This window comes from Cibotium barometz, chromosome 39 (assembly GCF_041138505.1).
Source record: "Cibotium barometz isolate CiBa-2024 chromosome 39, ASM4113850v1, whole genome shotgun sequence".
Taxonomy (NCBI): Eukaryota; Viridiplantae; Streptophyta; class Polypodiopsida; order Cyatheales; family Cibotiaceae; genus Cibotium; species Cibotium barometz.
In genome coordinates, this window is record NC_141084.1 from 29,816,065 (window position 1) to 29,960,243 (window position 144,179).

General features: G+C 42.0%; 3 protein-coding genes across 7 annotated transcripts; 1 reads left to right on the forward strand and 2 right to left on the reverse strand.

Moving 5' to 3' along the window:
- The first annotated feature begins 6,840 nt into the window (after positions 1-6,840).
- On the forward strand, positions 6,841-18,586 carry LOC147615973 (sugar transport protein MST4-like). Of its 2 annotated transcripts, XM_086778602.1 has the most exons (5): positions 6,841-7,198; positions 13,999-14,402; positions 14,628-15,248; positions 17,351-17,856; positions 18,159-18,586. In XM_086778602.1, exons 1-4 carry the CDS (start codon positions 7,048-7,050, stop codon positions 17,825-17,827), a joined length of 1,653 nt encoding a protein of 550 aa, XP_086634728.1. In that variant the 5' UTR covers positions 6,841-7,047; the 3' UTR covers positions 17,828-17,856; positions 18,159-18,586. The 2 variants fall into 2 exon arrangements, with proteins under 2 accessions (XP_086634728.1, XP_086634729.1); XM_086778603.1 differs by lacking the exon at positions 18,159-18,586 and having other exon boundaries at positions 6,843-7,198; positions 17,376-17,555.
- Positions 18,587-47,388: 28,802 nt separating this feature from the next.
- On the reverse strand, positions 47,389-109,697 carry LOC147615974 (uncharacterized). 4 transcript variants are annotated; one of them, XM_086778607.1, is made up of 11 exons: positions 109,299-109,697; positions 109,161-109,211; positions 84,848-84,938; positions 84,684-84,759; positions 84,501-84,600; positions 71,504-71,621; positions 70,148-70,359; positions 68,879-70,050; positions 68,230-68,384; positions 47,794-47,963; positions 47,389-47,714 (listed from the first exon to the last, which is right to left on the reverse strand). In XM_086778607.1, the coding sequence occupies exons 6-11, from the start codon at positions 71,578-71,580 to the stop codon at positions 47,632-47,634; spliced, it is 1,869 nt and encodes a 622-aa protein (XP_086634733.1). In that variant the 5' UTR covers positions 71,581-71,621; positions 84,501-84,600; positions 84,684-84,759; positions 84,848-84,938; positions 109,161-109,211; positions 109,299-109,697; the 3' UTR covers positions 47,389-47,631. The 4 variants fall into 4 exon arrangements, with proteins under 4 accessions (XP_086634733.1, XP_086634731.1, XP_086634734.1 ...); XM_086778605.1 differs by having other exon boundaries at positions 71,504-71,583; positions 109,299-109,614; XM_086778608.1 differs by having other exon boundaries at positions 71,504-71,630; positions 109,299-109,614.
- Positions 109,698-137,545: 27,848 nt separating this feature from the next.
- On the reverse strand, positions 137,546-141,413 carry LOC147615975 (sugar transport protein MST4-like). Its single transcript, XM_086778609.1, has 4 exons — positions 140,980-141,413; positions 140,245-140,564; positions 138,719-139,342; positions 137,546-138,448 (listed from the first exon to the last, which is right to left on the reverse strand). The coding sequence occupies exons 1-4, from the start codon at positions 141,119-141,121 to the stop codon at positions 137,966-137,968; spliced, it is 1,569 nt and encodes a 522-aa protein (XP_086634735.1). The 5' UTR covers positions 141,122-141,413; the 3' UTR covers positions 137,546-137,965.
- Between the last annotated feature and the right edge of the window lie 2,766 nt (positions 141,414-144,179).

Genomic DNA, 144,179 nt, shown 5'->3' on the forward strand with positions numbered 1-144,179 from the left:
CTCTTTGTTGAAGACCAGCTAGCCAACCAATGAGATCCAGTATCAAAATTTGATTCACAAAAATCTTTCCTTTTGTCCATCCGAATCTTCCTCGATGCATGCATGGGTGTCCTAGCAACCACGAGCCCGTGCATCGCCCTAGTCAGAACCCTCTAGGATCCTCCTTAGGAGTCCTAGCACTCCACTCAGGGATCGCTTCGTCGGTCCTTGTCCATTGTACCGAAAGCATACCATTTTAACCGTACCGAGGCTGGTCAAGACCTTAGCAAGCTTTGCCGTGAGCGCCGTCCCTCGACGACTCCAGCCAACTATTGCAACAACGAACCTCCTTCTAGTAAAACACATGCCAAATGCTTCTTCTAGCATTTTGGCGTAAAACAGTTCTTTAAATAAAAAATGGAGGTTACAATGCAAGTAAAATTTCCAGTTTGAGATTGATTCCACAAAACCCCTTTTTTCATAATTCCCAGTTTCATAGTGAGAATCCTTGATCTCTCATCAGGGTATTTTACCCATCATTTGACTGATTGTCCAACTAGATTCTTGGTGAGTTCGGTCAAAGGAAAACTAGTTTAGTTCAACGGTAGTCTATTCTTTGTATTTAGGAATTGGAATGAGTCACGAAGTTTTGCTTGATTCAGATCGAGAGATGGACAAGTAGGTTTACTGTCTATCCCTCTCGTAGTCTAACCAAATTCAGTTCTAACAAGGATTCCCTTCAGATAAACATCTAGCTTCTTTCGGTAAATACCAATTTAGTGATTTAACCACAAAATAGCTAAAGATATTCTTTCTACCATTTAATTTGTCAACCTTAATTCCATAGGTAGAATTATGGTGGAAATTCTTCTTTTGACACTAAAATTAATTCAAATCCTTCTTTTCTTAAATATCAAAAAAATTCTTCTTTTAACTAAATACCAATATCTATTTTTTTGAATAAACTTGAAAAACCTCCTTTTCCCATTTAATGAGTGCAATCCAAATGTCATGGGAATTCCTCTTTTATCCCGAAATGAAATCTATTTTAAATTTCTCTTTAAATTAAATAAAAATATTCAATATTTGAAATATACCAAGAATTCTCTTTTTCCATTTTAATTATTGAATTCCAATTATGATGGAAATTCTTCTTTCATCATTTAAATTTATTCATGCATAGAATAATTTTAACTAAAATTTCTCTTAAAAATTACATAAAAATATCCATAAGTCCTAATATGACAAGAACTCTACTTTTTTCATTTAAATGATTGAATTCCAAATATGGTGGGAATTTCTCTTTCATCATTTAAATTTATTTATGCATAAAAATAAATTTAACTGAAATTCTTCTTTAATTTTAAATAAAATATCCATTATTTTAATATTCCAATTTTTCTCTTTCTCCATTGGAATACATGGATCTCCATTATCATGGGAATTCCTCTTTTATCATAAAAATAAAATTACTAAAAATTTCTCCTTTTCTCTAATTAACTATTTATACATAAACATTAAAATTAAATTTTCCATGAATATGATGAGAATTATTCATTTAACCTAGGATGACTAATCCTAGAATATGGTAGGAAGTCTTCTTTTCACATTATGCATAAAAATGATTTATGTGTTAATTTTAAAAATTTTACCATAGCTCCCCTGCTATTACTAATAATTTTTAATAATTTTGAAAAGCATAAGGTTTAGTTATACAATATGATAGAATACCTATCATTTGGACTAATATCCAATTTATGGAATTAATCCCTAAGTTTATCATGATTTACGTAACATAAAGGCATTAAAAAGCCATTTCTTTGACCTCTAATTTGACTAGCATAGAGTTTACTTTTAGAATTAAGAATTTCTCCATGAGAAGCATCATTTGAATATAGAATTGGTCATAGGAATGACCATTCTTTGGGGGAGAGAGAGATATGCTTAAAAAATATTTTAATTTAAACATAAATGTAAACTTTATGTGATTAATCATCAAAATTCATTAGAGAGATTCATATGCATTGAAGAACCATTCAACTGAATACTTCTCAAACTTGAGAGGGATTGAGAAGTGAAAAACATTTAGAAGATTAAGAAAAAACCCATAAAATCACACCTTACCTCTTGTTTCGCTTGATTCTCTAGTCTTAGGAGAGGCCCCCAACCAATCAATTGGTTTGTATGTTGAGGAAAGCTCCAAAGAAGGTTGAAGAGAGAGAGAAGCTTCAATCTCTCCAAATTGTAGAGGATTTTTAGAGGATAATAGAAAATGTGCTTATTTTAAAGTAATACTGGCATGGTCTAGTTCACAGATGAGAATACAAAAGAATGAGGGTCTATTTATAGGTGAGGGAGGCCACTAATTGAGTCCAACTAAGTTCTAGAATTTTCTAACTTCAGTTTGGCTGAATTTGGACAAGATTTGGACTAGTTTGGCTCCCTTTTTGATTTGGTTTGATCCCGGAGAGAGGAGAGATAAAAATATCTTAATATTTTTGAGTTTAAAACTCCTTCACATGTGTGAAATAGGCACCTCCTTGAAGGCTCCCTCTTTCCTTATCAAGGTGTCTAATTTGTATGATTACTCTAAAAATATCACATTTTTTAGTAATATTTCATAATTTTAAACTAATAAACCTTGTATTCAGTCAACTCTTCATCTTATGTGGGCATTTACTCATTTTTGGGTATTTTCTTTTATTCATTGGATTTATCTCATCCCAACACTTGGATTAATCTTATTGGTCCATAGGAACCTTAATTGGACCATAATCTAAAATTTTTAAAAAATCTTGACTCTTAGGCTAAGGTCTTTTAAATTATTTTTTTTCTTTTATATTTATAAGTAATATATATTTTATTCTTTAAAATTCTATATTTTTATTCTCGTTTTTAAAAAATAGTGAAAATATACTAAATTATTTTTTTAAAAAAATATTTTTTTGAAAAAAATGGAAAGGTGGGAGGGAGGTGCCACGTATCAGGCATACATGGCATGTGGCATTTACTTGACATGTGGCACTATTATGGTTGATGTGGCTATACTCCCCATGTCTACATGGGTTAACATCGGGAGGGATGATGTGGAAAGATGCATGACATGGCATTCCATAATGTGGCATGCCATGTCACCAAGTGCGAGGTGGCATGCAAATGTGAGAAGAAGACGTGGCATTAATGATGGCTAGGATGATGAGGTGGGAAGTTAACTTGGTTGACCATGTTGACATGGAGGGTGGAGGTGGCCACCTAAGGCTCACACACATGGCATGATATCTAGGATTTTAAAACTACCAAGTCTAGATTAACTCTAAACCTAACCAAGATTGGCTTTAGACTTGGAAAGGGAAGAGTGGACACAATATTAGAATTTTCACTTGGGAGGATTGAAAATGGACCTTCCCATACTCAAATTAAGCTAATTGTTTTTAAATAAATTCATGGTAACAAGTATATTGATTGGTACAGTTTTTAGAATAAAAGATTCAATATTTGATTTTCTAGAATTAAATTGCAATTGATGTAATGAGCCTCTCTCATAGTCAAAACAAATTTTACAAAGTACATCTACAAAAATCCAACCATTAGATTTGTAATTTTACAATAGATCAACATTCTAATAATCTTTCCCAATCGAATCATCACTAGATCCATACAAATTGAGCATTTTAAATGGTAGATGTGGTGGGAGGATAAAATAGTACACTTTTTAATAATTATAATGCCTTTTAAATAATATAGAAAATAGTAGAACACAAAAAATTATGCGATAAATCAAGTTAAGCTCTATGTTATGTGAATTTGTGATATGCAAAGTGGGAACATCATATGAGTCATAATGTAAAATTTATAGGCAATTTATTCACATTTAGTGTACTTGTCCAAACCTACAATGACAAGGCCTGTATACAATTATTGTGCCCAAACAAAAGGGACTTAGAAATTATTGGATATTTGATCGGATTATAGTTTTAGATGCCTAAGTTTTCATGTGATGTTTCATTAGAAGACCTTGAAGTGAAACTCCTTGGTTAACTAAGAAAGATTGGCTATTCTTCTTGAAAATTGTATGTTTTCAGGCTAAATCCAAGGGAGCCCCCACTAAACAAAACTAGATAACCTCATCTTGCAAACCACCCCATACTATCACCTAAGTTCATGATAATGGTTATCTGGATCAAACATCAACATATGTATACTATGAAATTTTGCCACCACCACATATCTACATGATATAAGCTACGATTTCTTCCCGCCACCATTATCCATATTTCATAACAAGTATTTCCTTCATAATACGTGGGTCAAAATTTATACCCATAAGCTATATGATGTCTCCCTCTAAATCATCCTACCAAAAAAATATTTTGATTTTCTACTCTTTTAACAAACTTAGGTTTACTCTGAGCCTAGATAGTTATCATCTTCTACATATAAATGAATAGAAGTCTACCTTTGCACACATATACGCTGACCTCTTTAAAATCTTAACATTAGTTGTATATTATGCCTAATACCTGCTTATAAAAATGGTAGAGCAAATAATTATGTCATGCGAACCATCAAGGTAAGAATATACTCAAGGCTTTGCTATTTGGATCTAGAAATAGACTCAAAGATGTTTGTAGGATTTTTTCATAAATTATGAATCTTATATTGTTATGTATTCTAATATTTTTTAGTGTTTGTCAAATAATGTGTGTGTTTATGCATAGTTATAGAATTTGTCCCAAGAAACTCCTTTAAAAAAGTGTCTTTCATTCATGAAATTTATAATTTATAAATTTTTATTTGAAAAAGATTGATATTTCTCTATATTGTGTGAATCCTATGCCATTTGCAACTCAAGTTTATTTTTATGTCACAAACAATCAGTTTATAAATCTAAGAAGATCACACGTGATCTCAATCTTGAAAAACATATCAAAACTCATGTAGTTTTTAAATGTATACATGGAATTCTTGATGTGTTTTAAAAAAACTGTGTTTTTAAGCCATTTTTGAGCTTTTATGCATTTTGGGAGGGAATCTTTTTAGGTCACCCTCATCAGTTACCTATTTTCCTCGCAACAACAACAGTGGTTTGGCCTTTCTCCCTTCAATTTCTTCACCTCCTTGTCCACTCTTTCTTTCATTGCTTCAAGATTTGAACTTGTCCTTGGCTCTGATGCCACTATCCTTTTACACAAAAATATTTAAAATAATCCCCACATCTCTCACTAATTGCTTGTTCAAAACCATAGCATAAAAATATATTCAACTCTACAAAGAAAGAAGCACATGCATGACACCAAAATGGATTAAATCTCCTCCACTTTCTTGATGGAATGCTTTCAAGCAAGTGTATTTAGATATCTTTTTGCATTACTTGTGAGCCAAAAATAGTTTTTACACCCTGTTTTGGGCCTTGCTCTTAAAAATAGAAAAGTCTAAGCTTTTATGCATGAACCTTGTTGTAACTTAAAATAAGTTGGTCCATGAACCTACTAAGGGTAAATAAACTATATGAACAAATGTGATTGGCCATTATTTGGCTACAAAATAATGATGTCCATAAATCCAAAATAATAATGTCCATAAATCTACCACAAAAATATACTGGCGCATAAATATAATGTACACTCATCGAGTCATCCACACTAGCCCTTCCACCATTGATCTTCTATATTTTAAAATGCATGCAAAATATTATATCTGTTGACTATTTACCAAACACGGTGCGACCAATATCTTACGATAAGTCACTAACCATGTAACAAATAATCAAAAATAAATTTCCATAATAACTGAAACAATAACTGAAACACATCACAAAAATACCATTTTAGTAATTTGAATAATTTTCATTTTCATAACAGGGGAGGAGGAGGGAGGGGAGGGGAGGGGAGGATGAATGTGTATGTTGAAGGTAATGTTAATGAGAGATGGACTTTGCAGCACATAGTACTGAGTGTTTAGAAAATACCCACAAACTAGATTCAATGTACCTACAATATTCTCATTTATATTCGTAATTTTCTCCCTTTATTTCAAAAATCATGCAAACTTTAATGCATTTTAATTATTATTTAGCTCGAGTTTTTGAAGTCATAACCTACAATAAACGTGTTACTATGAATTGGGGTGATCACTCTTCAAGAGATGTCCATATCAAGTGCATTCAAGCCTCTATAAATCCCCTTTTTACTTTTTTTGTTTTTTTTTAAGGACCCCCTATTGTATACAAACTCTTTTTTATAAAAGGGCAAATGTGTGTATACATGTATCCTTCCATAATTTTTACACCCCCTGTGTATAAATACTCAAAAGGAAACCTATAGATGTATCCCAAGTGTATATATTGTGTATGGCATGATTTAAAAATATCTCGTCTCAGTTAACCTTATGTGATATCATTCTGAAGAGTGACAGCCCCGGGTACTATGACAGCAACAACAAGACCATTTCGTAGTTGCCTCTACTACTAGTCTCTTCTCTAATTGACTTTGTTGACGTTCCTACTCACTTGGTTTTTCTTAGGTTAGTGTCCCCTAGTCTTTTATTTTTTTAAATAGCCATCTTCATATATTTGATTGCGTGTGGTTCTCGTGTGTGCCATGTGTGTGTGTGTGTGTGGTGAGTAGTATGGTGTGTGTCAATAGTAATGGAATAAGACCTCATGAAGAAAAAATAAAAAAATATCGGTTGTTCCAAAACCGAACCCGAAAAAACTTCTTTTATCAAGTGCTCTCTTTTGTTTTCTTGTTGTCATAATCAATCGATGACGTCCATGCCCATGGGCTACACATACTCGTAGAAATGCAGCCAGAACGCGCTAGCTAGCCCAGCTTTTTTTGCTTTCCACGCACATGGTAGAACTAGACAATATAACGCCCGGAATTACAATTGGATAAGGAAGTGAATATGCTTGAAAGACAATCCACGAATAATATCAGCAACATAATTGTACGAGTGACTTGACAACATAATTGTACGAGTCTGGTATTAAGCTTGGTGATCAGTTAGTGGTCTTAGCTTAGTGATCAGCAGTACTTTGCAGCTTGATAATTGCTTCTGCAAGGAAAAATGGCAATTATTTCACATAACTGTTGTTCGTTGTCGTCCGCCCTAGCCAATCGGACTCTGGGAAAACGTAAATTGCCTGTGTATATTGTCTTGTTATCCCTCATAGCAGCAACCGGAGGTCTCATGTTCGGCTACGACGTCGGCATTTCAGGTACTAAACGAATCATGTTACTATTTGTGCAGCCTTCGGAGTGGTTTTATGAATTATCAATAAATTATATAACTTATCGTATAACTAATTGCAACCTTTGGAGTGGATTAATGCAAGCTGCTAGCTAGCGGTCAAACTAGTGAACTCGGGGTTCAGTAGTAAACTACTAGCTGTAGTTATTTTTATGTGTCCAATTAATCTCGCCCTTAATTCCTATTTGCTAGAGCTAGCGGTCAAACTACTGAATAATCATGTTACTAATTGTGCAACCTTTATCTATATGTATTTATATATACATATATTGTATATAAGGTCTATGTAAGTGAAATATATATATATATATATATATATATAATTTATCTATTTTTATATATATACGCACTACTCATGTACCTGAAATACATTAGAGCTAATATATATCACCAACCTCTGTAAATATACATACATATTGCACTTCTTTTGTGTATTCGTATACATCAAATGCGATTAAAACCTCTACGTACCTTAGTAGTAATCCCCCTTGGGACGTGCTTTTGTAAAAGGGTCCTAACCTTTTACAAAAGCACGTCCCAAGGGGGATTACCCATTTGAAAACCTCAAGGGTAGGGATACCCATTTCAAAACCTACCCTCCTTCTATTATCAGTTACACGATTGTTCTCTTAGAACAATAAACATAATGTCTCAGGTAGCATCGACGCCCTCTGCTCAACGCCCTCTACTCGATGCCCTCAAGCTCTCTGAGGAGAAGCCCTCAAGCTGCTAAAGATCTCTGAGGAGACGCCCTCTTTATGCAAGCCGTCAAGCAGGTTTAGGGAGATTGGATCGAACGCTGAGCTCAAAGGTGTCTGGCTCAAAGGAGTTCTCCTTTTGTACGACCGTTGTGCAGCAATCAAGACGTGTGCGGCAAAGAACGAGGTTTCTGCAAACTGCGGTTTTCCCTTTCCTTTGCTGTGTCTGCTTTTATTGCATGTTTCTTTCATTTGGGTCTAGTTCGGGCTGGAAGTGGATAAGGAGTCCCATATGTCGTTGATCAAGGATCAGACGGGGCCGAGACCCACTCTGACTCTCAGAGACATGGAAGGCTCAGTAGCAGGGCTGGTCCAAGCCTTCTCATCTGGAGAATATTTAAGGAAACCAATAGGGTCGTGGCCCCCGCTCAGCTCCAAAGATAAAGGGCCATGGACGAATGTCACTGAAATGGATCTGAGACTCCAGCTAGAGGAAGCCCATCGCCAAATACATGTCCTCAATAGCCAGATAGGAGAAGCAAATGTTCACAAGGAAACTCAAATACTCCCTGAGGATATCATGGAGCAAGATACCAATCACCTCACCAACGTAGGCTCCACTACTGTAAAAGTTGATCTCCCTCTAGATCTACTTCGGGATGTGGAAGCGGACTACTCAGGAAGATGTCTTATTGGCCTACTATTCGGCCCTAGACCTCCGGTGGACCACCTTAAAAAATGGATGGAAGATACGTGGAGGCCATTGGACATAGAAATTGAAGCTGTCCAAATCCTACCTAAAGGGTACTACCTTTTCCTATTCAAAAATAGATCAATGGCTCTCAAAATTCTGGGAGCAGGCCAATGGATGTACAGGAATGCACCCTTTTGCTTTTTCAGGTGGACAAAAGAGTTCTCAGCAAGTGGGCCTAAGCTCTCCACTTGCCCGGTCTGGATTGAGCTCCCGGATCTGCCTTACCACATGTACCCATGGACTGACAAAATTGCAGGCTCCCTTGGAAGGGTTCTTGGTCACAGACCGAAGTCATTTATCAACCCATCCTGGCACCCTCAAGTGCTGGTTGAGATAGACCTAGACAAGCCCTTAAAGGAGTCCATCTCTATCAATTGTGGAGAATTCAGTATAGAGCAAAAAGTTCTTTATAAGCATCTCCCGAATGCATGCTTCCATTGTGGAATGAAAGGGCATGTCATCAAAGAATGTCCCTCAAAAGCTCCATCTAAGGGCAATGCTCCACAAAGAATTGTAGTTCAGAAGGGAAAACAGTCCAACCTCGGATTTGCCTTACAAAAGGACTCAGCTATGGAGGATGTGCAAGCTAACGCAGCCTCTACTTCAACTGGTAACCTGTCCACCTTTGAAAACCCTTCCGGTAGCGACTCCCAGATAGGGAAGGGTAAGAACGATGGATTTATTCCACCCCCTAAATGAATGACCTTCAAACAGAAGAAGAACAACTCATCAAATCCCAAAGCTAACTTCTATTCCCTTCTGGATAATCCTGATCTTTCAGACTCAGATGAGGAATTTATTGATTCAACTCCAGTTAATCAACTCAATCTGGACCGTTTGGCCTCTGAGATGGCTAAACTGGAAGATACCCAAAATCAAGAAGAGGATGACTCCATGCAAGAGAAAACGAAGGAGCAGCAACAAAGACAAACCTCTACCTCAGACAATGCCATGGACATATCCATAGATCTCAAAAGAAACCATGTACAAATGGAGGGGTCCCCCAAAGATGCAAATAAGAATAGAAGACAGAGGAAACAAAACCAAGCCCCCCCTCCATGAAGATATTGTCTTTGAATGTCAAAGGTCTTACAGACCCTAATAAAGGGAAAAAAGTTAAGGCATGGTTGAAACAACATGGTGATGTCGATGCCGTAGTGCTGACGGAGATTAAAGTCAGTGGAGATAATCTCATCCAAAGACTGAATGCAATAGATAAAAATCTCATATGGATTTATACCGCTCACCCTCAAGGCTCTGGGAGGGGTAGCTTGTGGGTTGCACCCTAGATGGGAGAACCAGATCAGGGATATCCAAGTCGACCCTCTTGACCAATGGGTGGCGTTTGAACTTGAGGATTTTGTTCTGATAGGCATGTATGCAAACTGCCCGCAGACTCAAAGAGCTCGTATCTGGAATTCAGTCATGCAGGAGTATGATGAACCTGTCATTCTGATAGGAGATCTGAATATGGTAGAACTAGAGGAAGATAGATTCAATAAACTGGGGAAGCTTATCTCAGGTGCGGAAAAACTTGCTTGGAACAAATGCAAGGAACAGCTCAACCTAGCTGACATAGGAATACCAGGACAATTTACTTGGCAAAACTATGGAACAGGTGATCTATTAAGGAAGGCTAGAATTGATAGATGCTATGTCAGTCAGGAAGTGTGCAAAATGTTTGTTACTGTGGAATGCAAAGCCATTTTTGACACTTGCCTGTCAGATCACTATCCCATTCTAGATGCTATGTCAGTCAGGAAGTGTGCAAAATGTTTGTTACTGTGGAATGCAAAGCCATTTTTGACACTTGCCTGTCAGATCACTATCCCATTCTAGCGTCTCTGGAGAAAGTTGATGAGAAAAAGTGCTGCAAGTGGTTCCATACGGACCCTTCCCTCTTTAAACTCCCCATGGTACAAGCAGAAGTGAAGAGAATATGGGATCATTTCTTTAGCCTAGGATTGACCCCCGCTAAGGCATGGTCTTTGGCAGTGAAGTCCACACAATCCTTGCTCATTTGTGCTAGGAAAGGAGTCAAAAAGATAAGAGAGAAGAAGAAAAAAGAGTGTCTAGAAGAGATTGAAAAACTTGACAACAGGGTCAACCTTGGTGATGTCTCTGCTCATCAGACTGCCCTGAGGGACACGAGAGCCCACCTCCATAAAATAGAAGACAAAGAACTAGAGGACAGTGCCTTGTTTTTCAGAGAGTGGTGGGCTGGTAAAGCTGACAGACCATCCAAAGAAATGTTTCAAATGCTAAAAGTGAAACATGCAGCAGAGACCATTCCCGTTTTGAAAGACAGTTCAGGCATCCAATTGCGCTCCAATGAGGAGAATAAAGCTTGGATAGCCCAACACTTCCAAAGTCTCTTTTCGGAATCTACGACAAATCAAGCGGAGCAAACTGCCTCAACTAAGCTCATAGAGCAGTGTAGAATTAAAACAATGCCAGAACAACAAGCTCAGTGGCTTGACCAACCAATCACAAAAGAAGAGATATCCAGGGCTATTGACATGCTTAAAGACAAAAAATCCCCTGGAAATGATGGTCTTCCAGCGGAATTTTTCAAAACCTTCAAAAACACTTTGATAGAGCCTCTGTCAGAAATTTGGAAAGAAGCCCTTCTCTTTGAAGCCCTCCCCCGAACCATCAATGCAGGCATCATTAAGCTGATACATAAGAAGTATGATAAGGATGTTATCACCAATTTGGAAAGAAGCCCTTCTCTTTGAAGCCCTCCCCCGAACCATCAATGCAGGCATCATTAAGCTGATACATAAGAAGTATGATAAGGATGTTATCACCAATTGGAGACCAATTACGCTCCTAAACTGTGCATATAAAATTTTTGCCAAAGTGTTGGCTCTAAGGCTGAAAGATCACATGAATGATTGGATTTGTAAGGAACAGAAAGGATTTATCAAGGGTAGATATATCCTAGACACTATCATTACGCTCTGGGAAGCTATGGAATTCACTGAAGAATCAGAACAAGATTACATCTTCTTCAAAATTGACTTTGACAAAGCTTATGACAGACTGAGCTGGGGATATATGATAGATGCATTGAAACACATGGGCTGTGGCTCAAGGTTCTGCAGTATGGTAAAGACACTGCTTGGTAATGCAACTGCTCGGGTATGCATCAATGGGGACCTCACTCAAGCTTTTCATCTGACGAGATCAATCAGACAAGGATGTCCTTTGGCCCCCCTCCTTTATGCCATAGCTGCGGATGGACTTAATTGGCTTGTCCAAGACAGAATCAACAAAGGAGAAATGAAAGGAATTCTGCTTGGCAATAGTAAGCAGGTTTGCACTGAAATGTTTGCGGATGACACCAGTGCATTTGTTGATAATGAGGAGAGCAGTATAGGGGCCTTCTGGGATTGTCTGCAAACCTATTGTAAGGCCTCAGGTTCAGTTATCAACCATAACAAGACTGGTATCAGAACTAGCATACAGCCCCCGCCTAACTGGCTACTTCTAGAGGGTTGCAAGGTCATCCAAGATGGGGAAATAGTTAGGATCTTAGGTATACCCATGGGGTTCAAAGTTTCCCTTAAGAAAAAATGGCAATGGATCATGCAAAAAATAGAGATCAAGTTAAAAAAATGGCAGAATAGGCAGCTTAACATGGCAGGGAGGAAGATGGTGCTGAACCATTTTATTATCCCCAGAATTATCTACTTCCTGAGCTGTTGGAGACCTCCTGAAGAAGATTTGAAAAGCTTCATCTCCTGTTTTGCAGGAACTTTCTCTGGGGAGGAGACCCGTGGGTGAAGAAAGTGGCCAAAGTAAAATGGGAATTCTGTTGCCTTCCCACTGAGCTTGGAGGGCTGGGTATCTTGGACATTGAAAATATGGCTGACAGAATGGCAGCCAAATGGATTCTGAGAGGCTTAATGTCCCCGGATGAGAATTGGGCTTGGCTTCTTAATAGGAAAAACCATCTGTTTGCTCTTAAAGGTCATTACAGATGGAAACAGCTCCCTTTTCTAACCATTTTGGGAAGCAAGTATCAGATAACCCCTAAAGGATCAGAGCTATTGATCTCTCTATGGAAGGCTTGGTTTAAAGTAAAAGCCCAGCTGATGCCATCCCCAGACTACAAGGACACGCTGGGCATCCACCCCATCGATTCCATCTGGTGGCCTGCTCTTGACTTGCCTCAAGTTGATACTCAAGATGTGGAAGAGGCACTGAAGCTTCATTTAGGTGGCATTAAGACATGGAGTAACCTTTGGGACTGGGATAAGAAAACCTGGCTATCAAGGGCTGATCTCATTGCTAAGTACAACCTCTCAGATTCTCAACTGGACATTATTGGCAAAAGGCTGATGCTATGGCATCGAGAAGACTGGTGGCTAATGACAATTGAAGACCCCCCTAAGCTGAAGGCTTTCCAGTGGATTAACCAAACAAGCATCTGGCCTATTCCTCCCAGGTGGAATACCCCTCCAATCCATTGTATTCTAAATCAAAGATGGAATATCCTCAAAGATAGGAGCCAGTGGTATTTCCTCTTCAAATCACTTTGGGGCATACATGTGGAACCTAAGAAAGCTTGTCTTGCTTGGCTTATCATGTATAGGGCCATTTGGACACAGAAAAAAGCTAGATAGTCTTTGGCAAGGGAAATGGATCATGTGCCAGATGCCTCAAAGAAGAAGATGATGTTCACATTTTTCTACTGTGCCCTAACATAGAACCAATGGTAAAGAATCTCAATGAGTATGTGGCCAGTTGGGGGAAAACTTGCTTATCCTGGAAGCATCTGCTCATTGGGGAAACCATAGGCTGCTCTACTGAACTATGGACAGTTTTAAGAACAGAGATCCTCTGGTTCTTCTGGATTGAAAGACTAGCGGCCCTACACAACGGTGATACCCGCAATACCTGCTCCCTCAAAAGTCTCCTTATTATTGCAGGGGAGAGGTTCTACTTGAGGAAGATCACTGACATTGAGGCCAAAATTTCAAAACTGGTAGGCCCTATTGGAAGCACTCCAAAGAATGTCTCAGATAAGGTCAAGATTCTTCAGCTTCAAGAGAAGAGAGAATATCTTGTAAACGTGGATCTAAGCTATGTGCTGAAGCTCCAATACCTGTAGATTCTAGGATAGAGACCCAGAGGATCATTGCTCTTTGCTGATTGCCTAGGATAGTGAGAAATCTCGGCCTGAAATTGGCTTTGTGATGCCAGCTTTTGTAACTTGTCTCGTTTTTCTTCAATATTAAAAATGCCTTTATTGAAAAAAAAAAGGGTCCTAACCTCTAACAATTCTCCCTAATTTGTGCTTTGCTGCAGGTGGAGTTACTGTGATGGACGGCTTTCTTTGCCAGTTTTTTCCAAGTGTCTTAGAGCAGAAGATTAAGAATGGATTAACCGATACCAATACAGATTGCAAAAATATTAATACAACAAACACGAATCACGGCAGCGGTGCAAGTCTCTATTGCTTGTATGGCAGCCAGAAGATCCAGTTCTTCACGTCTTCTTTATACCTTGCAGCAATGGTGGCCACCTTCTTTGCCGGTATTGTGAGTAGACGCCATGGGCGCAAGGTGACCATGCTCATGGCGGGCATCTTCTATGATATTGGTGTGGTCCTCAACAGTATCTCAGGCAGCCTCCATGGTACCCGACCCAGCCTTGCCATGCTAATCTGTGGCCGCATAATGCTGGGATTTGGAGTAGGTTTTGGTAATCAGGCAAGGATTAATTTATCCTCCAATCACTTCTTTAATTCGATTTTGAACGGTTGAAATTAAGGTTTTTATTCCTCAAAATTATTTGATGAGGGAAGGTAACTAGTAAAGAGAGTTGAATAACCATACAAACAATTGTGAGGGTTTTAAAGGTGAAGAACAGAACTGACATTATGATTTCCACAATGGGGGCCGGTGTGTGTGTGTGTGTGTGTGTGTGTTATGCAGGCTGTCCCTTTGTTTTTATCAGAGATAGCCCCAGCAGACGCAAGAGGGACGTTGAACAATCTGTTCCAGTTGAATGTGACAATTGGGATTCTAGTGGCAAGCATTGTGAATTTGAAGGCAGAAAGGATCCATCCATGGGGGTGGCGTCTTTCATTAGGGCTTGCCGCGGTGCCTGCAGTGCTATTCACTGTGGGAAGCTTGCTCATAGAGGAAACCCCAAATAGCTTATCACAAAGGGGGCTCCATGGCAAAGCTGAGCTTGTGCTGCATAGGCTCAGAGGGGATGGGTATGATGCGCGGGGAGCCCTGCAAGAATTGGTGGGGGCATCATATAATGGCCGCGTAGAAAATCTTCGTTCCAGATCCAATAGACCACCATTAATCATATCCATTGCAGTGCAATTCTTCCAACAGTTCACGGGCATAAATGCAGTGATCCTGTACTTCCCTGTGTTATTCAAGGAGGCCTTGGGTGTCCAGAGTACACATGCATCCCTCTACTCTGCAGTGCTTATTGGAACTGTTAACGTGCTCTCTACGCTTGTGTCCATGATCCTCGTTGACCGAGTGGGGCGTAAGGCCCTTCTTCTTGAAGCTTCTGTGCAGATGTTCGTTGCTCAGGTATTTATTTCCATCATCTCATCTCATTGCGAACGTAAGATTAGATTAGCTCTAATTTTGTCACTAGTGCTAATCCTTTATGTATATTCCATGTATTTGTATTCTAAGGAAAACTAATTACTGCTAGCCCGTGCATTTTTTATTGTGAAGTATTTTCATAACTAATTGGAGTCATGGCTAACCAAAAACTGTAATTTTTAGCTTCTAATTGAGTGGGCTCCACTTGTGCCAAATTTCCCCCTCCCCCCCCCCCCCCCCCCCCCCCCCAAAAAAAAGACACACACAAGACCCATTTGAGAAATGCACGGTTAACTTGGGCAAAGACTTCTCTATATCTCTATATTATCTTAAGGAAGAGTTTCACAAAGCTGCCACGTAGCAAGAATTTGGAGGTTTGGGAAGGGGAGGAGGAGATTTGAGGAGGTTTGGGTAGAATTTGATTTTGGAAGCCTCAAAAGACGTGCGAAGCACGGGTTCCAGTCATTATTATGACGCTATTAAAATAGGGTGGGAAGCTTTAGAGAGAAAAAAAACAAGTATTCATTACAAGGGCTAAGGGTAGCTTGCTGGGCCCAAACAAGTAAGTAACTCCCTATTATCATGCCAAGAACGGCTACATGGTAAGCCTTGGTAAATTGGCGAACTTAGGTCTCTAATTGGCAAACATTTACGTGTCCCCCCCCTTCTCTCTCAATGTTGGCCTTGGTAAGTTGTGAACTTTTGGCTTGGTAAGTTGGTAAAAGGGTTTCGTAAGTTCATAAAAGGGCTTCTCTCTGTGTCACTCTCTCTCTCTTGCTACTATAGGTGGCATGTCCCTGGTATGTTGATTACCTTTTTGTGTGTAAAGGGCTCCAAAACCATACTCACACACCCTCCTTCCCAGTCACCCAAGCCCCCTCCTTGCCTTATCTATCTCCTTCTCTCTCGAGAATCTTTAAAGAAGCTCTGACGTGTCTAGACCAACCTTCACTAATGGGAGGATGAAAGGTGAGATGTTGTCTGTGAATTGGTAAATTCCACATAGTTGGTTGGCTTTGTCTTTAGATGATGTAACAGAAACAATGACCAAAGTATGGTGTAATCGTGTGGGTGTCTCTACTTACGTAAATATATATATATTTGTTTGTTTGTTTGTTTATTCTTGAAAAAATAACCCTTAGCATGTCTCTTGTTTCGCTATACAAAAGATTCTAGCTTAGTAATGATTTCAAACTTGAGTTAGGTAGCTTCATGCTCATATCATCATAGTTCAGGGTCAACTGAATCTTCATGTCCACTGTTGAATTTGGGCTCCTTTCCTTTTATAGAATATACATCACTTTGAGTCGCTTATCACCATCACTTGTTTTGGGCATTTTTAAGGGTTTTAGAAAATATTCACCCAATTTTGGATATTTAGGGTTTTTTTGAAAATATTTTCCCCATTTTGTATAATTTTAGATTTATATAGGAGGAATAATCGCAAGGTGTAGCTTTCATGCTGGATTCTTTTCTGATTTGAAAGTTTTGGACATTGTATTGTCTCTTCAACATTAAGGTCTCATGGCTTTCTCCATCTCATTAGTTCTAGCTCTTCCTTCCAAAAAAATGGATTTTTCATCAGCCAACCAATTTCATATGTACAAAAATAGGCTATCCCTCAAACAAGTCATGACACCAAAACTCACACTATTAAACAATTTCTCGTTTTTCCTCGACTGAACTACAATGCTTAAAAGTCCCATCACCAAATCCCATTTTTAGCGGTTTCCATATGGCTTTGTATAGAATTAGCTAGACAAGAAGAAGAAAATGTGCTGAATAAGTTGGGATCAGAAATGTATGAATCTATACTTCCACTGGCTCCTATCCCAAAGTCCATCTAGCATCGTTGAATTTGATGTCGATTAAACGTATTCCTTATTCTTGCCCAACAATGGACTTAAATGAGGTGACTTCCATTCAAAGGTTGATTAAATGAAGCACCAACTTTTATGTAAGCTCTAACGATAGTGTTGACATAACCAATCATAGCGGAATATTATGTGGAAGGGTCTTAATTAATACATATCAAAGTTTCCATTTATTATTAGAAATAAGTAGTGCAGTGATGATAATTGCAGGTCTTGGTTGGCATCATGTTGATAGGAACAACAGGAGAACACATACTTCCAAAGTGGCGGACAATAGTGGTGCTGTTGCTGGTGTGTGTGTACGTGTGCGCGTTTGCATGGTCGTGGGGGCCATTGGGGTGGCTGATATCGACAGAAATATTCCCACTGGTATCCCGCTCGAAGGGGCAGAGCATTGCCGTCTTCTTCAACATGCTCTTCACTTTCCTCATCGCCCACACCACCCTCACCATGCTGTGCCACATGAAGTTCGGCATCTTCTTCTTCTTTGCAGGGTGGACGCTGGTCATGGGCGCCCTAACCTACCTCTTCCTTCCCGAGACCATGAACATGGAGATTGAAGTCATGGGTACCATCTGGTCCTACCACTGGTTCTGGAAACGCTTTGTTACCCCTCCTAGTGCACACATCCAGATGAACAACATGAGCTCCAATGACCCTGTGGTGGCCATTCACCACAGTACATGAAACTTGACAATATCATCATCTTCACTCAGGTGTGCCGAACTCTAATAAAATTTTCACTCATGTCAAAATGTCCATTTTTGAGTTTTTTATGTGGCCTTGGGATTCACTTAAAAATATGTAAGTCTAATATGTGCAATCATTAAGAGGGTTTTTTTAAACCAAGATTTTGAGAAAATTTTATAGAAATCTACTTACATAAGGGAGTTTTAAATGGAATTTTGCAAAAAAACCATAAGTTTATAAAGAAAAAGGGATTATTTTATTAAGTCAAAATTCACAGTATATATGTATATATATATATTAATACCCTTTGAATGCACGTTGTATGTAGGTATTTCCAAAAGTACACCTCCTGAGAATGTGACCAAATCAAGGAGCCATGAGTATTTTTCTTGTAAAACAAATGGGCTCTTTGTGTATCCTACCATGTTGTTCCATCTCATTGCAACAAACGTAGACCATGGGGAATGCTTTATTCATCATTCTCATGCACTCTCTGAATTTTTTGAAGTTGTTACATCTTATTTCACCCATAGATGTGCAGTAGGCTGCAACAAAAATAAGGTCAAGAGAATGGGGGATAAAATATCTCCCACTTTTTTTTGTAATAAACATTGAAATTATTTGTATATATAAGCTTAAAAAAAGACAGACATTGACTAGAGTCCAAAAAGGGCATAATTATCATTGATCACCTTATGGAATAGGATACACATATAAGCCCACAAAAGTTACAAATAGTATATACATATAAGCCCAAAACAGATGTTACAAAATAAAACCGAGAGACCAATGTGGCATTAAGAATAGCCTATGTCCAATTACAATGCCCTAATTAGAAAGCAAACTAATCTTGATTGTGTTCATCCACCATAGTGTCATCATCCTCCCCATATATCTTCACCACCTTCATCTTCATCGTACATTACATACAATGAAAAAAATCATAATTAGTGCTACATAACTTTCATACAATAAATTAAAACCATTCAATGAAAAACAATTAAAAAATACATAATTAGTGCTACATGACATATGAAAATATGTAATTACTACTACATCTCTTTTAAGTAAATTAAAACCATGAGGATCAACTAGTCTCACCTCATAGTTGCCTTCACCTTGTTGACTGTACTCCTCTGTTACAACTCCTTGTTGTTTTAGCTATTTCCAAGTTCCATCTTCCTTATGGTGCTTATGATATCTATTCTCTTGTTCAGTTACACTGATTTCCTACAAATGATTATCAATATGCATAACACAACAAGACAAAGCACCTATAGATGCACACACAGACGTGTTTACTCAACTAAAAAAAAACTTATGAGCGTGTCTATTTCCACGTCTATTAGTGTGTCTACAGACCCGCGTCTAAAGGCGCATTTAAAAGGTAGCAAATAGACGCGCCTATATATGTGCATATAGATGCACATATAGACGCGCAAATAGACGATCGGGGAGAAATTTAAAAAACAGACAGACGCATGTATAGACGCGTTTATACACGCAAAGTAGATGCAGATTAGACACGTTTATAGATGCTCAAATAGACGCTCAAATAGACGCATTTTGAACAGAAAAACGCGTCGCACTACAGAAGATTTTTTAATTTTTGTGTGCTTTAACAGAATGCTGTGTATGTTGTGTATGCTATGTAGTTACAGGAATCCCATTTCCACATTGTTGTGTATGCTATGTAGTTACAAGAATCCCATTTCCACATTGTGTAATTCAATTCTTACAGCCAATCGCATTTTAATTAGCACTCTTGCAAGCACGTCTATAGCCGACATTAATTACAATTCCAAATAAAACATTATAACTCCGAAACGTTTAGTTACAAGGCATTAACTGATAGCTCAAAAAGTGCTTGTATGTACATATAGCACGAAGCTAAGCCACGTCCTGTGGCTTCAAGTACCAAAAATAAGAGGAGCGTATATACAAGAGGCACGAAGCCAAGCCAGAGGGGCTAAGTACAAAAAAGAGTAGCTAGCACTACTCCTCGCTCCCTTCTGTGCTCCCTTCTCCGCCTCCTTCTTCCTCGTCTTCACCCTCATCTTCTTGTGCAGGGTCCTGTAAACAAGGGACAACATATATCAATGTATGAAAAATCAAATCTTTATTTATAATATTGACATTATTTAATTACTTTCAAATACCTCAGGGGACTCCAGTAGCCCAGATATACTGCTCCTCAGTAATCAACCCGTCATTATTTATAATATTGACATTATTTAATTACTTTCAAATACCTCAGGGGACTCTCCAGTAGCCCGGATATACTGCTCCTCAGTAATCAACCCGTCATTATAGAAGTGCCTCCATGTATCTCCTCTGCGATGGGTGGCGGTGGTAGGCTGGCTCGACAGGAGTAGGGTACCTGCCCACGATATCAAGCTGTAAGATGACACAATTTGCGGAGGGGTTAGTACAAAGAAACAACCTCCTAATAAACGACATAAACAATATAATTTGAGAGCGATACTTACAAACTGGGCCTCCCATGATTCAACACCCCCTGCTCCAAAATGCACGCTTCCATATCGCTCCATTTGGATCCTTCGTGCCTCCACGTGCATTAGACTAGGTTCCTCCTTCGCTGACTTCATTGCTTTCTTCCACTCACACTTGTGAGTAGTGTGGGGTGGGCCCCTTGGTGGTTGACCAACCTGGAGCCTGGCAAGCTCCGCTAGTGCATGCCTCTTAAGCGAAGATCTTTTATTACTAAGTATCGAAACAATCTTTTACTTGGCCCATTTATCTGTGAACTGAACATTGGGGGGGTTAGGATACCTAGAGCGAACAGCAGCAAGGGTCTCATCAGCTAACCTCTTTGGTTGATCTTTGTAGTGAATAAAGCAATCTCTATAATTGTTAGCAATTATAGAGCACATGAAGGCCATGATGTCCTTCCCCCGTGCATCCATTAAGATGCGTCCTGTCTCTGAGTGATGTCATAGTAGATCGGACCCGGACCATCACCCGGAGGCAGGTCTTGATCATCTGAATCATTCTTGTCCCCACCGCCACCCCTCCCAAAGCACTGTGCCATGCATCCCCCACCGCCACCCCTCCCAAAGCACTGTGCCATGCATCCCCCACCGCTCTCCCTGCTACTGTGTCATGTCGAGCTACTACGCTGGCCACCTGTAGCTGCTGGAGAACCAAGTCTCGACGGCACGGGAGTACGCTGACGACTCTGCGAGGCAGAAGGGCCTCCTGACATGGGGGAAGGGACATAGGACGGCATGGGGGAAGGGTCTCGGCTATGTAGCCGACTGGGTTGTGTTGACTCCACTGGGGTAATCTCAAAAGGTGTGGGGTTAGGGTGGTTTGGAGTCTGTACTGCCGACTCCTAGAGTACCCGTCATGTAGCCGTATAACTCCGCAGGACTGGGAGGGTGCTCCAAAAGGTTATATAAGTCCCGAAAGATGGATTCCCGAGGATCAAGTGAGCCTAAAGCGCTTCTTGGCCACATGATGAACTGGAAAAAAGAAAAAAAAGAAGATTACTGATGAACTGAGAAGAGAAAAAGACAGAAAAAGAGAGAAGGAAAGAGAGTAGAAAAGGCATACACGGCGAGGATAAAAGAGAGGAGAAAGGAGAGGAAAAGAGAGGAGAAAAAGAGGGGATAAAAGAGAGAAAAACAGAGGAAAATAGAGGAAAAAAGAGGGGGATAAAAGAGAGGAGAATAGAGGAAAAGAGAGGAGAGGAAAAGAGAGGAGAATAGAGGAAAAGAGAGAAAAAGAGAGGAGATAAGAGAGACGAAAAGAGAAGGAAAGAGAGGATAAAAGAGAGAAGGAAAAAGAGAGGAAAATATAGAGTGCAATCTATTTTTTCAATCATGCTTTCCCTTTCCATCATTAATGCAATCCCCTTCTTCAATCATGCAATCCCTTTCCATCATTCATGCAATCCCTTTCTTCATTCATGCAATCACTTATCATCATTCATGCAATCCCTTTCTTCATTCATGAAAAAGAGAGGAAAAAAGAGGAGAAAAAGAGAGAAAAACTGGGGATAAAAGAGAGGAGAAAGGAGAGTAGAAGAAGTGGGGATAAAAGAGAGGAGAAAGGAGAGGAAAAGAGAGGAGAAAAAAAGAGAAATAGAGAGGAGGGGAAAAAAAAGACGCAAAAATAACAGCGTCTATCTGCGCATTTACCAGCGCGTCTATAGACGCGGCTACCTGTTTCCAACACAGAGTAGACGCGTCTGTAGACGCGCTTTTAGATGCATTTTTAGACGCTTTCTCAGATGCGTCTATAGACGCGTTCTGACAGACATACTATTCAAAAAGACGAAAAGGTTGCGCTCGACGTGCCCGACACAAAAACACAGTTGTTGTACAAAAATAGTCGTTTCAAAGGCAGCAAAGGACGAATCAAACGAGAGAAACTTTCAAAGAAGATCAAAAAAGAAGATCAACCCTAAAGAGACTTACCTTGGATAGAGGTATGGAAGCTTCTTGTCCTTCTTCAAAACTGTTTCTCTTTCTTCTCTTCCTTGTTCACCCTTTGCTTCTCTTTCTTCTCTTCCTTGTTCACCCTCTTCTCTTGTGTGCTTGGAGATGATTGTGTAAGCATGGAGATAAGTGTGGGTGCTTGAAGATAAGTGTGGATGCTAGGCTGTGGATCTGTTAATAGCAAAGCAAGCCCGTTAAAAGTATGTGAAGAAAAGCAAGCACGTTAAAAGTAGGTTTGAAAATGAAAATAGCGTCTACAGGAGCGTCTAATGTCACGTCTACTATCGCGTCTAAAACTGCGTGTAAATGCACGTTTAAAGCAGTTTAGACGCACCTATAGACGCATACTACACAGAACAGACGCGGTTTTAGACCCGCAAATAGACGCGCCACAGAGTTTTTAAATTAAATATTTGATACAAGAGCAATTTTTTTGGGTTGTTTATTTGTAGGATGTCGAGGAAACATGTATCGTGCACGCAGGATTACACTCAATCACATCTCAAAGTATGGAGAATGGGATGCGACCGTAAACATGGTAAGTGTTAAAGAGTTAAGGTTGATTGAGATACCTATGGGTGTTTATATGTTTGAGTTATGATCCCGTTTTAATTTGATACAGGATGCAGTGCCACACCCGCATATGTTGCTCCTTGCCCTATGCTCGTCGTGAGGAGGCAAAGCGTCGGCGATATGAGGTGGGATCTTCAGGAGGGATCGTTATGGATGCATGGAGTGATGGTGATAGTAGCCCTCCGCCATTACCTCATGAAGCCGTGGAGGAGGAGGTGTTTGATGATATGGTGCAGGATTTATATGTCCATCAATCCGAAGGGAGGGATGATAGCATGGAGCAGGACAATCTTTTTATCGCAGCATCGACTCCACTGTTTGAGGGGTGCACATTCTATGTTCTACGTGCCTCCCTTGAGTTACTAAACTTGCAAACCATTACTCAAGTAAGCTTTAAAGTCTATTTTGCAAACATGGTGAATTATGCTAGTGGGTCAATTACTCGAATGCTTTTCCTCATTTATGGTCTTCATGTGCAGGCTATTGTGTAAAATGCTTCCAAGGGAGAATAAATTACCGACCTCAAGAGATATGGCAAGGCAACATGTGACCTCTCTTGGAGGATTAGATTACAAGCGCATCCATGTATGCGTCAAACAACGATTGCGTTTTGTTTCGTGGACTACATAAGGATGCAAGAGAGTGTCCTACTTCTGGGTGGAGAGGCAAGATATAGCGCAGATCTCAAAACTTTGGACGTGCCTCGTAAGGTTCTGCAACATTTTTCCATAATCCCTCGCATCCAACATATGTTCAAGTGCAAATCCATTGCAGAGCTCATGTCATGGCATTCCTCCTATCGATCAACCGATGGCAAGTGGAGAACTCCCACAGACACTCTTGCGTGGAAGCATATTGAAGACACATGGCCAAGCTTCAAGGAAGAACCTAGGAGCTTGAGACTTGGATTGGGTATGGACGGTGTGAACCCATTTGGTCTCAAAAGCACCTCTTACAGTGTATGGCCAGTGATATTGGTGTGAATTATAATCTTCCGCCCTCTATGGCGATTAAGAAAGGACATGTTATATTATCCCTTCTAATTCCAGGGAAACATAAAGTCAAAAATCCTGATGTTTATTTGGAGCCTTTGATTGACGAGCTAGAGATACTTTGGAGAGGTATCGAGGTGCATGATGTGAGAAGGCCTCCCTCGTCACGAGACTTCAACTGCAAAGCAATCTTGATGTGGACGATGCATGACTTCTCAGGCTATGGTGAGTGTTCAGGTAAGCATTGCACTTCTAATTATGAGTAGGCAAAGGATGTGGCACCCTAAACCCACCTTCAACTCTTAATTGCGTCTATTGTTCAGGTCTCACTACATCAGGTTACCATGCATGTCATGTTTGTGGTCCTTCGCTTGTTGCCTCACGGGCAGACGCATCGAATAAGGTCATCTATGAGAATCACCATCGATTTCTCCCACCTGATCATCCTAGATATGTTGCCCCTTGGAATGAAGTCCTCCCACAATCACTCACAGCGGGAGATTGGATGAGAATTTGGGACGGTTCCACGACTCCTCCACCACTTGGCATAAGCCGGTAAGGGTTTGTAACTATTGTGTGCTATATTGGCAAGAAATAAAGATTGCCCGCTAACACCAGCTTTTGTGTAGATACTCCATCTTTTATCGTTTACCATATTGGTCCCACCTCAAGATCAATCACCTGCTTGATCCCATGTATATCTTCAAGAATGTGGCATCTACCATTTGGGAACATTTGAATGGGACACAAGATTCTGTAGGCATAAGGGAGGATCTACGTACCACAGGGAGGATGCGTGAAGCTTGGCCACAAGAGAGACCAAATGGGTGTGTTTTTTTACCTCGTGCACCGTGCGTACCAAAGCTTCAATCAAGTCATTTCTGAAATACCTCCCCCCATCCATAAGGATTTCTAATGGACACCCAAATCAGGCACATATGTATTCCCTGACAAAAGATGCCACAGCCACCACTGCTTTATTATTGACCATGGCCTTTTCTTCTGCCCACCTTGTTGTATAATCTGTGGCCACCAATATGTAATACTTCCCATGTGAGGAACGGGAAAGTGGGCCCACACAATCTAATCCCCACATTCTTTCAAATGGACCATATGCTGGGATAGGGTTTAAGGGTCCGAGAACCAATTGCTTATGCCCATATGCCTGGCATACTTCACAGCTTCTGCACCACTCATAGACATCTTTACTGAGTCGAGGCCAATAATAACCTCTGTTAAGGATCCTCTGAGTTGTGCTGGCTGAGGCAAAGTGACCTGAACATTCATGACATAATTCTATAATCCTTTTAGATTCTTCCAGGCTCACTACCATCCTAAGAATCTTATTCTTACCTTGCTTGTAAAGAACATCCCCTAGAATTGTGTAAGGATGAGCTTTCCTTGTAAGCCTTTGCTTCTGTTGAGGATTCAATCGAGGAGGGAAGTATCCTGTATCTAAATAGTGTTGAACATCTTGGAGCTCAGGCCAACCTGTATCCTTTAATGCAAGAATAGCTACTTTGAAAGAAGACAAAGTTTTAGTAGCCAATTCATGAGCCTTTTGATTATCCTTCCTGTTAACATGCACAAATTTACAAAACCCAAAAGCTTCTTTTAACTCCATTGCCCTTTTATACAATTCTTGGAGATTAGGACTCCTTGCCTTATATTCTCTATTCATTTGTCGGATGACCAATTGTGAATCCCCTTTAACCTCTACCTCTTTAAGTCCATCTTTTATGCAATCTTCTAATCCCCAGATTAATGCATTATATTCAGCCACATAATTTGATATAGCCTTTGAAAATTCCCAAGTAAGGTACAAATACCTGACTCATGAAGCGTTGAAAAGTTGCTGGTACATTGGTCAAGCCAAATGGCATCACCCTATAGGCATACACTCCCCAAGGGGTGATAAATGAGGTTTTCCTTTGATCTTCTTCACAAATCCAGATTTGAAAGTATCCAGAGTATCCATCACACACTGAATACAGCTCATGACCTGCAACTTGATCCAAAATCTCATCCTAAAAGGGTAGAGGATAATAATCCCTCTTTGTGCATGCATTCAGAGGGCGAAAGTCCACACACACACGCCATTTTCCACCCTTTTTGGGAGTGACTACAACTGGGAAAATCCACTCTCAATTCTCTACTAGAAAAATAAATCTAGCTTCAAGCAAATTAGTTACCTCATTCTTAAGCACCTCCGCTTGCACTACTCCCAAATGCCTTAGCCGCTGTACCACTGGCTTAGCTTGGGGCTTGAGATCAATCTTGTGCTCTACTAGGGTAACTTGGCATACTTATGAGTAGCTATTTGCAAAAAGGATAGGAAATCCATCCAACATTTTTAAGTAATTCTCCCTTTCAGTACCTGCTATGGACTCATCAAGAAGAAGTTCATTCTGTTGGTGAAGACTAGTGAGGTCCACATCTCCTTTCGTGAACATGGTTGAAGAAGCTTCCCCTTCCAAGGCCCCATTGTCTTCAACATCCCCTCGATCCCTTCCCAGGGAAAGACCAAATGCAACTACATCCACCTCCCCTTCTGAGAGATGGAATCCTTGGAGCTACCACTTGTCTCCTCTTAATCGGATGACTCTTACTCTGAACTTTCGGAAGTTGAAGGTTCACCTCTTACCACTTTCTTGCGAGACGACTCTTGATGTTGTAGTGGACCTTCTTATTCTCACCTTGTAGAATAAGATCACCTGTCTCCCACTTTTGAATTGCCTTCACTTGGCGAAGCCATGGCCTACCCAATATCAATGGTGGGTAAGCCCTAGCATCAGGCTTTGTAGGAATGACGTTGTCGTGCCATGGCACATCTATTGTGTGAAACTATGCATGTGAGGCCATTAAATGCAAATCCAGATGCATGGGATTAAGTGCCACAGTGTACATGATGTGCATATGCCTTTACGCATTCCGAGGGCTAGTAGAAGTCCCTGTGCTTGTGTACATATGGTGTGCGTGGTTTACGAATAAACTTTGCCATGAATGCCCTGGCAAATGTACAGAGTGGGTGGTTTTATGGTTTTTCTTTTACGAGCTGATGGTGATGCTTGCATGTGAAAGTGTTACAGGAACTCCGAATGTGATGATGGTTGGTCAATCTGGGGCTGGTTCTGGATGCAAGAATGGCACTCCATTTTTAGCAAGTGTGTGGCGATAGCCGCAATGCAAGGCACCGACTGGGAAATTGATGGGTTTGGTAAGTTGATGCTACTGATAACGCATCTGTGGGCAGCTCTTGTACTGGAAAGTGTGGGCGTCGTATCTTCTGGAAAAGTATAGGGAAAGGAGGAGCCATTGAGTGTGTGGCCATCGTTTTGAAACTTAAAAATAAATAAAAAGATATGATACAAGTGGCCAGCTTGTTTTTAGCCACATGGAGGCTTTCTTTGCTACCAAAGTGCCGCCTCTAGAAGGTTGATGGGCTGGCAAGTTGAGGCCTTGGATGAGTTGGCGTGGAGACGGGTGCAGGTGAGGAGAAGGGTCACCTCAACAGGGAAGTTTGAGAGAGGAAGGGACAGAAGAAGGCCGCCTCGTAGGTGAGAAGCCTGGCGGGCGCTGTAGATAACCAGAGGAGAAGAAGGGTTTCGAAGGGAAGGTGGCAAGCCTAGAGAAGAGGGGGAATTCTGCAGACCACGGCGTGAAGAAGCGATGAAGTGGCCGCTTGATACGTGAAGTCGCCGGGGGGGTTGGGAGTTTTGTTACAGTGCAGAGGCGAAGAAGGAAGGGAATCGCCTGGTAAGAAAGTCGGCAGGAGCAGCTGGCGAAGGAAGGGAGTCACCTTGAACTGGGTGGGCAGAGCCTGGCTGGGAGTGATCTGGGGATAGAAGCGAGAGGAAGCTAGGGGCTCTCGGGCGTAGTCGGAGGCTTTAGGGAAGCGGCCTTTGCAGCCACAAAGCTGGGAGCGAACAGACGCTAGGTAATGGTTGAGGATGCCGCCTCTGAGGCCAGTGTGACTGTGTGTATATTGTTGAGGTTGCTGCCTTTGGCATAGAGTGGTGTGTTGCTTAGCTGCCGCAGAGCTGGTAGAGCTCGTGTGTTTCATTTTAGTTGTTTTGCCGCCGTTCTTCTGGGCTGGCGATGCCAGAGTGAGTGTGTTTTTTTTTGTCTTTGATGCTGCCGGCTCTCAGTGCCTGGTGACTCCATTTTATGTGCATTGTTCATGGGTTGCTGCATCAGTAGGGAGTGTGTGTATGCTTCATTAGGTTACTACCGCTGGTAGAACAGAGAGTGTGTGAGGTGTTATTATTGGGTTGTTGCCTATGAGCGCAGAGAAGGAGATGATTCTGGTTTTGCTCCGAAGAAATGATTGGATGCTGTAGGAGAAAGGGCAAAAGTATGAGATAAAGACCTCTTTGTGAGGATAATGAAGATGATGAACACTACGGAAACTCGGGGAGTTCGTGATGCTCTGTTCAACCTCAACTTGTGAAGGAGCTATCTTAACTCCTACTCATGATATACCTGCTTGTACGAGATGAGTACTATCATTTTCATACCTATCATAGTGTAAGGGTAAGCATTAGCAAAAATTTATGGTGCTAATTTGGCTTGCTCATTCATAGCCGGTGGAGCTTGTATTGTGAATGAAGATTGTGCTATGCCTACATGTGTTATGTATGAGGCACTTGGATAAAGGGACAGGTGAACTATGATTTGAGTTAATCAAGCTCTTGGTTCGTGACTTGTGTGCAATCATCAAGCTGAATTTGGAAATGTTTTGAAGTGAATTGCACATGTACATGAAATTGAGATGTCACATGCCATTTAAAGAGATAGGGATTGGAAGCTACTCTCACAGCCAGAAGTCTCGCACTCGCCCAGCAATACCGCCCACGTCAGGACAGCTTTGGTGAACCCGACTTGAAACTGCTGGGGTGAGAGTTAGTGGTGAAATATATAGTGCAAGCTATGGCTAAGAATCCTGAGGGACAGGGGGTTCGTTTTGACCCTGGGGTTATGCAAATGTTTCAGATGTTTACTATGTATATGCAACAGCAGCAAGTGGCTGAGAGGGGGCAAATTTCCATGACTAAAGCACTGTAGTCAATCGTGAAGAAGGTGGATCAATTTGATGATAAAGACATCACAAAGTACCTGCGTAATTACACAAAGGAAATGGAGCTAAACAGGGTGACTGAGGAGGATATGGTTCGAAGCTTTGAGCTGGTATGTGTTCCCGAAATAAGAGAGCGCATAAGAGGATTACAGGCAGCACATGGTGGCAGAAATTGGGAGGATTTCAAGCTTGCTTTGAAGGATGATTATTTCATGGAGGATTCCGAGCGGGTGACCAAACGAACTTTCTTGGAGTAGGTTACAAAACCCAAAATTGGAATTTCTGCCACAGAGTTGCTAAGAGAGTTTGAGAAGCGCTATGCCCAGCTGTCAAGGATAGAGCGCACAACCTTAGATAGGGAAAAAACAGAGCTCTTCTTACAAGCAGCTGGGAAAGATCTCCAACAAAAACTGGAAATTCTCCTTGAGGATAAGGATACGGAGCAGGGGTTAAAGAATGATTGGAATGATGTCAAGGATGCAGTCACCATGCTAGCAAAGCGACAGCGAAGGAGGGATAAAATGGTGATGAGCTCGGCAACTCCTATAACTGTTACCCCCCCTGAGAATCTACCAAAACCTGCTGCTGCAATCCCAAAGGTAGAAGGGCCGATGGATGAGCTTATTAAGGGCATGCGAGACCTAAAACTAAAGATGTCCAGGATTGAGGAAAAAGGGCTACCATTAGGGCAGGTTTCTATGCAAAGGCCTCAAAGCAAAGAAGGGTTTACATTCAGATGTATATGGTGTGATGACCCAGAACATGCGAAGAAAGACTGTGCCAGTTATAAGGAAGCTCTCAGAAACCAACTTGTATTTTTCAAAGATGGAAAAATCCACCTTACAGAGACTGGTCTTCCGTTAAGCACAAACTTTGGGAAAGGAGGGATGAAAAAGCTGGTTGAGGATATGGCTGCTAGCCATGCCATCTCTATGGTTGAGGCAGCAACCTATGGGTTAAAGGCCGGACAATCAAAACAGGAATCTGAGAAGGATGAAGACTATGAGAATGAAGATTTTTGGCCATCAACAATGGAGCTAATAGCGTCAAAGAAGGTGTCTAAGCAGGCTTTGCATGAGGCAGGAGACTGTATACGTCTTGAGACTGGCTAGGAAGAACCTGTGGATTCTTTATCTGTTCATGCCTACATTGCAAAATGCCAGAATAATGAGGCACAGGTAGAGTAAAAGCGTAAGAGGGAAAATGAGGAAGGAGGGTCATCAAAAAGGGTCACTCATGGTAGTGGAAAGAAGGACCCTGGGCCATCACATATGCCTCCGCCACATAACCAACCTCCACAGGAAGTATCAATGGAAGAAGCGCCAGCAAAGATGAAGCATGACAAGGAGAAGGGTAAAGGGAAAAGTCTGCTCTACAAGCTCCAATCTGATATTGAAGCCACAACGGATCTCAAAAAGGTTCTAGAAGAAAGGATTCTAAACAGTAGGGTGGAATTTACATTAGGGGAAGTCTTGGGGATTGCAAAGAAAGAATTCCATGATGAGATAATTGATATTATACGAAGGAAAAGGCAGTCCATAATTATATCTATTCCATCACAGGGGGAGACAAGCACTTCCAAGACTCATGGGGTACAGGTACAGCAAAAGGAAGAGAGAGAATGTGGTGGAATGCAGTCACTCTACTGGAGGGGCACGACAAGTGCGCTTTGTGGATGAGGGTGATGAAAAAGAAGTTCTTGCAAAAAGTCATTACTCCAGGAACCATTGGGCAAGGGCCACTACTGAAACCCTTGTCAAGATAGGAGACTTGGAAGAGCCGTATGTTGCCTTAATCGATCATGGGTCTGAAATAAATCTTATGGCTAAAAACCTCTACAACAAATGTAAGTGGCCAATGGATGTAGATCACGGGTGGATGATTAAGGCGGCTAATAACTCATCTGGAGAGCTCTATGCAACCTGTCCAAATGTAAGGATAACTATAGGGGATGTGAAAGATGATCAGAACTTCTTTGTCCAGGAGATGTCATCGTATCCCCTCATCCTTGGGCAACCCTATATTACAGCTGTGAGGATGGAGACAAAAGTCTTAGATGATGGCTCAGCATATGCAAGAATAAGGAGCAAAGATGGCAAGAAAGCTGTTCAGTTCTTGACAGTTTGCATTAACCACCATGAAAGGAACCGTGAGTCTCTTCGAGAACAGTCACTCCCAAAGATAAACAGAGAATTCATGAACTACAGGGAGATGAGGGATTTTGGCCAGGTGCCATTGTAAAGCGGGATTGCAATGGTACAAGGGGCAATGAGTTCTCGCAGGACTCAATCAATGTAAATAACTTTTCAGCAAACTTTCAGAGATTCTCTAGCTATGGGTCAATAGTCTTTATAAAAAGCAAGGATTTGAAACGTGGTATGCACCGATATGTACAAGATGTACAAAAAAGTCTTGAGCAGTGTGGTCTTTTGGAGAAAAATGAGTTTATTTCAGGTGTGCTTGACGAGGTGTCATTTGTGGATACTATGGATGAGCTTTTTGCCATGGAAAGCGCATGCTTACAGGGTGGAAATGAGATGGTAAAAGTGTCATCTGTGGGGATGTATGATATAATCCGAGAATTTGAGAGAATGGAATGTAAAAACATGTATTGTGAGATGGATGCTCGTGTTGATACAAAATATAAAACGGTTGCAAAGAAGGTGAAACCAGTTGCCTTGCCCTTGCCACCAGAAAGCAAGGAGAAAACAAATGAAGCCTCTATGCAACCGAATCTCAGAGATATGAAGAAAATTGGGCATAAGTTTACACAGGAAACCCTAAAAGAGCTGAAGATTGGTGACAAGGATTTCCTGTTACCAGTTGAAAAGGAATACTTTGAGGAGATGCTTGTAAAACATGGGAAGGCCTTTGCTTTTCAGCCGCATGAGATAGGCTGTGTTGATCCAAGCGTAATAGCGCCAATGGCGATCTTCACTGTTCCACATGTGCCCTGGAACCTACGGCCGATTCCAATACCAAAATCTCTCTTGCCAAAGCTGATGGAATTACTAAAAGAAAAGATCAGGATAGGAATTTTGGAGCCATCATGCGCTCCATACTCCAACAGATGGTTTACCGTGCCAAAGAAAAATGGAGCATTGCGCTTCATTCAAGACATGCAACCTGTAAACAAGGTCACAATCAGGAATATGGGAGCAGGTCCGATTGTGGACGAGTTTGCAGAAGCATTTGCAGGGAAAGCTATATACTCTATGGGTGATCTGTATTCGGGATATGATCAGTTCCAGCTGGATATACAAAGCAGGGACATGACCACAATGAAAACTCCTTTGGGTTTGGTAAGGATGTGCACCTTACCACAGGGAGCCACCAACTCAGTGGCGCATATGATGAATAAAGTCTTACGAGACTTCATACCACAAATAACTATGCCTTTTCTGGATGATGTGCCCATAAAAGGCTGTGATGAAAAAGACAAAGATGGGGATTTGGATTCGAAAGGGTGCCGCAAGTTTGTGGCAAATCATATAAAAGACTGTGATAAAATTCTATCCAGGCTTAAAGAGGTGAATCTTACTTTATCTGGATTGAAATCAATGTTTGGGGTTGGTGAAGTACTAATCGTGGGGCATCTTTGTAGTACTAATGGGGGCGCAGACCTTGTCTAGCCAAGATAGATGCGATACAAAGAATGAAAGAGATATGCATTAATGTTACAGAGGTGAGGAGATTTCTTGGTGCATGTGTCTTTTATGTTATATGGATCCCACATTATGCACATGTAGTAGATCCTCTCTACCAACTTTTGAGGAAAAATCAGAGATTTTTATGGAGTGCTGCACATATTAAAGCTATGCGGAAGCTGAAATGTCTGCTCCAATCATCACCTACTCTAAGGAAGGTAGATTATGAGTGTGGCAGGCCTATGATTGTAACAGTTGATACTAGTCCTACTGGGATAGGATGGGCAGTAGGGCAAGATGATGAGGATGATCACAGGTATGTAATCAGGTTTGGAGCAAAGTATTCGCCAGCGAAATTATCCGCAGATCAAGAGGGAGTTATTGGGAGTAGTCACTGCTCTAAAATGTGAAAAAGAATATCTTATTGGAGCATCCGTGCTTGTGGAAACTGACTGCTTGCCACTCCTTGGGATGATTGCAAGCTGCACCACTCCAGATATCGTTATGCTCAGGTGGATTGCCTATATCAAGTCACTAAATCTTGAGTTTAAGCATATTGCAGGGAAGGACAACCCAGTTGCAGATATGCTATCAAGAGCCAGGTATGAAGATGAAGAAGGGATGATTAGTGACATTGATGATGTAGGCACAAAGTTCTATACTACTGCACATGCAAAAGGGGACCATGCTTGCTTATCAAATGCACTTGAGTCTTTTACTGAGGAAATGTATGGAGATTGGTTGCTTATTGGCCAATACTTGAGTACACAAGGCAGGAAAATTGGTCTGACTTAGAATTCAAGAGGATCCGCAGAAAGGCATATGGGTATTTTCTAAAGAATGGGTACCTGAAGCATCCTAAGCAGAGGAATGCTATGCCACAGAGAGTTATATGTGATAAAGAGACTCAAGGGAAGCTCATGAAAGAATTCCATGAGAGTCTCTGGGCTGGACATCGAAGTGTGTGGGCCACCTTTACCAAAATAAAGGAAAGATATTGGTGGAAAGGAATGTACAAGGATGTATCCCAATATGTGGAAACATGCATGGTATGTCAAATGTACTCGAATGTGCGACATCGTGATGGCCTGCAACCAACCTACCCACCTGCCATGCACTACAAATGGATAGTGGATCTAGTTACAATGCCCTTGGGAATCTGGCAGGTGCAGTACATAGTACTTGCAAGAGAAGACCTGACAAATCAGGTGGAAGGGCGTGCTCTTAGAGCAAATAGCACGGAAACAGTATGCAAATTTCTCTTGAAAGATGTGATTTGCCGATATGGTTGTGTTGGGAAAATAACAGCTGACAGGGGTGAGCTAGATGCTGAAGAAGCAAGGGAATTCTTTTCCAGAATTGGCATCAAATTGGCCCTAACATGTGCTTACAACCCTGAGGGCAATGGTAAAAGCGAGCGAGGACATCCTCCAATCATTAAAGCTTTGGCTAAGGCATGCAGAGGAAGAATGCGGGAGTGGCCAAGGCCACTACCATATGCTTTATGGGCTGACCGTACAACTCATAGCTCAGTGTGACAGGATACATGCCTGCAGAATTAATGTATGGTCAGAAGCCGGTAATGCCAGTTGAAGTAGTCCCAACTTGGAATGTATTACCCTGGGTGGAAGAATTGAACAGGGAAGACCTCCTTGCATTGCGAATGAGGCAGTTGGAGAGAAGGCCTGAAGATGTAGAGCTTGCTAAAGCTCATTTGAAAGATGCAAGGTTGAAAAATAAAGAAAGATTTGATAGAAGACATAGACTCCGGCCAAAACCCATTGAAGAAGGTGATTGGGTCCTAATGTATGATAGTAGTCTTGACCAGTTCACTGTGCAAAGGAAGTTTGCAAAAAGATGGTTTGGCCCTTACACTGTGCATGAAAATGCCACGTATACCCTGTGTGAGCTTGATGGAACAGAGATAAAGAATCTTGTAGCAGGCAAAAGGATCAAGATGTTTAAAAGAAGGCATGACAGTGATCCTTTTGATTCGCAGGAGACTCAAGATGAGAGACTTGATAGTGATAGCATGGATATGGTTGAAGAGGAAGAGGATGATCTTCCTGGTAATGTAGAAGATGAAGACAACATCCAGATATATGTGGATCTTGATGATGACTTGGCACATACCGGAGGATGTGTAGGTTTAGAGGTGGTGGATGTCGTGCCATGGCACGTCTATGGTGTGAAACTATGCATGTGAGGCCATTAAATGCAAATCCAGATGCATGGGATTAAGTGCCACAGTGTACATGATGTGTATATGCCTTTACGCATTCCGAGGGCTAGCAGAAGTCCCTGTGCCTGTGTACATATGGTGTGCGTGGTTTACGAATAAACTTTGCCATGAATGCCCTGGCAAATGTACAGAGTGGGTGGTTTTATGGTTTTTTTTTTTACGAGCTGATGGTGATGCTTGCATGTGAAAGTGTTACGGGAACTCCGAATGTGATGATGGTTGGTCAATCTGGGGCTGGTTCTAGATGCAAGAATGGCACTCCATTTTTAGCATGGCGATAGCCGGCAATGCAGGGCACCGACTGGGAAATTGATGGGTTTGGTAAGTTGATGCTGCTGATAACGAAGCTGTGGGCAGCTCTTGTACTGGAAAGTGTGGGCGTCGTATCTTCTGGAAAAGTATCGGGAAAGGAGGAGCCATTGAGTGTGTGGCCATCGTTTTGAAACTTAAAAATAAATAAAATCTCTCTCTCTCTCCCTCCACACACACTCACCATGTCTCCACCATAGTCATGTCTTAATCCTTCATCCTCCCTCTGCACATGCTCCATCTTTGCACCATGAATACTAATAATTAATGCCCTAAAAAATAGTAATAAACATAGAACTGTTGACCATGGGGTTGAAAATTGAATTATACAATTGAAAAGAGCATCACTACCATATAAAAACTTTTAAAATAAAAAAACCCAATAAAGAGTAGTTACCATTTTAGTGAAGGTGGGTAAAACTGCCAAAAACTACACTTCTTCCTTGCATAAGATTCAATTTTGAGAGAAAAACTCTTTCCTTAATGATTCAAAATAGAGAGCAAGGGTATGCCAGTGTTTCTAGTAAATTTTGGTTCTCAAGATATTTCCACATGCTTATTGCTAACACCATTTCCAACAAAAAAGGGTGGTAATAAGGAAAGGACTACTACCTCAATAAGAACTTATAAGGGACTAACAACTCCTAAATCTCCCTTATTTTAATTCATTAAAATAAGGGACTAACAACTCCTAAATCTCCCTTATTTTAATTCATTAAAAAGATAAAGATATGTAGGACATGAACACTTAATACTATAAAGAAGCTATTACACATTTAAAAATGTATAACCAAGTGACTATAAAGAATGACAATGATACAAGGATACTAAAATGTAGAGGCTTCATTGATTTTAAAGGGAGAGGATGCTTCCTTTATAGGTAGAGAATCATCTATCACATTGTTACAAACTACAATAATAGAAATCGTCAACCTTGTGTGACATAAGCCCATATGTCATAATCCATTCTCTTCTTAGGCTAGATCTTTCATTAATTATTAAATTGTAGATTTTTTTATTGAGAGTGGAATGAGACACAATAGCCAAGTCTAAGTGGCATCATGTGGGTGGATGGATTAGCATCACGGATTGCATCATTAGCTACTAGTGAAGAAGAACCGCAACGCTTGAGCTCCCCTACGGAATGGTTACCATACATTACATATGAGGTGAAAGCATGAAAGAGTGTCTAAAAACATACTCTTTCTAGCAAAAGAAAAATGTAGTGCTAAGTACATATTAAGTACTAATTCTTATAGATTTTCACGTTAAAAAAGGGTTACTTAAGGTGAAAACTTTGGCGGCCTAAAGAAAATTTGAGTTGAGAATTCAATTTCAAGAAAATTTGATTTTATAACTGCCTGATCCACAGGTCACCCATATCACCAAGTAGCTTCCGAAACCAAGCTACCATAGCAACACCCCTGTACGCTGCCTCTGTTCTCAACAAGGCAATTGTTGGTTTCTTCTTACTTCTCCAACTCATAGCAGTACTCCCAAATGAGAACATAAAACCAATGGTAGATCTTCTTTATGCAACACTACCAGCCCAATCCTTTACCCATTAGGAAATCGGTCATTTTGAACTTCCAGGAATGGAAGTTATTCTTTTCAAATTCTCACTAACAATCTGATTGAGTCTGACAGACACGTGTTCCTACAGCAATCAGAAACCTAAAAATAGACAATTGATGTATGTAACCTGTAACACAACAGTATCTTCTGTGACTATTACAGTACTTTTAACACAACTTATAGCTGCACTACAATAACCCGATTTTGACTAAAAACAATTCTCAACCATAACTTTTCTCGAAACTGTCAAAAATACCTTGCAATGAAAGAATGGAGATCGAAACGCACCCAAAATGCGATTCTGGCCATAAAAACTCAGTACAAAGTATTATATACCACACATGTACCTCCAAGCCTATGAAGACAACTCCTCAATCGGAGATATGTAGCTCTCGAAGCTACAAAGGGGTGTTGTACCTAAACCAAGAAGGAAAAGTGATGATGATGCTCTTACCCGTGTATCGCTTCCTTCCTTTCTTGTTCTTGCCTCTTGCTTTATTTCTTAGCTCTCACAAGAACTGGCACTCTGATACTATAAAGAGAATGTGGGGAGAGAGAGAGAGAGAGAGAGCTTGAGTTCCTTGCAAGTAAACACACACACACACACACACACACAAGAGAGAGCAATACATAGGAGAGACGGTTGGCTGAATTTCCTTCTCTTCTTCTCTTCTCTACAATCATATAACTAAAAACATAAAGAGAGTACTCTCCTCAATACAAAATGATCGGTCTATAGTATGAACCCTGACTATATGAGCTGGCGCTATAACTATGCCATAACTCTAGCACTCCAAAGTGGTTGTCACACAGCCTCTCATCCACTAGCGGCATATCAACCATAATCCCACCAACCAAGCCAGTGACATAAGTGCGGAAGCTATCACCCAGGCGGGTCATCAATGTCGGCCAGAGCACTAGTTGAGCTCGATATCTCAACATATATGTACTCTAAATCCATTGTAGTATGTATGCTAACCTATATATCTAGAACTATTTTCTGAACTGTTGTATCCTTTACAAGTAAATTTCATATACAATGCCAAGCAAGACATGAATTCATAATGAAATTTGGGTTTTTTTTTGCAGGATGGAGCCCTCTCCTTCAATTGGAATGGAATCTCCAGACATTACTAATCAAGTCGACATTTCAGCCCTACATAATGTGCAACTGAAGCAGGTGAAGGAGATTCCTGCTCTATACAACCATCATGCTCTAAAAGAAATAGGCGACACTTGGCATTATCTATGGCTATGCTCTCTCTCTCTCTCTCTCTCTCTCTCTCTCTCTCTCTCTCACACACACACACACACACACACACACATACAGAGGTATGTGCTTTGGCTATGCTCTCCCTCTCCCTCTTTTTGTCTTGACATCAATAGCCAATAGTAAGCTGCTACTTGCTCTCTCGCCCTCCCTCTCACTTTTCCAATACACTTTGTCAATTATGTAGATCTTTCTCCCACAAAAGAAGGTGCCGCATGTTTTCTAGATACATTACAAATTTCATAGTTTAATCTATCTATTTATGTGAATATATGAAACCTGAATCCATCAAGTAGCAGTTTAACCCCACACAATGTGATGGTGCTGAGGCAGGTGAAGATGAATCTTACTTCTTACAACCATCATACTCTAAAAGGAATAGGCGACACTTGGCGTTATCTATACTCTCTCTCTCTCTCTCTCTCTCTCTCTCTCTCTCTCTCTCTCACACACACACACACACACACACACACAGAGGTTTGTGCTTTGGCTATACTTTCCCTCTTTTTGTCTTGAAGTCAGTAGCTATTAGCAAGTTGCTACCTTCTCTCTCTCCCGTCCTCTCACTTGTCTAGTATACTTAGTTGATTTTGTAGATCATTTTCCCACAAAAGAAGGTGCAGCACGTTTTCTAGATACATTGCAAATTTCATAGCTTGATCTCCCTATTTGCATGAATATGTGAAATCTAAATCCATCAAGTAAATCATACAGATTAATATGTAGTTTAAGTGAATATATGTACTCTAAATCCATTGTAGTATGCATGCTACCTATACGTCTAGAACTATATCTGAATTGTTGTATCCTTTACAAGTAAATTTCAAACAATGCCAAGTAAGACATGATTTCATAATACAGTTTAGGTTTTTTTATAGGATGAAGCCCTCTACTTCAAAAGAATCTCGGAACATTACTAATCAAGTTGATTGTTCAACCTCACAATGCGACAATGCTGATGTAGGTAAGGAGAAATCGTACTCTATACAACCATCATGCTCTCAGAGGAATAGACCACACTTGGCATTGTCTGTGGTGGTGCAACATTTCAAGCAACTAGCAACCTTGACTTGAGTATTAAGGCTGAAATTTTGGAAAGGATTTTGCAACATCCGATACATAAAACAAGTTATAGATGTGACTAAACTTCTGAATCATACAATATCAATGGTGATTGTGGAGAATTTGAAGAGGTCTCTAGGTCATGTCAAAAGAGTACACAATGCTGATAAGTTGGCTACAAAGAGAGTAGCATTACACATAAATGCCAATAGTAGTAATAAAAGATAAATTAGTGACAACAAAGTCGCAAAAGCTCTTTGTATACATCCCAAGAATATAAACACCATGTTGACATAAATGGAGAAAATTTCAAATCGACTTTTGGTGGTCGAAAGTGCAAGAATGACTACTTGAGTTTGGAGGTTGTTCAATGTGTTGTTGATTTTTGGAAAGACAATACTAGATTCTCCAAGTAAGAAAGACATTTATAGGTCCATCCTATCCATTTCTTGGAGCTCATAGAGGTACCTATATCCTTCTAGCTACATATGTACATCATAAGTTCCAACAGTACTAAATAGTTTTAATTAGTACTTAAACTTATCTTATTTTTGTTTCACATGCCATAAACCACTTATATAATACTCTATAGTTCTAGTTAGTACTCAATAGTACTAACTAGTACTTAAACTTGCCTTTTGTTGTATCACACATGTGACATATGTACCACTTATACAGTACTAGATAGTACCAATTAGTATGTAAAACTAACATGCCATATAACTTGCACAGTACAAAATTATACTAATTAATACTTTAACTTTTCCTCTTGTGGTTTCACATGCCGCACCACTTACACAGTACTAAATAGTACTACATGATTAGTCCTAATTAGTACTTCACTATAATATTAGTACTAACTTTAACTATTAGTATTAAATAATTCTATTAGTACTAATAATATAACTAATGCTACAACTTATCTTGTTGTTTTGCATGCCACTCCGCTTCATTATACTAAGACTTATTTATTATTTCATTATACTATTAGTATTAATAGAATAAATTAAAACTAATATATTTATTTAGTACTTCATTATACTATTATTATTAAATTTAACTATAAGTATTAAATAATTCTATTAATATTAAATTACATTATTAGTACTAATAGTATAATTAATACAACTTATCTTGTTGTTTCACATGTCACTCCACTAAAACAGTACCAATAAGTACCTTTAGTACTAAGTTATGCTATTTGTATCAAGTTATTCTATTAGTACTAAATCATGCTATTAGTACTAAATTATGATATTAGTACTAATAGTATAAATTCTACTCACTTGTCCTATTGTTGTTTTGCTTATTAGTATTAAATAATACTATTAGTATTAAATAGTATTGCACTTGAGAATTCTTATCAATTCACTTTTATCATCTTCACAGTTATGCATTCCTTCAAAGTAGCATCTATATAGATAAACCTTTGTTCTTGATTGATTGTATAGGTAGATTTCTACATAAATTTCGAAGAACAACACCCCTCAATCATCATCCTCTTCTACGCCTTTCAGAACCTCAAGCCATACTTCATCAGAAAATTAAAGGAAAGGAATACTTGTTGCATCGTGTACCATGCTCGAATGGATTTGTTCCACAACTAGCCATGAACTCCATGAGACTAGATGTGGTCTCCCTGCATGGGGACGCGTGATTGTGCATGCATGCACCACTAGGGTAAGAAAGGTGTGTTGCACGTGTGTGACTGTGCATACATGATCTCCACATCTCTAGGGCAAGAAAAGTGTGTTGCCAACACTAGCACCTACCATCTGTATAACACAACTATGGAATTTTGCAGTATGTCCAAAGGAAAAGGACACTGAATGGCACAAGCTAGAGTGTTTTCTCAGTAAATGTGATAATTGTCTAAGGCCATTTTTCTACGCGTATGAACTGAATGATGCAAATGGTGCATCAATAAGGTGGAAGGGATATGAGTATGTCATTGTCGAGGAGACCCAAAGCAATGTCACAATGAAGAGAATAAAACTTGTATACAAGGAGACAGCCCCTTCCAACTTCATCCTACGATTCTCACATTACGTTAAGACTTTTATCGCCCACAACTTTCATAGTTACTAGCAGCACTCTCAATTCAAAGAGTCCATCAGAAATTTTCCTAATGATGTAGTGGTATCGGTTGTAGACTTTGTAGAAAACTACACACTCAAAGTACAAAATGAAGTCCAATCAATGCATTGGCACAATGACCAATGCACCATCATGGTTCACATATGTTATTTAAAGCAAATGGGAGAGACTAAGAAGCAGGTCATCTTTTACATCTCTGATGACAAGACGCATGACACATTGTTTGTGCAACACTGTTCTTTTTCTCCACAACCAATAATTAGAGTCTGAAGGCATGAAGTTTAGGCAACACTATGTTTGTTCAAATAGGGTAGCATCGCAATTCAAGGTAGCACGCCCATTTTATTTCATTTTGTGAGGTAAGGCTTTGGGTACATCTCCAATACATCATGATATTTCAATAACTTATATACATAGTGATTCCACTGCCAGAGACGAGGTATATTTTAATTTGTAACAATCTCTTGTTTTTTGCATTGCTAAATACTATTCTTTGACTAGCCTGATACTATTCCGTGACTAGCCTTCGAATGATGTGGAACTACGTTGGTAATGGTCAAGGGGAAAAGGGAGAGCATGACGATGTAGGTGCTGTCATAAAGCATGTGACTACATAGCAGTTGGATGTAGATGGAGCAAAGCTATAGAATGCACACGATCTCTTGTTTTTTACATTGCTAGATACTATTCCCTGACTAGCCTTCGAATGATGTGGAACGCCTTTGGTAATGGTCATGGGGAAAAGGGAGAGCATGATGATGTAGGTGCTATGATAAAGCATGCGACTACATAGCAATTGGATGTAGATGGAGCAAAGCTACAGAATGCACATGATCTCTTGTTTTTTGCATTGCTAGATACTATTCCTTGACTAGCCTTCGAATGATGTGGAACTACTTTGGTAATGGTCATGGGGAAAAGGGAGAGCATGATGATGTATGTGCTGTCATAAAGCATGCAACTACATAGCAGTTAGATGTAGATGGAGCAAAGCTACAGAATGCACACAATGTTGTGAAGTGGTTGAATTGGAAAATGGGAGATGATGATGATGAGTGGCTGAATTGAAAATGGGAGATAATGATGATGTGAAGTAAAGGTTTTTTGTGCAGGTGAAGGAGGGCGATGGAACAGACAAATACATGGACATACCACACTATCAAGGGGTCTCAATCCACACATTGGGTCTAGGGTTTTCGTAACAAAGATCTACACATGCTCTATTTAGAAGCTTGTCCCATTTTTGTTCATTCTGCATGAATGGAGCATGGGACGAGTGTACCACATTGTCTCATGCAGGTTCATGGACTTTGAAGAAGCTGGAACCCATCAACAAGTAAAATGATAATGCCCTTTCTTAGATAGTACTATTGCCATATAGCACCACAATACTATATAGATATTGTGGTACTATTTGAGTTCTACCTAGGACTATTGAATTCTTAAGCCAAGTGCTACTCAATAGTACTAAATAGTTCTAGGTTGTGGTAGATAGAGCTGTCATAGTACTATCTATTTAAGTTATTTATATATATATATGTATATATATATATATGTATATATATATATATATGAATACTAGACATTGCTACTCAATAGTACTAAATAGTATTATCAAATGGTATATAGTAATATAATAGTACTATTCAACACTGTGGTACTGTCTAGCATTATGGTACATAGTACAAGTAACTTCTTAGAAAAAGAAAATTGCAAGTTCTCACCTTAACTGAACCCCAAGGCAACCACCCATGCTTCTAGTATGTGGTATGGTATGTGGTCTACTTCACAAAATGGTGCACAACATTGAAGGCTCTCTGTAAAAGTGCACTGCTACACAAAGCATATGGTACGTGTGCAGACATGGAGTGATAAGCACATCCAATGTCTCCATAGAAAAGCTAAGCCCACATAATATGCACTTGTCATAAATTACACACGTTTATTGTTTAAATCTTCTATCAACTTAGGGCATATATTACACACAAGAACAATATTAAAGACACATTCAAATTCTTGCATGTCTATCTTGACAATAACATAGAAGATTGGTCGTTGTCGGCCACATTGCACGAGGCCTTGGATTGTTTGGTCCAAATTTGACATAGATCTGTTTGTGTCAGCTAGCTCCTCTTCAATGCGCATACAGCCTCTTGTAGCTTGGTCTAGGGTAACGTTGTCCATTTTCAATATGTCTTAAAGCCAACCAAGTCCTACATCAATTCATTCATTCCTGCTCTTGTGGCACTTGAGGTGTGCTGAGCACTACGAGTCTTATTTTTAATCCACTCTGATGTAAAATGTAATGAGGCCACTTTCTTCCGTGCATCCGATTCTATAGTTTTTGTAGCCTCTAGCTCTATCTTCAATGCTGCATTTCTCCTCTCCTACTCTACTTCCAACTGGACACGATCATATATTGCTCCTCAGATGCGCACCTGTTTGAAACTGCCTTTTTTCCAGCGGCCCTATCTTGGGAGTAACATGTTGCTCCTCTCTCACACCTGAACTATCTTGGCTAACTGCCCTTGAATCTCTATGGTGGGAAAAGTCATCCCAGTCTACCTCTATCCCACACTTGTATGCAGCAAAGGCACGGGGAGTACAATGCCCACTTCGTTATTCAATACTGTCATTGAGTGGTAGACCCTAGCATACAGCTACTGTATAAGCTCCTCCTTCCAACAACCTTTCATATACTGTTGATGTGATAGTCGTGTCGGCTAACCTTATCTAGGTCGCCCCATGTGTCGATCATCCCATTGCTTCATTTATAGAAATATATGAGTTTTAGCTCAAAGGACGAAGTTCCAATTGAGTTTATTGCCTGTGGGAATTATCAATATAGGCTAGAATGAATATAAGCTTTTCCCTTCAAGCCTTTTGATGTAGATTTTTTCTGAGTAAACCAGCCAGATTTCTTGGGGGTCGACATACTGCAACACCTATTTGTTCATTGTGTGTGTGTGTGTGTGTGTGTGTGTGTGTGTGAGAGAGAGAGAGAGAGAGAGAGAGAGCAATACCAATTGAAATTTTCATCTATGCATGAAAGAAACACACACACACACAGAAATTACAATCAAAATTTTCATCTATGCATGAGAGAGAGAGAGAACCAACATGTTTGGTGCATTTGGTAGCAGAGTTGGAGCTATACGACATAGCTGGGTAACTCCCTCTAGGTAGAGAGCACAAAGTATGCAAAGAACAGTTTGCCGGTAGATGAAAATTCTCTAGACTCCAAAAACGTTGAGCTCGACGAAAAATTGCATAAAGTTTAAAATTCATAAAGCTGGAGGGATATGGGGAAAGCACAAACTGACACGAAATATGAAAAACCCTTAAAACTACAGGGGTTGATGGAACATGGATTTTTGGAAAAAGACATTGATGGAACATGGATTTTTGGGAAAAGACATTAACACGCTTTCACCTTACATGTAAATTTGTTTTATTTTCACCTTAGAGCACACAAATAGTAAACTAAACGCTTTTGCCATCAGTATGTACACCCTTTCAAGCTTTCACCCTATCGACAAATTCCATGTAGGCATTCTAGATGAATCATTCCACCTACATACACTCCTCCACATGCCACCCCTTGTAGCCTTTTGGTGAATACCATATAAATAATACATCTAAAATCCATGGCGCATGAAGGTCTAGTTTTCTTTTCCACATCACAGGCCTCTCAACCATACCAAGATACTTATAGTATTTACAACATGTGTAGCCCAAATAAAATACTAATGGTATTTACAATGTGTGCACTGCATATGGATTGGCTTGGTGTTTTTCCCACATCTAAGTCTCTAGGTGCTACATTCATTGCACACAACCTCCCCCCAATTGCCCATTTTGAATGTCATCCTTAGCATGTCTTCTTCATATTCACGTGGAACTGGAATGTAAGGGAATGGTTATGGATAACCTTATATATCTAGGTTAGGAGTTTCATGGCCCATAGAATTGAGTCATAGAGTTTCCAATGGCATTGATCCTATGCCTTGCCTGGCTTTAATGTTGTAGCCCCGCGGTACCTGAGGATGCATTAAGTGTGTGCCCTTGTAGAACATTAGAATTAGAAGTATCCTTACCTTGGTGCCTCCAGGGGTTTCCCAACTTCTTCACCGAAGTCTACATTTATTTGGCTCATTTCTTTCCAAGACTCCTCGCTTGATGCCTTAATGGAAGCTTTCCTTCTTATCAAGGAAGCACTCCGTTGAGTGTTGGTCTTTTGTGGGATCGAAAGCTAGTGGGTTTGAAAAAGTATGGTTTGATCCGCTACACTCGATTGTGGGATAATGGCAGGGTTTACATCAAAGGATTTCTCTTAGGTGAGTCTATCTCTACAATGGCTAGATCAAAAAGGTCAAGCGTATCGATAACAATGTTATTACGAAATAACACGTTAAAACATTTTGTATTTTGAGATTGGGCCATATCACAGAATCAAACATGTGTTGCAAAAAGTAAATATTTTTTTACCTTTTTTTTCTCACATGTGAATTTGAATGAACTTGGTTCACATGAGTTTGGTGAGCTTAAGTGTCACGTCCGGTAGTCACATCTAGAAGGGCTCACATCACATCTTGTTGGCTCATAGCATAATAGGTTGGGCTCATGTGGGCCTAGTGAGCTTGGCTTATGTGGCTTTAATTAGATGGGCTCACGCAAATTTAGTGATGTAGGCTCACATGGGTTTGGTGAGCTTGGCTCACATCATGCCTAGTAGGCTCACATCATGCCTAGTTGGTCACACTGGTGAGTCAGCTTATGTGGTCTCAATGAAATAGGCTCACACATTTTTGGATAAAGTAAGGCTCGCCCAAATTTGGTGAGCTAACATCACTTTATGTCACTTCCACATGAAATCTAGGGAGCTTTCCGAATACCATCCATCCTATCTCTCCTAATACCATCCATCCTCTACAGAGAAAAAGGCAGGTGCATCATCCTCCCCCGAAATGGGAATGTTCATAACTTAAAGAGGCACACGTGTTTGGGAGAAAACTCCAAACCATAAGTGATGAAGCCCTTCTAAGGTCCGCATGATCCAGTTGTTGGGTATGGCAACATCAATATGCACAATCCTCTAATTAGTGCCCCTCAAATGTTGTGTAAGCCCTCGTTGGCTTTTATGCCTCTTCCAATCCAACATTATGGGAAAGAAAGTTTCGCAACCAACCCACTGAATATGCAAAGATTAGCTTAATGGCAATGTCTAATCTCTTATAAAAGAGGTTTAAGTCTTAATGACATCCATTAATGATAATTAGTGTCAAAAAGATGAGCAAAAAAGTAGTGTGATTTGAAGGATGAGAATCATGCACCAATTGATAGAGTTTTGAGAAATGATGCAAATCAGAGTTAGAGAAACTCATAAACACGTGTTTTGAAGCTTGAAACTCCCAAAAAACTCAATGTAATATTAGTCTCACATTTGCTAATGACGATGAGTTGAAAATGTTGGATCTCCCCAACCGATTGTTGATTCGCTTCAAGATTTGGGTTGTAGACACCGATTGCATGTTTTTTTGGCTTATGCTGAAAAACTATGCTTTTTTGTTGTGTTTTTTATCAAATCGGTTCAAGTACTTTGATGCAGAGGCTTCAAGGCTATGTGCTTGATTTGGTTTGAGATATCCTACCGAGTGAACCAAATAGGTTACGTGGAGGCTGTGTTTTTGCAAAGAGGGAAAAAAGGTGATTAGCTAATGGAAGATCATGGCTCTGATACCATGTTGAAATTACAGTTTGGACAAATTAGGGTGGAAAGAAGTGATTGTTAAGCATAGTGATTAAGCATAGGGATTATCTTACCTTCAAAGTTCTTGGCGTCTCCATCTCTCTCTCTCTCTCTCTCTCTCTCTCCCCCCCTATATATGTAGGTGTAGGTTTCTCAAATCAAATAATTAAGGGACGCATTATTTCACTCCACTATGGTGTATATGCAGATTTCGACCTTATTTTTAGTAACTAATCCATTCTCTAATCGTGTACGCACTTCTCCGTTCATGTCCGGCGTCTACGTACGCATTTCAGGCATCTCCTGGTGGGCTTTTATATTTCAGGTTACTTTTACGCCCAGTATTATTTGCATCCATGCATCTCTTGCTCTCCCTGCCATGCCGTCAAACATCTTTCTTTCTCTCTCTCTCTCTCTCTCTCTCTCTCTCTCTCTCTCTCTGTGTGTGTGTGTGCAATGTCTTAGAGTTCCTCTTCGAGTACATCTCTGAACCTCTCTCTTATGATGATAAACCGATTCCTTGAATTTAGGCATGATTTCATACAGAAAACATGGTGCCCAAAATGGCTATTTCTCTTCATTGAAGAATGAATATTCTTCTTGAGCTGAACCTCTTAATATACAACTATAAATAAGCACAATTGAATTGCTTCACATCTTGTGACTCCTTTCAAGCTTGGGCCACTTGAACGAGTCGTTCAAAACAGCCTTACTCATGCAACAGATAAATGGCATGGTAATTTTGTTATTTGAGTTCATAGTATCGGTTTGTTTTGGGATCATAGTAGCAATCCAGAATGGGATCATACAGCAAGTCCAGCTCCCTATCTGCAATGTTAATCAACAAATATTACAAAATGTTCGGAGACGGGTATTATTGACAGAAGGCAGGAAATATCTTTATCACCTTTATGGCCACTCTCGAGAATGTGTGTCTCTATTTTGGAAGGCACAGTTTTCTTTGGGTCCAAAAGCACAGGTTTAGCCTGCTCTGCTAGGGATGCAGAGCTGTTTTGCTGCTTGGAAGGGCAGCCACTTTCTGGAATCTCATCAAATACAGATTCTTTAATACAAGAGCTGCCAGTAAAATCAACTCAAAGTAAGGGAGCTTAATGGGAAATCTCTCTCTCTAGCTCTCTCCACACACACACTTGGGTCCTGACACCCACATCTACAAATGTGTGTTACACACGACCTGCGACACTCTAGTCGGATGAGACCGTGGACTCCTTTCTCAAGGATCCGGCTGTCTATCACTCAGAGATGTTGCGCAATCACCGCGTTTCCACGGCCATCAAGGACGCTTGGCTGATAGCCAGGATGAAGCTTTTTCGACTCACCCCGAAGGAGGAGCTCCTCCTCTTCATCTACTTCCACCTCAGCTTCATCGCGGAGAAGGGCATCTACAGGCACCTTCATTGGCTTGAATTGTTGCCTGAGAGAGCACGAGCAAAGGCCACATCAGAATGGACCATCTGGCTTCCACCATTCGGACTCATACTTGTTGGAGCTGCTCAGGCTGCGAGGGGACAGCCTGTCATGTGCACACACGTAGACATGGCTAGTCTCCTAGCTAATCCCTGATTAGGTAACAATTTTAGAGTACATAGTAGGCTCTGGCAAGTAAAGAAGAAGTCCCCAAAAAGAGGCTCTAGAAGTAAAAAAGAAGAAGTCCCCAAAGGCAGCAACAAGCTGCTGTCTCTCTCTAGCTCTCTCCACACACACACTTGAGTCCTGACACCCACATCTACAAATATGTGTACATTTATATTTACATACGACCTGCGACACTCTAGACGGATGAGACCATGGACTTCTCAATGCATTACCAAAGAAACTTCAACATCAAGATGATACACCGCCAAAGAGAAGGCAACTTTTCAAGACTTGGGGCAAAGTGGCTAACCAACCCTTACTATTTTGATAGTGGTGCTACCCACCACTATATCCATTCCCGAGTGATTGAAGGTATGAACCTCCCTCCAGATAGGTTCGTAGTTCCTATTTCTGCAGGTGTCGCTTTCGAGGGAATGTCAGTGGAAGTGACCCCTTTTTTTTTCCCCGAGAAAAGATCCTTTCATTAGTTATATAAAAACGCCTGTAGGGCTACAAAAGATCCTCTCCTGCTCATAAGAAAACAGAGCAAAGATCCAAGCAAGGCAACTAGGGAGACTCTCCCTAGGTGCAGAAAAGTACAAATATCAGTACAAAGAACTGAGGGGCTATATCATACAATAGGAGGGGGGAAAAGCCAAAAAGGTGGCCTGTAGTGCCAACGGGAGGAGCCCCCATGTAGGGTATAGAAGGGGCCGCTGCGCCAAGTGGTGTGAAAGGCCTAGCGCCGCAAGATCGCCTCATCCGAGTCGCCCCGAATGCGGTCATACTGTCCTCGCAGGGTGTGGATCAACTCCTGCCAAATCCCCCGAACAGTCTCTGCTGGTGGCTCCAGTCTCCCCTCAAAGGCCCTGAAACACCGGGCTCTCCAGGTGAACCAGATGGTGAGGCTACTGAGGAGCTCCCATCGTAGATCCCTCTCCTGTGTCCAGACGGCGGACGAGAAATCCGATGAAGGAACCAGGCGAGGCCGGCCCCTAATGAATCTGATGGCCTGGCTGTCCTGCTCCGTCTCATAGCCCATAGCAGGCCCTGACAAAGTCGACCAAGCAGCGACACCCCACGTATACATACCCTCTGGAGAGAGGGGGACCAGAATGCGCAACATCCACAGCCAAATCTGCTGCGCTTGAGGACAGTCCCATAGGCAATGTCTCTGTGTCTCCATAGGGTGGCCGCATCGGACGCAGGCCGCCGGAAGACCACTGTAGACAAGCCAGGTGCCAACTACAGAGCCCCTGTGGGCGACCAGCCACTGGAAAGTCGAGATCCTGCGTGCCTGTCGACTAGCCCAGAGCCTGGTCCAAAAATCCTCTAGGAACTCCTGTGAGAGTCCCTGTAGCCGCCAATGCTCCGATGCAGCCGGAGAGACCATCCTCCTCGCCGTCAAAATATGTCACCCCAACCGAACAGTATACTGGAAAAAGGTGATCTCTGTGGCCTCGGGGGATGCATAAGAATCATGCCACTCGTACTCGCCAGGGTCCCACTGGAGCCGGGCCAAGGGGCGCGCTGCATATACCCATATGCGCCAATCAAAGTCCACATCTGCAGGGTCTGGGTCAATATGCCACTTCCGAGAAGCGACGGCCACTACCCGTATCCTCTGAAAAATGCACTCTACAACCAAAGGCGACTCCACCTCCACTCTCTGAAGTCTGCCCTCATCCTGGATCTCATAGTAGAGGCATCTACCATCCTCAGTGCAAGCTGTGACAGCAATCAAGCTCTCCAACTGCGTAAAGGCTCCCATCCACCGTGGGGCCACTGGCTCGAGAGGCGTGAACCACTCCTCTGTGAGTGCCTCCTGAATGTCATCCCTCATAATCAACCCCCCTCTGAAGTGACTCAGCCTCTCCACCTGGATCTCCTCTGGGAGGCTGCAGAAGGCCTACCAGTCTCCAAAACTACGCACTGGGCCTGCCGCCAATGGTCCCCAGGCTAGAAGAGGCCGAGAACCCAACATATGACCCTGCTTTGTGCGAACCACTGGGCTCCAGATGAGCGGCTGTCTGGCCCGCTCCTCATCACAAGAAGGTGGTCTCTGAGAGTGTCCCGGTCTCAGCAACTCCCAAGCTCGCAGGATGCTCAAAGCAAATCTGTCCTCGCATCCTCTACTGAGGCCTGTCCTCCTCATCTCTATGAAGATCCATCATATCTCTGGTGCCCAAGTGCCCCTTGCTGTGGGAGCCCGAGTCTGCAGCCGCTGCAAAAGAAGCTCTTTCCAAGGCTCAGCGCCTGGAAGCAACCCCCGAACAATAAGCTTCCACAATAAGGCTCTACTCTGATCAACTGGATCTATAATGCCCAAGCCCCCCTGGGCCAGCGGAAGTGTAATAACTGCCCAAGCGACCTTAGCCCGGACTGGCTGACCATCCCGCCCAGACCAAAGAAAATTCCTGATCAGCCTCTGTACCTGGCTGATGCAAGAGCTCGAGAAGATCCAGCAAGACGTGATGTACCACATGGTCGCTAAAAGCACCTGATTTGCCACCACCACCCTCCCAGCCAAGGATAGCCGAGCTGTACTCCAATACAAAAGCTTCTTCCGAATGCTCAGAAGAAGCGGGGCAATCTGCTGCTCAGGTGACAAATCTAGTCCAATCTGGAATCCCAAATACCGCACTGCTGTGCCAGGAGGAATCCATCTAAAACCCGGGTCTGGGCTCCATGCCGGAGTGAGAGCGCTACTGATCCAAAAGGCCACTCTCTTGTGCCAATTGATCAATGCTCCAGAAGCTGTACTAAAAACCTGAAGCGACTGCTCTGCTCTCTGAAGATTGGCCTCCTGGCCATGCAAAAATAAACCCGTGTCATCAGCAAACTCAGCATCGAGCAAGTCCTCCCCCCGGACTGGGAGCTGGAGTCCTCTCAAACCAACCTCCTCTGCCGTCAGATACATGCTCATAGCCTCAACAAAGAAGAGAAAAAGAAACGGGGCGAGAGGACACCCCTGATGACGGACTGATCTGGTCAACTCAAAACTCGGCCCCTATCCTCCTGCCATCAGCACCTGGCTACGAGCTGTGGAATATAGAGCCGCCACTCCTCAAATCCAAACTGGCTCAAAGCCCAGGCGAAGCATAGTGCCCTCTAAGAAACTCCAATCGACTCGATCGTATGCCTTCTCAAAATCGAGAAGCATCACGACCAGGTCCTCACCGAGAAATCTAGCTCGGGCCGTCGCCTCCTAGAAGGTGAAAATGTTGTCAAGGATACTACGCTCCTTGACGAATCCTGTTTGGGTAGCATGAATCAACTCCCCCAGGAAGGGCTGGATCCTCAAACTCAAGGCCTTTGCCAAGACCTTGTAGACAGTATTGAGGATCGTAATAGGTCTCCAATGCCGAATATCATCTGATACTCCCTCCCCCTTGGGGATAAGAAAGATCAAGCCCTCTGAAAAGCTATGTGGAATCGCCCCAGTGTCCAAAACATACTGAAAGCCCCTGCGGAGGCCTGGCCCCAAAAGGTCCCAATAACGCATAAAAAAGGCAGGCGTCAATCCGTCCTCCCCAGGGCAACTATGGCGCGGAAGGACCCTCAAGGCCTCAGCAAGCTCAGCCTCTGAAAGAGGCTCTCCCAGAATGTACGCATACAATCTGTGACCCTCCTTTGCACATGGGCCCACACAGTCTGTCTGCAAGCATCCCGAGCCTCAGTGGCTGGCTCCGCTGAAAGCAGGTCTCTATACAACTCAGTGGCAATGGCTCTGATCTCCCCGGGCTCAGTGGCTACCGATCCGTCCTGCCTCCTGAGCTAGCGGACCTGCTCGAGCATGGCGAGGTCCAGTGATCTCAAAAAACTCCTGTTGGGTGTTGGACTCACACACTCACACACACAAACCTGCAAATTAGGGTTAGGTGCAGGGTAGAGAAGCTCACACACAGAAATGAGAGAGAGAGAGAGAGAGAGAGCCAAAAGTGTGGTATCCACAAAATGCAAGTCAACCCTTGCATGTGTGCCACATCCATATAATATAGAACTACAAAATATTATATGTGTCCGTTCACACTTGATGTCCAAGGGGAAAAACCACATGGGAAAAAGTGCCCTTGGTTAAGCCCTGTTCACACATAGCACTACCATAAGTGAGCATATGCCTACAAATCCCCCCTGTAGTGGAAGTGTGAACCTGTACAAGGTAGCAGATCACTCTCTGTATGAGAGTAAGCCCAAAGCTTTGCGAAAATCTTCAAACTTTTCTCGAGGTAAAGCCTTTGTGAATAGATCTGCAACATTATCCTGTGTAGGGCAATAAGATAAACTGATCTCCCCTGCATGTAGCCTCTCTCTGACATAGTGATAATGAATCTCTATGTGCTTGGTACGTGCATGAAATACTGGATTTCGTGCCACGGCCATAGCACTCTGGCTATCAGTGAGAATGGTGGTGGGTGTCTGCTGACACTCACGAAGATCAGCCAATAGTCTCCTCAACCATACACAATCTACTATAGGTGTAAAGACTGCCCTGTACTCAGCCTCACAAGTAGATGTAGCAACAGTGGGTTGCTTTTTACTCAACCAAGATATGCATGAGCTGCCAAGAAAAAAACAATTCCCACTGGTGGATTGCCTGGTATCATAATCACCAGCCCAATCTGAATCACTGTATGCATAAAGCTGCAAGCTGCCCCCCCTGGGATAGAACAAACCAAGATCCAGGGTGCCCTTAAGATATCAAAAAATGCGTTTGACTGCTTGCCAATGCTTTGTGCCTGGGCTGTGCATGAATTTGCTCAACAAAGACACCCCAAAAGATATGTCTGGCCTCGTGTTACACAAGTAAATGAGGCATCCCACTGCCTGGCTATAAAGGCCAGCCTCAAAAGGCTCTCCAATATCATGCATAGTAAGCCGTACACCTGGTTCTACCGGAGTAGAAATGGGCTTACATTCATCCATGTGAAACCTTTTTAGCAAACTTTTTATGTACTTAGTTTGCTGCATAACAATGCCATCATCTGTATGCATAAACTGTATGCCGAGATAGTAGTGTAAAGGCCCCAAATCTGACATATCAAATTCAGCTTTCAAATCAGCTTTGAAATCTGAAATTTGTGCTTTGCTTGTACCTGTAATGAGCATGTCATCTACATACAAGATGACTATGAGAATATCGGGGTTTTCTTCACATACAATGTGCTTTCAGCTGAACTATTCTCAAAACCTTGGCTGGTTAGATGAGCATGTATCTTATCATACCAAGCTCTTGGAGCTTGTTTTAACCCATACAATGCTTTGTGCAACCTGCATACTTTATGTTCCTCACCAGGAACTACAAAACCAATGGGCTGATTTACATATACTTCCTCCTGTAAATCCCCATTTAAGAATGCAGTTTTGATATCCAATTGATGCACTTTCCATCCTTTATGGGCAGCCAATGCAATCACAGATCTTATTGTGGTCATTCTCGAAGTAGGAGCAAAAGTCTCTTCATAATCTATTCCCTTTTTCTGGGAGTAGCCTTTAGCCACAAGTCTTGCTTTGTACCTGTCAATAGTACCATCAGACTTTCTTTTGACTTTGTACACCCACTTTGTGCCAATTACATGCTTGCCTTTAGGCAATTCCACAAGATCCCATGTATTATTCTTCATGATAGAAGAAATTTCAGCTTGCATAGCTTGCAACCAATGCTCATTCTCATGTGCTTCTTCATAAGAAGAAGGCTCTTCTGAATCAAAGAGACCACCCATTGCGAATGCAACTCCCCACGATGTACATTCAAAGCATGGCTGGAACTAGCCCTTGTTCTACCTGTGAGTGGAGCTGCAAGTTTGCTTTCTTGCAAAGTTTTCAGCAACCATCTTGGCACTGACTTGGCTGTGTCTATGTCTGTTTGCTCTTCCCTGACAAGATCTTCCACTTCTTCTACAGAAGGGGGCTGAATGGCTGGCTGGTCCACATGTTCTACATGTGGATTTTCTTGTGTAGGGGCTGGCTGATCTGAATCCCCCCTAATTGCAATGGGTAAAAGTCCATCAAACATGTCCTGTATGCCTGTATCATTGCTTTTATACAAGTTGACCATGGGCTGTTGTGAATTTTCAGCAAATACCACATCTCTACTCACAAAAATCCTTCGTGTAGTTGGATTATAAAGACGGTATCCTTTGCTTTCATTGCTGTAGCCCACAAAAATGCATTTAATTGCTTTGTCATCAAGCTTTGTTCGGAGTTGTTCTGGCACATGTGCATATGCCAAACACCCAAATGTACGCATATAATCCACTGTTGGCTATCGGCTATACCAAGCCTCAAATGGTGTTATGGTTTTCAAAGCTTTTGTTGGACACCTGTTCAACACATGAGTTGCACACATTATAGCTTCCATCCAGAATTTGTGAGGCAACTTTTGTGCTTTCACCATGCATCTTGCCATCTCCATGAGAGATCTATTTTTCCTCTCAGCTACACCATTCTGCTGCGGTGTATAAGGCACAGTACATTGGTGTTTGATGCTCTTTTGAAGCATATAATCCTTGAATGCATTTGACATGTATTCTCCACCTCTATCTGAGCGGAGTGTTTGGACTTTACATGCACACATATTTTCAGCCATTGCTACAAAGTGTCGAAAGCATGTAAACACATCTTCTTTCGCTTTCAAAGGGTAAGCCCAAGCAAACCTGGAGTAGTCATCAATGAATGTGACAAAGTAAAGATGCCCCCCTATAGATGGTGTCCGCATTGGACCACATACATCACTATGTATGAGCTGTAATTTATTTTCAGCTCTAACAGCTCCATCTTTGGGGAATGGTTTCCGATGCATCTTTCCCAAAATACACCCCTCACATACATGTCTTGGCGGAGACTCAAGAGGCGGCATATTATCAACCATATGATGCTTCTGCAAAAGCATCAAACTCTGAAAATTTACATGCCCAAAACGAGCATGCCATAGCTCTGCATCATGCATAGCAGGAGTGTGGGCAGCCACTGTATTTGCATCATAAGTGTGCTTGTCATAGCTGTCCAGCTTATACAAGCCTTTGTATCGTGTTCCAGAAGTGACTATTTCATAACCCTTTGATGGGTCTTTTACCAAACACTTCCCATCTTCAAATTCAACCTTTAAACCTTGGTCGTTTATGGCTGAGACGGAGAGCAGATTTTTCTTTATCCTTGGAACATACAATACATTTTTCATACATATATTGGCACCATTGGCTGCAATAAGTATGACATTACCAATTCCCTTTACTGGATATGTGGTATGATCTGCACATGATACAGTGCGGCCATTTGAAGCATAAACCAAGTGCTGAAATACATCTTTGCATGAAGTGATGTGGCTCGAAGCACCACTATCAAAATACCATGATGCATTCTGTCTGTCAGATGCAATGCAAGACATATCAGTGTCTGAAGCACCTGGTGTGTCACTAGTGCATGTGACCAAAAAAGTGTACTCTTCCTGGATTACATTAGCTGATTGCTTTGCTTTGTCATCCGAAGAGTCTGCTACTGCATTGCCTGTTTCTTTCTTTTTCTCTTTTGCAATCCTTTTCCTACATTCACTGATGTAGTGTCCAGGCTTATGGCAGTAGTGACATTTGCCCTTCTTTTTGGGCTTGTTTGCATCCCCTTTGTCAGACTTTTCACCACTAGAAGAGGGCTGTCCATGACCAGCCTTGCTAGACTGTTGTCCCCCATGCTTAAAGCTCTTTGCTTTACCCTTATCCTTGGCTGTAAATGCCTTTTCTCCACCACGGTTGCTCGATATGTTTGCTCTTGTTTGCTCTTCCTGCAAAAGTAAACCCACGAGCTCTTCAAAAGTGACGGGATCACCACCTCCTCTCATCGAGAGGTTGAGAGAGGTGTGAAAGCCCAAGTAGGAAGGCGGTAAAGAATGAAGAGTGTTGGTGACCATCTGTCTATCTGGGATAACCTCATCAATGTTGAGCAATTGTTCCTGCAAATCTTTCACTTTGGTGAGATGATCTGCCATAGAGTCACCCTCATCCATAGAAAGAAGATCCAATTGCCTCTTCAAGTAGGCAACTCTTGCCTTGTTGCGTACCTGATACATTGCTTCCAATGTGTCCCATGCAAGCTTCGATGTCTTGCATGAACGAATGTGCGGAATAATAGTCCTTTTCACTGAAAGGGCTATCAATGACATGGCCTGTGCATCTCTAGAGTCCCATCTTTTCTGCTCTTGTGTGGGAGCAGGATCTACATCAGGAGCTCTTTGAGCACCTCCCCTTTGAGGCGTGGCTGGTTGAATGGTATGTGGGCGTGTGTCATCACCACACACGATGCCCCAAAGCCCTTTGGCTACCAGCAAATTACGGATCATAAAACTCCAAAGGGAGTAGTTAGATCCATCCAGCTTGTCCTCCTGGGTGAGCACACCAAATACATCCGTAGCATTCTGTGCCATGTCAACAAAGTATAACTGCAAGCAAACCAAGCACCAATGTGCACTGCCAGGCAACCAAATGTCCTGTGCAAATGTATGCCTGCAAACCAAAGCAAGTGCAAACCTGCACCAAATTGTCCAATTACACACAGTGTGTATACATATGCGACAAATCGCAGCTGTAATGCCCAATTACATGCTCCAATCAGAAAATCCCCAATTTTTATGCACTCCAATCGCTTCAATGTGCATCTAATTTGCCAATTTCCTCAAAAGCCCCAAATTTCTGCAAATGTATGAGCAATTTTGATCTCAATTTTGAAAACCCCCAAATTTTTTGCAAATTAGAGAGGTTCAATTTGCTGATTTTGACCTCAATTTCAAAAACCCCCAAATTTCATCTGCAATTTCATTGTCTGCAAAATCGGCATATGACCTGCACTGCAATGGCTGCAGATTTTGTATTTGGATTTGATAAAAATTTTTGACAAAGAAATACCTTTAGGCTTGCAGAGTGGATGGGAGCACACAGTCGAGTGGCCTGCTAGGCACACGGAGGTAGCTGGATGGCGGATGGCTGAGGGCAGCCGATGGGCCAGTCGGCAGAAATTGTCTAGGCGTGCAGCAAACTATGTAGGGTGAGCAGCACGGCGGAAGCTGGAGTCGGGCAGGTGAGCATGCATGCCGTGGGCCAGCACGAAGGCGCTTCAGAACAAGCGAGCAAATGTTGGGAGGCGAGCTGGTTTGCAGGTGTCGTGCGGGCAGAACGGTGGAAGCAGCACGGCGTTGATGGTGACGGGGCCCAGCCGTTAAGGCTGGTGCGAACAGCGCTTAGGCGCTTCAGACGCAGGCTCCCATGCTGGTGTCGGGCGAACAGGTCCGAAGCGGGAACCGCTGTAGTCGCTGGCGGGAGCGAGCCGGAACGGAACGTCGAGCAGGGACGGACGTGAACAGGACGGAGGGGCAACGCCGTGTGCACGGAACACACCGTTGGAGTAGCGCCGGAACGGAACAATGCTGACGACGGGCTGGAAAGTGGGTCGAGACGGAATAGTGAGCCGGCGACGTTGGCTGCTGTGGTGGAGCGCAAGGCGCCGACCGGAACGGAGAGGCTGTAGCGCTGACGGAGCTGGCTGCAGAGGAAGCGCCGCCTGTGAGGCTGGGCGGAGGTGGTGGGCTCCCCACTAGTGCCGCCCGTCTCTGGCGGCCGGACGGTGGAGCAACTGGACGGAACCGGCAGACGGAAACACAGCGGCGACGAAATCTGACGGACGGAAAAACGCAAGCGACGGAATTTCACAGAAATTTTTCCAGCAGCAGTTCTCCAAGGCCAGCTCCCAGCTCCCAGCTCTGATACCAAATGTTGGGTGTTGGACTCACACACTCACACACACAAACCTGCAAATTAGGGTTAGGTGCAGGGTAGAGAAGCTCACACACAGAAATGAGAGAGAGAGAGAGAGAGCCAAAAGTGTGGTATCCACAAAATGCAAGTCAACCCTTGCATGTGTGCCACATCCATATAATATAGAACTACAAAATATTATATGTGTCCTTTCACACTTGATGTCCAAGGGTAAAAACCACATGGGAAAAAGTGCCCTTGGTTAAGCCCTGTTCACACATAGCACTACCATAAGTGAGCATATGCCTACAACTCCCCAGTCACTCCATCACCAAGCTGCGTCCACTGAGAGGCCTGGCAACGATAGTAGAACTCATGTCTCTGCTCCTCTGCCCCTCTAACCTCCTGGCGTGCCTGGCTCAGCTGGGACGCCACCCACTCACATGTAGGCTGCTGCTCCTGAAGGCGCTGAAGCGAAGCAAGGCTACGTCTCAACCAACGCTCCCGCTCACGTGTCTCTCCTAGCCGTGTCAAGGCTGCAGCATGCAAAAAAGAGCTGAGATCGATGAGTCCCTGGGGACACTGGCCTGCTGCATCCTGGTCAGAGCTCTGGCTATCATGCCATTGATATCCACAACAAGTATTAGCAGAATAAGAGTCTTTTCACTCTCAAGATGCTGGATGCTACTTTGATGTAGAAACCAACCATAGAACATGGAGCTCTAGAACACAAGGAGTTAAATGGAACTTGTCATAGATGCCACCTTGCTAACATGGAATCATAGTTGCATATTCCATAAAAGTACTCAGCCTTTAGACCTCTACAGTACTTTGCATACCACTCTACGCCCTTCAAAATGAACAAGCTACTATAGAGATTTTGAAATTCCTGTTGTCCTAGACGTTATTAGGGCCCCTATTCCTCATCCATGCATCTCATACGCTATTCCATACGGCACGCACATATCATGTTAACACAATTGTTTTCAATATAGCATATTTTATACTCAATACTATTCAAATTTAAAAAACAGTGTCGTACTTAGTGTGCTTTATCTTATCAGGACTTTTCGTATTGTATTAAATATGTACTGTACATATCGCCTAACTTTTCTAACCACCTTGCGTGGAATCACATCAATGCACTTTGTGAGACCATGCTGCTGCTGCACACGCATCATACAAAGCTGGTAAATTGAACATTTGAAAATCTATGGGAAGCTTTGAGGCCATATCAGATTAACATAAATAGAAGGCATGTTCTAACCAATTTTTTTGAAAAGGTCATTACGTTCCCAACCATTTTAGCAATGACTGGATATATGTATGCACCTTTCAAATAGCTTGGGACAAAGTTAAAGGGTGACAACAAGGTTCCAGGAAGAGATTTCATCATTTTTGCCAAGAGGAAATTTTCTTCCTTGCCAAATGTAACTATTTGGCCCTCCTAGCTCTATTTCACATGCTGGAATACATGCCAAGACACATGGACAGGTTGATGAAAGCATGGGAACAGGAATCATGAAGTTGGCTCAAAAAAAAAAAGCACCAGTTTTGGACAAAAAAGCCAAGAAAAGGAAAAAAGTCAAACTTAGTTGACCGCAAGCCAAGGGCAACATTGGAAAGAGGAGACTGAGCCGGATCAAAAAGCTAAAAGCATCTCCAGGGCCAAAAAGCAAGGCCCTGAAGTTAAGAAAAACATAAATCAAGAACTTTGGGAAAGATGAGGAATATTTTATTATTATTATAAATAAATAAATAAATACAAAAAACAAATGCAAAGCTTGGTTATAGCTTTCGGGCAAAAAGCGGGGCACTTCCCAAGTATAAAAAGACTCTCTCTTGGCATCAAGGGCAAAAAGGTGGAGTTCATCATCTTCATCATCTACCTCACCACCGGCTTCACCTCCTTGCACCACCTCTACCGCTCAGCCCGGCCTCCGCCGTCACCCAAAGCTGACCACCCGCCGCCTGTGCAGAGCTCCTAGCCGTCCATAGCCACCAGCACTGCCACCTTGGTGTTTGCTTTCTCAAGAAGCTTTCCGAGGATTTTCTTGAAGATTGGGTATTGAGTTCACTTGGACATCTTTGAGGTTTGGGAGTTGATTCAGACTTTGGACTTGGATTTGGACTTGGAACTTGGACTTGGATTTGGACTTGGACTTGGATTTGGATTTGGACTTGGACTTGGAACTTGGAACTTGGACTTGGATTCATTGGATTTGAATCTGGATATTGGATCTGGTACTAGCTCGGTGAGAGATACTTGTGGGTCATCCCCATGGTATGCTCGATATCACAGATCTTGTGCCTCGGCCCTCGACATCAACATCCACTTGGATATCCTACATCGGCATATCTGTTTGTTTTGTATTCATTGATTGTATTGATCTTGGCCGGCGTGCCCATGGATTGTTTCTGAATAAATTCCTGAAAGGAGGCGGGACATGTTCCCCGCTCAGTACGGTGTAATGTGCAAGATCCCTATTCCCTTCTCTCTCTCCCCTCTCTCTATATCTTTATCTCTTGGACACGTGGCCCCCTGTGGTATCAAAGCAAGACTTCTCTTGAAGAAACTTTCTTTAGGTGACAGAGCCATTTCGAGAGTAGAGGGAGACCAAGGGCCTCATGAAGGGATCAACTATGGGGCTGATACAAAACTTCTAGATGGGAACCAAGGCCGTCGATCTATTTCTCGTGAGACCACGGCCATGATATTGACAGAGTACCGAGATTTTCAGCAGTTTAGACAGTTTCTTTAAGACGAAGAATTCCTTGCTTGGAGAGTCAAGAAGGAACAGGACCAAAGAAGAGCTCAAATATTTGAAGATTTCATCAAGGACCGAGCCACTGAAGCTGAAGGGATTGAAGCCGCTAAAGCTTATCTTTGTGCCAAAGGAGTCACCATTTCAGAAGGATCAAGAGCCACGAGGTCTCTTCTTCGTGGAGGAAACAAGGAGGCTATCCCTAGGCCCGTCCTCTTAGATGGAGCTTCTTCGGGGCAAGTAAGGGAAAGGAAGGCAAAAGAGCCTACATCAACTGGCAAGATGGACTTACACAAAAAGCATTATCTTTTGTTAAGCAATTTGATGCCGCTTTTGGAGGAGACGACTACTCCAAAAAGTCAAAACTTTGCATGGTTCACATGCACTTGAAAGATGCCACCTTGAATTGGTGGCTAAAAGTAGTACAAGAAGGGATGGAGCTGCAGACATGGACCAACTTCAAGACTATGTTCAACAAGAAGTTTCTACCCGCAAATTTTGAAGCAAATGTGCAGAAGGAGTGGGACGAGGTAAAGCAAAAAGTTGGTGAGAATGTGGCATCTTACCTTAACAATTTTTCAGCAGTTTCTTTGAAGTTTACTTCGTATACTCCCATTCCACAACTAATGGAAATGCGAAAGTTTGTGAATGGATTGCAACCTAAGCTTATGCAAGCAGTGTATATGGCTGGACCGAAAACGTTGGAAGAAACCCAAGACAAGGTTTTACAAGCCTTGGATGGACGGCAAGACAAAGAACGACAATCAGGATCCACCTCAAAGAAAGAAGTTTAAAGATCGATCCCCATTCAAGAGCCAAGTCCCAAGAGGACGATGGGAGTGGGAACAAACCCCCACTCTTTCGAAGAAGATTGTCTCTCGAGCAACATGAAGAATATGCCAAAGAAGGGAAGTATTTTCAATGTGGAAAGAAGGGACACTTGGCTGCAAATTGTCCTGACAAGCCAAAGCAAGAAGCCAGACAGATCGGAAGATCATCAGATTGACATCCTACTAGAAAGTTTGTCAAGAGGAGATTACATTGGAGCAGTCTTGTACCATGAGGGTCATGTTGTGGTCTATGAAAGTCTTAGATGAGGATTTCAAAGATTGTATTGTACAGATTGTAGAATGAAAATTTTGTGACTTTTTCTGTCATCAAAGAAGATTCTTTTTATGAAGTAAACTCGTTTATGATTAAACAAAGGATTTGAGGCCAAAAGTGATGAAAGAAGGCCATTACAACTCCAACCTTGGAAAGCTACTGGCCTAGCAAAGAACAGACATTGAGCTATATGTTCGAGAATGTTTAGTTTTGTCCATAGTTGTCACGGTGCGAAAATACGATACCGTATATGAATTCTTGGTACGATATGAAATTTTGGGATACCGTACTGATAAAATACGTTTTTTTTAAAACACTTACAAACTATGGAGCTTCCAGCTTGAATGTGAGGGAAGGTTGGGAGGGGAGAAGTCTACAGTGCTTGAGGAACCAGAACATGGAGATGTGTCTCTCCAAGTTGGATCTCCCAATTGTCTCCAAAAAAGAGCTTGCATGGGTAATGCGATACCAAAGGTCTTCCGGTGTAGTGTTTATGACTAAGGGACCGTCTTTGCACAAATACGGGTAGTGCATCTAGGGTGATAGGTTTAGGGACTCCACTGTAGATCAAAATGGCCTTGTCCAAATCTTCTCCCTCGTACGTAACGTGAGGATCTAATTGTCTAGCCTACCTATACCAAGGATCTCCAAGTGATGTAGCAAGACACTCTCATTCTACCAATCAAGTGTACATTACCAACCTACCATGCCAGATTTTTTAGATCTCTCGACAACCCCATATGGAATACTCAGTGGACACAAAAGTTGGGAAGTATTGCGGGTATTTGGGATCTTTGTTGAGCAAGATTTCTATATTTTTTAAGCATTTGGAATTTTTTTCTCAAGGTTTTTTTCTTTTTTTTTGGGGGGGGGGGGGATTGTACCGTACGAAATTGTACGGTATGAATAGGTTCGTACCGATACGAGAAACAACCCTAGTTTTGTCAGATGGTCAAGTTTTGATCGACAAAAGCTAGCAAGATTATTGCATCCATTGAATGTTCTATGGGAGAGTATTGCTATGGGTTTTATCTTTGGATTGCCAAAGTCAAGGAATGATGGTTTATGAACCTTTTTAGGTTACCAAGAAGATCAATAGTGTATGCTATCAGTTGGACTGTTCAGATCACTAGAGGATATATAATGCCTTCCATGACAATTTATGGAAACCATGTGCAGGGTTACCCCCCGAGGAGCCTGTATTGAAGGATCCACCAAGGGTGGAAGAGCAAGAACACACTGAGTTTCATTCTGTGAGAAAAAGAGGAAAGACAGAGGTCAAAAAGTTCCTCTTGGACTTCGGGAATTATTCGTTATTGGATGCGAAAGGGATGCTATAGGAGTACTTCTAGGACTATCCAAATATACTTCGAGTTTATGAGGAAGTGGTTGGTTTAGGTATATTTGAAGTACAGGTATTATGAGGAAGTGGTTGGTTTAGATATATTTGAAGTACAGGTATATCGACGTCTTGCAATCAAGACAGATTCAAGAGGGGGGGATTATACCTCTAGCCCTCTTCATTGTATATATATATATATATTGAACTGGAATTGAATATGATTCTGGTTATAATGAGTACTCAGACATGCTCAAGTTTGGGTGGCAATGATGCCTGATAGCCCAAGGAGCAAGACTTGTATTTGGGTGGCAACGATGCCAGATGACCTATTGACGCCAACGATGTGCAACACGCGGAAGCTCTGAGAGTCTTCTTTCAGCCCTAAACACTACTGAGAACATGCTGATACAAAAACGCAGACAGAAGGGAGAGGAGAGAGAGAGATAGCTGGAAATTCAGTATATTTCTGATGGTACAAAAAGGTACCTACATCTACAGCCCTAGGCTGCCTTCATACCCAAAACAATACCTAGTCTAAGACCCAACTCAAAGGAGTTGAATGACTATCACAAAGAGCACTTTGCCTATTTATAGGCCCTTTGGACCATAGGAGTGCTGGCCGACTGGCATCTTCTTCATAATACTTTGATGCCATCCGACTGGCATCGTCTTCATAATACTTTGATGCGCCTACAGCCACCTGGTCTTCTTGCCATGTCATGATGTGTTTCAGCCGCCTTGCTCTCTAGCTCCTGTAATCAGCCGACAATACCCCTTCATGTAGCCGACAGCATCCTCTTCATGTCCTCCATGCCTTGCTCCAAGTCCACACTAGCCTCTTCTGCACCTTATGCTCCTAAATTATGGTTCTAAATGATCTTTTTCTAGCTACCCCTCCTGGACTAGCTCCAGAGAATGTCCATGGCATTTTCATGCACATGACACGATGCTAGAACGAGATTTGTATATGGGAGGCAACGATGCCTGATGACCCATTGGACGACAACGATGCCAGATATCTTGGACTTCAAAGTTGGGCGGTCCTAGTGACTAGATGGCCCAGATGATTGTATTGGATTTCGCAGTCGGGCAGTCATTGTGACCAGATGGCCCAGATGACTATATTGGATTTCGCAGTCGAGCGGTCAATGCGACCAAATGGCCCAACTGACTATTGATGAATTCTCAGGCGGTCCTAGTGACCAAATGATCTTGAGCGATAGTCTGCACAGTTTCCCTCGAGAGCCATATAGCTCAGCACGGTTTGCGATGAAACCAAACAAAACAATCCATGAACAGGAGGATCATTACTTGTGCAATGCATAGTGATGTATGTTTGAATTTCTCAGACTTTGTGTGTTGTTTTTGATGTGTGGACAATGCTTGGATTTATGGCATGTGACAGTCCACTAGGCTCAAGACTACCTCCCCAGTACCTAGTAGACGCGAATGATGCATACTTATTTATTGACTAGCTTCTATCTAGTTTTTAGAGAAGGTAAGTATACATTTATTACATCTAACACATGTGATAGGCCGTGAAGAAGTACCATCATGAACAAAGCCTTCGTCAAAGATAAGACATATAGATATTGCCAGATGAGCAGATGACACCACAGATATGGGGAAAGACCAAATGCACAAGCTCACCCAATAGGGCTAGTACCGAGAAATATTTGGAACATATGGATATACTTGGAACACTTGCAGTCCGCAGTTGAGGACAACTACAATATAAGAGGGAGAAAATGTAACTATTTGGCCCTCCTTGCTCTATTTCACATGATGGAACACATGCTCGGACACATGGACAGGTTGATGAATGCATGGGAACAGGAATCATAAAGTTGGCTCACGAAAACGCACCAGTTTTGGCAAGAAAAGCAAAAAAGTCAAACTTAGTTGACCGCAAGACAAGGACACCATTGGAAAGAGGAGATTGAGCTGGATCAAAAAGCTAAAAACCACTTTTCCAAAAAGCAGCTCCATGACTAAAAAGCAAGGCCTTGAAGTTAAGAAAAGCATAAATCAAGAACTTTGGCAAAGATGAGAAATATTTTATTATTATTAAAAAAATAAAGAAACAAAAGACAAAAGCAAAGCTTGGTTATAGCTTTTTGGCAAAAGCCTGAAGTATAAAAAGACTCTCTCTCTTGGCATCAAGGGCAATCTTCATCATCTACCTCACCACCAGCTTCACCTCCTTGCACCACCTCCGTCGCCGCCACCTCTGCAGAGCCACCGGCCGCCCATAGCCACCAGCATTGCTACCTTGGTGTTTGTTTTTTCAAGAAGCTTCCTTAGGATCTTCACTTGGACATCTTTGCGGTTTAGTTGATTCAAACTTTGGACTTGGAACTTGGACATGGATTCATGGGATTTGGATTTGGATTTCGGTATCTCTCTACATCTTTATCTCTTGGACACGTGGTAGAATCTGTCATGGCACGCCCCGCTGGGCTTACACCAAACCATGATGGCATTCATTACCAAACCATGATGGCATTCATTAGCAATATCAACCTCCAAGGTTAATTCTGTGAGCTAGAGCTTGGCTAATGCCCTTGTTACGACCTTGTGTTTTTCCCTCTGGACCACGGGCACGGGCACGAGCACGAGCACGGGCATGGACACGGGCATTGTGGTCAGGCATCAATTTAATGTGAAAAGAAAACTCATATAAGGTGGCCAGCCCAAGTGTGAAAGGGGACAAAAAAGGATTTTATTGTTTATAAGGTTTAATAACCTTTGAGACTTATTATTATTTTGAAAAGTATGCGTTTTTTTTAACCTTTGCTTTTTGGCGTTTTTGATGAAACGCATATCGCCTCTTTAAAAAGGGCGAAGGGTGGTGGATTGGAGCAAGTCATCGTGGCGTGGCGCATGGTGAGATGGCAGGCGCATCCTTGGTTACTGAGCAGGTCGCCGTGTGCAGGGCTGCTGTGTGCATAGGCTTCAGGCAGGGCAGATGCACAAGAGCTTCAGGTGCTGCCGCTGCTGCTGCTGCTGCCGCCGGCTGCCAGGAGCTACTGTTGCCGCTGCCGGGTACTGTTGCTGCTGCCGCCAGTTACTGCTGCTACTGGGCGCTGACAGGGGAGCTGTGCGCATGGCTACATCCAGATGGGTTGCTGCCAGCAACAGGACACCAAAAGTGCTATGTGCACGGGCTACCAGCAACCAGCAACCAGACAGGTGGGCAGCCAAGCAAACGTCAATTAGGCGGACAGCCAGTCGGGCAGCCAAGTGAACGCCAGGTGAGGGAAGGCGGTGCAAAGGATGGGCACGCAACAGTGAATTTGTCCGAGTACTGGTGGTCGTGGAGCAGGTTACTTGCATGTGACAGCCAAGCGGGTGGGTTTTCTGCAGCATGGATCGCTGAGGCATCTCCGCAGCCAGACCGGACAAAATTAGACCAGCATGATGGAAGCAGGTCTATGGGTTTTTGGCACCGTGATTGGATGGTGTATATGTGGATTTATCTGTCATGGAAACAGGACATTGGATTTTCAAGAAGAAAACAGGACTTTGGTATCGAGGATACAGGCCTATGGTTTATGGATATAGGTCTATGGTTTATCAGATACAGGTCTTTGGTTTCATGTGGAAAGCATGCCTTTGGATCCATGTGAACAGGTTCTGGTTTTTCTGGAGGTTACATGCAAGCTGTGACTATAGGAAGGACATGTGGTTTGGTTCAACACTACTGCTGTTTGGGAAAGGGTTGTGGGATCCATGGTAGAGATAGGGAAGACCTTTTCTAGCAGGAAGGTGTCGTACAGGTGTGCCTTCTCTATGGAATGCTTTGCTGTAATAGCGAAAGTTCTTATTTGGAAAGTCCTGGGTGAAAAGAGAAAGGATCCTATTGGTAAAGGATTTGACAAGTTGTACTTTGTACTCATATTTGTTCAAATAAAGAAATACCTTAAGGGGCGCCACTGTGTTTTGGGGCCAATCGGTGTCCTTGTACTATTTGCAGGAGCATTCTAGCTCAACTGTTTGTTTTCCTTTTTCAGGTTCCCATGGGTGATGAAGTGTTTTGTGTGCGAGTGTTTGTTCCACCGCCCATCAGATTTCTGAAGGCCGGTTTCAGCCCTACTACCAACAATGCCCCTGGCCAAAATACTTCCACAGTTTTATACATAAAAGCTAAAGTATGTTTCACTTGCAGGCATACCTTTGCATGGACATAGTGGCCACCCATGTGTGTGGCCCCATGTTTCCTAAGCCCACCTTGTTGCACAACCTGGCCTGCGTTGTTGCACAGTGCGGCCCGCGTTATTGCACACTATGACCTAGGCATGGTTCACACTGCTTTTTCTGTGTGAATCCAAGTGACATTCCTATTTTGCCCCCAGCTATGTCATCATACACAGCCCAACTACACAAGTTCTTGACCAGCTACACTTCTAGTGTGGTTTAGCAAGCTTTGATTTCATGCATCAGCACCTGCCTGGACCAAATGGAGTGCCTAAATTACCACAGGCTGCCCAATTGGCGTGAGGCCCCTCATGTGGCTTAGCAGCACAAGTCCTGGCCTGCCCAGTCTCAAGTCCAACACCCGCCATTTCTATTGTGTGGACCAACACAAGAACCAGTCCCGGCTCAGTCTCTCACAATGGCACCCAGCCCAGCAGTTACCAATTGAAGTGCATGCCTTGGCCCGCAATGATGCAATCCCCCTAAGATGCCTACTGTTTCCACACTGACTCCAACAACATCCTCTAGCCACCACCGAACAACTGACCATGCTAATGCAGAAGTAAAGCAAGGATTTCCATCATCAGAAAATGATTTACCTGTTTGAAGAGAATGAAATCAAGTTTCCTGTTACTGATGGCCAGTCAAACATTTTGATTTTGCCTGCTTTTGTCACACCAGTTTCTATTATCTGAGATGTCTCCTCATCTTTTTCAAAATAGAATGCAGAGGGTGAATCCTCACTAAAATCCGCCTGTTTCAAAAACAGACAACCACTATATTCAGGTTCACGATTGGAGCTTTACACACACACACAGTTCCAATCATTCGTCTTGAAGAACCAAAAGTGTGAAAGAATGATAGGTATGAAAAAGTTTGCATCAGCCTAAGAGGGGATATCATTCGCAGCATCAACCCTACCCCCCTAACAACCCTACCCTGGGTGCCTTCAAGCATAGAAAACACTCCAAATTTAATCTCGTCGGGGACTAGAAAAGATAAATTAGTTACATAAATACCTGAGTTACATAAATTAGTTACAGAAATGCAAAGATTTAAGCGAAATCCACAACAATGTGGAAAGTCCCCAAAAAAAGAAAGAAGGGTAAGTATGGAAGTGTAATATCATACGAGAATGCTTCAAACGCTTACAAACGTTTGCATCAGCAATCATACGAGAATGATTGGAACTATGCATTGGGTGTAATCAGCTGGACTCTACACAGCTATGAAACAAAAGAAACTTGCCTCTTCATGTACAATCCAAAGATCTTCTGTGCTGCCAAAAGGCCCATTGTGTTCAAGCATGTGACCTGGCTCCGTCAGCTTCTTTGAGATTAAGGAGTTTTGGCTCGACTTTTTGGTATCTTTCTTAAATCCATCCACACTAGTTCTGAGCAGATTGTCAGAGGCCTGTATTGCAGCTTCTCCGAGCTCCTGATCAAAGGGGGGACAATTACTCTGATCGTGAAATTTTTTCCCTTCATTGACATGCAGAGTCCCACCTGCTTTGGCAGCAACAGGCCAGTCTGGTACTCCATTCTGATATAGTGGTAATGGCAGCCCTCCTTTCCCCGAACGAGATATACCCATTTCAAGACGGGACTCCTCATCACCTAAAGCGCATCCATCTCGAACAGACGTACAGAAGGCTTCCTCATAGTTGGTAGAGTCCCCAAAAGATCGGGATACGGTTTCATATCGATCCGGCAAAGCACCAAGAGTGCCACAACCCGACATATCTTTATCAAATTGTTGATCAAAAAGGAAACTGTCAGACCCTCCATTTGAGTTGTTGTCCCATCCAGAAGGAGGGCTTCCAGGTGGAGATCCACTCACATCAAAGGCTTTTGTCTCCTTCACTTTGTTATGGGAAGAATTTTCTTTCTGCGAGTGCCTCACCACTTGATGCCGTTTCCAGATTTTCTCCTCTCTTCTCCTGCTTATCTTTTGCAGCTTCTGACCCTGCTTGCTGATCAAATCTGGGCACTTGTCGATAACAATTGGATCTGTTTCTGGAGTGTCTATATGTGACTCCTCTTGGACAGGAAAATTTGCACTATCCCACATGGGTGGTGGCCCCATATAGTTAAAATCCTTTGAATTTAATGCTTTCACTTCTAGTTGCCTTTCAGTACCAGATGAAGCTGCCCTAGTTTGTGGTGGTGGGCAAGGAACAGGTTCAGATACCTTGGAAGTGTGAGCCCTCAAGTATATCTCAGTTGTGTTTGCCAGATGGTGTGCCTGCTGATCGTTTCCAGACACACAATTCACATCATGAGGAAGATTTGTATTAATTCGAACTGTCGACAAAGGCAAAGGCATCCTGGAACCAAACGCTACATTCACATGTCTGTCTAGCTTATTTGGATACGATTTCCGAGCACCCAACACAGGGGCCGATCCTATGTCTCGTCTACCTACCATGAAAATACAGCAAACCAAACTTGAGAGGATTATGATCTTTGTAGTTTGAGTCGGTCAAATTAGCATGTCAGAAGCATTGTTAGGTCTTACCGTCCAAGTTTGATGCTGTTCCCACAAGGTTTTGCAGCTTTTGTGTATCGATCACCTGGATAGATGCTTCAACACCAGCTGCAAATGTATGTTCCAAAGGAAGACATTCTTCAGTGTCCTTTGCTTCCATAACTGATTGAGCTAGACGGTTTCGCATCGTAAAAATCTTTCGCAGCTTGCATACTGGGCCTAGAATGATCACATCAAGCGATCTGCAAAGGAGGTTATACCAATGGAAATTTCAGGTTATTCCCAAACTTAACAAAAACCAAACTGCAATCTCAACTCCATAAGAGTCTACTCACGAAGCTTCAAGTTGACTCCATCATGTATAGCATAGAACACACAATACAAGTGGATTCTCTTTCTCCACTTCTCTACACCTTCCCTCCAACACTTAGATAATCTGGGGTCATGTCGTGATTGTGCAGTCTACACAATCACCGTCCCCAGAGGCCGTGACTATCACGGCACACCAACCATAGCAAAACTAACAATATTAACCATTCAACTAAAACATTCAAGTTGCCAATTGCAATATTTTATGGTTGATCACATCCCTGAAAATCGTGCTTCTGTAGTCTACAGAATCACGACGCGTGATTGACATGTCACCGATCATGGTGCCATGTCACCAATAACGTTAAAAGAATCATGTTCACACGTCATGGATCATGGTGCCACATCACCAATCACGCCAAAACAATCACGGTGACGCCACCAATCACGGTGCAGAAAAAACACGACGTTAATGCCACGTCACCACCACCAATCATGCCAGCCAAACACAACATGATTTCCATGTCATCTCTGAATAATCATGTCACCACCACTGCTTGCACAATCACAGATTTTAATCCTTCGAGCCAACAGTTTAATCTTCACTATCAAGCCTTTTCCAATATCTTGCTACTCTGTACCATTGAAATCATGAAGGTTATCATGCGGCAGTCTGCTAATCATCACAGCCGTGAGACTAGAAACATTTCTTCACAAATTCTTCACTATTTCTGTACTAACATATAATTATAACTTCTAACATCTAACAAGGTACCTGATATGACATCCCCACTCACATCATCAACACCCAAGAGTGAGTGCAGGTTTATGCATAAAGATATGTCTACTATAGTGGAAAAGTCTTCATGGATAAACCACAGGTACGGAGTTTCTATTACTTCTTCAGAGGTGTGAAGGAAAAACTCAGGTAGGATGAAGGCTAGCAATATAGAGAACACACACACACACAAGGGTAGCTGGTCACGCAAATACAGTTTTTCTAGTGTTTATAGCTTCATGGCTTTGCCTTCAATAGTGAGAAAAGGCATAAGCACTCACCAGGACCAAAATACTCACCGAAAACTAAGTACTCGGAAACAGCTGTGGAATAGATCAGGGACATGTAAAGCTAGAGTAATCCATGTGTTCCGCATTATCTGCAGCAAAAAACTGCATTTTGTGGAATGGAAGTAGCCTGAAAAATCTGTGTGTTTATTAGAACATTAAAAATGTTCGAATGAGCGAAATATTTTCTTGAAAGAAAGTAGCACAATTTTGCAATTCCAAAACAAGTATGCATTTCGAAAGCTACAATTTCCGTAAACTTAAGCAAAATAATGAACCCCATGATAGAAAAAATAGTCTAATCGAACTTGGATCATAAAAAGTTAAAGCAATGAAAGCTCAAACACACATTAGATTTGTGGACTTTTAAATAGCCTAAAAATAGATGCATCAAATGTGCCAGATAGACCTTCCATCATCTCCAAGAATAAATCGTTGATTCTCTCACTTGCACATATACTACCCATGTGGCTAATGACACCTAAAATGTGTCAACGCTTACATCATCTAGAATCTACTCTTTGATCTTTTATAACTCACCACATCAACAAAATAGCCTTTAGGCAAATAACCTTTACACAAACACCTTGGGAAAATCCTTGCCTCCCCTCACACAAGAATCTAGGAGAGTATACGCCTCCTCTCGAATGCCAAATGCACATAACATTGATGAACCCTTGCCACCAATAAACCATGTAGATCCAATATTTCAACACCTCCCCTTCAAAGATGCCTGGCCATCATCGTGCCCTCTCATGGTCCCTAAATCACCACCTCCCTTGGGTATGACTAACATGGTGGTGTAACTAGCGTACGGTACTCCCGAAGATAAGAGAGGCACATGCAACGCCCTGTATCGGGCCTTTGGTAGCCCGAAGGGAGGTGATGATATTGTATCATGCAAACCAAGTAGCAACAACAACGGAATATAAAATAACAAAACTGTAACATAGCCCCCTCTTAAAGAAAGGCAATCGTCTTCGATTGCGCGTAGCTGATGGAGTATACAGAGGTCGTGAAAAACCTCAACTCACTCCACATCATACCAACAATACGACGATTCCAAACTTTAGAAGAGTACATACACCTTGTCTTCAAGCTGGGAAGACCTGAAACAAACAAAAATATTGCTGCACTACAGCAGAGTCAACAATATAAAGAAGCATTTACTCCTACCCACTACATACATTATCTATGTTTGTCATATCCATTCAACTGGGTCCACAAACTACAATGTACACATGAATATGTGACAAGCATCCATACTGCAACATATACCTCATCCATGCATCCCCGTACCAAACACATTAGTACATATGCATCTAACATCATCAGAACATGATCATCAACATGACACATGCTCAAAACATGATCAACATAGCAACTCCTTTGAATCAAACCTGTTTATCTTACAACAAGGGAGCGGCGTGACCCCCTCTTGAGCATCAGGCAATGCCCCAAACACAACTGTTGAACCTGAAAGAGCAACTGCAACGGTACACTCCAACTGAAAAGCCTCGAGGTAAAGATCCAAAACATGAGGATTATCTGCCAAGTCTCCCTCCTCCATCCATTGCACATCCACAACTTTTCTTAAAATCCAAAATCAACATGTATTTTAATATACCCTAGAAACCCTCGTCTCCCTATCCATGGCCAAGAGGCCAGGGTGTAGCATGACCATTTGATGGCCACTTGAGAATGCAATAGGCACTTGGGCTCAGTAGTTGTGGTCACGACATGAGCACTTGTTTACTGTGGCACCTTCTTTCACCTCTTAGGCATCTATGGGTGAGAGGGAGCACACACAGGGAAAAGCAAGCATTGGCAGACATTATGTTTTTAGAGCATAGGCCAATGGGGAAGCTTGGTTTACTTCTAAAGGATATTTTGTGCTTCTATGCCCCACCAAACCCTTACCTCATCACGTAAGGTGTGCATTTTGTGCATCTTGCTGCTGCGTTTTCCATCCTGAAGACTGTGTTTTCACATTGGTGCTGCGTTTTTCCTCTGGGGGTACTGTGCTTCAGCTTTAGTGGCAGCGTTTCCCTGCTTGGGGCTGAGTTTTCTTCTCCTACAGCTATCTTCTCCATCAGTCAGCGTTGTTGCTGGTGGTGTGTGGGCTGTGTTCAGCCCTGGGCAGCAGTGGAGGTTCTCTTGGTCGTGGTGTTTCAGCCTTTCCTTCGTTTGAGAGGGGGCTGTCGGTCCTATGCTTTCGGAGTGTTGGCGTTTGGAGCAGATCTGTGGACAACAGTTGGTGGTCCTCTTCTTCGCGTGTGGAGCGTCACAGACTTGTGACATCTTCAGCCTGCCTCTTCTTTGATGGATCTACCTCCTTTGTGGGTGTTTTCTGGCAAGTTTTGGTGGACTCCTTGCTCCTGTCCAACCCCTTTCTCTCTCAGTTTTGAAAGGGGGCGGCATGGTGGATATGGGTTCCCTCTTGGAGAAGGCATCTATCCTTGTTTCTCAAGAGCAGGTAAGGTAAGAGAAGGGTTGGCTCGCTGAAGCTCCGCCGTCACCCCCTGCTCGCGCTGCTCGCCCCTCGCCATCCCTTCCTCGCGCCCTGTCCCCCCCCCCCCCCCGCCTACCAGCGCTTTTGCGCCCCCCCCCTCTTCTCGCCATCGCGCCCCCCCCCCCCCCCTTCTCCTCGCTTCTCTCCCTCTCTCGCGCTGAAGCGCCCCCCTCCCCCCCCTTCAGTTCGCCTTCGCCCCCCCCCCCTTCAGTTCGCCTTCGTGCCCCCTCCCCTCGTCAGCGCCCCGCCCCCCCCCTCCGCCAGCCTTCTCTCCCCCCACCGCCTCTCCTTCCCCCCCCCCCCCCCCCCCCGTTTCTTCGTTGCCTTCCGTTCTTGCTGTTTTTTCCGCCCCCTGTGGATCTTTCTTTTTTTATCCTCCCGCCTTACCTCTTCGCCCTTCGCGTGCAGCTCGGTTCTTGCAGGTATCGCATTCGCTCTGCCTTCGCCACAGCTTCAGACTCTGATGGAGGCTCCTCCCGCCCCACCTCAAAGGGACTCTTCTGCAGCCCCCTCGACCGCCCCTGAGGATACCCCCATCAGGCTCTCTCTTTCGCCAGAAGAGGAAACGAGCCTCGCCGCAGAGGTGGAACGCCTCCAGGCACATTCCACCATCTGTCGTATAGTCGGCACTCGCCCTAGCAGAGGGGAGATCCGGGATCTTCTTCAGGCCCGCCTTCATGCAGATGTGGGCAAGATCCTGGATGTACAGCTATTGGGCCGTGGACATTACCAGATCGAGTTCGAGGCCGCCCAGAGTGTTGCCAAGGTCCTTGCCATGAGTCCCCTTGACATCAGGGGTGCTCGGGCTTTCTTCAGACCTTGGCAGCATGGATTTGACCCAGCAGCGGCGGAGCAGGGAGAGTGCCTTTTTCATGTTAAAGTTTGCTTCCTTGGACTCCGCCGGGAGTATCTTCCGCTCCTCCCCAGGCTCGGAGCATTGATGGGCTCGGTACTAGAGACTGGCCCCTCAGCTGCTTCAGTGGTGGCCAGAGCAGCTGGGCTACCTTCGGTCAGAGTGTTGGTGTCTGACATCTCCTCCCTTCCTAAGGTCATTCAGCTACCTAGGATAGGGGGGGGATGGATAGATCAGAGAGTGGAGTTCTCGGGGCTCCCGAATCAGTGCTTCATTTGCAGACACGTCGGCCATCTGGCCAAGGCCTGCCCTCGCAGGAGACCCCGACCCTCACCACAGCAGGCTACTGATGGCCCGCCCACAGATTCGGCTCGGCAGGCTGCCTCCGGGACACTTGCTCAGGCCACAGAGGCCTCGGAGTGGCAGCCTGGACAGGGGCGCCGCCGAGGGAGACAACCACAGCAGCACGTCCCGAGACCGCTGCAGCAGCAGCCACAGTCTCAGCCTCACTGGGTTCCCGTGAGGAACAGTTTTTCTCCCCTCCAGGAGGAGACTCCCGCGGCGACGACTGAGGACCAGGAGATGCCAGCACCCCCTCCTTCACCCCCCCCCACCCCCGTCCCCTCCCATCGCCTCGCTTCCACCATCGCCTCCTCCCGCCTCCGCTCCGGTTTCAGCAGCGGCTCCCTCTCCACCCCCCTCGCCTCCCCCTCCTCCCCCTCCGCCCGCCTCACCTTCCCGGGAGGCCTTGGCAGTTCCCTGGCGTTCACCTGTAGTCCTGAGAGCGCTGAGCACTGACCTCGCTCGAGCATCACAGAGGAGACCTATGCCGATTAGGGCTTCACGGATTTCATCTATCTGCAGTCGGCTGAGTCGCCTTGGCATTAGACAGCGCTCGGAGGCTTTTGATTATACCTTCACACGGCTTTTTGGAGCAGAGGGCCCCCATGAGCCAGCACCATCCGAGTCCATGTAGTGATATCTCCGGCCCACGGGGAGGAGGCACTAGACTCAGCGGTGGCCTTCTCGTTCCCTCTATGTGGCCCTTGCGACCGGGAGTGGACTCTAGAGCTCGCTCTCAGCACTTTGAAGACTCAGACAGTTGAGTTTTCTCATCACATGAGCGATCTGGAGGTGACAGATGTGATAGGCCGACTTTGGGAGTTGGCTCATTTTTTCTTGGATCCCGGGAGTGTGGATACCTCAGGGATTCGGCATTTGGTCGTTCGCATAGTGGCAGACTTAGCACGCGACCCTAGATATGTGTGTATACATAAGGTTGCTTTGTCAGAGCGGGAGGCAGTCGCCATGGGCCACAGCCACTGGCGCCTGATCCGGGATTCTTGCAGCACACCGGGTGGGCAGATTCACAGCCGCTCGGATGGGGACTACTCTCCATCCAAGCCGCTTGCGAAGGCCCACCGTACGGCTGAGATAGCATCCACCTCAGCAGGGCATCCATGAGGATCATCTCATGGAATGTAAAGGGCCTTGGCGGAGCACATTTTATACGCTATCGTGGTTGCTTGAGGCAGGAGCTTCAGAGATGCCTGGTTGGTGGCAGCATTGATATTTTGATGATGCAGGAGCACCACTTGGGTGAGAGTAGGAACCGGAGATATGGTTCGGTGATGCCTGATAGATGGGACACTTTTTGGGTCTGCAGGGTTTGGTCCTTTGGGTGGACAGGGAGGAGTATGCATGGTCATTGCAGATTTATGGCGGCAGGCCATTGTGGATCGAGGGATCATTGTGCCTAGTAGAGCACAGTATGTCATTCTGAGGATGCATGATGAGCTATTGGGCGTGCTCAACGTCTATGCGCCCAATCATGCTAGTGCCAGAGCAGAGTTCTAGACCCAGGTTACGGATGCATTGCCAGAGGCCGCACATTGGTGTGTCGGGGGAGACTTCAACATGCTTGAGGACCCGGCAGATAGGGTGGGAGGCAGTCATGTTACAGTGCACGGCACGGAGCTTGCAGCTTGAGACCGGTTGTGCATGTCACTGAGGATCACTGATGCATGGCAGCATGGGGCTTTCTCCCGGTCTCAGGACAGTCTTAGTTTCTCCTGGTCGGATCGCCGGCAGGGAGGGACTAATCTATCACGGATTGATCGCTTTTATGTGGGCGACTGGTTAGGGGAGCGAGGGGGCTCCGTCGGCATTCTCGCTGGCACCTCATTTTCAGATCATGCGCCAATTATCTTGACATTGGAGGAGAGGACACGGGAGCCCAGCTTGCAGTTGAGGATCCCAGAGAGGGTACTTACAGATCCCAGTCTCGCTGAGGACATTGAGAGGATCTGGCATGATAGTCAGTGCTCTGACCAGGATGCAGCGGGCCAGTGTGCCCAGGGACTCATCGATCTTAGCTCTTTTCTGCACGCTGCAGCTTTGACACAGTTGGGAGAGATTCGCGAGCGGGAGCATCGACTGAGACGCAACCTTGCTTCGCTACAGCGCCTTCAGGAGCAGCAACCTGCATGTGAGTGGGTGGCGTCCCAGCTGAGCCAGGCATGCCAGGAGGTTCGAGAGGTAGAGGAGCAGAGACATGAGTTTTACTATCGTCGTCAGGCCTCTCAGTGGACGCAGCTTGGTGATAGAGTGACTGGAGAGTTTTTTGAGATCACTGAGCCCCGTCATGCGCAAGCAGGAGTCCGCCAGCTTGGTAGACCGGATGGATCGGTAGCTACTGAGCTCGCGGAGATCAGAGCCATTGCCACTGCATTCTATAGAGACTTGCTTTCAGCGGAGCTTGCCACTGAGGATCGAGATGTTTGCAGACAGACTGTGTGGGCCCATGTGCAGAGGAGGGCCACAGACCGTATGCGTACAGTTCTAGGTGTGCCTCTGTCAGAGATTGAGCTTGCCGAGGCCTTGAGGGTCCTGCCGCGACATAGTTGCCCAGGGGAGGACGGACTGACGCCGGCCTTTTTTATGCGCTATTGGGACCTTTTGGGGCCAGGCCTCCGCAGGGGCTTTCAGCATGTTTTGGACACTGGGGTGATGCCGCAGAGCTTTTCAGAGAGCTTGATCTATCTTATCCCCAAGGGGGAGGGAGTATCGGATGATATTAGGCATTGGAGGCCTATTACGATCCTCAATACTGTCTACAAGGTCTTAGCAAAGGCCTTGAGTTTGAGGATCTAGCCGTTCCTGGGGGAGTTGATTCATGCTACTCAAACAGGATTTGTCAAGGAGCGCAGTATCCTTGACAACATCTTTACTTTCTGGGAGGCGACGGCCCGAGCTAGATTTCTTGGCGAGGACTTGGTCGTGATGCTTCTCGATTTTGAGAAGGCATATGATAGAGTTGATTGGGGTTTCTTAGAGGGCACTATGCTTCGCCTAGGCTTTGAGCCAGGATGGATCAGAGGGGTGGCGGCTTTGTATTCCACAGCTCGCAGCCAGGTGCTGATTGCAGGAGGACGGGGGCCGAGTTTTGAGCTGACCAGATCAGTCCGTCAAGGGTGTCCCCTCGCCCCTTTTCTTTTTCTCTTCTTTGCGGAGGCTATGAGCATGTATTTGACGGCAGAGGAGGTCGGTTTGAGAGGACTTCAGCTCCCAGTCCGGGGGGAGGACCTGCTTGATGCTGAGTTTGCAGACGACACGAGCTTATTTTTGCATGGCCAAGAGGCCAATCTTCTTCGGGCAAAGCAGTCGCTCCAGGTTTTTAGTGCAGCTTCGGGAGCATTGATCAATTGGCGCAAGACAGTGGCCTTTTGGATCAGTAGTGCTCCCACTCCGGCATGGAGCCCGGACCCCGGTTTTAGATGGATTCCTCCAGGCACAGCAGTGCGGTATTTGGGATGCCAGATTGGCCTAGATTTGTCACCTGAGCAGCAGATTGCCCCGCTTCTTCTGAGCATTCGGAAGAAGCTTTTGTATTGGAGTACAGCTCGACTATCCTTGGCTGGGAGGGTGGTGGTGGCAAATCAGGTGCTGTTAGCGACCATGTGGTACATTACGTCTTGCTGGATCTTCTCGAGCTCTTGCATCAGCCAGGTACAGAGGCTGATCACGAACTTTCTGTGGTCTGGGCGAGGCGGTCAGCCAGCTCAGGCAAAGGTTGCATGGGCAATTATTACACTTCCGCTGGCTCAGGGAGGTTTGGGCATTATAGATCCAGTCGATCAGAGTAGAGCTTTATTGGGGAAGCTTATCGTTCGGGGGTTGCTTCCAAGCGCTGAGCCTTGGAAAGAGCTCCTCTTGCAGCGGCTGCTCTGCAGGCTCGGGCGCCCCCAGCAGGGGACACTTGGGCACCAGAGATTCGCTGGATCTTTATAGAGATGAGGAGGACAGGCCTCAGTAGAGGATGGGAGGACAGATTTGCTTTGAGTATCCTCAGAGCTTGGGAGCTGCTGAGATCGGGGCTCTCTCAGCAACCTCCTTCTTATGTTGAGCGGGCCAGACAGCCGCTCATCTGGAGCCCAGCGGTTCGCACAGAGCAGGGTCATATGCTGGGTTCTCAGCCTCGGCTAGCCTGGGGGCCTTTAGCGGCAGGCCCAGCTCGTAGTTTTGGAGACTGGCAGGCCTTCTGCAGTCTACCAGAGGAGATCCAGGTGGAGAGGCTGAGTCACTTCAGAGGGGGGTTGATTATGAGAGATGATATTCAGGAGGCACTCACAGAGGAGTGGTTCACGCCTCTCGAGCCAGTGGCCCCACGGTGGATGGGTTACACAGTTGGAGATCCTGATTGCTGTCAGAGCTTGCACTGAGGATGGCAGTTGCCTCTACTATGAGATTCAGGATGAGGGCAGACTCCAGAGAGTGGAGGTGGAGTCGCCTTTGGTTGCAGAGTGCACCTTTCAGAGGATTCGGGTAGTGGCCGCCGCTTCTCGGAAGTGGCATATTGACCCCGACCCTGCTGATGTGCTCCCGGATTGGCGCATATGGGCATATGCAACGCGTCCCTTGGCCCGGCTACAGTGGGACCCCGGGGAGTACGAGTGGCATGATCCTTATGCATCCCTTGAGGCCACAAAGATCACCTTTTTCCACTATACTGTTCGGCTGGGGCGACATATTTTGATGGCGAGGAGGACGGTCTCCCCAGCGGCAGCGGGGCATTGGCGACTACAAGGACTCTCACAGGAGTTCCTGGAGGATTTTTGGGCTCGGCTCTAGGCTAGTCGACAGGCCCGCAGGATCTCGACTTTTCAGTGGCTGGTCGCCCACAGGGGCTCAGCAAGTGGTACTTGGCTTGTTTACAGCGGTCTGCCGACAGCCTGCGTCCGATGTGCGGCCACCCTATGGAGACACCGAGACATTGCCTTTGGGATTGCCCTCAGGCGCAGCAGATTTGGCTGCGGATGCTGCGTATTTTGGCCCCCCTCTCTCCAGAGGGTATGTTTACGTGGGGTGCCGCTGCTTGGTCGACTTCGTCAGGGCTTGCTATGGGCTATGAGATGGAGCAGGGCAGTCAGGCCATCAGATTTATTAGGGGCCAGCCTCGCCTGGTTCCGGCACCGGATTTCTCGTCCGCCAGCTAGACACAGGAGAGGGATTTACGATGGGAGCTCCTCAGCAACCTCACCATCTGGTTCACCTGGAGGGCCCGGTGCTTTACGGCCTTTGAGGGGAGATGGGAGCCACCAACAGAGACTGTACGGGGCATTTGGCAGGAGTTGATCCACACCCTGCGAGGACAGTACGACCGCATCCGGGGAGACTCGGATGAGGCGATCTTACGGCGCCAGGCCTTTCACACCACCTGGCGCTGTGGCCCTTTCTACACCTTACACAGGGGATCCCCTACAGGCCACCTGTTCGGCTCTTCCCCCCCCCCCCCCCCCCCCCCCCCTATTGTATGATTTAGCCTCTCAGTTCTTTGTACTGATGCTTGTATTTTGCAGCACCTAGGGAGAGTCTCCCGAGCTGCCATGCCGTATTCACTGCTCTGTCTCTCTTATGAGCAGGCGAGATCTTTTGTAGCCCTACGGGCGTTTTTTATATAACTAATGAAAGGATCTTTTCTCGGGAAAAAAAAGGTAAGGTAAGAGCAGATAAGGTTCCCTCCTAGTGGACAAGATCAGAAACTTATTACACTACAGTGCAACAGTCAGGATGGTGTCACTGCTACTCTTGTGGAAAGCAGGTTCATTGCAAGACCAAAGGTATAGCCCAGGCCAGGACCAAGTTTTCAAAGACGGGCAATGATCATATACAAGATGATGACTCTGATACTTCTAACGTCCCCAAGGCTGCAAAAGCCAAGGAGGACCTGGATGGTCAGCTTCTATAGTTATACAATAATTCTCCCCCATGTGCTTCTAGCTAGAGGCGGCTTGTGGGCGGGAGAGTGGGCTGTTAGTAGCTCCATTTCTGGTGCATGGGATCCGACAGTCGGGAGTTCCAAGCATGTAAAATATCTAGCAAGACAAGTTTATTTTTGGAGCTATAGACTGGATGTGTTCCACGTCTATTGCTTGGTCTAGCAGAGATTATGGACTGGATGTGTTCTAAGTTCATTGTTCGAGGTTTTTGGGGCATAATGTGTTCACAATCCACTCTTGGGGATAATGCACGCAGTGTGTCCAACAGCTCATCATTTTATTCTTGGAGTTCACTGCACACTTGTGTGGGAATTCGGAGCCAAGCAAAGTTCCTTGCTGTTCGTGGTGGTGTTTTGTTTCGAGGAAACAAGCTGGCGGGTGCTCTTTCAAGGTGTGTCTGGTATTGCGCAATACTGGAGTGTCCATGGTTGCATCTTCATCAGCTTATCTTCTTTAGACTTTTTTGCATACTATGAGCTACAGAGGGGGTGTTAGAAATTATGCATCTTAGTGTATTTGGGGAATGCCTATTTATGGGTTTTATCCTATTTTCATTTCTTTTTAGTTGGTCGTGCGCTGTCGACCAGCTCCTAGGGGAAATCGACCAACTTCCCAACATCACTATAAAAGGGGCCCTCCCATATTCACTTGCTATCTCATCTAACCTATTCACAGGCACATGTTCGACACCATTTGCTGGCTGATATTGCCATTGTAAAAGCCTCTTGTTGTCTGATGTCTCTCTCTCTCCTTTGCTCTCCCTCTCTCCTATGTTTTGCTTGCGCATTGTGCAACTTTATCAAACCTTGAGTTTGTTTAGATGAGCTCTTGGATGCAAATGTACTTTGGTGCTTATTCTGTGACCCATGTGTTGCAAAAGTGGGAGCCCACGTCTTTTGTGAGGATCCTAGTGATTGTAGGCTACCAAGTTTGAGCCAACAGAGGGTGCAAAGGATCGATAGCATGACTCGATAGTGCTATGTATAATATGCACTTATCTAATTTTATTTTGCCGCCGGCAAAGTTGTCATGATCGATAGTTCCTTCATGCATCCAAGAATAACATTGGTTAGTCCTCAACGAAGGAATTTCGTCAGGCATTTTCTTCGATTGCAATCCATGCGTGTCACAGCGGGTGCTAATCACCAAATTTGTGACTACTTGTAGTTACTTATTACTTTCATCTACAATAATTGATCTTCCCTATTTTGAGTTACTAACAGTAACCTTAGATCATGTATTTGATCGAGAACATTTCTTGCATGTAGTGCAGAAGATCTCAAGGATGGTTTATTCAATGACCAATCATCTTTTGACAGAGAGTTTCTGGCTTTAAGGATTCAATGTAGCTTCATGTGGCTAGTTATTTTTGGATGAGTTTGACTCATGTGGAAAGCATGTCTTGACTTTTATCGAGAAGATTGCACTAATGAGGTTTCTCTCTAACTGTTTAATGTTATATCTCGAAACAACTATCTAAAAAAATAGAGCTTAGACTTCGTGGGTCCCATTAACCAACCACTAAGGGAACCCCAAGTGCGTCACTGCGCTAAGGGAGCCCAAGTGCATTTTATCATAGTCACCAATGACTACTTCACCAAGTGGACTGAGGCCAAAGCTACACAAAAAGTTGACGCGAGATCTACCACTAAGTTCCTTTATAAAAATGTGATTACTTGTTTCAATTGTCAACTAGAAATAGTGAGCAGTACGTAATTTATAAATGCAATGGTGAAGTTCTTGCTCAAAGAATTCCTTGTGGTGTATAGAAACTCTACACCTTACTACACGCAAGCGAAGGCCAAGATGAAGTGCAATATTCTCACCAAGATGGTAGACATCCAAAAGCGATTGGGAGCATAAGTTCCACTCTCCTCTGGTACAAGGTGGCTGTCAACAACACACCTTGACGCAATCATGCCAGTGGAACACTTGGTTCCAAGCCTTCGAATTGCAACAATGAGACATAATCTCGAGGGAAACCCTCTCACAAAGACATTAGTTGCCTTAGGGCCCCTAGGCCTCTAACCATATAAATCAATATACACAAAGCCAACCTTCACGATGCAGATGTGTAACATGGGTGCTTGTGGAAGCGTGTTTACGAATTGATTAATTGCGATTACCATCTAACCAAAGACTACACTTGCAGTTTCAGTGGGGGAGAATGTGACGTACATGTAGGTATAAGTAACAGCGCACGATCCCATGGACAGCCAGGGAGTAGCATGGACAGCTGGGCCAGCCAGGTGAAGGCACCCAGGTATGGGCAGTACGGTCGAGCAGGTTCAGCGCTGGGCAGGCAGCTAGTTTGGGCCGGCAGGCGAACTACTCGACCTTAATTATAATGGTATAATAGGTTGTGAATTCATCCAACCAACCCACGACTCATGTGAATCAGCCTACCAGCACCTAGCGAGCCCTACAAAGAGGCATTCATCCCTCCTCTTCAATCATCAATTAATCTGCACTCCAAGAGATCTTTAGCGCAATCGAGCACTGCGATTGGAGGAACATGGAGACGAGTTTTTGCATCTGAGAAGGAGGGTTCACCTGCAACTTGTGCTCAGATCAGCAGGGAATGATCAATACTTTGTATTTCAGACATTCTATTGTGATTTCATTCATTGTACATGATACAAAGATTAGGATTAGAATTAAGTAAGTGTGTGTGTGTGTGTGTGTGTGTGTGTGTGTGTGTGTGTGTGTGTTTGCTTGCCTTCCACTGCACCTCTCTCTCTATTAACACAATCACAGCACTAGTAGTCTTATAATGTGCATGATTAAGTTCATGCTGAGGTGGAGCACCAGGGCTGTATTAAAAAGGTGATAATCTGTACATTTGGATGCCTCGAGATGACACCACCCTACTCCAACGTTTGGAAACTGTATGGATGAAGCAGGTGCAATCTGAGGTAGACGATTACTTAAAAGGGACTAAATCCTATAAGTATAATTGACAATCTGAAAGATTGCGTCATTGAAGGGGTAAAACTCCGAACTCTGCAAGGATGATATCATGTGACGTTGAGGTCTTGCCAATGATAATATCATAATTTGCAAACTTTCAATCCTTACCCAATCCATCAAACCACCAAAAGATGGCCCCATACATGTATTAAAGCAATAAACTCCTAGCTTGTGGATCTTTTTTTTTTTTCCTGAAGATTACGGCTAGTGTAGCCACCTTTTATTTTTGAACTCTTTTTGAACGCAGCCAAGGATCAAACCTGGTTCTTGCTCATTGGCACGCTGAGTTGATACCACTCGGCTGAGTCAATAAACTATTTTCCTGTAAAACTTGCTAAGTAGTCTTGGAAACATTGCCTCTCCTAATCATGCAAGAGAAAATTTCGTGCAACATACCATTGACAAGGGAACCTGGCAGTGAAGTGGGGTGGCTTTGAGTTCGCTGAATGATGTGGAGAAATACATCTTCCGTCGTGTGCTTTGTGTGTCAGTAGCCCTGCACATTCCCTACTCTAGTCAGAGTCCAGACCCTTGCAGCATAAGCTTCCTGGCAATTTCTAGTCAACTGTGTGAATGTACCTGAGTTCCAAAGAGAAGTGCTGGCCTTTCGGTACAAAAATTTGCAGCACCAAATATGGTTGTACCAATTGAAGCCCTGTGAAATGTTAATCTGTTCGTAAGCTCCACGGATAGGAAGTAAGCAAGATTCGCTAATGTGAAGAACTTTTGCCTAGAAATGATACCTGTTTTACTATCATCTTTGGGAAACTGAATTTTTGAGGACATCCCACCAGAGCAACTGTACACATAGCCTTTCACAGATTTGTCGTATATCTGAGCACTCAATAGTCAATTCAAACAGCTTTAGCTAATTCAGTTAAAAATTCTCTTGACATAATCCCTGGAGCATTATAAGGAACCTATGAATCAAGAAATTTTCACGAAACAGAAAGCACAGCTCAAAGTACATGCCAAGGAACCCATGTACACTAGTTAAGTGTACATTGACCTTGCCAAGGAACCCTATGCCATGGAACTCATGTATTATAGTTGGGGGTCGCTGACCATCCTAGAAATGAAAGCATTCACAGGGGATAATTGCACCTAGCCGAATGAAAGCACACCAAAGACACCATGTATTATAGTTGGTTAAATGAAGATCTATTCAAATCAAAGCATGTCAAGGAACTCTTGATGCAATAACAATCAGCATAGACGGAGAATAGACAGAGAGAGGTGGTTGTATATTCAGTATATTCATAGAGTACAAAAAAGAGTACAATCAGCATAGACGGAGAATAGACAGAGAGAGGTGGTTGTATATTCAGTATATTCATAGAGTACATCCTCTGTGGCCTTTGACCTCCCAAAAGGATAACAAAAACCTAAATCTAGACCTACCCCACCTTGGGGGGAGACGATCTACAATGAGCAAGGAGATGCCTTTTATAGGCTTGGGAAGAAATAGCAAACTGACCAACCTGCTGTCGGCCAGTTCCCTGGACATGCATAAAATCTATTCATTGCCAACTCCTTCAGATAGATGCTCCACTACTGGCCAACAGGATCATGGTCCACACATCATGCTTGTGACAACTGCCACTGCTCCAAACCCTAATGGTTTATCTGCTGCAAATCAGGGATTAGCCTACAATCAGCATATCCATGTGCATGCACATCACATCCCCTTCTGCCTACGTTGAGCAACTTGTCCATTTCTTCCTTTACTCGTCTTGCATAGTTTGGGTTCATTGTGTACTTGTTCTATTTGATAGGCACTCAAAGAAGTTGATCTTGTGTTGGTAGAAGGTTGGATCAATGCCCTCCTTGAATGTCTTTATATCTACTAGAGTGGCATTCTCTTTAGACAACTCTAGAGGCTCCTCATTCTCCTTCGACATAGTCCCAAAATCCTTTACCCATCAAGAAATTGGTCATTTTGAACTTCTAGGAATGGAGTTGTTCTTGTCCAGCTTCTCATTGACAATCTGATTGAGTTCATCAGACATGTTTACATGCAACAATCAGATGTGAGGACAAAAGGACGAGGACCAAATGTACGAGAGATCACAGCAAAACAACACAGCATGAAATAGGTAAATGAGTCTATATATGACGGTGCGTGAACATATGTACAAGAGCCCTCTGATGTGAGGTGACTCTGAGTAGTAGACTAGTGCAGAAGCAAAGAGAAAATCGGAGATGAAGCACGGTTAGTGACGAAGGCTCGTGTCAATGTGAGGCAAAGGCACTCCGTGAGGTAGTCGGTGTCGAAGGCTCACGTCGGTGGATGTAGAGGCACTCCGAGGTGGTAGTGGGCAACAGAAGCTAGAGTGATGCTGATGTCAAGGATGGTGCAGACTCTGGTGACAAGGGTGATGCGGTATCTGAATGGTGATGAAGAGCAGAGAGGGCTGCCGTCCCGAGTAGTGCAGGCTTTGGTGACAAAGGTGCTGCAATACCTGAGTGGTTGTGAGGAGCAAGAGAGGACCGCCGTCCCAAGTGGTGGTGGTGCAAGCTCTGGTGACAAGGGTGCTGCAATACCTGAGCGAGGTGAGGAGCAGAGAGGGTTGCCGTCTGGAGTGGTGTCGATGGTGAAGATAAGCAGAGAGGGCTGCCATCCCAATGATGTGAGATGGTGAGCAGAGAGTGGACTATTGTCCCAAGGTAAACTGTAGAAGAAAAACGATGATAAACTGTAGCAAAGAGTGGGCTGCTATTGCAAGATATGTACTGATGATAAAACGTTGAGGTGTTGTACTGTGTAGCAGAGAGGGCTCCTGTCCCATAACCTAAGGATAAAAACGCTAATGTAGTGTGTGTAGCAGAGAGGGCTGCTGTCCCATAAACTAAAGATATGTAGCAGAGAGTTAGCTGCTGTCCCAAGGTATGCTGCTGAAGGAAATCGTTGTAGATATGCTGTCAACGAAGAAGTAGGGCAGGCATCAGTAGCAGCAGCAAATAGATACCGGATATGTCTATGAAGTGGTATGATAGATTGAATGAAGAGGCAATGCTATATATAGTCAAGGGGGCCGCGGGTCGTCCAGTGAAAGGGCAATTGGCTAGCAACTAGACACAAAAAAGATGGATAAAATCCAATAAATCCAGAATAATCCAGATAAATCCCCTTTTTAGGGCTGGACAGAATGCCACTTTCAGACACCCCCTCTCACGCCAAAAAGGGGACCATGAGAGAAGATGAAAGATGCCAGGGTCTCACATTGACACACTAGCGGAAGGAAAGTATCCCCCTATGGAAGCAAAGTCTGATAAATTCAAAGAGGGTGATCATGAAGGCAAAGGTGGTGAAGGTGAGTTGATGTAGATGGGTTGATCGTCTCCCAAAGTAAGATCTTGAACGGGGCTCTCCTCTAAGTAAGAAGTCCCATTCCCTGTGTGGTCCAGATCAGAGTTTGGAGAATCAACTTCTGGTGAGAAAAATTGGTCCTCTGGGAGTGCGGGTAGACGATCCATGCTGTGTGCTCTTGAGGTCTTCAATCCCTTTGCTCACGATAGCTCTGATACCATGCGAGGGAAAAAGGACGAAAGGACCAGATGTACAAGAGATCAGAGCAAGCAAAACAACACAGCATGATATAGGTGAGTGAGTCTATATATAATGGTGAGTGAACATATGTACAAGAGCCCTCTGATGTGAGGTAACTCTGAGTAGCAGACCAGTGCGTAAGCAAAGAGAATGTCAGAGTTGAAGCACAGTCGATGACAAAGGCTCACGTCGATGTGAGACAAAGGCACTCCGTGAGGTAGTCACTGTCGAAGGCTTGCGTCGGTGGATGCAAAGGCACTCCGAGGTGGTAGTGGGCAGCGGAAGTTGAAGTGATGCTGATGTCGATGATGCTGCAGACTCTCGTGACAAGGGTGCTGCAGTACCTGAATGGTGATGAAGAGTAGAGAGGACAGCCGTCCCGAGTGGTGCACGCTCTGGTGACGAGGGTGTTGCAATACCTGAGTGGTGGTGAGGAGCAGAGATGGTTGTCATCCCGAGTGGTGGTGGTGCAAACTCTGGTGACAAGGGTGCTGCAATACTTGAGTGAGAGGTGAGGAGCAAAGAGGGCTGCCGTCCCGAGTGGTGTCGATGGTGAAGATAAGTAGAGAGGACTGCCATCCCAATGATGTGAGATGGTGAGCAGAGAGTGGGCTGCTGTCCCAAGATATGTACTGATGATAAAACGCTGAGGTACTCTACTGTGTACCAAAGAGGACTACTGTTCCATAAGTTGAGGATAAAAACGCTAATGTATTGTGTGTAGCAGAAAGGGTTGTTGTCCCATAAACTGAAGATATGTAGCAGAGAGTGGGCTGCTGTCCCAAGATATGCTACTAAAGGAAAACACTGTAGTTATGCTATCAACGAAGAAGATGTGCTGATGTAGGGCAGGCGCCGGCAGCAGCAGCAGCACATAGATGATGTGGTACCGCATATGTCTGTGAAGTGGTACGGCAAACTGAATGAAGAGGCAATGCTATATATAGTCAAGGGGGTTGTTGGTCGGCTAGTGAAAGGGCAGTTGGCTAGCACAGCAAGAAAAAAGATGGATAAAATCCAATAAATCCATAATAATCCAGATAAATCTCCTTTTTAGAGTTGGAGAAAATGCCACTTTCAGACCTGCAAATAGACAATTTCTGTATGCAACCTGTAGCCCAACAGTATCTTCACCAATAGATGTGCAAACATAGTCTGCACTCCCGAAATGCACTGCTGCACTGCAATAACCAGATTTCGATAAAAAACAATTCTCTACTAGGACTTTCTAAAACTGCCGAATATACCTTGCAGTGACCAAACAGAGACCGAAACACGCCCTAGACGCGTACCACAAACATCTCCAAGCCTGCGAAGACAGCTCCTCAATCGGAGATATGTAGCTCCCAGAGCTACCGAGGGGGTGTTGTACCTAAACAAGAAGGGAAAGAGATGATGATGCAATTACTCGTGTACCGCTTCCTTGCTTGCTTGTTCTTGTCTCTTGCTTGCCTCCTTAGCTCTCACACAAACCGGACCTCTGATACCATAAAGAGAATGTGGGGGAGTGTGAGAGCTTCAGCTCCTTGCAAGCAAACACACACACATAAGAGAGTGCAAGACACAAGAGAGATGGATAGCTGAATTTTTTTTATCTTCTTCTCTTTTCTACAACTGTATATCTAAAAGATTAGAGTACATACATAAAGGAAAAGTACTCTCCTACAATGGCATACAATGGTTGGTCCATAGTGTGAACCCAACTATATGAGCTAGCGCTATAACTATGCCATAACTCTAGTACTCCAAAGTGGCTATCACACAGCGTGTCATCTACTAGCAGCATATCAACCATAATCTCACTAACCATGCCAATGGCATGAGTGCGGAAGCTATCACCCAAGCGGGTCATCAATGTCCGCCGTAGCACTAGTTGAGCTCGATATCTCAACAAAGAGTTCCTATGCAGTGCTTAGGGATGAAAGAAGACTCCCAAAGCTTGCGCATGTGACATTGGTATCAGAGCCTCAAGCTAATTCTGAGATATTGTTGCCACCCTTGTTCCACCCACCCTTACTGCATCGCATCGCGCATGGATGAAACCATCACCCATGTCTTTATCTTTTGGCGGTGTGGTGACCACGCAACATTGTATCAGCATCAGGTTTAGCAAGACTAAGTGTTGTTGGTGTCCTAGAAGAAGTGCACAGGTCCAACGAGAGAAACGCAGCATGTGTCAAGACCCCCAAAAGCTAGTTGGTGTGTCATGCAAACCCAAGGGAAGGGTTTCATGAGGTTGGTAGCCAGTAGGGGCTACCGTAGAAGCTTTTATGGAGCACTCCAAGAGATGAAGTTCATCCAAGGGGTGGAGCCAAGGACACCAGGATCAATTTCAAGAAGAAGGTTTCATGTTTGTGTTTAGGGACAGGGCAAGAAGGCAAGGGGACGAAATGGAACATATACATAGATCTCTACATCAGATTTGGAGTTCATTTAGAGACCTAAGACAAGGTTTTCAATGACAAGGTTGCTAGGAAGGGAAGGATGACAAGTATGGAAGACCATATGTGGAGATGGGGGATGATGATAGTCATCCAGGGTCAGAAGTTGGAATTCTATCCGGTGGCATAGGAAAATGAAAGCAACACGAAGATAGAAGTTCAAGAAGAGAAATCCAAAGACCTACTATTAGAAGAAGAAGAAGTTGCTTGAAAGAAGAAAAAGAAGACAGAAGGCATCACTTGAGAGTTCACGAGGATGAAATTATTGAAATCAATCTGGGTGATGAGAACGAGCCCAAAATTGTCAAGTTAAGTGCAAAGCTACAACAAGAACTGAAAGATAAACTACCAAAACTGCTCACAACATATAAAGATGTGTTCAGACATGAAGACTGGAATCAGGGTGCAAGGAAAGTCATGTATTGGCTTTCAATCAATGTCACAGACACGATGATAGGAGACATACAGGATGCCAACACTCCATCAGTTGCGTGACAGTATCTCAACACAATGGTAAGGAAATTGCAACTAAAACAAGAGCTAAATACTCTGGAAAAGAAAAGTATGTTTATCAATGAATATGCTTTACAGATCAAGGACATTGTTGAATCCCTTGGGTCTATCAATGTATCGGTGGAAGATGATGATTTGGTGAGTGTATGTTTGAATGGGCTTAGCAAAGAGTACAAGCCATTCAAGACCTCCATTGCAATCAGAGAGAATGATCCCAACTTTCGGGACTTGGTGTCTATGCTGCTCATAGAAGAAAAGTCTCTAGGTGAGGACTCTTCTTCACAAAGCAAGAACACATCAGAACAAGCCTTCTACTCTATTCGAGTAAAGGTAGAGGTAGAGGTCATGGTCGAGACCAAGGTGGTGGCCGACAAGAAAACCAAAATTCTGGACAACAACAATCCAATGATTCGCAACCACCTGAAATCATACACAAGTGAAAGAGGCTAGTCTAGAGACACGGGAAGCCAAAGAGGCCAAGGTGGTTAGCAAAGAAATCAGAGTGCAAATAGCATCCAAGACTACAACAATTGCAGGTTGCAGGTATTATGTTTCATTCATTGCTAACCACACTAGGAAAGTGTTACCATTTGGTCCCTTCGCCCATCCGGACCAATGTTTCACACTGGGTGAAACCAAGGTGATCTTTCCACAAAAGTTTTGGCCTGAAAGATGAAATATGGGCAAAAGTAGCATGGGATTTTCATCATTAAAGTGATGAGTCAATGTTTTCACACACTATGAACAAAGATTTGGACATATTATTATTATTCGACAAGTATAGGTGGACAAAAGAAGACGCCTAGCTCCCAGCTTAGGAAGCAAGTTTGAGAAAAGCTCAAAAGTGGCTACTTTTTGGAGCAAAGCCACTTATGGCAAAAAGGAAAAAAGCACTGCAAAAATAGCCGGCCAAATTCATTAAAAAGAAACTGGCTCTCTCTCTTTTGAGCATGCACTTACACCTTCAGCAAGCAACAAACACTCTCTCTCCTATGCTGAGCTGTCCATACAACCACCACCGTACAGCTGCCTTTACTAAAGAAAAAAAAAGCAACCATACGGCCGATAGCTTTCCTCCCTCTTCCTCTTCGTTGGTCGTATGCTACAAGCAAGGACTGTCGAGATTTGATCTCTCTGGTCGTACAGCCTGGATAGCCGACTAGGTTCTTGTGTTCTTCCGGACCTAGGAGGTGGAGGACACCGACATAGTGGATCTTGTGGACCCTCCATGAGCTGCTTTGGACCTACCTCGCCCGAGAGGAGTTACCTCAGACTGAGCCTCTGCACTCCAGCGTGCCCGATGCCCTCAACACCCCCCCCCCCCCCCCCCCCGGTCGGCCACAATCACCTCATCAGCTCCAGATCCAAGACATGCTCCACCGCCATCGAGCTACCTTTCCACATGACATAGGTAAGGGAGACCTCTCCGCTATACTCATCAGCCCCATGCTTGATATTTTGGAGAGTGGTATACCATCTACTCGGAGCTGAAGCCGTTCAGAACAGTTGTAGGCAGAACAGCACTCTCTCTCCCTTCTCTCTACACCGACTGAACAGAGGGGTACAGCCGCCGACAGAGCCTCTCCGTATAGCTGTACGGGTACCGTACCAGTTCACACGTCTGAAGCCCAACCGAGTCGGTTTGAGGACAGTTTTTGAGGATTGTTCTAGACTATCTTTGAACAGTTTTTGGGAACTCTTTGTCGGTCTTGGACTTGAGTTGCTTGCCAAAGTATTGTGGAAATTTGAAAAGATCAGGTGTTTTCACCCGCACCTCAGTTATCTCTGTAAAAGAAAAGCTTCTATCTTAATAAAAGAAGTACCTACAGGGGTTCGACTATTCCAGATCAATGCAATGTCTATTTTTAGTTCTAGTGCCATCTTTTGCTGGGTGTTTTCTATTTGAAGGCTAGAGGTGTTCTGTCTCTTGTTCCGAGTCTCCGCTATTTGTGATAGTGGTATCAGAGCATAGGCTTTCCCAGACTGATCGAGAAAGAGTAAAGATTCTTGGGAGAGATTCGAAAAATTCATCTCCGTATACTATGGACAACAGAGCACTATTGGAATATGACATCAAAGCCTTGTTCAAGAACATGATTGCAGAGTTCTAGAAGACTTTGGATGCTGAGAAAGAGTTCCATTCAGAGCAACTAGACAAGCTTCTTTGACAACTGGCTACACGTGATTGACAAGATCAATGAAGTGTCCTTCAGGCTTGCTTTACCTAGTCATTGGAAGATTCACAATGCTTTCCATGTGAGTCTTTTGCGGAAGTATGTGGGGCCAGATCCATACGAGTCTGTCACAGAAGCTTGAGGAGATCCTTCAGCCAGAGCAGATTGTATTTCACAAGGAGAGAAAGTTACCCCATGGGAAGCTTTCCAGGAGATACCTTGTGAAATTTAATAATTATTTACCAATTGATGCAAAGTGGGTATGAGGATTATTTTGCTGACTACCCTCAACTTCTACAGGCATATCTTGAGGCTTTTCAATTGAGGTCAACTGTTTAGAAGCCCGGGGGGATGTCACCATTTGGTCCATCTCCATTTTTGGAGCCACTTCTATGGGAATGTCACTCCGAAGCCTAGCTTTCTCAAATTTCAGCAATACCCAATCACCTTCCTTGACTTGCATGTCTCTCCTATGCTTGTCAGCAGCCTTTTTATGTTTATCTTGTGACCGCGAAATGACTGTCCGCACCTGAGCAAAGGCTACATCCAAGTCATGCACATATTCATCAGCTGCAAAAATCTCATCCTTTGTACGAAGGATGGGTGGCAAGACCACTCTGCCATATATAATCTCAAACACGGCCTTTCCCATGGAGGCATGAACTGTGTTGTTGTAGGCAAACTCTAGAAGTGGAAGATATTTCTCCCATGCAGTCTTTTGATCTGCCACATAACTTCAATAGATCCAACACGGTTGAATTTGCAGCTTCACTTTGGCCATCCGTTTGGGGATGATAAGCTGATGAAAACTCAAGTTTAGTGCCCATGTTATCAAATGAAGCCCTCCAAAAGAGGCTCGTAGTCCTGGGATCTCTATCTCCAACAATGGACTTAGGCATACCATGATGCTTGAAGATGTTAGCAAGAAAAAGCTTCACCATATGATCAACTTTAATGGTTTTCTTGACGGGCAAGAAATGAGCTTGCTTGCTAAACCCACAATGGTCCAAATAGCATCATTCCCATGCTGGGATCTAGGCAAGTCCATAATAAAGTCCATAGTAATATTTCCCATGGCTGTGAGGGAATAAGTAATGGCTGAAGTAAAGCTAGAGGCTTTTGCCTGTCAAATTTTACCTTTTGGCAAGTAAGACATGCACGTACATATGCCTAAATGTCTTTACGCATGCTTGGCCAAAAGAAATCTCTCTCAATCATGCGTGTAGTAGGCATGATACCTCTATGACCAGCATAAGGTGGAGCGTGACATTCCTCCATAACCTTTGGACGCATTTCCTTCACCACACATAAGCAGTTATCCTTCATAAGATAACCCTCTTTGATCACCTAAGAGGCATGCAAGTGACTAGCCATCAAATCAGTCCATATATGGCAAAAATCAGCATCCAAATGATACAAATCTCGCATGGCAGATAAGTCGCCATGAGAGGCCACTGAAACTGCAACCACATAAGGCCTCCTGTTTAATGCATCTGCCACCACATTTTTCTTTCCCGGAGTATGTACAATCTGAAAATGAAACATGGAAAGAAAGTTTGCCATTCTCATCTGCTTCTCCGAAAGCTTTGTTTGAGAGAGAAAGTATCTCAAGCTTTGATGATCTGTCTTGACTACAAATTCAGTCCCAAGAAGATAATGTTTCCATATCTTTAAGGCATGAATTACAGCCAAGAGCTCTTTCTCATAGATATCCATATGAAGCTCGGCATCATGCAATCGACGGCTCTCATATACAACTGCATGACCTTGATTTAGGACAGCCCCTATACAATCGCCACAAGCATCACATTCCACTATGAATGACCTTTGCAAGTCGGGAACAATCAATACGGGTCCACATATGATAGCATGCTTGAGTTGCAAGAAGGCATCCTGCTCCTTTGAAGTCCATTTAAAAGTGGCTTTCTTCTTCGTGAGATCATGTAGAGGAGTGGCTATCATAGCAAAATGCCTTATGAAATGCCTATAGTATGAACATAATCCCAGAAAACTACGTACTTGATGTACATTTTGCAACTCTGGCCAATTCCGAATGGTTTCTATCTTGGCACGATCTATTCTTACTCCATCCTTGGATACAATGTGACCCAAATAGTGTATCTCTGAAAGAAAGAACTCACTTTTCTTGGCATTAATGAAGAGTTTATGCTTTCGCAACTCTTCCAACACTGTGGCCAAATGAGTTCTATGCTTCTGCTCATTCTTGGAGAAAACCAAGATGTCATCAAAGAATACACCTGTGAATTTTTTATGGGGTCGGAATATCCTATCCATCATACGATTGAATGTGGCTGGGGCATTGGTGAGACCAAAAGGCATCACCAAAAATTCATACAATCCAAAAGCTGTCCTAAATGCAGTTTTGTGGACATCCTGTGGCACCACTCGTATCTGGTGATAACCACTCTTCAAATCAATACCGCTGAAACAAGCCGAGCCATCAAGCATGCCATCAATACGTGGGATTGGAAATCTATTCTTGATGGTGAGCTTATTTAGAGCTCTATAACCCACACACATGCGGAATGACCCGTCTTTTTTTTGAACAAGAAGCACGGGAGAGCAATAAGGTGAGGAACTTGGCTGAACCAAACCTTTCTCTAAAAGCTCATTAACCTGCTTCATGATCTCTTCTTGTTGTGCGGCACTCACATGGTATGTGGGTTTATTAGGTGGAGAACTGCCTGGCACAAGATCTATGCGATGATCCTCGGGCCTTTGAGGAGGTAGTTCACCTAGCAATGCATCAGCAAAACAATCTTTAAATGCATGAAGAAAATTCAGCCTATCCTGAGTCAAAACATCCACATTTTGATGACTTGGTTCAATGCTATCACGAACAAAAACCAAGTACGCAGAAAGACTCTTTTTCATTGCTTTATTAATCTGGATGTGAGATACAAGTGGGATAGAATCCCCTTCCTTGCCAGCATCAATAACATGCATGCGGCCTCTATGCATGAAGGAAATCCTGTTTGTCTTGTACTCTTTGTGGTGCTCAAGCCTATGATGCCATGGCTTGCCAAGCAATACATCACATCCATTAAGTGGTGCAACCAAGAAATGCTCATAATCAAGGTAACCCTAGATATGTATGCACAACCTCCCTATAAGTGGGGTAACCTGCACCTCTTTACCAACAAAGGCAGCTTCTGCTTCAATTTGAGGCTCCATGTCCTCAACCTCAATACCCAAGGCGGCTGCCATCCGAATAGAGATGAAGTTATCTGTTGCACAATCATCAAACATAAATAGGGCGGGCTGATCCTTGATTTGACCCCATGCTTTGCATTCCATCCTCTCTTTTCCATCATGCTTTGTGTTTTCCCTGCACATCGGGAACTGCATGCACATTTGCCTTGGTTTGCTTGTCCTCATGCTTTGGTTTGCGGTTAGGGCATTGTCTAAACATATGCTCTTTGCTGCCACAAGAAAAACATTTCCTCTCCTTGGCATATTGCTCCCTTTGCTCGGGGGTCAAGCCAAATTTGTTCTTCTTTGGCCCATGATCCTTAGATAAGGTATTTTCAGCTTTACCTCCCTTCTGAACCTCCCGGAAGCTCTTTTTAGGTGGCTGTCCACCTTTTTACACTTTGGGACAGCCTTATCTTTGCCCTTAGAAGCCCCTTGATCTTGCTTAATTTTGAGCACCAATTGCTCCGTAGCAAGAGCAGAGGCTATAAGCTGTTGCAAAGTGTGTTTCGGGTGCAATTCACTGCCCGAACGATAAGCTGATTGCAATCCGGAACGAAACTTCCTCTTTCTTTCATCCTCAGCGATTTGCATAAAGGGAGTTACCTCAAGCAATACTTTCCAAAACTTATTGACATACTGCTGCACACTTTCATTATCTTTTTGCTCAAGTCTATCCCACTTTTCGGTGAGAGTTTGCTCCACATTAGGTGGCAAGAATTGGACATAAAATCTGTCCTTAAACTCTTTCCAAGTGGAAATGGGGTCTTTGGTGGTCTTTTCACTGATCCACCAATAGGCAGCTGTCCCTTTAAGAACATGCTTGCATGACGAATTTTGGACTTCTCAGTGAAGTCCTCATCACTAAAAGCAATATCAAATTGTGCCACAAAAGCTAGCACTTTAGAGGCATCATATTCTCCATGAAAGGCATCAAATTTCACGGACTTGTCCCCTGCCTTGAACTCCTTGAGCTTCTTAGGATGAGGTACTGTCACCAGCCTGGACATTTCCCAATATGAAAGGGTCTGGTGGACTCCAAGATGTCTAAATATTTGGAAAGTACAAGCTTTGGGAATGGGGGATTATCCTAGAATACAAAGGACCACACTCCTAAAATTTAGGAGAGTTGCTATTTTTGGCCCGACTTCGATGAAAATTCCGTGCGCATCATTACATCTGGAATTGAGCAAATACCAAGAGTTGGCAAAGTGCCTATGACAGAATGTCTACCAGTTGGGATATTTTTAGAGAGAAAGTTTATGGAAGGACCCATCTCTTAGATTGGGACATGTGGCAAGAAAGTGGACCAAAAGTGAGACAAGTGGCCTGACACTTGTTAGAAAGTGGATCAAAGTGAGACAAGTGGCCTCACACTTCTCACTCTAGCTATTGTGTGGCTCTCCACTTGTCATTGTAGCCTTCTCTTGCCATTTTAGCTCATGGGAGTCCCAAATCTATAAATTGGAGCCCTCTCTCTTCATTAAAAGAGGCTCTCTTGCTGCACACTAGTCTCTACCACTGTTACAGGCTGCCCTTATGATGGCTACTCTCTTTCTCTCTCTCTTGAAGGCTGCCCAAGAAGAATACCGGCTGTTGGGGACTGTTTTGGAGGCTTCCATCGCGAAGAAATACTGAAGGCAAGGGTATTTAATCATTTATTATAATTTCTAGCCATTGTACTTGTTGTACCGGCCTTTGTACCTACTGTACCAGCCATTGTATTGGCTGTACCAATCCTTGTACTTGTTGTACTTGGTGTACGTGCTGTACCAACCACCGTACCGACTATACCAACCACTGTACTTGCTGTACCAACCACTATACCGATTGTACCAACCATTGTACCTGCTGTACCGGTTGAATGGAGAGTTGTACTTGCTGTACCAGCTCTATTGCATGAAGACCCGTGGTTTTTGGAAAAGAATCAATACCCACATGGAGGTATATGGATTATATTGTTGGCTCGGCATTTCTACAGCCTATGTTCCGGCTTGGTAGCCTCGTGTCTGTCTGTGTTATGGCATTTGTATATGGATAATCCGGCATCTCCCGTGGGGAGAGTAAGGCTCTCAAAGCTTGTACATGATATTATTCTCCTTGGGTAATAAAATACTCCAAGGAGGGGGTCGGCCCATTCCGGCCTCTATGTGGTGTCACATGTGCAAGATCCATTTTCAGCATTTGTGGATGTTTTGTCCAGCTTTTATGTTTCATGCAAAGTGATGATGAATATTTGTTAAGGCTGAGGCCATGTTTAAATGTTTTAATGTTTTAATATGCATTGATGGTATCAACAAGTGTGTCAAAGGCCCTAGTCCCCCGGGCACCCGCCGCTAGTTACATTGGTATCAGAGCATAGGCTTTCTTGGAAGTGGAGGCTTCCTTCTATCAATAAGGAAGAGAAAAGATCTCAAGTGGGGACCACACTTACCATCATTGCTGTTAAGCATGGCCAGCCGCTTCATAGCTTATGAAGCAAGAGCATGAGCAGTAGACAGCTTGTTGATCTAAGGATTTATGAATTCACAAAATTTTATCTTGGAAGTGTGGAGTTGGCTTTATGTGCACACGTTTAGCACTCTTTCCATATGGATATTGTGGATTATATTATCAAGCTTACAGACAAGCTATATGGAGATATATCTCAGGATATCTTAAGGATATGATGACGAGATATTCCTTTTGGCTTCATGACCAACCTGGCAAAGAACAGCTAAGTATACTTTGAGTTTGCAAAGTTGGTGCTTTTGCTATTTACTATGAAGCGCTTTTGATGTTCACTAACCCTTGTATAGCCATGCAAGGAGAAAGGTGGTGTTGTTTGCCTTGAGATGGTTTCAGGGAAACATTGTTTATGGCTCCCTTTATTGGCATGGATTATATCTATGGAGATTTCTTTCTTGGACGAGATTTATATAGATATTGGGCTTCACAAGCAATTTCTATGGACGAATCTGTCCGAGTTTATAAAGAAGAAATCTTTGGATATCTCATGGATATGATGCTTTTATGGATAAAGTCCACCTCTACTCCAACGTGTGTGGTTAGGGTAGTGTCGAGCACAACATACCGTGTAGTGTTCTCTTGTCCTACGTGCTCTCTTGAAGATTGTTTCTACCATATTTGGGTGGAACAATAGAGAGCATATGGAAGGGAACATGGGCACTTGAGAGGGTAGTGTGAGTTGGTGGCCGAAATGCCTATAAACTGTGTAGCAAAAATGCTTATGGAACACCAGGTTATCTATGCCTGCGATTGATTGTTTTATCTTGTTACTAGAGCCCACCTCTCATCCAAGGTGTGTGGTTAGAGTACCAACACGGAGTGCAAGTGGTAAAGTGGACATGACCCCTGGTTGGCACGAAACTTATATCTATGCCAAGGGTCATGTGGACCGATGCCTTATTGACAGGAGACTTATTTTGTCTCGCCCATTTACTTGGGACATGGATTATGATATCTGGACTTATGGGACTGATTTGTCTCGCCCATTTATTTTGGGACGTGATATTGCTCTTATGGAGACTTATTTAGTCTCACCCATTTCTTTGGGACATGGATTCTTCAGTTATATTGGATTTTTGAGACTGTCTCGTCTCGCCCACTCGATGGGACATGATTATATCTTGAATATATGGCCTGAAGCTTAAAGTTGCGGACAACTTTTAAGAAGTTGGGGAGGATGTCACCAGCTTGGACATTTCCCAGTATGAAAGGGGTCTGGTGGACTCCAAGATGTCTAAATATTTGGAAAGTACAAGCTTTGGGAATGGGGGATTATCCTAGAATACAAAGGACCACACTCCTAAAATTTAGGAGAGTTGCTATTTGCCCAACTCCGATGGAAATTCTGTTCGCGTCATTACATCTAGAATTGAGCAGATATCAAGAGTTGGCAAAGTGCCTATGACAGAATGTCTACCAGTTGGGATATTTTTAGAGATAAAGTTTATGGAAGGACCCATCTCTTAGATTGGGACATGTGGCAAGAAAGTGGACCAAAAGTGAGACAAGTGGCCTGACACTTGTTAGAGAGTGGATCAAAGTGAGACAAGTGGCCTCACACTTCTCACTCTAGCTATTGTTTGGCTCCCCACTTGTCATTGTAGCCTTCTCTTGCCATTTTAGCTCATGGGAGGCCCAAATCTATAAATTGGAGCCCTCTCTCTTCATTAAAAGAGACTCTCTTGCTGCACACTAGTCTCTACCACTATTACAGGCTGCCCTAATGATGGCTACTCTCTTTCTCTCTCTCTTGAAGGCTGCCCATGAAGAATACCGGCTATCGGGGACTGTTTTGGAGGCTTCCATCGCGAAGAAATACTGACATCCCCTGAGGAGCAGCAGAAGCCTAGAGATCCTCACCCAACATCTCCCGAGTCTAAGAAAGTAGTAGCATATCAAACGAAGCCTCAAGCTACTGTGAAACTGCGTGCATGGCAGCTAACATGTACTGATTGTGGAGCCAAAGGTTATATGACAGTCTTCTACCCCCAACCAAAGATCACACATAAATACAAGGATGCTAATTTTGCTTACACTTCAGCGGTGTATTTTTTGCCAAGTATCCTTTTTATCAGCTAAGTATTTTGGCTTTGTACATGCAAGAAATATATATATGTTCAATCTTGGTTGAATATATTTATATTTTCACTCTTGCATGTTTGTGCAAGAAGAATCCTCTGTCTATTGCTATGTGTTGTAGGATAGATACTTCGAGCAATGCTGATATCTATCTTCTTTGGCCGCAACGCCACTAAACTAGTTTATGATTTTGGTATTCTATGTGATACGGAATCATTTATTAGTAAAATGAGGATTTATCGGATGTTGATGAAGCTTTTTGGTTTTCTATTTCTCAGGATGCACTATGTTATTGGATTCCTTTTATTTGGAATACAATGACCTTATGAAACTCATGGATATCTCATGGATTGAGGATTTTTCTATGGATTTTTATCAGCGGCCGAAATGCCTGTAAAACTATATGTAGCAGATGTGTTTATGGAGCACCATGTGAAACCGGCCTGACGGACAGTGAAACAAACACTCGCACATAAAACACTTCAACGCCATTGAGGACCCAGAAAAGGAAAACAAACAGGGGGAGCTAGAGTGCTCCTGCAAACAGTACACGGACACCGATTGGCCCCAAAACGCAGTGGCACCCCTTGCGGTATTTCTTTAATTGATTATAAGAGCTTTGATTACAATAAGGCTAGAAACTCAGCCGTCACAATAGAACCCCTGAAGCCTGCAAAGAAACTGCATCGTGGCTTCTTGTCAACTCGGCATCCACAAATAAGTCCAGCCATTGTTCACATCGAAAGACTCTCTCACATTGAGTCTGCATACAGAAGCTTTCTCCTATGATCAAGGCTACCACAACCATCCATAGCCTCTCACACTATGAACAGCATCACACCCTGACACATCCAGTGCTTCTGCATCACAACACAGACTCCCAAACTATCTCTCAAAAGAGAACTCGTATCACAGCACAGCATACCATACAGTCGACACACTTGTACCAACCCTCTCTACCTTCCAAGGGTACTATCCATCTCTGTCATGGATTCCCTGTCCCTTGCCCAATCAGTAGCAAGGCTGTACCAAACATGTGTCCATTCCTGTACCTTCTGCCTGCATGTGACCTATCTCCTGGAGAAACCCAAAAACATGTTTCCTCGAGAAACCTACGACCTGTTTCCACATGAAATCCTTAGGCCTGTTTCCTTTTCAAACTTCTGTCCTGTTTCCATACAGAACCATTCATGGCACCATTCAACAACAGTGCCAACAACGGCATACATCTAGTTACCTGTTCCTACATGAAACATCTAGCAACATAGAGATGCCCATAACTCTAGGTCCCTTTGTTCCTTTCTAGCAGGAAGAAAACAACCTGCTCCATGAGCACGCAGCCATGAGAGCTTGCTTCACTCCCATGCCAAGAAACATAACCAAGTGACCTGTACTTGCAGCCAGAAACCCAAGTACATAGCTGAATTTGCAGCCAAACAAAAACAGCCCATAAACAGTCCCGAACCAAAAGCAAAGAGAAGCTGAAAGTTCCATCAGTTGAACGCCATCGACATGATGTCTATGTTCATGGAAAACCAGCCCCTCCTTTCTGTAAAAAAAAACACGGTATCCTCCAAAAAGCACACACATGGCCTAGCTTTCTATGCGCCGCCTGTACCCTGGTGATGCGCCGCCTGCAACAGTACTCAACCTGCAGCCACCTGTACGAAAATAGTGTGCAGCTGCCACCTGAATTCAGCTGTCGTACAGCCTACTGTACCTAATGTCCGTACAGGCCTGCAGTTACTGCCTGTACCAGCCGCCAGCCCAAAACTTGCACAGTAGGCGCCAGAACCTGCAGCACTCAGCAGCCTGATCTGTACGACCAGCATTTCTATAGAGGTACTCTCCACGCAGGTGTGTTTCTCTTCTCCTCCACGCAGCCAACATGCACGCCTTTTCCAAAAGCGAGAGAGACGTGGGCCTCCAAAAGTGGAGTAGTCTCTAAAAATTGCCTTGGGGTCTCTCAAGGCTTTAACACCTTTATAACTTTAATTTTGCCCCACCAAAGGTTATAAAACCTTTTTAAATTAAAGTCTCTTTGCCCCCTTCACACTTGGGGTTGTCCACACATGGGCTTCCTTTTTAACTCAAATCTGATGCCATTCACACTGTCCACCATGTCCCCGTGCACACCTACATACTGTCCAGAGAAAAACACATGGTTGTGACATACCCCCCTCTTGAAAAATGGCAAGCGTCCTCGATTGCACTCAATGGCACAGTAAAGCATCTCATGAGCAAAGACACCTCATATGGCAAAAACAATGGCCCTCCAATGCATCTGGATGATAGAACAATCATCCTGCACAATAAGCCACACTGTCACACCAAAACATCTCTTGCTTGTTCCTTCAGAACCTACAGCAAAAGTCTCAAACCAAATGGAAACACGTTAACTGTGTTAGCCAAAAACAATACCATGCATCATTCTACATATGACAGCAGACATATGCATGACACACATATGCATTCGCAAACAATATGCTCCTCAAAATGCTCTACCTACTCCAAAGTAACAGTCTAAGGACTGCTCGCAAGCCTTACACCCATGGGCATCCCCCAGGACCCACGACTGATGGTACAACATAAGCATATGCAAGCACTCAATGTATCCAAACACTACATCCAGTAAGTACTTTCCCACATATGTCTCATGGCCATCCCGCAGGAGTCAAACCCAGTGGTGCATCCATGAACATAATAAAGCACTTGATGTATCATACTAACATACATGCAGCACACGACACAATGCAGAGTATTTCCCAATGTATTCTCAATGGTACCAAGATCCAATGGCACCAGAATACAAAAATACCTCTACTTCAAAAAGTGTATGCATACATGCACAAATAGAGTTCGATCCATATTTCCATGAACCAAACCAACTCTAGGACTGCTCGCAAGACTTATGCCCTCCATAGAGTTATCCATAGTTGCAGTTATAGTTCAAGGTGCGGCCGACTATGAACCATACCCAACCATCATCTCATGTGCCTAGAACACAATATCATAGAAGTCCTATAAGCAGATGTACTGTCAGCCTCAGTACCTTCGGGTGAATACAAAGATGTCACCAAGCGACTCCTAGATGATAACTGAGCCTGTCTGTAACAAGGGAGCGGAGGTGCTACCCCCCTCTTGAGCATCACGCAATGCTCCAGACCTGTGCTCTGCTGAACCTGAATGAGCCGTAACAAGAGTCGACTCCAACTCAAAGGCATCAAGATAAAGCTGCAAATCCTGAGGTGAATCTGCTAAGTCACCCTCCTCCATCCACTTCGCATCCACCAGTGAACAGCTCTTGAACTTCACAGGATAGCGACGGGAAACTTTACCCTGTACCTTTCTTTCCTTACGTGCCAGTATCTGCTCGGGAAAAAGAACCTCGTCAAGTTCCTCCGCTTCCGTCTGAGCCTCATCTGATACATCCTCAGGCACCCAAAACCTTCTTGCACTCCACCCAAGTGGTAAGCACAAGTCCTCGATGAAGCATAGTAGATCACCACTGCTAAACATAGAAAGAAACTATCTTCCGAACCCATGAAGCCTCCGTGAAGATACCACTGGTGACAAAATGTCGAAAGTCATAGCCTTCAACGCATCTCCTGCACCATAACACTTCAAGTGCTTCTTGTTCCTGGCCGACTACTTCTTGTTCTTGGTGTCTTTTCTCCTGAGCTTCATCTTCAGCTCTTGCTCTTCACCTCAAATAGGCAAAGACACACAACCCTGCACTGTGTCCTGCACTTCCTTTTCACTTTCCTCATGTTGAAGCTTTTGATGTGACAACCACGGGCTCGCCTCCTTGAGAAAGTCGACGATGTCCCGGCAACAGAAGCTTGAAACCGGCCTGACAGGCGGTGAAACAAACACTCGCACATAAAACACTTCAACGCCATTGAGGACCCAGAAAAGGAAAACAAACAGGGGGAGCTAGAGTGCTCCTGCAAACAGTACACGGACACCGATTGGCCCCAAAACGCAGTGGCGCCCCTTGCGGTATTTCTTTAATTGATTATAAGAGCTTTGATTACAATAAGGCTAGAAACTCAGCCGTCACAGTAGAACCCCTGAAGCCTACAAAGAAACTCCATCATGGCTTCTTGTCAACTCGGCATCCACAAATAAGTCCAGCCATTGTTCACATCGAAAGACTCTCTCACATTGAGTCTGCATACAGAAGCTTTCTCCTATGATCAAGGCTACCACAACCATCCATAGCCTCTCACACTATGAACAGCATCACACCCTGACACATCCAATGCTTCTGCATCACAACACAGACTCCCAAACTGTCTCTCAAAAGAGAACTCGTATCACAGCACAGCATACCATACAGTCGACACACTTGTACCAACCCTCTCTACCTTCCAAGGGTACTATCCATCTCTGTCATGGATTCCCTGTCCCTTGCCCAATCAGTAGCAAGGCTGTACCAAACATGTGTCCATTCCTGTACCTTCTGCCTGCATGTGACCTATCTCCTGGAGAAACCCAAAAACATGTTTCCTCGAGAAACCTACGACCTGTTTCCACATGAAACCCTTAGGCCTGTTTCCCTTTGAAACTTCTGTCCTGTTTCCATACAGAACCCTTCATGGCACCATTCAACAACAGTGCCAACAACGGCATACATCTAGTTACCTGTACATCATGAAACATCTGGCAACATAGAGATGCCCATAACTCTAGGTCCCTTTGTTCCTTTCTAGCAGGAAGAAAACAATCTGCTCCATGAGCACGCAGCCATGCGAGCTTGCTTCACTCCCATGCCAAGAAACATAACCAAGTGACCTGTACTTGCAGCCAGAAACCCAAGTACATAGCTGAATTTGCAGCCAAACAAAAACAGCCCATAAACAGTCCCGAACCAAAAGCAAAGAGAAGCTGAAAGTTCCATCCGTTCAACGCCATCGACATGATGTCTATGTTCATGGAAAACCAGCCCCTCCTTTCTATAAAAAAAAACACGGTATCCTCCAAAAAGCACACACATGGCCTAGCTTTCTATGCGCCACCTGTACCCTGGTGATGCGCCGCCTGCAACAGTACTCAACCTGCAGCCACCTATACGAAAATAGTGTGCAGCCTCCATACTGGACTATACCTGCTGTCCGTACAAGCCTGCAGTTACTGCCTGTACCAGCCGCCAGCCCAAAACCTGCACAGTAGGCGCCAGAACCTGCAGCACCCATACCCTGGTCGCCAACCCCGTCTGTACTTTCAGCCGCCAGTAAACATGCAGCCGCCTATTCCGTACAGTACTCAGCAGCCTGATCTGTACGACCAACAGTTCTATAGAGGTACTCTCCACGCAGGTGTGTTTCTCTTCTCCTCCACGCAGCCAACATGCACGCCTTTTCCAAAAGCAAGAGAGAGAAGCAAGAGAGAGACGTGGGCGTCCAAAAGTGGAGTAGTCTCTAAAAATTGCCTTGGGGTCTCTCAAGGCTTTAACACCTTTACTTTAATTTTGCCCCACCAAAGGTTATAAAACCTTTTTAAATTAAAGTCTCTTTGCCCCATTCACACTTGGGGTTGTCCACACATGGGCTTCCTTTTTAACTCAAATCTGATGCCATTCACACTGTCCACCATGTCCCCGTGCACACCTGCATACTGTCCAGAGAAAAACACAGGGTCGTGACACCATGATATTTATGCCTGTGACTTATTCTCATCTTATCTTCTACACTTGAGCCCACCTTTCCTTCCAGGTCTGTGATCAGGATATCGCCACGGAGTAGAGTGAACTTGAGCCCACCTCTCCTCCAAAGGTGTGTGGTCAGAGTACCAACACGGAGTGCATATGGTAGAGTGGACATGACGCCTTATTGGCTGTGGACTTACGTCTACGCCAAGGGTCATGTGATCTAACATCTCGTGGCAAGGGACTATGTCTATGCCAATTGTGGATGGATTAAATGCAAGATTTTAATTTTGAGATTCGTTATCGAAAGGGGTCCATGAATAGTGTCGCAGATGCGCTTAGTCGGATTAGAGAGGTGAATACTTTGTCGTTCACCGAGATTTCTACGGACTTATTTCAATCATTGAGAGGGCTTTGCAGGACTGATAGTTATTTTGGTCCATATTGACAAAAGATCCAGGACGGGAGCTCATTGATTGACCAAAACTCAATGACTGAGCAGCCTACCATTCAAGTAAGGCCAATGGATGATTCGAAACGGTTTACTATTCCGTAATGACAAAATTTGTGTATCACAAATCCCGAACATTAGGTCCAAGATTCTTAAGGAGTGTCACAACGCCCCTTCTGCTGGACACCCTAGGTTACACAGGACATTAGCTTTAGTAAAACACACTTTTTATTGGCCAAAGATAAAGGGTATGTAGAAGATTATGTCCTCAAGTGTCAGGTTTGTCAAGCAAATATAGCTGAACGCTTTAGACAGGCTGGGATGTTGCATCCTTTGCAAATCCCGGGTAATAAATGGAAAAGCATTTCCATGGATTTTATTACTGGATTGCCAAGAACACGTCAAGGCCACGATTCTATTTGGATTGTGGTGGATCACTTGACAAAAATGGCTAGATTTTTACCAACACGGAAGACCATTACAGCTACGCAATTAGCAAAGCAATTTATCGAGCAACTATTTAGATTGGACAGGTTACCGTAGGACATAGTCAGTGATAGGGACTCTAAGTTTACAAGTGACTTTTGGAGGCTTGTTTTTGAGAAGTTGGAAACAACTTTGAATTTGAGTTCCTCAGATCATCCTCAATCTGATGGCCAGACTGAAAGAGCTAATCAGATTTTGGAGGATATGCTTCGAGCATATGTTTCCAAAAGATTTCATGGGAGAATTATCTTCCTATGTTAGAATTTACATAAAGTACTGAGCACACGAGTACAGGTTTTAGTCCTTTTATGCTTATGTATGGTTTTCAACCTAGATCACCTGTTACCGTGAGATTTTCAAGACTTCAACATGATGCAGCACGTAATTTTCTACAAGATATACAAGAAATGTTACAAGTTGCGAAGGAATCTATTAGAAGTGCTCAAGACAGAGACAGATTTTATTCTAATAGACATCGTTCACCCAGAGAGTTCTCTGAAGGAACGATGGTGTATTTGCGAGTTCGAAAGATTTCGAGACTTTATGGACAGGTCGATCTCCGAAATCATTCCCTAGATACTGTGGACCATTTCAGATTACACGCCGGATTGGTTCAACTGCATATGAACTGGATTTACCTTCTCATGTGAAAGTTCATCCCGTATTTCATGTCAGTAGACTTAAGGAAGTACTGGGTGGAACAGACCAGTTAGTTACTCCTCAAGAAATCATAGATGTCGAGGACATGACATTTGTTCCACACGAACCGGAAAAGATACTTGGATTTTGTGAAAGACAATTGCGTAATACAAGATCAAGTGGAAGAATGTTGAGGAAGACGCTACATGGGAGACATTGACTACCCTTCAGAGGGATTACCCTGGGTTTTTAGTGAGCTCAGGAGTGAGCTCTTAGAGGAAGGGGAGTATGTCATGTGCACAGTATGTATCTACCGTGTGCTACACGCACACAAGACTAGCTTCGAGGCTTGGGAAAGCTTGGAGCTAGGCAAGCTGATTGGCGAGCTGGGCTAGGGATAGACTAACGGGGGACACCCAAGTATGGACGGACAGGCGCCCAAGTGTGGACGCCCGATGACCGACCAAGAGCCTACACGTTACTTGGCTTTGTTTTGCAGGTTTCGAGTCTTGTATCAAGAGCGTTCTACGAGGAGATCTTTTGGGGATTTGACAATAATACTATTAAATGTAACACGTCAAGGAACCCATGTGTACCAAATTCCAATTAGTATATAATCTTTTTTCAATTGAAAACGTATACGAAACCCATGTGTGTGGTTAGGTATATAATCTCTCAAAGCATGTCAAGGCACCCTTGTATGCTAATTAGGTAGATAATCATATCTAAAAGCATACATATACAATGATTGGTGGGTGGTGGTGGTAGTGATGAGCCAGGATATTTCCACATGGGGTCCACTTGTCTTTTTGAAACAGGTGGCCAGTGTGGTGCCGCGCCGGCGGGTGGGGGGGAAGAGCCCCATGGCTGTAGGCTGTTGCCATCCTTTAAAACATTAACGTTGCAGCTGTGAGAGGCACAAAACTAACGTGTTCTTTTCCTGCAAGGCCAACATCCAGTCATGGTGGCCATGGCAAGTTGCAGTGTATTGTTCCCTATAGATAAGCAAGGGTTCAAAACTTAACATTGGCATGACCCAAGCACGGGATGTCAAATTTGCATGCAAATATGCAAATCTTTTGCGTACAGATATACGCTCTTTTTTAAAAAAAATTCGGCTAGAAAAAAATGCCAGGACAATTTAAATCCGACAAATCGACCGGCGTTGATTTAATCATGGTTGGTTTGGCTGTGTCTCTGTGAGGTGGTGATTTTGTGTGTGTGTGTGTGTGTGTGTGTGTGTGTGTGTGAGAGAGAGAGAGAGAGAGAGAGAGGGAGAGAGAGAGCCGGGGGGCGGGGGTTATGTTAAGTGCTAAGTCACCTTATGTACGGTTTCTGGAAATAAAAATTACCTTGTGTACGGACTTGCCAGAGATTTTGCAGTTGGCGGCTGGATTGCTGCCCTGCAAGGACAGGAGGCCATATGCTTCAAAGAAGGCAAATATATTCTCTCTGCAGATTTTTTTTATAATAAAGATGCATCACATTACCTGGGCGCTGAAGACCGTGAAAGACAAGCCACCCTGGTACTGAGGGAAGGCGGCGAAGGGAGGCGGTGTGCACATGGTGGTTTGTGTGACTGCTTTAGGAGACGTTCGCCATTGCTATTTATCGAAGAGAAAAAAATGTTTGTTTCTTGTGGGCAGTCTGTTAGCACACCCTTTCCCCGCTCGCGCACGTACCCAGAATGTCAAGAACTCATCATTCCAAAATCAACCCAACACCAAACGCCCCTCTCGCGAGGGACGGGCGCCCTCCATGTTTATGACATAGGGGTGGGGTCCCTTTCTCCCTCTACACTTCGGGTCACTCATGAGAGCCCTCTCCTTCGGGTTATAAACCTCCCATCGTGCGGATCAGGGGGTCACGTGAGCTCCCGCCTTTCTGCTTGCATAGGTAAAGACCCTTGCTCACCCCCCTTTCTACTTGCATCAGTAAAGACCCATACACATGTTCATCATTGTGCTATAACTTGAATGCCACTACATTTGAATGTATAATAAAGCATATTTATCCTCATCACACAACAAGGGAAACCCCCCCATAGCGACGTCGGGGAAGGGTGGAGAAGAAATGCGTGCATGTCGTATATACAACGGCTGGCATCACATATACGACAACGGGTGTCGCATAAGCGACGAAAAAAAATTAAACATTATAGTGTCCATAAACGACACAAGGCTGCATCACTAAGCGTATCATTAAAATGACTTACTTTTTTATGTCGTTTTAGCGATGCCTACATATTGGAACTGCATTGCTTAACCAACGCTAGTCACTTTTTATATATAAAAAAGCATTGCTTAAACACCATTAGGGAATTTTAGAACAAAAAAATGCTCCCGCAAGGCACACTCGTGTTTCCCATGGCCTATCCTATCCACATGTAACTCTCTCTCTCTCTCTCTCTCTCTCTCTCTCTCTCTCTCCCCTCATATGCATTTGTGAGAGAGAGATCGATGAATGCATGTGAGGGGACAGAGAGAGAGAGAGAGAGAGAGAGAGAGAGAGTCACTTTTTATATATAAAAAAGCGCTACTTAAACGCCATTAGGGAATTTTAGACCAAAAAATTGATCCCGCAACGCACACACGTGTTTCCCATGGCCTATCCTATCCACAGGTAACTCTCTCTCTCTCTCTCTCTCTCTCTCTCTCTCTCTCTCTCTCACACACACATGCATTCATCGATCTCTCTCTCACAAATGCATATGAGGAGGAGGAGAGAGAGAGAGAGAGAGAGAGAGAGCCATGTTGAGCAACATCATTGTGTGTGTGTGTGCACGTGTGCATGTGTGCATGCGTGTGTGTGTGTGTGCATGTGTGTGTGTGTGTGTGTGTGTGAGAGAGAGAGAGAGAGAGAGAGAGAGAGAAAGATTATATTAACATTGGCTTGTGTGTGTGTGTGTGTGTGTGTGTGTGTGTGAAAGAGAGAGAGAGAGAGAGAGAGAGAGAGAGAGAGAGATTATATTAGAAAGAAAGTTATAATAAACGTCTTCAAGAGACCCAGTGGGTCTGTGAGACCAAAAGTGATACAATAGTGTCCATGTAATCTCATCATGGTACAAAAGAAAATAAAGACTAGAGCTATGAGCTGGGAAGTCCGGGACGTTGAGCTTGTGGGTATGGCATCCATGGCTGGTGGGGCATCCTCTGATGGTCGAAAGAACTGAGTGATGGTCACCTAGGGCTATCACATGGAGTCTCGACTCCCTAATCAATGAGTTTCTGTGGCGATGAAGCTCTAGTAGGAAGAGGCCCAATCACTGTTGATCTTGGTAATCCATGATCCTGGATAAGGATCCAAACCCTTCTCTGAAGAGATAGTGGAACCTCCTTCGAATCTCATAATATATGGTGCACCTACATATGAAGTGCTCCTCTGACTCAACTTTCTGTTGGCACATAGTGCATATCCTCTCCTCACACGAGGTATCTACATAGCTCTCCCTATCTCTATCCTCAAGCGGTGTGATGACACCTGCAGCAGCTGGCCCACTGTAATCCGCATAACAAGTGACATATATATGTCAAGATATCTAGCTCTCAATATGAGACCATCCTCTGTAAGCCTTGTGAAAGTATCCATGTAGTACTGTTGTTTATGTTTGAGTGGCTCCATATGTTGTGATCCAGGTATCCTGTATGTATAGTCCCAATAAATCATATTTGATCACTCGATTCCTTTCATCCTGAGAGAGCCAGATGAATGGGGAGTTTAGGTCATACTGGAGTGGGGGAAGGCAATCCATCTTGAGTCCTTGCCTCATGAGCCAGGTGCATACTCGGCTTGTTATATGCACATTATATGTGTATATACTAGGAGGCTAACCCACCCTAGGCATGTGAGCATGGGAGCATGCTCTAGTGGGGCAAGGGTTAGGTCTAACCTTGGGTTGAGGCTTAGGCTTAGGCAACGAAGGGTCATACATGGAAATGGAGAGTCAAGAGTCACTTGAGGGCCCTCCTATATAATAGAGGCATGGGGAACTCTTAAGGTATGTTCTCTTGTGTAGAGCATTGTATCTACTGTCTTGTCATTTCATGCTAGAGCTATGTGCTGCTGGAATAAAGTCATATCTCTTGGTGGTAGGAACACCAAGGTAAGGTATGTGGTACTTCATTGTATTTATGTGTGCACACTTGGGCTTGGGGGTGGTCGGGTGGATGAGTGTATGCCTGGTTTATGCATGTTTATGCATAGTGATTAGCTAGAGAGATCTTTATCAGAGCAGTCTATAGTTAATTTTTTATGTTTTTTCTCCTCTTAATTTTCTCTCATTATTTCAAAAAATTTAGCATTTTTAGAGTAAATTTTAACATTTACTAAGCAAAAAATGTTATTTTTGGTTTTTTTTTGGTGGCCTATGCATTGGGAACATCAATATGGCAGTTGGAACGTGGTGCTTCTCGACTTGGATGGACATATCGACGTTGCGGAAAAATTTCATGAGTGAAAATGCTTTTTTTTTTTATTTTTACGATTAAAATAAGAATTTTATGGATTTTTTACAAAAATACCGTACATGCTAATGCAAGTATTTTTGGTAAAAAGGATCCCCTAAATTTCTACAATTTTAATGATTTTTTCCTAATTATTTATAAAGTTTTAAAAGCATTTTTTATGGGTAAAAAGGCATGTTTAATGCATTTCAAATTTCTCTCGATTTTTTGCTGAATTTCAATAGGGGGCAGCATGTTGATGCATTTGGTTCTCTCCCGTGTGCATGGCATTTTTTCCATCTCTCTAATCTGAATTTTCCTTCAAAAGATCTCTTTCGTGTGGGAAGACCTCTTATTTGGGTGGATTAGTGGTTAAACTTGATTATTTCATAAACATGTTTAATGCATAATCTCTGTTTAACAGAGAAGAGAGGAAGGAGATGGTGGAAGAGGGTGTGGAGATGGAGAAGGGAAAGAGGAAGGGGAAGCTCATGCTCCCCCCCTCACCCTCAGGAAATCTCGCATAGCGCCCCCCCGGATTCATTAAAAAAAATTTTAATAAATCTTTCATTAAAGCTTTTAAAAAAAAGAGAAAAATTTCTTCATATTCATGGTTTTTTTTTTTAAAATCATGTTGAGCCCTTTGGCCTTTGGGGTCCAAATTTTTTTGACCTTTTAAACTATGGAGTTTTTGGTCTCTTCATTTTCCGCAACCCTTGGCTGTCCGCATTCCGAGGTGACCATTCGGGTTTCGAAATTTTTTGACCATTCATATTCTAAAGCGTTCGGGGTATAATAAAAATTTCATAAAAATTCTAAAAATTTGTGGAAAATTAGACAAAGGTTATTTCTAGTTTTTGGAATATTCGGGTTTGTCAATCGACGTGTGGCATCATATCCATTCGAGCACCCGTGATTGTTAGAATTCCTTTTAAAATCTAATTTTACCCAAAAAGTTAGTAGTTCCATTAAAATTGGAGATTTTAATTGGATTTAAGAATTGTTGGGTGAAATTGAAAAATCTCGTGATCGATGGGATTCTCGGAGTAAATTTTTTTAATAATTACCAAACTTAAGAAAATTCTAGAAATTATTTTAGAAATCCTAGAAATTGGTATTTTTGAAATATCAATTCTATTTTGGCAAATTTTATTACTAACATTTTCTGTTAAATTTTAGATTTGGAGTGCCATAAGATAGAATTTGGTGGATTTCAAAATTAGCAAATTTTGAGCCCCTAGAAACATAGGAAAAATTAGGAAAAAATCATGATAATTCTTTTTTCTTGAGAATTTAATATTTTTGGGGATTATTTAGTGTTGAAGTGCGTTTTTTACGTGTTGACATTTAGATAGATGCATTTGGATTAATTCTAGACGGTGTTTTTATGATTTTTACCGTTGTTTAGCCAGCAAATGCTAATTAAAGCATTTTTTTAAATGTGTAGTCAGTTCTAGCGAATTGATTTGCTATATCATTTTGGTCAAGGGTGGGCAAGTGAAGTTGGTTTGAGTGAATCGTGATTTTTGAAGAACCTTATTACCATGGCTCATATTGACTTCTCAGTCAATGATAATGTCGAATGAGATGAGTGATCATCCCAACTTAGGCTCATATTGACTTCTCAGTCAATGATAATGTCGATGAGATGAGTGATCATCCCAACTTAGGTTGGGAAGATCTTAAATTCCAAGTTGAAGAAGAGGAGGCTATTAGAAAGAGTGAATTTATGGAAGTGACTGAGCATCTAGAGGCAACTATTGCTAAATGCCATGACGAGATGGAGTCACTGAAGATGCAAATCTTGACTTTGTAAAAAGCTCTTTTGGGGCGGCACCTCCTGTTCCTACCAAAGCAGTTGCTTCGTTATTTACACCAAAGGTGTACGGCGGTGAGAAAAAGGAGAAGACTCAGGAATGTGTAGATGCCTAGCTTAATAGGTGGACTACACACTTTGCCTTTCATCCATTCACTGACGTGCAAAAGATGCAGATGGCGCATGGGGTTATTGAAAGGAAAGGCATTAACTTGGTGGAAGGATCTCAAGAAGATTCCATTCCTGCCACTTGGCAAAGTTTTGAGGAAGCTTTCAAAAAAGAGTTTCTCTAATCAGAGGATGAATTCAAAATAATTGCCAAGCTTATTAAAAATAGCATGGGAAATCAGTCTTTTGACAATTATGTGTAGAAGTTTAGACAATTGGCTACCAAAGCCAAGTCTGACGATCATACCTTGTGTGGGATTTTCATCAATGGTCTAGCTCGTGACTATCAATATGAGGTTAAAAAATGCAAGGTTAAAACAGCTGAGGAGGTTTTTCATAAAACTATGGTCGGCGCCAACACTTCAAAACCATTATCTAACTAAAAGAAATCTACGTTCACTTTTTCAAATAGTAGACAAAAAAAAATTTGGTTTTCACACCAAAACTAAAAAATTATAACAACGCCAATAAGAAGCAGAAATTTGTGAGCAAAGATAATCTCTCATGTTTCAAATGCAAGGAAAAGGGACACACGAAGAGATTCTGTCCTTTGAATGGAGCTACAACACCTTTGACGCCTGGACAAAAGGCGGCACCGCAGAAGTTTATACCAAAGAAATCTGTGCACATTACAGAAGAAATTCTGTCCTTTGAATGGAGCTACAACACCTTTGACGCTTGGACAAAAGGCAGCACCACAGAAGTTTATACCAAAGAAATCTGTGCACATTACAAAACTTCAAGGTAAATTTTCTAAAGTCAGTATTATGCATCTTGAAGGAAGCCAATGTTCAGAATGTACTTTTAGTAAAGACGATTTTGGTCCAAACAAATTATTTTGTGTTTATGAATCAATAAATGGACATCATGTTCATATTTTGTTTGATTCCTGGTAGTACTCACAATTTTATTGTTGACAACATTGTGGTACAGAGGATGAAGCTGGAAACCACGTAGAATGGTCACATGTACAAGGTCAAGATGGCTGGAGGACAAGTCCAATTCTAGGACAAGAAGGTGTCAAAACTATCATTAGACATCCAGTTGTACTTAGATACACTTTATTTTCATGTCATGATCTTGGGTCATAACAAAGCAACTAGTTGAATACTTGAGGATGGGTCAAATTAGGCCAAGTAAGTCTCCTTAGGGTGCACCAGTTCTCCTGGTTAAGAAGAAAGATCAAGGTACCTAGCGGATGTGTATTCATTACAAATGTCTTAACAAGGTTACAATTAAGAATAAATGCCCATTTCCTAGATCATACGATCTTATTGATAGGTTGCAAGAAGCTAAGCATTTCACAAAGCTTAATTTGCGAACCAGTTATTATCAGATTCGTATTGCAGAGAAAGATGTTCCTAAATTTTCTTTTAGGACATGGTATGGCCATTATCAATTTTTAGTGTTACCCTTTGGTCTCACTAATGCACCAGCAACTTTTCGTGAATGATATATTTCGGGATCTGTTAGGAAAATGCGTGGTGGTTTTCTTAGATGATATTTTGATATACAATAAAACTTTAGCTGAGCATGAGGATCATCTTAAAGAGGTTCTAGGAAGGCTCAAGAAGGAGAAACTATATTGTAAATTATCTAAGTGTGATTTCTTTAAAAAGGAATTGTAATACTTAGTTCATAAGATCTCTCAAGATGGCTTAAGTATAGATTTGGATTGGATCCAAAAGGTTTTGGAATGGCCAGTTCTGCATACGGTCAAGTAGTTAAGATCTTTCTTAGGTTTCGTGGTATTTCTTCGAAAATCTGTCAAGGATTATTCGACGTTGACAGTGCCTTTTACCAACCTTCTTAAGGGTAAAAATAAGAAGTCTAATTCTTCGATTGAGTGGAATGAGAAGCTACAGGAAACTTTTGATACTTTGAAATATAAAGTTTGAGATGCTCCTATGTTAACCTTACCAGATCCTAGCAGGCCTTACATTGTTGAGACTGATGCTAGTGATTTTGCGGTAGGCGCAAGTTTGTTCTAGGATGAGAAGTCTGTGGTCTTCGAGAGTAAGAAACTTAACGATGCACATGCTAGGTACCCAGTTCAAGAGAAAGAGTTGTCTGCAATCATTTATGCTTTAAAGGCATGGAGACAGTAGCTCTACGGGTCTCAGTTTATGGTCTTGACAGATTACCAGTCTTTGCAGTTCATTTGTGATCAACTGCACTCAAAAGTTAGAAAGGCCAGATGGGCTGAGTTGATGCAGGACTTTGATTTCATGATTAAATACAAGAAAGGTAGCTTGAATTGCATTGTTGATGCATTGAATCAAATTGGTGAAGTTAATGAACTTAGCTTCACGAAAATTACTTCTAACTTGTACGATTCACACAGGGAAAAAGGCAGTAGATATATTTTCTTTGGAAGATATTAGAATTTGGCAAAATTAGGGTCCAACTCTGAGGTAGATCAAAACCTAGTGAATGAAGGAAAAGCCAACAAAATTTTTATTTGGAATGGTATTTTATTCCGAAATGATAAGGTTTGCATGCCGGATGTGCCATAAATTAAACTAAGGATCCTATTTAAGTGCCATGATGCACCATCGGTAGGACATCCCGGTAGGACATCCAGGCATACAGTGTACCTTGGCTTTGGTTAGAAGGACTTTTTATTGGCAAAAAATGAAGGATTTTGTTCAAAATTATGTGGTCAAGTGTCATCAATGTCATATTAATAAGGCAGAGCACCTTAAATCTTCTAGGTTATTACATCCTTTGGATATTCCATCTTGAAAGTGAGAAAGTATTTCCATGGATTTCATTACGGGACTTCCGCGTACCAATTGGGGTCATGATGCCACTTGGGTAGTTGTGGATAGATTGACAAAGATGGCTAGGTTTTGTTTTCACAAAGATAACAGTTAAAGCATCGAAATTGGCTTACCAATTTGTCGATAGATCGTATGGTCTACCTTCTAATATTGTGAGCGATTGGGACTCTAAGTTCATGGCTCATTTTTGGTAGGAAGTTTTCAAGAAATTAGAAACTTCTTTGAGTATGAGTTCCTCTGATCACCCTCTGTCTGATGGGCAAATAGAGCGTGTGAATCAAATTGTAGAGAATATGCTTCGTACATATGTCTTTGAAGTTGCAAAGAAGTATGTCATCGCATAGTTGGAGGGAGCGAGAGTTTGGGGTTGGGTGGAGCCATAAGGCCATCTTACAGTAGTGTGTGATTTTACTTAGGCATTTGGCGAGACAATATATGGTAATTACATTCTTTTTTTGTGTATGTTTATGAATGCAAGTAAGAAAGTGTATGAATGTGTGTGTGTGTGTGTGTGTATGAATGTGCGTGTGTGTGGAAGTGTATGAATGTGAGTGAGAAAGCTATGAGAGAAGTAGGATTATACTTAAGTTTCATGGACTAGTCTCAGCAAAAATGCCAACAAACAAAACTAGGTCATCGTTGTCCCTACTAGCTTCTTGTAGTTCCTCGTATGTTAGGTCCAGCCCAGGTGGGATAGGTAAAGTTTTTGACGTTACAATATCTGTTACTTGCTCAATGCTAAACTCGGGGAGGTTATTGTCCCCCTCATCCTTGTCTTCCTCGTCCCCTTCCTCATCCTTGTCTTCCTCGTCCCCTTCCTCATGCAAATTAGATGGTGTTGGTCTATCTACATGTGCAGTCATCATCACGCTAAGGCTGGGATGCATACACTCCTTGGCCACTGATGTATCATCCTAGATACCAATATGGTTGCTATCCTCGAGCAAGGAGGAGACTGTGCTTTCAAAAATTCATTAACCTCAAGGATTCATGTGCACAATTTGCCACCATGGACTACCATCTAGGTTCTTGTATGAGAATGCTTGTTAATAGTGCATTGGAAGAAGGTAAGGTTCTTTGGTTCACTTGGAGGAGTCCATAGACCAAAAACCCATGAGCTCCCTTTTCATGGTAGCATCTCTACCTCTATATTTTACATGGAACTAATGAACTTTGAAAATGACCTGTAAAACAGACATTCTCTCGAATTAGCACCAAATAAACCAACATGTCAGATACTAATTCAATTGCTAGTTGATCTATACCTCCTTTATAACACAATAGTTAATTTCTTATATGCTCTCTAGATTCCCCATGTAACCTAGGTCGTCACATCAATAAGGTTTGTGTCATAGGCACTTGTACGGGACAACTACTGGAATGATGCAATAATGCAGGAAACCTGAGTAAGTGGCATATCAACCAATCCTTTTAATTCAAAGATGTTGTCCACAAGCCCACATGCTGCTATATATCCGAACTTGAAATCACAAAAGCGAAGAATGTTTAGCTCACACAAGCATGCACATGGACCACTTGAAAGTGTTTCATGTCATATGTTACCTTCTTGTCACATCCAAGGCTTAGCTCGAACTCCTCACGTGTGGCTTGATGAACTTCTTCTTGTGAGTTTTTTAGTCACTCTTGTATCCATGCCATTGACATGGTGGTAGTCACCCATTGCCTCTTGGATGTTCTTTGTTTATTTTGTTGCCATTATTTGTCGTGCTTCTCAATCCATTTTTGCATACATTCTGAATTATATATCATGAAAGTCCTTAAATTCTCTCGCTCGTTGTGTGATAGATGTATTTGGATTCCCTTCCTACATAACATCTCTTCTGATAATTTGGTTGATTCATCTGCCTTCCAAACAAGAGGAGCCTCCTCATCCATAAGCTACAAGTACTCAAAGAGAAATTACATACACTTATGATGCAACCATCCCTTTGCCATATATCCTTTGGGCCTTGCCCTTTGATGCACAAATCCCTTCAAGGCTCCCATGAATCTTTCAACCCAAAACATCCATCGTGTGATTACAACTCCAACAATCTTCGTATGGAAGATCAAAGGGAGCTAGCACAATTGTTCCAAAAAGGTGCGGTGAGGCGACAGGCAAAAAATGGGAGAATTGAGATAATCTACGGTAGATAGACAAGAAGACATACAAGAAGTGGGGTGTGCAAGAGCGAGGGATGTGTGTGAAGAATTTAAAAATTAAGCAAGCTGCAGACAGAGGGGCTGCTAGAAGCTGTCAAAAATTGCAGAGGTGGAGATCAGTGTAGTTTAGGTGGAATTGGGGAAATCAAAGCAAATAAGTCACAAGGTCCAAAGAATCAGCTAAGAGAATAGTCCCCGGTGATTTCTATGATGTGACTCTGTTAGAACTTGGTGTAGTTCACTTCATCTTCATCTGTAGCTGCCCATAGGCTAGCTGAGAGCTGAATTGAGTCTGTCTAGGGAAGGCGTGCATTCACTTCGATCAAGTAGATGGTCAACTTGGCCGATAGTGCTCTCACAACCTACCATCATTCATGTCCATAAAGGAGTATGTAATATTAAGTTTACTAATTCCAGGTTTGTCGTTGGTCACGTGGATCACGTCAAAGGACATAGACACTTTGGAGATACCACAAAGAAGGTTGCATTACATAGAGCTCATGTGCTTATCCACCTTATTGATTGTCTTCTGCCACCTTGGACTCTCTACACATCATCTTTTTTTTACTATATATTTCCACACTTCATATTTGTTTTGAGATTTGGGCACCTCTCACAACGTGTTCGCATGGAACTACTTGGACATAAAAGGAACTGATCCTAGCTTTTACTAGCACAAGATCAACGTAAAGGAGGATGCAATTCCTATCAAGTAGAGCAGGTATAAAATGAACTCTAACTACGCCAAACAGGTCAAAGAAGAGATTGATAAGTTGTTAAGGGTGGGGTTCATCTATCCAGTTGACAGAGTAGAATGGCTATCACCCATAGTCATTGTACCAAAGGAGAATGGAAAGCTCAGAGTCTATATAGACTACGATAAATTGAATGCCTCCACCATATTGAATCCATTCCGGCTACCATTCATAGATTCTCTACTGGATGCGGTAGCCAGGTGTAAAATTCCTCCCTCCAACTTTTGAGATATGCAGGTGTAAGAACCTTCCCTTCTGATCTTATAATTATTCCCCTCTATGAAATAAAAGAAAGATCCTGTTTTACCCTGTTTTGGCCTGGAGAGAGAAAAGTCTAGAGGGAGGTAATTCAAAATTGAGATATTTTTGGATATAAAAATCTTCCTAGTGTCTAAAATGGTTTCCCTTGAAATAGAAATTCAAAAAGAACTTTCCAATGTGCAATTGGAATTAATTAAAAATAGGTATAAAGCAACTTAGCCTAAGGGTCTAGATTTTTAAAAAAATTTGGATTATGGTCAAATCAAGGTTCCTATGGGCCAATAGGTTCAATCCAAGTGTAGGGAGAAGATAAATTGAAGAATAAAAGAAAAACCTCCCAAAAATGAGTAAATGTTCACATAAGATGAAGAGTGGACTAAGGACCAAAGAAAAGGACTAAGGACCAAAGAAAAGAATTAAAAAATGAATTTTTGACACCTGAGTGTGGGGATCTCCCCTCATGAAGTAGGCACCTTTTTCTCATCATTACCCCCAATTTTTAATCAATAAAATCAGATATTTTTATCTCTCCTCTCTCCTATTTCAAAACTAGATCCAAAAAGTAAGCTGAACAACTGACCCAAAAATGGTCAAAAATTGACCAAACTGATTTGGATTGATTTTTATGTTTTAGATGGGCTCATGACTCATAATAGATGGGCTCACATATGTTTTTTTGAAATGGGCTCACAGTTTTTGATTTTTATGAACAGATCCAAAGTACTGCATGGGGCTCCGAGCCTATGAGATGGGGTTGGTGAGCATTTATTAAGAAATAATTGTACTTAATACTCTAATAATTATAAAGGACAAGAATTTCCATGGAACTTGCTGGTTATAGATTGTATAGTAGGAAAAAATATTTATATAGTACATGAGTAGGCGTGTCCTTACAGTCTCTTCAAAGCAATTTTGATTGGCTGGTACAATATTAGGTTTGCCTACCTCTAGATTCACGACCCACATTTGTACGCACATGGCTCACTTCTCCAAGCTAACAAATCACACATCTATAGATTATTCATAGCTCATGTCTACAGACTCATACTTTACATCTCTAAGATCGTGTCTACTAGACTCACATTTTTTTTCACCAGTTTGTGGGCTCACGTCTCCCAATTTGAGAGATGATTTTAGCTTAGTTTTTAGAGTTTTTGGTGATTTTTATACTTGATGGGTGATTAAGTGTCTTGATCCTAACTAATGATGTTCTACACGTGATTAAGTAATTTTTAATTATTTTTTATTAATCAATTTTTGTTGACTTTAGATGCTTCTAAACTACCAATTCCAACAATGCTCAAGAAATTTTGAAATGTATGAACAAAAATTAACTTTGTCACTCTAACACCAAATGGAGCTTAAAGCATAATCTTGTCACTCTTAATACCAAATGGAGCTCAAAGCATAAGTTTTTTGAGTGGATTACACTCCTAATCATAAATTCTAAGGTATCTCTCGATTCAATGCAACAAAATCAAAGCCTTGGGGGCTTTAAAATCATGAAAATCATGAAAGAGATCAAGGGTTTTTCCTTCTAATGAATGTAAATATAATGAGATAATGTAAACAAGCTTCAAAACAAAATTAAAAGCAACAAAACTAACATAGCATATGCTCTAAATGTTTTTTTAGCATGTGACCTTATCAACATCCATAAATTATTAATCCATAGTATTAGCCATATAATATTAATCTTAGTCATTATTCTCATTTTAGATATCAATTGATATACTGAACAAGCATGTGTATCTTTGTATCTTTTGCGATTATCTTATGGTGCAAGTGCAAGCTCACATTGTATTGAATCATTATTAGTTATGGTGTTACTGCTTATCTTGTAGATGTTCGGCATGTACTCTTATCTATTTATATTATTAATTGATTGCAATGCATTAATATGTTAAACCATATGTGTTGGTTTTTCGCAACACTTTTGGCAATCTTTTTGCGTTTAATTCTCTTATGTTTCTCTCAATCTTGCTTTAGAATGTTCCGTTATCATGGACTTGGCATTGGTTGAGAGATTACTTCTTCTAGCCAAGTGAGAAATTGTCAAACGTCTTCTATACACTGAAAAAATTGAATTAATATGTGGCTTGCACAGGCTCCTCCAATTTTCTGTCTTATTGATGCCTATGCTTTATCATATATGAATTATTATCTAGCTGAATTATCTGCTATTCAATTAGCTAGTTATTGGGGTATTGTCAAGTGTATATGATTCTAACACTATCCATCTTTCTTAGGGGTCAGGTTACTGTTAGCAATTTCAATTTGGTGCCATTCTCCATCCCATGTGGTTTGAGGATTTTCATCTGTTTTTTTTTCGTTGTTTAGTGGAATGCTTGTGCTTTTTGGTCCACATACCAAGAAGGAGCTTGATGATCTAGAAACCCTTTAGAATGAGCGAGGTTATGACCACTAAAAGCGATGAAGCGCATGATGACCAACTGTGGAGTTATGAAGCTTGTTTGGAGCCTACCTGATTCACTGAGCTGGTTGACACTGTCCAAGGGAGGCCAATGATCATCTAGATGGGGATGCAGAGGACATGTGGGAGGAGACCTTCATTAAGGAGGATTCTGATAGTACATGAGGGACCCTAGATGGGACTGTATGGGTGCAGAATTTATTGATCTCTAGCCTTCTTTTCACTAGTCTTGGTATGAATGTTAGACCTTGAGCTCCTCTTGACCTCAATATTGTAGCATTATCCCCCAACAACTTGCTCTCATGTGGCCCAATGGGTGTCCCTCAAGTATCCAAAGTTCACTTGAACAACGAAGGAGAATTTAGATACCCATTTTGCCAACTTTGAGAATATCTGACGTCACTGGCATGCCACACACACCATTATATCCAATGTCATGAACTGGAATCCCTTCAATGATGGTGGTAAGACAACCAATTGGCATGCTTAATATGGTCCCAACAATCGAGGACCTAGAGATTCCTTCCTTCATTGCCTTCGAAAAGACAAGACGTCCTCACAGGTGATGAATAAGATACAGTGTTTAGAGTAGAGAAGAAGATTATGCAGCCAAGTTCCATACTCTCTAGAGTAGGGTACATAACATGGATTGGTTTTTACATGAATTGCGTGAAAAGTTAAAACCACCTATCGCTTGGACCTCATAGTTGGTGGCTTTAATGTATTAGTGGAGGTTTCTAGGCGTTATGAATGTAATTTCACAAAAAAGACTCCTAAGAAGGGAAAGTACAAGGCAGGAGATAGATTCCTCATATTCGGATCAAGAAGTGGGAGGACACTTCAGATGAGGACTCTAATCTAGATTCGCATTCGGATTCAAATTCAAAGAACAACAAGAAAAGCTAGAAGCTAGACAGAAAGTCGAAGATGGACCATTGGTAGTATTGGCAAAGTTCATTGAAGTGTAGGAGGAATTGGATCTAGAGTTGGGCTGGATATTTGGTATAGCAATGCTCTTTGCACTTCCATGGCTACTATAATTGTTACTACTTTGTATTTTGAGTTGTATTTGGAGATATCATTTATGTTAGTCTCCTAGAGGCAAATGATGTTAGAAGACATGAGTTTGTAGCTAGTTGATATGTATTTGCAATGTCTGTTTAATGATCTTGTGTTTAGTGAGTGCATTTGCAAAGTCATGTATGTGCCAGACCACATCTGTACATTTTGCTAGGCCGAAAAGCAAGTTTTTCCATTGTCAACCCTTGCGATTTGTGTGTTGTCCTTGCTACTTCTGGCTGTATGGGGAATTGCTTTTGTAAGGTGCATTCTTCACCACGTGTACTTCATTTGTGATTTGGAATATTGATGTGTGTCCACAAGTCTTGTATTTTGTTTATTATATCTTGTTCTTTGGCTTATGTTGGTTTTAGAGAATTCAATCCATGCTATATTAACCTTGAATGTTGGAAAGCACTTTATAAATATACCATCCGCACCATCATTTATGTCTAGATTAGGAGCACGTATCTCAACTAGCATGCTTGCTTTTATGTTAATATATGCTAATAATTCACATGAGAGTTAAAGAACCTTAAAATTTGGTAGGAATGCGATTGATATGATACCGATTGCTCTTAGAGTTACTTGTTCTATTTGTATCATTTGTAAAACTAAATCATTAAACTTTTGTGTTGATGAATTTGTAAAGAATAGGTAGGATCTTTAGGTGGTTATCGCATACATGTTTTGCTCAATTGTAAAATACCCATTAAAGTTTGTTGGTTAAGCCTTATTCTATTTAATATTTCAATGAATTGCTCATTATGGTCATGCATCGTTTTTATTCAATCCATATCATTGTTGGTGTGTTTACAAGTATTTTTTAATAAGCATTTCCAAGTTATTTTTTTCTTGTTTAAAAACCCAACTATCTTATATAAGTTCTACTTGATAGAAATCAACACATATTAACACATCTAGGCCACTAGAGTGTTCTTTGGGGGAATTATTATTTGCAATCATTTATTAGCAAATTCTAATGTCTTTTTTCTTACCGAAGTCTAGTGAAATTTCATGTATGGCCACAAATTTGTGGGCATTATTGTTAACAATCGTTTATTAGCAAATTCTAATGTCTTTTTTTTACCCACTAGTGAAATTTCATGTATGACCACAAATTTAAGATGTCAATATGCTATTGAAAGTTGGTTGATCTTTTCTGTTGTGGCAGGCTTATTAACTCTTTAGACATTAATGCTAAATTGTAGCATTTATATGGTAGTGATGTGTGGACATAAGCTAATAATGGGTCAGGCACTTTTTTCTCTTTAGGAAGTATTTTTCCTCGAGCATATGTACACTCTTATGAGCATGTAAGTGACCTTATCATGTTACTACACTTGTACTCACTCATTCTTAGCAATCTACTTTGAGTGTTGTCCTTCCATCTCTCTCTCTTTGCTTATTGCATCTATGTGTGTGTTGCTACATGGATCTCCACCCCACTGCAAAGCGAGTATTCAGATACTTACAGGGGCACTCATCAGTGTTGGCTGGGCTTATTCTATGCTAAGGGGGGTGATGTTCAACTACATGCTTTCAGTGATTCCGATTGGGTTAGGTATCTGCTAGTGGCTTTTACTTTCACCTTGGGAATTCATGTATATCATGGCTTAGCAAAAACAATGGCCACTTCGAGCTATGAAGCTGAGTACACAAGAACTTTTACAGACTATGGATTGTGTATGGCTCAAACTCCTTTTGGAAGATCTTGGTGTCGGACATTAGTCCTTCATCTCCATCTTCACTGTAATAGCCACAGTGTAATAGTTAACCTAGTGTTTCATGCTCACACAAATCACATTGAGGTGCATTATCATTATGTTAGGGAGAGGCTCACTAAGGAGAGATTAGCCTGGCTTATGTCTCTACACATTACAATGTTGCGGATATGTTCATGAAGGTTCTCTCAAGAGAGAAGTTCAAAGCTTTTCGCAAAGCTTTGTGCTTATTGCCTTTTGGGGACTAATTAGCCACATGATCCCTATACATGTTCACATCATCACTACAAGGGGGATTTATAGCATTTATATCACAGTGATATGTGGGTGTAGGCTAATAATACGGGTCAGGATACTTTTTCCCTCTTTAGGAGGTTTTTTTCTCTAAGCATATATATGCACTCTTGTAGTAACCTTATCATATCACTTCACTTGTACTTTAATCATTCTTATCAATCTACTTTGAGTGTTGTGCTTCCATCTCTCTCCTTTCTGCATCTATGTGTGTGTTGCTACATTGATCTCCACTCCAACAATAATAATGTAGAGTAGAGAGTAGTGTTCTTTCGTTTATGTTTTGTCTGTAAATACCATGAATAAATATTGTAATTTTGTTTAACTTTTATTTCTTTAATTGTGAAATATTCAAGTATTATTGTTCTTGGCATGGGTGGTTTGTGGTATCCGAATTGGCATTGTAGCGTTTGCTTTTTTATATCAAGTGTGGGTATTTTTATGTGTTTGTATATATCTAACATTATTAGGAAGTTTTGAACTATCACAAAAATGTGTGTATCAACAATAAACCCCACTACTTCTTCATTTATATTTTTCCTATATAGGTGCTTGGTCTACCCATGCCAAACCATGTTCATGTTAACTATCTCTACTTTGAAACGCTATCACATAAAATTAGTTTTTTACTCCTCCAAGTATCATAAGATCTATTGACCACTTCATCAATTAACATGGTTTTACTCGCCCGACTTGGCATAAGGCGCTTTGTTATCTTACCTGCATATATCTAATGGAAATCCCATCTTTTATAAGATGGCACTGGACTTTATGAAGTAGCCATACCATCATCTTAATGCCAAATTGAAAAGGAATAATTTTTTTGTACATAGTTGCTTAGAACTAGAACTAGTGTCCAATAGACTATTTTTTTGTACATAGTTGCTTAGAACTAGAACTAGTGTCCAATAATTTTTTTGTACATAGTTGCTTAGAACTAGAATTAGTGTCCAATAGACTATTTTTAAGTTTGGTTTGGGCTAGTATGAGATCTAGTCATTTGTATATAAATCAATTTTGACATTAAGCAACACAAATTCATTCTCTTCTAATAGAATACTAGTGAGATCTTCTCTACTTTTGCTTGCTTGTATTCTAATGCTAGATTGTTTTCTTACTTGAATAGGTTTGATTGTAGATTTCTCCCTCTCATTACCTTCTTCTCGATCCACGTACTGTGAGAGAGAACCACTGTGAAGGCCATTCTCTTCTTGCCTCCATCTAAGAAAAGAGCGGCTCTTTCTTCATCCCCATAGCGATGGATAATGTTTGTATGACAAAATGGAGGGAGGATGCAATGGACATGCTAGCACACCCACATTGGGAAATTGTATTTGTGGCTTGAAGGCAAGACCAAACAACACTTGTTTGGGCAAGGGCTAAGGTAGGCTCTTGACTTGAACATATTTGGTGCCACCCGCGCAATGGGTAGGGCTTAGCTTCATTTTTCCATCCATTTGTTATTGACAAAAAACCAACACATATAGTTTAACATACATGCATTACAATAAATTGATAATATAAACAGATAACAATACATACCAGACATCTATAAGATAAATATGGCATAACATATCTCTGTATTATTATATAAAGCTCTCTCTTGTGTGACTTATGATGATTCAATGTAATGTGAGATTATGCCTTACATGATAAGATAATTGAAAAAGATACAAAAAGTGATACGTGATTGTTTAGTATGCCGATTGATCCAAAACGGGAATAATGAATAAGGTTAATATTATATGGATAATACTATGGATTAACAACTCCTAGTTGGTTTGAAATAAAGGGAGAAAAGAGAGAAAAGACTCATTAACGTGGAGTCGGGAACACGGGACATCATTTACATGGAGTCTAGTACATGGATGAGGATCACCATGGAAGCTTGGGCATGATCTCTAAGAAGACATAGATATATGATAAAAGGGGTAAAAAGGTACAATATCCATGAGCCCTATGCCTAATATAGCCTAAGGCCCCCAAAAGTACACATGTAAATGACCCTAAGCCCAAGTGTCTATGCCCCATCCCCCATGTGCATGTGCATACCAAATCTACTTCATTACAGGGTTGTCCACCCCATGAACAAAGGTCGAACCCAAACAAGAATCCTCCATATAAGTTATAATGTAGCTAGATGGAGTAATTTCTTGATTAGAATATCCTAACCTAGTTCTTCCTTGAATGTCTGAACTGCACAACATCAATGACACGTGCATCTAGATATTCACTAGAGAACATCTAAACTTGTCAATGAAGATAAGATCAAAAAGATTGTTGGCCTCCAGTACAACAACAACCGGTTCTACATCTGCATCTTCTTCTTATGCATTTCTTTGAAATGCTTAATCACCTTGGCCAAGGCGTCAAGAAACTCTTCGATTTTGTGTTTGATTTCGGGTTGAATTTCTATAGGATTCAAACGGATTCTCCGGTGATGCAACTGATTGATGAAGTGGTGGGTGTTAATCTAGTGGAGGAACTTTCAGTGGCTTTTCCCTGCCATATTGATGGACAACCAGCTTTATTTTGTTCCATCCTTCAAGAACTTGTATATTATGATGTTTGTTCTACTATTTTCTTCTCTAGTTCATTTGCCTCATTTTCATCAATGTGTCCAGTGCTAATCTTCACCTGCTTCACAAATTAAAGGTTAGGGAGTTTTCCTGATGCAACAGTTTGTGGGAGTATAGTCCCTTGGCTTGTGTTTGTCATAGTCAACAAGTAGACAGAGATAAGGAGAATTTTTTATCTTTCCCAAATGTGGGTTCAAATGCTTTATCTCTGTAAGGTCTTGGTTGCACAACAAGCTAACCCATGACACCTATTTGCCCATATCTACAACCAAGAACCCTCTCATGGCTTGCTTTAACATGTAAGTTATCTTATGTGTTAATATAAGCATCTCTATGAAAAATAAAAAATGTAGACGAGTAATAGGGTTCTAATGATTGGATATTTTGTGTTCCTTGCCAAACCCCTTCGAGCCAAAAAAATTCCCCCATTTCTTCTTCAATTTTCGGAGTAATTTTGTTACACCCTCCAATGGCACATGAAGGCTTTCGCAACATAAGAAGGATCTATTATCTGCACACCATTACTGGTCCGAACTGCACCATTCTTTAGCATGTGTTTGATCTGGGCTATGACATCAAGATTATTAATGGCCTTTGTCCATGGAAGATATGTGAACTACAATAGGCCCACCTTTTCCAACCAGCTTCTTATGTCATATCCAACTATACCGATAATATCTCAAACTCTATCATGTTGGCAATGGAAACAGTGACACATAAAAGTAAGAAAATAAGGAAGCAAAGATACACAATGCATAAATGAAACAAATAATAAACAAAATAGCAAAGATACACAAAACGTAAATGAAACAAATGATAAACAGAATTACACAATGGAAAGAACAATAATCACGAAAGGAACAAGGATAATTTACTGTGCACGCAGAATGATGATGATAGAGGTAAATGTTCACATTAGTTCAATGCATGTGGAACACGTGGAATAAAATTTTCACCATGTAAGTGTGAACAAAAATACAATAAGTGTGAACTAATTTGGGTAGTCTACCAAAATAAGGTTTTAATCAAAAACCATTTACTGGTTATGACAATTTGACACCATCAATTATTTTGAGCTTGAATGTTCTGGATCCAATCCTTCTGGATATCTAGTATGGACATATCGAGCTCTAAGAGGTCTACTATTTTAGAATCTTCTAAAATTTTGGCTACAGACATTATATGCCCCAAAAGTATTCCACTTATGCAAAGACACATTTAGCTAGATTTACACGCAAAACGGCATTTTTCCAAACACAATGCCAAAAACAAAAGATGCTCCTCTATTTTGTTGAAAACACTGAAATCGTCCAAGAACACTCTCATAAAAGTGGCCAAATATTCATAAAATATCTCTTGGATAATTATTTTAAAGGCATTATTAAGGGCAAAAGTCATCACATTGGAAGAAAAAGTTCCCCATACTATCACAAAGGTCATCTTCTCTTGATCTTCAAAGTCTATCAGAACCTAATTATAACCGATAAAGCCATCTATACGAAATAACACATTTCATGACCTACCAGCATCCAGCATTGAGTCTATGAACGGAAGTGGGAAAGGATCTGTCTTAGTTGCTGCATTCAATTTTTTGTAATCCACACATACCTACAGCTTCCCATTCTTCTTTGAAACTATTACTATAGGTGACAACCAAGTCACCTTATCTATTAGATAAATAAAACCCCCTTTAAGAGTTTATCAATCTCTTCCTTTACCTCTTTTACATAATTAGGATTCATTTAGTATCTTTTCTACTTTACTAGAATAGTGTCTTTGATAAAATTAAGGATTTACCCCCTTCATATCTTTGTAACTCTAAGCAAACACAACCACATATGTTTTTAATAATCCACGGAATTCTTTTTCGAATTCTAGATCCAGTTAATTGCTTACCCATACCATCTTTGATGGATCCTTCTCATCTCCCAAATTCATGTCTTCTAGATCATCTTCCTTAATTCAGTGGGTGTGCTTCATTTTCTTCTCATGTGCTTCCTCTGTTGCTACTAGAGCCTTAATTTCTTCTAGCATGCCCACTTTACATAAGAGGTCGGCTTATAGTATTGGTGATGTATGCAAATTACCAATTGTTTGGGGTATACTAAGACACAATTCGGTCCACATCCACCTCAAACAATGAGACCAGATCTGGATCCTCGATGAGAATATCTTCCTCATGAACATCTACCCCCTCTAACTAATTCAGGCCTTCAATGCATATATTAACCAGATTGATTGCTATATAGTATATCTCTCGATGCCACCTGTGCTTGAACCATCTTCTTTCAGTTCCAAATTGTAATCTGATCAATTACCTAGTTATGATTGATTTTGGCTTACCGCCCTCGTCGCCGTAGCCAAGTCTACCCAACAACATTGGGTAAGGTCTAGAGATCCTCTCCATCTTTAACACAATAAATGCTACTTGGAAATTACATCTTCCTATCTGGATATATATTCTCCAAATTAGACGAAGAGATTTCACTCTTCACTAGTCAGCCATTCTGATTTGAAATGGGACCATCTCCAACTCTTGCTCCTTAATCCAGCTCCTGATCCTTAATTCCTAGTTCCCTATAGGTAGCATCCAAAATAATATTCACTCCACCTGCCACCATCAAGGACCACTCCCTTGATGGTCTTACCATGTATCTGAACTATAACTTATGGAATGCAACCGGACTCTTAATTTTCTTGAAGAGAATAATCAAAAACTCATAAAATATATCAAATATTAAAACAACTACTTGAATTAAATTAAAAATTAAAGCATATAACAAAACATAAGACAAGAGAAAGAAATACATCACCATCAACACAAGGCAACACAAGACTGGATGCAATCTTCCCCCCCCCAACGTGAGTGGCTTCTTCTCGCGTGGGTATTTTTGATATATTCCCAAAAGTAGGCTTTCAGCCAAAAATAAAGTATATATCCATATTTGGACTTTGCCATTTAATTAGCCTTTGTCCTCAATTAACCTTTGTCCTCAAACCTTCTAAGGTTTGCACAATTTTTCTAATTCAGTAATCTAACTTGTGCACATTTGCACATTACAAAATAAATCAACTAGTGCTCGTACGCACACTGTACAATAAATTGACGCGTGCACACACACACATCACACTGATGTCAAAATAATATCAAATGCCATAATACAGCCACAAAATATTGTGAGATCTGTCCACACGCCATGACTCAATCCACCATCCGTGCGATACCTAAATCGGTACCCTCGCACTGTGCAACACCTAAATCGGTACCCTTGCATCCCTCATCACCTAAACTCATAAACATAAACCACGTCAGTAGTAACAATCAATTGACATCACATCAATCAATCCTAACGTTTTCATGAGAAATAGGCATCATAAAAAATATATAAATTTAAATGACCATGATTATCATTCGTCAAATAACATGGGTCATAACAGCTGCACCGGACCCTTAATTTTCTTGAAGAGAATAATCAAAAACTCATAAAATATATCAAATATTAAAACAACTACTTGAATTAAATTAAAAATTAAAGCATATAACAAAACATAAGACAAGAGAAAGAAATGCATCACCATCAACACAAGGCAACACAAGACTGGGTGCAATCTTCCCCCCCCAATGTGAGTGGCTTCTTCTCGCGTGGGTATTTTTGATATATTCCCAAAAGTAGGCTTTCAGCCAAAAATAAAGTATACATCCATATTTGGACTTTGCCATTTAATTAGCCTTTGTCCTCAATTAACCTTTGTCCTCAAACCTTCTAAGGTTTGTACAATTTTTCTAATTCAATAATCTAACTTGTGCACATTTGCACATTACAAAATAAATCAACTAGTGCTCGTACACACACTGTACAATAAATTGACGCGTGCACACACACACATCACACTGATGTCAAAATAATATCAAATGCCATAATACAGCCACAAAATATTGTGAGATCTGTCCACACGCCATGACTCAATCCACCATCCGTGCGACACCTAAATCGGTACCCTTGTATCCCTCATCACCTAAACTCATAAACATAAACCACGTCAGTAGTAACAACCAATTGACATCACATCAATCAACCCTAACGTGTTCATGAGAAATAGGCATCATAAAAAATATATAAATTTAAATGACCATGATTATCATTCGTCAAATAACATGGGTCATAACAGCTGCACCGGACCCTTAATTTTCTTGAAGAGAATAATCAAAAACTCATAAAATATATCAAATATTAAAACAACTACTTGAATTAAATTAAAAATTAAAGCATATAACAAAACATAAGACAAGAGAAAGAAATGCATCACCATCAACACAAGGCAACACAAGACTGGGTGCAATCTTCCCCCCCCAATGTGAGTGGCTTCTTCTCGCGTGGGTATTTTTGATATATTCCCAAAAGTAGGCTTTCAGCCAAAAATAAAGTATACATCCATATTTGGACTTTGCCATTTAATTAGCCTTTGTCCTCAATTAACCTTTGTCCTCAAACCTTCTAAGATTTGCACAATTTTTCTAATTCAATAATCTAACTTGTGCACATTTGCACATTACAAAATAAATCAACTAGTGCTCGTACACACACTGTACAATAAATTGACGCGTGCACACACACACCACACTGATGTCAAAATAATATCAAATGCCATAATACAGCCACAAAATATTGTGAGATCTGTCCACACGCCATGACTCAATCCACCATCCGTGCGACACCTAAATCGGTACCCTTGCATCCCTCATCACCTAAACTCATAAACATAAACCACGTCAGTAGCAACAATCAATTGACATCACATCAATCAATCCTAACGTGTTCATGAGAAATAGGCATCATAAAAAATATATAAATTTAAATGACCATGATTATCATTCGTCAAATAACATGGGTCATAACAGTCCCCCCTGTTGAAAATCAAATGTCCTCAGTTGCGCAATCAATGAGTGGATGGCTTCATGGCACGAGTGGAGGACAAGATCATCACATCAAACAATTTCTGAAAATAAAACCAAACAAGTGAACGCATGTGAAAAGGATCTAAGTGTCCCATACCACATAAGTACCTTCCACATACAAACACTCGTTGGTGAAAGATAGAAGACATAGATACGTCTTGGGTAGGCATGTAAAACCAATCTAGTGTCCCATACCATAGATTAATTTCACACGACACTACCTTAAGAACAGAAGTTTGAAATGGAGTAGCTAATTTCCTCTGAAACTTTCATTCTGACATAACTTTTCTCTATCCTCAAAATTAGACTACAAGTCTTATTCCAAAAATGAATTAGGTTGAAATGGAAAATTCTTATCAACTTAAGATTGAAAAATAATCACTTACATTACTGTCAATAACTTGATGAATTCTGGGGATTTGTTCTTGATCTTATTCTTGTAATTGTCTAACTAAATTCTCGGGATTTATTTTTGATCTTAATCTTAATCTTGTAATTGTCTAACTAAATTCAAAAAATTATAATCTTTGAATAGGTTTATAATTCTTGAATTTGTGAATCTTTACTTGTAAACAATGAAATCTAAAGGGGATCTTGATCTTAAGCTTAATCTTAAACTTGAAATCAGAACTTGAAGAAAAATATACATCTTGTGTCCTAGTTGATAGCAAGAACTTGATATACTAGTAATGAATCTTGGCTTATATTAAAAATACTTGAATGGACGAAAATTGAGATATTAGTCTTTAATTAATCATAATTGCAATTCTTGAATAAATCTTATTCTTAAGGGGTTTAAATCTTGTGGTTGAATATATCTTTGACTTAAAGCAATTATTGGTCTAGAAAGAATCTTGTACTTGGATAGATCTTAAACTAGAACACTTGAAAATTTAAACAAAACTTTACTTGAATTGGTATAAACTTCGTAATTGTGATTGGCATACAACTTAAGCTTGGTTTCTAGTCACTTGAGATCTATTTCTTTACTTTTCTCATCATCACTAAATTCGATGGTAAAGCAATTGATAACTTGAATCAAAGACTCGAGAAACTTGCTTGGTTCTTGAATCTTCAAATTGGTCTTAATCTTCTATGAAATGTCTAGCAGTCATTTTTTTACTTGAAGTTGGGCAACTAGATCTTGAAGATAACTTTTGCAAATCTTGTTTCGATCTTTCTAGTTAGGTCACGGTATCTAAAATTCTTTTCAGGAGCTAAAGTTTTCTAACTAGGTCTAGAAGAAAAGAATATTCAGAAAACAGATACAAAAGCAAACAAGACATTGTAAACAATAAATAATTTTTTTACACATACCTCCACCTTTGGTTAATGTGTCGAGTGCGTTAACCTCTTCGGTGTCAAGCTGTTCTTGAATAGTACGATAAATAGTACGATGGTGCGGATATTCACCCATTTCTTGATAATTAAAAGGAATAGGAAAAATTAAAAACAAGAGAAAAGATAGGATTTCTTATCTCATATAGAACGTCGAACTAGATGTGAGTCCTGCCAAGTTAGCTCAATACACAAATGTATAATTTTTTAAGAAATAATCCATATACTCTTTAAAATTAGAAAACTAGCCGTAAGTTAAAGTTAACATTTGAATGATATCTTCACTAACAAACTGTTTATATTATTCGTACTTCATGAGGATTTAGAAAACAACATTATTCACAAGAATTTGACTAAAGTCTCAAAATTTCTCTTGAGGTAAATTCTAAAAATCTGTAGAAGAAATCCAAACTAACTATATGCACATGAGATTCTTTTCCATAAAATACGATGGAAATAGTAAAAAAATATTTTTCTTTTGTAAAACATTTTACTAATCTTATATGAAAGCTTTTAAAGCTTAGTCAAAAGCCTACAAATTATATATATATAGTAAAATAATTTTCCTTCTACTAGGGTATGCTCGGCGCATGAATAGAGAAGAGAAAAATAATAATAGTAATAATATGAAGCTCTTTTTTTATATTTATTTTATTATTATTATTATTATTATGAAGCTTTGTCTCTATAAAGCTTTGTCAAAGCTTTATTACAGTAACAAATATATATATATTATGCTGATTCTTTATAAATTTAAACTATCAATCCTCTCTCTTCTTGAGACTACCCGCACAGCGCGCAGTAAAAAGGGAGATATATATATATATATATATTAAATATGGGTTGTAATAAGCAAAAGCTCACAAAGCTTTTAATAAGCGCAAATAGAAAAATTGGGGCCTCCCGTGAATTCGCAGCGCTGAATATTCCTCCCCTCTCGCAACGTTCGCAGCATTTGCCGGCCGGATGGAGATAAGTCGGATGGAAAGAGGAGAAAAAAAAATTCACGCCTCCTGCTGGAGTTTGCGCAGTCGAAAAATTTTTACCCTCCCTAAATTCGCAGCTCGCCGCCGGGTATGAGAAGGAGGGAGAGAGAGGAAAATTATATATATTACTCTAAGATTTGCGCCCAACGCGCATACTGAGGAGGAGAAGGAAAATAAAAATTAAAAGTAAATTTTTTGAAAGCAACCCTTGAAGAATTCTCATTCCTCTATTATAGAAATTGAGCAAAGGAAAGGTTTAGCAATTCTGCTTATGGCTCTCCATGCTCCTCTGCTTGCTCTTTCAATCCGTACGGACAGATTAAGAAGAGGATTAGTGAAGAGGAAGGTGGTTTTATGGTTTTGAGAAACCCACTAATGGTTTTCCACCTAGTTTTACCCTTGTCCAAGGCACATTGGCATTCCGCCCAATCCGCGGGCCTCTCCTTTATCCTTGGCACGTCTCGACACCCTTATTCCGTCCACTGGCACTTGAGACTATGTGACTGATAGTACAACCTTTGGTGAACTATCTATCTTCCACCACTATAATGACTTGATGTAGACTATATTAATTGTTGGAGCCTTTGAGGTAGACTCCTCTACCTAATTCTCTTGTAAATCTAGTTGATGGTACTGCCAAATCGGACATTTGAACTTCAGTGTCTCGGAGGCTTAGAGTAATAACATTGAAAAGTACCTCTCGGTATTTCCCTTAGTCTACCCCGCCTGTAAGGATGATACGGTGGTGGGCCGATGCTTACTTGATTTAAATAGGAGTCACTTGCTGCATTGGAATTGATGGTTGTGCCGACTCCGACAGCTCGTTGTGGATGATGAACTCAACTACTGTATCGAATACGCTTCAGTAACATGAGTAGTGATCTGGCATTTTTCAAAGTATGGGGTTAACTTACATTGTTCCTTAGTATAACCTTGATTGAAGCACTAAAGCCAAATTTTATATTAATAATGACCTACAAATATGTGTCATTGTTTGAGTATCACCCACCAACAAACCAAATAAGCCACTTTACAAGATTGCTCCAAGAGGAATGAATACAAAAAACGAGTCATATACTAGATTAATATGTTAGAAACAAGCAAAGAAGCAAAAGAAATCAAATCCTTTATATGAAAAACCACGAAATGACTTTGGTCCACACAAATTCACATCTAGACAAATCAACCCAACTTTCCAAATCACTTTATATATGCCTTATGTAGTACAGTGACCACTCACCGTACATGAGAACTTTCCAAACCGCCACCTACTATATATAAATTAAAGTAACATAAAATATCTTTCATGTTACTTTTAAAAATTCAATAATTAGTAATTCTTAAGTTCAACCGCTTCTAATTCTTAATAGAATTTCCTATTTATTGTCTCCTCTCTCTCTCTCTCTCTCTCTCTCCTTTCTATTTTTCATATTTAATTTCCTATTTATTGCCTCCTCCTATTCTCTCTCTCATGATCCACCCTAGTTCAAGAATTATTTCATGCTATTTTACTATTGATGGTTCAAAAAATATATATTGTGTATGTGTACCTAATTCGTTTTTAACTATTATATCATAGTCCCATAAAAGGTGTTTTTGTTGGAGAACAACCAAAATAAATTGACAAAAAAATCGATGGAAGAAAACCATTCCCTGAGAGGTGTGTGCAGTGCAACCTTGCTCGAAAAAAATTGGCATTCTTGTTTATTTGTACGAGCCAGAATTAAGGCTTAGATTTTAAGTAGTCTTTATTTTGAGGAATGATTTATATATATATATATATATTTTAGTCTGCATATTGTAGGGATTTTAAAAGAAACAAAAACCGGATACATTTAAGAGTTGTAAGTCAAGGCTCAAGTTGGAAATTAACACTCAATGATAGCTCAAGGAACACATTTTCAAAAGAGCTTGAAGAAAAAACAGATCACTGCAACCTCCTTCCTCTCCATATGTCAAATCCATCTTGCAAAAAGTATTTGGTCAACAACATGAATTCCCATTTACTACAAACACATAATACTCTACACATACACTGTTCCTTGCTGTGAATACAAGCAATGATTATAAAAAATATTGCATTATGTCCCACAGGATTATTTAACTTACTTGTAAGATAATCTCCTCTATCAATCACAGATTAGCTCCCCTCCTAATTGCACACATAGCTCCAAATTAATCAAGCTATGTTGTCATAATTAGCCTGCCCTTAATACAGTGATTGACAAAGAGATTCATCTTTGAATCCAAGCTGCATAAATCAAACACTGACAATCAAATGTAATAGGAGGCATCCATTCGCCCTTCTGCAAAACTACACTTGATTGTCATCATTAGCAGTAGCAAAGAGCTTCTAATGGAGCCACTTCCACCTTGATTAGCTCCTCTGATCATGGGATTAAGCTTCATTTGGGAGCACTTTGATTGTCCCTCTGAGCTCCACCGACCCATCTTCCACCTCTGGATAATCAGAGCTCGGCACAATTCTCTTCCAAAACCAGTGTTGCTTCCACACTAACCCCATCTCTTCAATGGGAATGTTCTTCGTTTCCGGGATGAAGAAGATGGCGAAGATGCCCATTACTACCACCCATGCCGCAAAAAATAAGAAAATGCCGTACTCTAAGGTGCACAGCATGGAAAGAAATGCCTGGGCAATCACAAAGGTGAAGAGCATGTTTACACACACAGTCACACTCTGTCCAGACGACCTCGTCTCGAGTGGGAAAATCTCACTGGCAATCAGCCATCCCAAAGGCCCCCATGACCATGCAAATGCAGCCACAAACACACACACCAACAGCACCACCACAATGGCTAAAGAGTTCGACAGGGTGTCGCTGTGTCGAAGCCCAATGCCGAGAAGAATTGCAATGGCCACCTGCATATGATCACATTGTAGCAAGCACTTAGTGGCACATTGTTTTGATATCTTTTGCTACATCTCTCTATGGAAAAGTGGAACTATTCAGCCATTCAGCCACATGCCAGATTCAAAGTCAAGAGGATAACATTGAAAGTGCACACACACACACACACACACACACACACACACACACACACACACACACACACACACACACACACACACTCAATTTTCCAAGAAGCCCAAAAAGTAAAACAAATGAGTTTCAAGAAGAATTTGCCATACCTGAGATATGAACATTTGCACACACGCCTGAAGAAGCAACACTTTGCGTCCCACCTTATCAACTGAGTAAACTGACACAAGCGTTGCAGCCACATTCACTCCCCCTGTGATGACAGAGGAGTACAATGATGCATCATTCTTGAATCCGAGGGTTTTGAAGAGGACCGGAGCATAGAACATGATGGCATTGATGCCAGTGAACTGTTGGAAGAATTGGAGGGCACATGTGATCACCAGCTGTGGTCTATTCCTCCTTTGCAGGAGGTTCCTAAAGGGGTGTTCCACCTTCTGTGCCAGCATGCTAGCTTCAACAAGGTCTTCAAACTCTGCATTGATGTTATCAGTCCCCCTTATCTTTCTCAAGATGTGCTTGGCCTTCTCCATGTGACCCCTCTCCACCAAGCTGTTGGGTGTCTCCACCAACACCAAGCTCCCCAGAGTTAGACATAGGCCTGGCACCCCAGCAATCGACAACGAAACACGCCACCCCCATGACTTCTTCAAGGCTCCATAGTTTACAAGTTCTGCAAAGAGAATCCCTATGGTAACATTTAGCTGGAAAAGGATGTTGAGAGCACCCCTCAAGTGAAATGGTGCTATCTCTGACAAGAACAAAGGTACAGCCTGCCAAAATCAAGATGGAATCAGGAACCAAATAGCTTTTCATAATCTCCAAAGATTAAAAGCAATAGGATAATTCAGTTTAAAGTTCAAATCCAACTCCACCATCCAACAGGAATGTTGACACCCACAATGAAACATCATTTTTAGATGACTAGGTAGTGACTAACAATCATAACACCACAGCCCATCAATCACATAATGGAGGAGATGGAGGGTATGACAGACAACATGTCATGATGGTTGCTAAAAAGGCTGGAATCTTCTCTCATATTGCGGACCAGGCACACGACATGCTCCAATACATATGTTATAACTATACAATTGAGTCTCGCATTAAAAAGCAAGCATCTTCGTCGCGATTATAATGATCATCAACATCCAAAAGCCATACAAATGCTGAGCAAAAAAGGCAAACTTCACTATAGTGACCAGATAATCTAACACCAAAAACCAAAACAATGAAAGGGTTTGTCAGCATGATGGACCTAATAGCCAGTTGAAGGCTATTGATTCACTTATATTCTAAGCATGTGATAAGATATTTTGGCATAATCATTACGATTTGATAAGAACTTATAGATCTTACTGTAGTTTAATATCGCAATGCATTATACGCATGAAATTTGAGAACAACTTATAAGTTGTCTACTAACATGATATTTAGCATTTATCCTGACCTTAGTTTAAGGATCTACATGTCATTAAGGTTAAAATTGATATGATTACCACACAACATCCTTAAAAGATTATGAACTTAAGACACCCTTAAAGCAAGACTTAATATATAATAAAAGGCTTTCTTTTGGCTATATGGGGTGAAAAAAGCAAAGCATGAATTACTTATCTTACATGATTGAATCAAAACTGCACTTAGAAAAAAAAAACTCTTTTAAATATAGTACCTGATTAACAAATCCAATACCGCACCCAAGCAGAATCCGGCCAATGATGAGCATGGCCAAGTCTTGAGCTGAACCATTCATGACGACCCCGGCGTCGAAGAGGAGGCCGCCGATGAGCATGGTGGTCTTCCTGCCATACTTTCTGGTCACTGTGGATGCAAAGAAAGTTGCAATGAGGGCTGCCAAATACAGAGAAGACGTGAAGAGCTGGAGGGTCTGGCTGTCATACTGGCAATAGGCTGAAGTAGTGGTAGAATTTTTTTGTTTCAGCACTTTGGGGAAAAACTTTCCGAGAAATTCATCATTAGAAGTCACTCCACCTGCAAAATATTAAAGGCCATGATTTGGTTCCATGATTCATCAGCCCATTAAGCACTAATTGAGCTCACTTCCCAACATGATTTAAGACAAGATTAATGGTAATTAAGCATGAAGGAAAGCCAACTCCAAAGGATCACTCCAGTTGGGTCGTACTTGAGTTGCATTAATCGCAATCCAGGCTTCGATTTGAGCTTATTAATCCCCCTAATCCCCCCCCCCCTCACACACACACACACACACACACACACACACACTCTGAGTGAAAACATAATTAAGGATGTAGTATGCAGAAAAGTTACCTCACTTCAGGTTGCCTAGCTAATCGATTACTCATGCAAATCGAACTCAATTAAACAGAAACAAGGTAAGATTGATGTTGGATTACACGTGCAGCTAAATAAATTAATAGCTAACCTGAAACGCCCACATCGTAGCCAAACATGAGCCCACCGCTAGCTGCTATGATACATGTAATGATAACGTAGACAGTGACTTTGCCTTCATATTGAGATGCTCTCGGTCCGGCCGAGGCAGCTGTGAAGCCTCCCCCAGCCATTGATGCTCACGATGGAAGCTAAAGAAAGGCTAATTAGTTTTTTGATTTGTGAGAGTTATGAGTTAAGCAGGTGGGTGAGCTTGAAAATTTGAGCAACAAAGAGCAGCTTTGGTGAGGCGAGATGAGAAGCATGGAGAGGCATTAAGAGTGGTTAAAACTAATTGTGTGATTAACGCGGATGAAAGGATACTAAAAATTAACGAGAGGATAGAGCGTAAGAGTGATTAACACTAATGGGAAGCTAAAGAAAGAAAAGGAGCAGCAGCTATGGCTGCAGCAAAAGAAACAGGGTGTTGATTTCGGCGCAGAGATCCATCTTTATAGATTCTGAGAAGAAACGTGAAGCAGGGAGGGAGGGAGAGAGAGATGTAGTGAGAGTTTGAAAGCTTGAAATTCAAACGAAGAAAATGGTCATGGGCGGCCTTATGGCTATGGTGCACGGATCGAGAGAGACAGGTGTCGGTTGATGGATTTGAGCCAATCCATAACATTATATTCTAATAAAGCCATAATAATATAATTTTGTGTGGGAGAAATTTTCAATAGCGTACAGAAGATTTTTTTGAGAAAATAAATATATATGTATATATATATAAATGAGAGAGAAATAAATAATATATATATAAATGAGAGAGAAATAAATAATATATATATAAATGAGAGAGAAATAAATAATATATATATATAAATGAGAGAGAAATAAATAATATATGTGTGTGAGAGAGAGAGAGAGAAATATCTATATGTTATATAGATATAAATGAGAGAGAAATAAATAATATATATATATATATATGAGAGAGAAATAAATAATATATGTGTGTGTGAGAGAGAGAAATATTTATATGTGAGATAGATGTAACATGTAAATTAGTGATAATATAGTAGATAATTTTGCCACGTAAACCCTTGCTTGTACGTAATCAGTGATCAATATAATTATACTACTTTTTAAACCAATAGATAAGCTTTGATCTTTTCCCCTTAATTTACTTTTTCTAGCCCCCTCTCACCTTTATAATATATTATCCGTATAGTTTTCCATCCTTTATTATTATTATTTTCTGACACGATTTACAGTGGCGGCACACGTCTCGAAAATCAGTTATATATATATATATATTCATTTATTTTTATAAAATTCTGCTATTGTACGTAAATAATATATATTATATATTTGTTATTTGTAACCGCCAAAGTTCTTAATTTAAGAATGAAAAATTGTATATCCCAAATTCCAATAACTAATTTAAAAATCCCCACGTGCTGTTTTGAAGCTTGACTTTTCCAGCTAAGGGTGCTTACACACGCTAAACAGTCCCATACATCTCGTCATGGATGTTGTGAGCAATGTTTGAAAAAAAAGACATTTTTCCCATAAGAGACGTCTTGACTCTTGCAAGGCCTTGGCCATCACGTGACACCAAGTCATTAATTTCAAAACCTTAGCCATTGCGGGTTTGATTTTGGCCACCGGTGAAAAGGGTGTGTGTGAATGCTCCTCTTTGCATTTAAAAAAAATAACTTTTTAAAATTACAAGCATTGACAACAAACTCGATTTCAGAAACTTTAATTCTTATCTATTGACATTAACAATACTTGTCCCCACAATAAAACAGAATGGCCCTTCTTACATAAACATCCTTTAGAAGATGTAGCAAACATATAAACTCCAGATGGCTATCTTAATACAACAATGGTTGCAAATAATGTTACCATCGAGAGGTTGTAAATTATATTTTTTGAGCACCTCTTATTATTGTCAAGTGCATTGAAGAACAATTTTCATGCAATCACTTATTATGGATGCCCAAAGTACATGTAAATTAACATTGTGTATCAAGACAAAAGAGAAATGTGGTGCTCATTCTTTTAAATAACAAAAAAAAGAGAAATTATGTATCTTTCAAGTAAGAACTAGAATGCTTGGATAGCCTTATCGGCCTGGCCTGTTCATCAATTTTGATTTTATGCATAGAAAGATGCATAAAGAGATCTATTTTTATTTCAAAAGAGTTATTTTCATCAATTTTGTTTTTATGCATAAATAGATGCATAAAGAATTTTATTTTTAATTCAAAAGAGTTATTTTCATCAATTTTGATTTTATGCATAGAAAGATGCATAAAAGATTTATTTTTATTTCGAAAGTATTATTTTCATTGAAATTGAATTTATGCATAGATAGATGCATAAAAGATTTATTTTTATTTTGAAAGTGTTATTCTCATTAAAATGGAATTTATGCATAGCAAAATGCATAAAATATTTATTTTTATTTTGAAAGTGTTATTCTCATTAAAATGGAATTTATGCATAGCAAAATGCATAAAAGATTTATTTTTATTTTGAAAGTGTTATTCTCATTAAAATGGAATTTATGCATAGTAAAATGCATAAAAGGTTTATTTTTAATTTGAAAGTGTTATTTTCCTTAAAATTGAATTTATGCCTAAAGAGATGCAAAAAAAGGATTTTTATAAAAGTGTTGTTCTTACTAAAGTTGTCTTTATGCCTAATTAGATGCGTAAAGAATCTTTATATCAAAAAATTAGAATTCTCTTACATTCTGCACGAGTGTGCTCGAATGAATATGTAGAAATTTGAATTCATGCTTTTTACATGATATCTGATATCTTGACATCTAAGAATTTGAAAAAAGATTTATTGATTTTGTACAACCCTTTACCTTTGAATGTTTAGTGTTAGTATGAATTCTACATTTTAGGATATCCAAGGTAAAGAAGAGAAATGTGGTGTTCATTCTTGGCCTATAGTATGCATCTTAGAAGGTATTTTAAAAGCAAAGAGGAGGAACCTATATATCATGTTCATTCAAAGGGTATTTTTAAAAATCCTGCACTTAAAATTTTTTAAAATTTCAAATGACACTTTTCTTTATAAAAAATTATCATATATTATATAAAACACCATGTAGTATACCCAGGGGATTCACTTCCCATAGAAAGGGGACGTCACCAGCGTGCATGAAACTCATCAAAAACCCCCTATTTAAGTTTCTCTTTAAAAAAAACTATACCACTTTCTAAGTTTATG

Excerpts from the sequence above, each read along its gene's own strand:
- LOC147615973 (XM_086778602.1), top strand. The coding sequence starts at position 7,048 with ATGGCAATTATTTCACATAACTGTTGTTCGTTGTCGTCCGCCCTAGCC. Across the intron at positions 7,199-13,998 it reads CTACGACGTCGGCATTTCAG|GTGGAGTTACTGTGATGGAC; the intron begins GTACTAAACGAA and ends GCTTTGCTGCAG. Across the intron at positions 15,249-17,350 it reads TGCAGATGTTCGTTGCTCAG|GTCTTGGTTGGCATCATGTT; the intron begins GTATTTATTTCC and ends TGATAATTGCAG.
- LOC147615974 (XM_086778605.1), bottom strand. The coding sequence starts at position 109,373 with ATGTGCACACCGCCTCCCTTCGCCGCCTTCCCTCAGTACCAGGGTGGC. Across the intron at positions 84,939-109,160 it reads CTGGCAAGTCCGTACACAAG|ATATACGACAAATCTGTGAA; the intron begins GTAATTTTTATT and ends TTGAGTGCTCAG. Across the intron at positions 84,601-84,683 it reads CACTTCTCTTTGGAACTCAG|GGCTACTGACACACAAAGCA; the intron begins GTACATTCACAC and ends GGGAATGTGCAG.
- LOC147615975 (XM_086778609.1), bottom strand. The coding sequence starts at position 141,121 with ATGGCTGGGGGAGGCTTCACAGCTGCCTCGGCCGGACCGAGAGCATCT. Across the intron at positions 140,565-140,979 it reads CTACGATGTGGGCGTTTCAG|GTGGAGTGACTTCTAATGAT; the intron begins GTTAGCTATTAA and ends AATATTTTGCAG. Across the intron at positions 138,449-138,718 it reads TGCAAATGTTCATATCTCAG|GTGGCCATTGCAATTCTTCT; the intron begins GTATGGCAAATT and ends GATCATATGCAG.